Source organism: Gopherus flavomarginatus, chromosome 8, assembly GCF_025201925.1.
Source record: "Gopherus flavomarginatus isolate rGopFla2 chromosome 8, rGopFla2.mat.asm, whole genome shotgun sequence".
Classification (NCBI taxonomy): domain Eukaryota; kingdom Metazoa; phylum Chordata; order Testudines; family Testudinidae; genus Gopherus; species Gopherus flavomarginatus.
In genome coordinates, this window is record NC_066624.1 from 39162982 (window position 1) to 39302317 (window position 139336).

Below are 139336 nucleotides of genomic sequence, written 5' to 3' on the forward strand. Positions count from 1 at the left end.
ATCCTTCCTCTTTAAAGGGTAGCTCAAGGCCCAGAATGCATCCTACTGACATTCTTACTGTGCTCCAGTATCCCTTCAGGTTGGGCTCTCTTACTTGGTGACTGTTCCTCAGTACTGAAGCTCAGCCCACCACATCAGTATCAATGGCCTCCATCCAGCTCTCCTTGGTATCATCAATCCCAGTACCAAAAGCTTTTATGGTGTCACATGATCTTGCAGTGCAAGCTCTACCCAAATCACCTTTCCTCTGTGGTGAAAATACCCTTCATGGTACTGGCCACTAATACCATGCAGTAGTAGTAGTACAGAGACTGGTTTTGCCTGGAGCTCCTGTTAAGTAAACTCCACTTTTACAGGTGGAATATTCATTTTCAGCCTCAGGATGGCAGGGAGATATCACCTAATTGCTCTTCAAGGTCTCTCTCACTTAATTCCTTTGCCTGCAGTAGGGAATCTGGAGCACATTTTATTTTAATAGACCATGGGGTTCACTATGGCCTTTCCCCATAGTGGATCTCAACTAGTTATAGACCCATCCACAAATATCATGAGAGCCTGTCTCCGACTTCTAGGGCATGTGGCTTCCTGTGTTTACGTAACACAGCATGCTAGACTTCACCTGCTCTGTGCAGCGAGTGGTTAAAATCTCTCTATCCAACATACATCATGTAGGTAAAAAGAAACAGGTTTCCCCAATTTTTATTTGGAGATAGGGACCATCTTTGTTATATGTTTGTACCGTGGGGTCCTGCTCCATGACTAGGACTTCTAGATGCTATGCTTATACAGATAATTGAACTTGTGGAAGAATTCTCTAAAGGTATGCAAGGAGGGTACCCTTTTTTTTCCTACCGTTGCCATCAGCCATTAAGGAACTGATGTATTCACCATGAAACTACTCCAGGAGCTTTTCACTTACTAGGTTTGCAGACCTAGTGCGTGCAGACCACCTTAGCAGGCAATTTGCAACCAACCACAAGTAATCAGTCAAAGACACCATCATATGAGGTCTCCCAGGATAGCTGCAGTTTTGCCCTCACTGAATGTCCTCTGATCCTTTATAGCCCAGGTGGTGCCCTGCATTAATTGGCTCAACTGGGAGCACCTGCTCTGACATAGGGGCACTGGGCCTATTTTTAATCACGGAGGCCAGCCACTCTGTGACAGACAAATTCAGACTGGAAATAAGGTATAAATTTTTTAACATGTACTGCATGAGAGTAATTAACCATTGGAAAACTTACTAAGGGTTGTGGTGGATTCTCCACTGATAATTTTAAAATCTAGATTGGATGTTTTTCTAAAATCTGATCTAGCAATTATTTTGGGAGAGTTCTATGGCCTGTATTATACAGGGAGTCAGACTAGATGGTCCCTTTTGGCTTTGGAACACAAATCTATCCATCCATCCTCTACTACATTTACTGCTTCTTCCAGAAGGAGGTACTATACATCTCCTTCATTACACATGGATGCCAGCTGGCTAACCTCCAATCTTCTTCAGAGGTCCAAAATATACTAATTCATCGTGGGGAAGTATTCTACCAAACTTACACATTCTACCAAGTGGAAACTATTCACTATTTGGGCCCAACACCAATTATCATTTTTGGAGACTTGGATCGTCTGTCACTAAAGAGCTTGGAGTTGTGTATAAGCTCCTTTAAGAGTCCACCTGGCAGCGCTAATAGCTAACCATCCCTGCATACAGAGTCACACAGTATTCTCCTGCTTGATGAAAAAATCACAAGGAGTCCTTGTGGCACTTTAGAGACTAACAAATTTATTTGAGCATAAGCTTTTGTGGGCTAAAACCCACTTCATCAGAGTCATGGATTGAAAGATACAGAAAGTATAAATATTACAGCACATGAAAAGATGGGAGTTGCCTTACCAAGTAGAGGGTCAGTGCTAATGAGGCCAATTCAATTAAGATGGAAGTGACAATCTCAACAGTTGACAAGAAGGGGTGAATATCAGAGGAGGAAAATTACTTTTGTAGTGCTAACGAGGCCAATGCAATCAAGGTGGACATCGCCCATTTCCAACAGTTGACAAGAAGGTGTGAGTATCAACAGAAGGGAAAATTACTTTTTGTAGTGACCCATCCACTCCCAGTCTTTATTCAGGCCTAATTTGATGGTATCCGGTTTGCAAATGATTCCAGTTCTGCAGTTTCTCGTTGGAGTCTGTTTTTGAAGTTTTTTTGTTGAAGAATTGCCAGTGAGCTATCCCTCCCTCCAATGTGTTCCATAATGGACACATCCTGTGGAAAGTGTTGGGAGAGGAATGATTATCAAGCCCCCCGCACCTCTACAGTGCTGGCTATCTCCAAAAGCCATGTGCCCAATGTACAGCAGGGTCCAGAAAGAGTGACTTACCCTGCCCCTGCGGCTACTCACCATTTTGGAAGTCTTGTGGCTTATGGTGCTTGCCTGGGGTCAGCCAGTTAGTGACAGCTGTGTGAGTACTGGCTGTGTTTTAAATCACTGAATCAGTGTTCTGTGTGTTGCAAACAATACTGCTTCTGTAAAATGTTGCATTTAAACTTCACAATCACAGAGATAACCTTCGGAGCTCAGCCTCCCTCTTTGGTATCGGTGGCTGAACGGCTGCACAGAATTAGAAAGCAGCCAAGAGCTAAATAGGACTTTCTATGTGATGTTATGATGCACTCTGCCGCCAAGAAACAGGAATTGAAGGAGTGGCAGGACAGTGAGAAGAGAGACCAAAAGGAGAACGTGGCACGCCAGAATGAAGCCCCGGAGCAGCTCTTAAATGTTATGGCGTGCCAAGCAGACACGCTCCAGGCGATATTAGCTCCGCGCCCACCGTCCCCTGCAGCCATTGTCACAAACTTTCCCATGCTCCCCCTAGACACCACCGACACACTCTTAACAACCTTCTGGCTCCAGTCTATACCCATGGCATTTCACTCCTCCCTCGTCACAGTCCAGCACTGCGGACTCCCACTGCACTCAACGCTCATCTCTGCAGTTTGGCCCTGCTGAAGTACAGTACCTGCTGCACTGTACTGCAAAGAAGAAGGTTGGATATGATCCCTGGACATACACAAATCTTTAGCCATCCCGGGACTCCCACCTCCTCCTGGGGCCTTCCCTTCCCCTGTCCCCCTCACTGCTGCTGGTTGTTTGTTTTTGTTTTTTGTTTGACGTTCCTCCAGTTGTTGTTTTTTAATAATAGAATTGTGTTGATTTGAAAGCAATCTTTATCTATTAACTGAAAGCAAACAGAGCCCTGCAAACCAACAGACAATTCTTAAACCTTCATATTGCACCGTCTGCATCAATCACAATCACCTCCTAGCATTGCAAGCACTGCACTCCCAAGCATAGCAACAAATATTAGTGGCTTTCAGCTTCAAATTGCTACTCCAAGGCATCCCTGATCCATGTGGCCTCACACTGCGCCCCTCTAATAGCTCTGGTCTCTGGCTGTTCAAACTCAGTCTCCAGGTGCTGAGCCTCTGTGGTCCAACCCTGAGTGAAGCTTTCACCCTTCCCTTCACAAATATTATGGAGCATACAGCACGCGGCTATAAGCATAGGAATATTGTCATTGGTCAGGTACACCTTCCCACAGAGATGGCGCCAGCGAGCCTTTAAATGGCCAAAAGCACACTCAACAGTCATTTTGCTCTTGCTCAGTCTGTTGAACCGCTCCTTGCTGCTGTCAAATTGCCCCGTGTGACGTTGCGGTTCTGGCGGGACCCAACTGAGAGTGCCAGTTCAGGACCAATTGCTCAAACAGGGCAGTTACAGCCCTAGGCTGGGGTTTTTCCACCTCTAAGGCAAACCAAACCAGCCAGACAAAAAGGACTTCGGTTTTACCCCACTGGCTAACCACAAGTCACACAAGCAATTTCCTTAGACACACCAGTCTCCCAGTATCACCACCAGTGCCACCCGTCCTGGGATGAATGGTTATGAAAACCAACACCCCAGTAAAAGAAAAAGGTTCTCTCGATCCCAAAGGACCAAGCCCCAGACCCAGGTCAATATACACATTGGATCTTACCCACAAATCACGCTGTTGCCAATCCTTTAGAATCTAAAATCTAAAGGTTTATTCATAAAGGGGAAAATATAGAGATGAGAGCTAGAACTGGTTAAATGGAATCAATTACATACAGTAATGGCAAAGTTCTTAGTTCAGGCTTGTAGCAGTGATGGAGTAAACTGCAGGTGCAAATCAAGTCTCTGGAGAACATCCCCCACTGGGATGGGTCCTCAGTCCCTTGTGTAGAGCTTCAGCTTGTAGCAAAATCCCTCCAGAGGTAAGAAGCAGAATTGAAGACAAAATGGAGATGAGGCCTCCGCCTTATAGAGGCTTTTCCAAGTGTAAGAACACTCCTTTGTTCCTGCTGTGGAAAGTTACAGCAAAATGGAGTTTGCAGTCACATGGGCCAGTTTCTGCACACCCTGTTGAGTCACAGGGCGTAACTGCCTTCTCTCGATGGGACAGTTGTGTAGGTGATGGTCCTTAATGGGCCATCAAGCAGGCTAAACAGAGCTGACACCAACTTGTCTGGGATCTTTCCCAGTAACACAACACAAGTTTGCAATACAGACAGCATACAGCCAATATTCATAACTTCAACTACCAAAATGCTACAGACATACAGACAGCATAATCATAATCAGTAATCCGTAACCTGGTCTTAGACACCTTATATGACCCCCTTTACATAAGATTTGGTGCCACTACAGGACCGTGGTTGCAACCCATGTTCTATATGGTCCCAGTTTATATCAATAACGTCACACCCCGCGTATGTCTTCATAAGACATGGCATTAAGGGATATGCGGGGTCTCCCAGGATCACAATGGGCATTTCGACTTCCTCTACGGTGGTGATCTGGTCTGGGAAGAAAGTCATAGATTAGTTCATAGATTATTAAGGTTGGAAGGGACCTTGAGAGATCATCTAGTCCAACCCCCTGCTCAAAGCAAGACCAATCCCCCAGATGGCCCCCTCAAGGATTGAGCTCACAACGCTGGGTCCCTGCATGCAGCTTACTGAACAGGTCAGTGTTCCAAAAGATGCGTGCATCGTGCATCTTTCCGGACCAGCCTACATTAATGTCTGTGAAACACCTACAGTGACCCACAAGTGCCTTAGAACCACTGAGAAATACCCCTTCCAATTAATGTACTCGGTGGCTAGGTGGTCTGAAGCCAGAATTGGAATATGCATGCATCTAGTGCCCCTCGACAGTTAGGGAAGGCCATTTCTGCAAACCCATCCACAATGTCACAGACGTGGCCCAGAGTCACAGTCTTTCGGAGCAGGATGCGATTAATGGCCCTGCACACTTCCATCAACACAAGTCCAACGATTGACTTTCCCACTCAGAACTGGTTAGGGACCGATCAGTAGCAGTCTGGAGTAGCCAGCTTCCACAGTGCAATTGCCATGTGCTTCTCCAACGGCAGGGTAGCTCTCATGCTCATGTCGTTGCACCACAGGGCTGAGGTGAGCTCATCACGCTGTCCCATGAATCTGGCTTTCCTCATCCGAAAGTTCTGCAGCCGCTGCTTGTTATCCTAGACATGCATCACAATGTGATCCCACCATTCAGTGTTTGTTTCCCGAGCTCAAAAGCGGTGTTCCACTCTGGCCAGCACCTCTGAAGGCCACAAGCAATCTCGTGTCGTAGCTAGCTATGTGTTGCACTCCTCTTTCCTTTGTAGTGTAAGGAATAACTCCACTGCCACTCATGACGTGGTAATCAGAGCGAGCAACATACTGGTCAACAGTTCGAGATCCATTCCTGCAGACCAAAGAGCAGGGCATACAGTAAACAAATGATTGAAAGATGGAGCCAAATGTAGATGGAAGCACAGGGATTGCTGGGATGCGATGCATTGCATCACAGGTCATTAGGACAGGACCCAGGATGCCTCGCAACCCCTTCCGTCTTCCCACAACTCTTAGCAGCAGAAAAGGAAGAAATGCTCTGTGGGCTAGCTCCCCAGAGTGTGCTGCTCCAAATACCGCTGCAAGTGTGAACATGCTATTGTGAGGCAGCTGACTGTGTGAACACACAACAGCGGTTTCCCGTCAGCATTCTCTGAGCGGTGTTATAACTCCTGGTGCTGTAACTCTGCCATTGTAGACCCACCCTCAGTCTTGGACTTTGTGCCTTAAGGCCTTGTATATAGTTTTTCTTAGTAGTTAGTGTTAAGTACCCGTTAATAGTTTAGTTGTTAGTACTTAAGGTCTCTGGCCTCTGGGTCTCAAGCTCTGTGCAGACTGTAGCAGGCTTATGCCTGTTAGTGACCCTCACAGCAGTTGTCTCAAATGCCGTATCTGTAAGAATTTTTGGCCTTGCGTCCCTAAAGAGCAGGATATTTGACTCCGGGCTCTCCATATGGAGTCTGCCCTTTGTCCAGCATCTGAGCCATCTTGGCACGAGTCACTGAGCACCTCAGCGTTGGTAAAAAGTGCACCCGCAGCACCAGGCTCCGTACAGCGCCGCTCCCTGTCACCGGTACCAAAAAAAGAAGGCGTGAAATCACGGTTCCTTGGCACTGGTGAAGAAAAGCCAGGTGGCTACAGGCAAAGGCTCTGCCTTGGGCTGTCCGCTCACCCCAGAGCCTTGCAGTTGGCCTTCTCCAGTTGGGACCATTAGCCCAGTAAAAGGTCTTCCTCCAACTCCTGCGAGTGGTACTGGACCGACTTCCTTGCTGGCACTGATGCCAATGCATGCTTCCCAGGTGTCAGAGGAGCACAGGCCACCGCTAGCGCTGCAGGTGCCAGAAGCTTTGGTGAAAGTTCCCAGAGAGGGCAAGCCAGCTGATAAGGCTCCCCAGAGAGCAGTGGAGCACCGCAGATCCCCTGAGGTGAAGACGCACTCTCCACCTCCGTGCTGGCGGATGCTGGAGCCTTCATCCAGGTTGGCAGATGTTCACCATCAGTCACCAGCACCGCGGTCGCAGTCACCGTCGTCCCATGTGGTCGACTGAGAGGGAGGTGCCGGTCCCCCTACTGCTGGCACCAATCGCCGTCCCACAGGTTGTCGTCTCATCACCGATCCCAGTCGCTGACACCATGGCAGTGTTCTCCTTCCCACCTCCGGTCCCCCCGGCACCAACCCCAGTCTCCACACTGTAGGTACTTGTCCTTCTGTGCAGGGTACCGGTCACTATTATCAAGGCAGACTCGGGCATCTACAGCCCCTCCGTGGTCTGCAGAAAGGGGATACTCCAGATCCGAGGGTTGCTTCAGCCCATTGCCTACAACCCAGTGGCGAGAATGGGCTATTGAGCCAGCAGTGGCAGTGGCAGCCAGGGCAGTGGCCCATGCAGTGGCCTTGTTGGAACGCATGGGGCGTTCCAGTCACGGGTATGCCCACTTCGCTCCACTCATCGGCCACTATCTCAGAGCACCAGCTACCGGCACTGAGCCCAGTACCAGATAGGGATGTAAATATCAGTTTAAAAAGTTAACCAGGTAAATTATTAAAATGATATTGTTTAACCAGTTAACCATTAACCAAGGTCCCTCCAGCTGGCCTGGCATGGCAGGGGCTGGGACTGGGGTTCCTCCAGGGGTCCCGCTGGGGCTGGGGTCCCACCAACCCAGTGTGGCTAGGGCTGAGGCTGCTTCCAGTCTGGTGCGGTCAAGGCTGCGGTTGCTCCGGCTGGTATGCCTTTCCATCGGTGCCATTAATCCACAGGGTCCTGGTGAAAGTCAAACATGACAGAGCAAGAATGTAATGCTCCCTCACTCTCCCTGTCGGAGGGAGGCCACTCAGGCTAGACCTGTGGGGTCAGAATCAGAGTCTGTAAGACAGGCAAAAGCCCCAATAGGGCTGTGTGGTAAATAGGCAATACCTGGCTTTAGCCTAGACTTGGGTAGCTCAAGTAGTCAGCCCTTAACCACAGTCTATCAGGGCTGGCTGAGGCCTGGGCGAATTCAGGTTGCCAGCAAAAACATAGTCTCTCAGGGCTGGCTTTGGCCTGGGCGGAGCTCAGGCAGCCAACAAACAAACGATCTCCAAAGGTGAGTGGTAAGGGAACTCCTGTCCTGGGCTAGAGCCTCCTTGCACTGTGTAGGGAGTCAGCCACCCCGGGTGGGATGGTAGGGGGACATGGGCCCACCCTACTCCACCGCGTCCCAGGGCCCTGATAAGGGCAGGAGTGGCTGCCTCAGTGTTGGTGGGGATCCAGCTGCAACGTGCCTACTAAGCCGCGCAGGGCTCTGCAGGTGGCTGCTCCGTGGCTGCTCCTGGGCTACTTCCTGCCTCCCCAGGGTTTGGTACCTGCAGCCTCAAGGCCTCTTCCGGCTCTTCGGGGTAAACTGCTGTTATAAACAGATAGCTAAGGGTTAATGTCTCTTTCACCTGAAGCACCTGACCAGAGGACCAATCAGGAAACCGGATTTTTTCAACTTTGGGTGGAGGGAATTTTGTAACTAAGGTCTTTGTTTTCTGTCTGCCTGTTTTTTTCTCTGAGCTTTGGAGAAGTACTTTCTACTTTCTAGTCTTCTGTTTCTAAGTGTAAGGACAAAGAGATCAGATAGTAAGTTCTATGGTTTCTTTTGAGTCTCTGTGTAGTTTCACAGAACTTGTGTCTGTGTATCTCTCCAGGAGCACCTGGAGGGGGGAAGGGGAAAAGGATTATTTCCCTTTGTTGTGAGACTCAAGGAATTTGGGTCTTGGGGTCCCCAGGGAAGGTTTTTCAGGGGGACCAGAGTGCCCCAAAACACTCTAATTTTTTAGGTGGTGGCAGCAGGTACCAGGTCCAAGCTGGTAACTAAGCTTGGAGGTTTTCATACTAACCCCCATATTTTGGACGCTAAGGTCCAAATCTGGGACTAAGGTTATAACATGGTGGCAGTAGGTGGGATATAGACAGAATCCAGAAGCCAGTAGGAATATTATATTTTTCTTTTCTCTGCTAAGGGCTTTTTAGCAGAGAGAAACAGTTGGTTTTAAAAGGGAACCAGAGAGAATTTTTTTTTCTGCTCTCTCTGGCAGTTTGTGGCTTGCATGTTAAGCGAGAAGCCATTAAGAAACTGTTAAGGGTCTTTTGTCATGCAATAGCCCTCCCATTAGGAGGCAAGTACCAACTTTTTGGCCTTAACAGTCCGGCCTGCCTGATGCGCTCAAAGACCTTTTCCCGGATTCCATGCCAACCACTGAAACAGCCGCAGCACCTCCAGTCCCAGGCCCGGAACTGGAACAGCAACCAGCACCAGCAAGTGCAACCCCATCTTCAAACTCAATGCCAGAGGGCGCCAGCGAGCCAAAACTGGCAGAAGCAACAGACAGCCATACCCAAAAGGCTCAGCCAGAGCCTGAAATACCCTCAGGTGCACCAGCGGAGAGCGGTTCACCAGCAGCGGAAACAACCACATCACCTACATCGCTTCCAGAGGGACCAAGCCCAAGTCCACAGTCTGAGGAAAAACTGATGACCCCAGCCTCAAGGGAACAGTTCCAGACTGAGCAGGAAGAGGATGACAGCCTTCAGAAAGCTTGGGCGGCGGCACGGAGCACCCCACCGCCTCTCAGCTCTTCTAATCGATCCCGGATTGTTATAAACCAAGGACTTTTATACAAGGAAATTCTTTCTGGTGAACACCGGGAAGAATGGCAGCCGCAAAAACAGTTGGTGGTTCCAACTAAGTACCGGGGGAAGCTCTTAAGCTTAGCCCATGATCATCCCAGTGGCCATGCTGGGGTAAACAGAACCAAGGACTGGTTGGGGAAGTCCTTCCACTGGGAGGGGATGGGCAAGGACGTTGCCAAGTATGTCCGGTCTTGTAAGGTATGCCAAAGAGTGGGAAAGCCTCAAGACCAGGTCAAGGCCCCTCTCCAGCCACTCCCCATAATTGAGGTCCCATTTCAGCAAGTAGCTGTGGATATTCTGGGCCCTTTCCCAAAAAAGACACCCAGAGGAAAGCAGTACATACTGACTTTAGTGGACTTTGCTACCCGATGGCCGGAAGCAGTAGCTCTAGGTAACACCCGGGCTAACACTGTGTGCCTGGCCTTAACAGACATCTTTGCCAGGGTAGGTTGGCCCTCCGACATCCTTACAGATTCAGGGTCTAATTTCCTGGCAGGGACCATGGAAAAACTGTGGGAAACTCATGGGGTGAATCACTTGGTTGCCACCCCGTACCACCATCAAACCAATGGCCTGGTGGAAAGGTTCAATGGAACTTTGGGGGCCATGATACGAAAATTCATCAACGAATTCTCCAATAATTGGGACCTAGTGTTGCAGCAGTTGCTGTTTGCCTACAGGGCTGTACCACATCCCAGTTTAGGGTTTTCACCGTTTGAACTTGTGTATGGTCACGAGATTAAGGGGCCATTACAGTTGGTGAAGCAGCAATGGGAGGGGTTTACGCCTTCTCCAGGAACTAACATTCTGGACTTTGTAAGCAACCTACAAAGCACCCTCCGACACTCTTTAGCCCTTGCTAGAGAGAACCTAAAGGATGCTCAAGAAGAGCAAAAGGCCTGGTATGACAGACATGCCAGAGAACGTTCCTTCAAGGTAGGAGACCAGGTTATGGTCTTGAAGGCGCAACAGGCCCATAAAATGGAAGCATCATGGAAAGGGCCATTCACGGTCCAAGAGCGCCTGGGAGCTGTAAACTACCTCATAGCATTTCCCAATTCCTCACTAAAGCCTAAAGTGTACCATGTTAATTCTCTCAAGCCTTTCTATTCCAGAAACTTACAGGTTTGTCAGTTTACAGTCCAGGGAGAGGATGCTGAGTGGCCTGACGGTGTCTACTACAACGGGAAAAAAGACGGTGGCGTGGAAGAGGTGAACCTCTCAACCACCCTGGAACGTCTGCAGCGGCAACAAATCAAGGAGCTGTGCACTAGCTTCGCCCCATTGTTCTCAGCCACCCCAGGACGGACTGAACGGGCATACCACTCCATTGATACAGGTAATGCTCACCCAATCAGAACCCCACCCTACCGAGTGTCTCCTCATGCCCAAGCTGCTATAGAACGGGAGATCCAAAACATGCTACAGATGGGTATAATCCGCCCATCTACCAGTGCATGGGCATCTCCAGTGGTTCTGGTACCCAAACCAGATGGGGAAATACGCTTTTGCGTGGACTACCATAAGCTAAATGCGGTAACTCGTCCGGACAACTATCCAATGCCACGCACCGATGAGCTATTGGAGAAGTTGGGACGTGCCCAGTTCATCTCTACAATAGACTTAACCAAGGGGTACTGGCAAGTACCACTAGATGAACCTGCCAAGGAGAGGTCAGCATTCGTCACCCATGCGGGGGTGTATGAATTCAATGTCCTTCCTTTCGGCCTTCGAAATGCACCCGCCACCTTCCAGAGGCTGGTAGATGGTCTAGTAGCTGGACTAGGAGAATTTGCAGTTGCCTACCTCGATGATGTGGCCATTTTTTCAGACTCCTGTCCCGAACACCTACTACACCTGGAAAAGGTCTTTGAGCGCATCAGGCAGGCCGGACTAACTGTTAAGGCCAAAAAGTGTCAAATAGGCCAAAACAGAGTGACTTACCTGGGGCACCAGGTGGGTCGAGGAACCATAAACCCCCTACAGGCCAAGGTGGATGCTATCCAAAAGTGGCCTGTCCCACGGTCCAAGAAGCAGGTCCAATCCTTCTTAGGCTTGGCCGGATACTACAGGCGATTTGTACCACACTACAGCCAAATCGCTGCCCCATTGACCGACCTGACCAAAAAGACCCAGCCAAATGCCGTTAAGTGGACTGATGAGTGTCAAAAGGCCTTTACCCAGCTTAAGGCGATGCTCATGTCTGACCCTGTGCTCAGGGCCCCGGACTTTGACAAGCCATTCCTAGTAACCACCGATGCATCTGAGCGTGGTATAGGAGCAGTGCTCATGCAGAAAGCAACAGATCACAACTTCCATCCTGTCGTGTTTCTCAGCAAGAAACTGTCTAAGAGGGAAAGTCACTGGTCAGTCAGTAAAAAGGAATGCTATGCCATTGTGTACGCCCTGGAAAAGCTACGCCCATATGTTTGGGGACGGCGGTTCCAACTACAAACTGACCATGCTGCACTAAAGTGGCTTCATACTGCCAAGGGGAACAACAAAAAACTTCTTCGTTGGAGTTTAGCTCTCCAAAATTTTGATTTTGAAATTCAACACATCACAGGAGCTTCTAATAAAGTTGCTAATGCACTCTCCCGTGAAAGTTTCCCAGAATTCAGTAGTTAAAAAGTGTTCTTAAAATGTAGAAGTCTGTTAGTTATATACTTAGGAGTATATGTAAAGGTGTATGTGTTGTATTAATCTGTTTATTTTCAAGTTCTAGAAGGAAATCGCCGCCAGTGAGCTTCCCCACTGTCTGCAATTTGGGGGGCGTGTCATAAACAGATAGCTAAGGGTTAATGTCTCTTTCACCTGAAGCACCTAACCAGAGGACCAATCAGGAAACCGGATTTTTTCAACTTTGGGTGGAGGGAATTGTGTGTCTGAGTCTTTTGTCGCTTGCCTGCTGCTTTCTCTGAGCTTTGGAGAAGTAGTTCTACTTTCTAATCTTCTGTTTATAAGTGTAAGGACAAAGAGATCAGATAGTAAGTTATATGGTTTCTTTTCTTTGGTATTTGCATGAATATAAGTGCTGGAGTGCTTTGATTTGTATTCTTTTTGAATAAGGCTGTTTATTCAATATTCTTTTAAGCAATCGACCCTGTATTGTATCATCTTAATACAGAGAGACCATTTGTATTTTTCTTTCTTTTTATATAAAGCTTTCTTTTAAGACCTGTTGGAGTTTTTCTTTACTTCAGGGAAATTGAGTCTGTACTCACCAGGGAATTGGTGGAAGGAAGGAATCGGGGAGATCTGTGTGTTGGATTGCTAGCCTGATTTTACATTCCCTCTGGGGGAATAGGAAAGTACTTTTGTTTCCAGGATTGGGAACAGAGAGGGAGATTCACTCTGTTTGGATTCACAGAGCTTGTGTCTGTGTATCTCTCCAGGAGCACCTGGAGGGGGGAAGGGAAAAAGAATTATTTCCCTTTGTTGTGAGACTCAAGGGATTTGGGTCTTGGGGTCCCCAGGGAAGGTTTTTCAGGGGGACCAGAGTGCCCCAAAACACTCTAATTTTTTGGGTGGTGGCAGCAGGTACCAGGTCCAAGCAGGTAACTAAGCTTGGAGGTTTTCATGCTAACCCCCATATTTTGGACGCTAAGGTCCAAATCTGGGACTAAGGTTATGTCATGGATTTGGACCTTTGCGTCCAAAATATGGGGGTTAGCATGAAAACCTGCAAGCTTAGTTACCAGCTTGGACCTGGTACCTGCTGCCACCACCTAAAAAATTAGAGTGTTTTGGGGCACTCTGGTCCCCCTGAAAAACCTTCCCTGGGGACCCCAAGACCCAAATTCCTTGAGTCTCACAACAAAGGGAAATAATCCTTTTCCCCTTCCCCCCTCCAGGTGCTCCTGGAGAGATACACAGGCACAAGCTCTGTGAAACTACACAGAGACTCCCCCCTCTCTGTTCCCAATCCTGGAAACAAAAAGTACTTTCCTATTCCCCCAGAGGGAATGCAAAATCAGGCTAGCAAATCCAACACACAGATCTCCCCGATTTCTTCCTCCCACCAATTCCCTGGTGAGTACAGACTCAATTTCCCTGAAGTAAAGAAAAACTCCAACAGGTCTTAAAAGAAAGCTTTATATAAAAAGAAATAAAAATACATACAAATGTTTTCTCTGTATTAAGATGATACAACACAGGGTCAATTGCTTAAAAGAATATTGAATAAACAGCCTTATTTAAAAAGAATACAAATTAAAGCCCTCCAGCACTTATATTCATGCAAATACCAAAGAAAAGAAACCATAGAACTTACTATCTGATCTCTTTGTCCTTACACTTAGAAACAGAAGACTAGAAAGTAGAAAGTACTTCTCCAAAGCTCAGAGAAAAAACAGGCAGACAGAAAACAAAGACCTTAGTTACAAAATTCCCTCCACCCAAAGTTGAAAAAATCCGGTTTCCTGATTGGTCCTCTGGTCAGGTGAAAGAGACATTAACCCTTAGCTATCTGTTTATAACAACTGCGGCATGTACTCCAGGCCAGTCGTGGTCCACATCTGGGGATCGGGAACAGCCAGGCAGGGCCAGCTCCAGGCCCCAGCACGCCAATCGCGTGCTTGGGGTGGCATGCCACGGGAGGTGCTCTGCCGCTTGCCAGGAGGGCGGCAGGCGGCTCCGGTGGACCTTCCGCAGGCGTCCATGCGGAGGGTCTGCTAGTCCCGCGGCTCCGGTGGAGCATCCGCAGGCACGCCTGCAGCAGTCCACCAGAGCCGTGGGACTGGCGAGCGGCAGAGCGCCTCCCGCGGCATGCTGCTGTGCTTGGGGCGGCGAAATGACTAGAGCCGGCCCTGCAGCCAGGTGCCAGCTCCTCTTGGGACCTCTGGAGAACAGGCCGAGCATTGTCTTCCATTGCAGGCTGTCCCCCAACCGTGCTGTAGGGCCAGCCTCTTATACTTCCGTCCACACCCCGGTACTTCCGGCATTGGGGGGGGGGGTTGATCTAGGCTCTGTCCTCAAAGGGGCATGTAATGCCGCCTCACTACAGACAGTTATCCTTGTGGCCCCCGCATGGCCCCATCAGCACTGGTTCAGCATGCTTTTGGACCTTTCGGCAGTTGCCTCTCTTCCCCCACCTCTTTGGCCAGACTTGCTGTCACAGAACCACACCAACCTGCTACATCCAAACCTGGCGGTGCTGCATCCGACAGCTTGGCTCCTGCATGGTTGAGCGTGGAAGAACAGGCATGCTTGGCCTGTGTTCAACAGGTTTTGCTGGGCAGCAGAAAACCCTCCACCAGGGCGACCTACCTAGCAAAGTGGAAATGGTTTGCGTGTTGGGGTTCGGATGTAGAACTGATAAATGAAGTTGTTTTTAATTGTTCACTTTATTAATGTAACTTCTGTTCACCATTCACTACACTTGCCTACACTGTAACTTCTGTTCCATATTGTAATTCAAACCCCATTTTAAAACACTCACTCCATTTTGTAAAAGCTTCCTCCAACCTTCATTTTTGCAAACCCTGCTGTAATCTTATTAGTTTAGTTTAGATGTGTGAATGAGGTATGTATGAATGACGGAATCAACCTCCAGCCCCAGCCTGTCCTGATGAGATAAAGTTCAAATACCAACGGCTGAAGACCTAGACAACAGCCCTAAACAAAGTAAGAAGCATCCACCCTAAAAAGAAAAGGACAACAGAACAACAGAAGGAAGATCAAAGCCAGGTTCAAGGCTGAAAGTCACACCTGCAATTGATGGGTGATCAATCTAAACCCAGAGGCAGCGTGACACAGCAAGACCTATAGACTTTGAATCCAAACTAAAAGCCTATAAAAAAGAAGGGTGACATGAGAGACTCTGGGTAACATTCTGCTGCCAGCATGGAAGGACATCAGTGCCTGCCCAAGAGAGATCCAGCTTGTCCTTGTGCCTGGCTTTCCTGGCCAGTTAGCTGCCATAAGCTACGAACCCAAGCTACAAAATCAAGCTATGAACTTAAGCTATCTTCAGGACTGGTAACTATGCAGCAGCTGCAGAACATCTGATGGATGTGTGTGTGTGAATGTGTGTGTGTATAGGTATTAGGTATAATGTGTGTGTATAAGAATTAAGATATTAGTTATTAGTCATAAATCAAATTGTTATCATAATAAATGTGGCATCTTTGTCTTGTCCCCTTTAATAAGATCCTGCTGGTTTTTACTGGTCTAATATAATTGGTATAACGTGGAGTGGTGCCTTCAGGTCTTACTGCAAGATGTCTTGGATTACTTTCTGCATCTCAGGCTCCAAGGGATGTCCCTCTCTTCCGTCAAGGTCCACCTGGCAGCCCTCTCAGCGTTGCATCCTCTGCTCCAGGGCAGGTCTCTCTTCACCCGTCCTGTGACGGCAAGGTTTTTAAAGGGTCTGGAGTGCCTCTATCTGCACATCCGGGACCTTGTCCCTTCTTGGGACTTGAACCTCATGCTGTCCAGGCTTACGGGTTCCCCATTTGAGCCTTCGGCTACCTGCTCCCTCCTGCTGCTGTCTTGGAAAGTCTCTTTCCTGGTCGCTATAACCTCGGCCCGCAGGGTGTCAGAGATCAGAGCGCTCACTTCAGATCTACCCTATACGGTCTTTCTCAAGGACAAGGACCAGCTGCATCATACCTGGCGTTTCTGCCCAAGGTCCTCTCCTAGTTTCTTACTGGCCAGGACATATACTTACCAGTCATCTCTCCAAAGCCTCATGCGACAGATGAGGAGTGCAGACTTCACACCTTTGACATCAGGAGAGCGCTGGCATTCTACAAAGATAGAACGAAGCCATTCTGCAAATCAATACAGTTGTTCGTGTCAGACAGGATGAAAGGTCGACCAGTATCTGCTCAGAGAATCTCGTTCTGGATCACAGCCTGCATTCGCTACTGCTATGAGCTGGCAAAGGTGCCGCCACCGGCGATTGTAACAAATCATTTGACTAGGGTGCGTGGGCATCGTGAGCCCTCCTGGTGCAGGTGCCAATCCAGGAAATCTATTTGGCTGTGATCTGTCATCAGTCCACATGTTAACATCACATTATGCGCTCACCCAGCAAGCTCAAGATGATGCTGCCTTTGGCAGAGCAGTGCTCCAAACTGCAAGACGGTAAAGTCCAAGCCTATCTCTGAGGATTCTGCTTATGAGTCACTGTCATAATATAATTCCCACTTCTGGACCTTAGCGTCCAGGATATGGGTACTAGCATAAAGTCCTCTAAGCTTAATTACCAGCTTAGATTCTGTAGCGCTGCCACCAATCAGGACTTATGTAGAGCGCCTGATAAACTTTAGTCTCCCCCAAAACCCTTCCCTAGGGTCCCAAGACCCAAATTCCCTGAGTCTCACAACAAAGGGGAATAAACCATTTCCTTCCCCCTCCCTCCTTCCTCCCCAGCTCCTTCCCACCCTGGGAACACTAGGAGATCACCTGATTCAACTCCGTGAATCTAACACAAAGAGGAATTTTACCATTCCCTCCCTCAGGCAATACAGACTCAAGCTCCTTTGAGCCTTAACTAGGAGAAAAACTCAAACAGGTCTTAAAGCAAAGCTTTTAATAAAAAATGAGAGAAAAAAAGTAACAGGTTTATCTCCACACTTTAGATGGTAAAAAGTTACAGGGTCTTTCAATTTATAAACAATAGAAAGAAACTTTCTCCAGCAGAAACACAATTTAAGCTACTTCCAGCAAGTACACATATGCAAATGAAAAAGAAAACAAATTAAAAGACTATGACCGCCTTTTCTACTTACAATTCTGAACAGATAAGAGACTGTAGCAGGGAGATTGGCAGAAACCTGGTTACACCTTTAGCCCCATCCAGGACTCAGAGAGAACAAAGCCAAACCCAAAACCCACAAACAAAGGCTTCCCTTCCATGAGATTTTAAACTATCTTGTCTCCTGATTGGTCCTCTGGTCAGGTGTTTGGGGTCCCTGTTTGTTAACCCTTTACGGGTAAGAGAGACATTAACCCTTAACTATCGGTTTATGACAGTCACCTACAATGGAATCGACGTGAGCAAGCACTCGAAAAAGAAAAAACACTTTATTCACCTTTTCATAACTGTTGTTCTTCGAGATGTGTTGCTCATGTCCATTCCGTTACCCACCCTCCCATTTCTCTGTCAGAGTTGTCGGCAAGAAGGAACCGAGTGGGCGTAGGGCTGGCGGCGCCTGATATACCAGCACATGAGCGCAGCACTCAAGGGGGCAGCACAGCTGTCCCTATGGATACCACTAAGCCAAATGTGTCTGATGACCATGCATGTGAGCATGTGGACACCTACAATGGAATGGACTTGAGCAACACATCTTGAAGAACAACAGTTACGAAAAGTTGGGTAACCATGTTTTTCCTCATTAATTTCTTCTGCTGGTTATGATTTGCCCACCAGTCCCTTTATTTTGCTGCGTTATTCCTCTGACTCCACTCCAGCTATGCCCCACACAGCACTTCGGAGGGGGTGTGCTTGGCTAATGTTGCCATTGCCAAAGTTCCATACAGGTGTGATGTTCTTCTGTTGCTGTTCTACAAAGACTCTGAATTGTGGGAGGCTTTTCCTCATTTTCAGCTTCAGGTTCATGCTCCCAGTCAGCTCCCCCAGACTATTTTAAGTTCAGGTCAACTCAGCAGCTGCTTCTTGAGGGAATTGCATACAACCTGTTTAATTTAAAAAATGTAGATTTTTGGCTACTAAATACTTTGGGAAACTAAATTTGAGATTTAGGTTGTTCTTGAACCTCATCTTTTGCATAGCTTTCATTCATCAGCAAAGCATGTACAGTAACTCTTCACTTAAAGTTGTCCCAGTTAACATAGTTTCATTGTTACGTTGCTGATCAATTAGGGAACATGCTCATTTAAAGTTGTGCAATGCTCCCTTCTAACATCGTTTGGTAGCTTCCTGCTTCATCCACTGCTTGCAGCTAGCTGGTGGGGGCTTGTAACCAGGGTGGACCGGCAGCCCCCCATCAGCTGGTTGTAGGAAACAACCTTGGTTCGAGTGATCATGAGCTAATTCAGTTCAAACTAGATGGAAGGATAAACAAAAATAGATCTAGGACTAGGGTTTTTTTATTTCAAAAGGGCTATCTTTAAAGAATTAAGGAAATTAATTAGGGAAGTGGATTGGACTGAAGAACTTGTGGATCTAAAGGCAGAGGAGGCCTGGAATTACTTCAAGTCAAAGTTGCAGAAACTATCAGAAGCCTGCATCTCAAGAAAGGGGAAAAAAGTCATAGGCAGGAATTGTAGACCAAGTTGGATGAGCAAGCATCTCAGAGAGGTGATTAGGAAAAAGCAGAAAGCCTACAAGGAGTGGAAGATGGGAGTGATCGGCAAGGAAAGCTACCTTATTGAGGTCAGAACATGTAGGGATGAAGTGAGAAAGGCTAAAAGCCATGTAGAGTTGGATCTTGCAAAGGGACTTAAAACCAATAGTAAAAGGTTCTATAGCCATATAAATAAGAAGAAAACAAAGAAAGAAGAAGTGGGACCGCTAAACACTGAGGATCGAATGGAGGTTAAAGATAATCTTGGCATGGCCCAATACTTTGCTTCAGTCTTTAATAAGGCTAATGAGGAGCTTAGGGATGATGGAAGCATGACAAATGGGAATGAGGATATGGAGGTAGATATTACCACATCCGAGGTAGAAGCCAAACTCGAACAGCTTAATGGGACAAAATCGGAGGGCCCAGATAACCTTCATCCAAGAATATTAAAGGAACTGGCACATGAAATTGCAAGCCCATTAGCAAGAATTTTTAATGAATCGGTAAACTCAGGGGTTGTACCGTAGGACTGGAGAATTGCTAACATAGTTCCTATTCTTAAGAAAGGGGAAAAAAATGATCCGAGTAACTGTAGACCTGTTAGTTTGACATCTGTAATATGTACGATCTTGGAAAAAATTTTGAAGGAGAAAGTAGTTAAGGACATTGAGGTCAATGGTAATTGGGATAAACTACAACATGGTTTTACAAAAGGTAGACCATGCCAAACCAACCTGATCTCCTTCTTTGAGAAGGTAACAGATTTTTTAGACAAAGGAAATGCAGTGGATCTAATTTACCTCAATTTAAGTAAGGTATTTGACACAGTTCCACATGGGAAGTTATTAGTTAAATTGGAAAAGATGGGGATCAATATGAAAATTGAAAGGTGGATAAGGAACTGGTTAAAGGGGAGACTAGAACGGGTCGTACTGAAAGGTGAACTGTCAGGCTGGAAGGAGGTTACTAGTGGAGTTCCTCAGGGATCAGTTTTGGGACTAATCTTATTTAACCTTTTTATTACTGACCTTGGCACAAAAAGTGGGAATGTGCTAATAAAGTTTGCGAATGACACAAAGCTGGGAGGTATTGCTAACACAGAGAAGGACCGGGATATCATACAAGAAGATCTGGATGACCTTGTAAACTGGAGTAATAGTAATAGGATGAAATTTAATAGTGAAAAGTGCAAGGTCATGCATTTAGGGATTAATAACAAGAATTTTAGTTATAAATTGGGGACGCATCAGTTGGAAGTAACGGAGGAGTAGAAGGACCTCGAAGTATTGGTTGATCACAGGATGACTATGGCCGCCAATGTGATATGGCCTTTAAAAAAGCGAATGCGGTTTTAGGATGCATCAGGCAAGGTATTTCCAGCAAAGATAAGGAGGTGTTAATACCATAATATAAGGCACTGGTGAGACCTCATCTGGAATACTGTGTGCATTTCTGGTCTCCCATGTTTAAGAAGGATGAATTTAAACTGGAACAGGTACAGAGAAGGACTACTAAGATGATCCGAGGAATGGAAAACCTGGCTTATGAAAGGAGACTCAAAGAGCTTGGCTTGTTTAGCCTAACCAAAAGATGACTGCGGGGGGATATGATTGCTCTTTATAAATATATCAGAGGGATTAATATTAGGGAGGGAGAGGAATTATTTAAGCTTAGTACCAATGTGGACACAAGAACATATGGATATAAACTGGACACTAGGAAGTTTAGACTTGAAATTGGACGAAGGTTTCTAACCATTAGAGGAGTGAAGTTCTGGAACAGCCTTCCAAGGGGAGTAGTGGGGGCAAAAGACATATCTGGCTTCAAGACTAAGCTTGATAAGTTTATAGAGGGGATGGTATGATGGGATAGCCTAATTTTGGCAATTGATCTTTGATGATCAGCAGGTAAGTATGCCCAGTGGTCTGTGATGGGATGTTAGATGGATTGGGATCTGAGTTACTACAGAGAATTCTTTCCTGGGTGCTGGCTGGTGAGTCTTGCCCACATGCTCAGGGTTTAACTGATCGCCATATTTGGTGTCGGGAAGGAATTTTCCTCCAGGGCAGATTGGCAGAGGCCCTGGAGGCTTTTTGCCTTCCTCTGCAGCATGGGGCACGGGTCACTTGCTGGAGGATTCTGTGCTGCTTGAGGTCTTCAAACCACAATTTGAGGACTTCAGTAACTCAGACATAGGTTAGGGGTTTGTTACAGGAGTGGATGGGTGAGATTCTATGGCCTGCTTTGTGCAGGAGGTCAGACTAGATGATCATAATGGTCCCTTTTAACCTTAAAGTCTATGAGTCTATGAGCTCCCAGCTCCCCTAAGTTCCCTGTGCTGCACCCGCGCAGCAGGCTATCAATTGCAGGTTATCAATTGCCGGCAGTTCAGCTGTCCCTCCCCACACTGCCATGTGCTGCTCCTGCCCTCTGCCTTGGAGCTGCTCCCAGAGACTCCTGCTTGCTGTGCAGGAGGGAGAAGGAGGGGCTAATGTCAGGGTGTCTCCATCCCCTCTGCTCCTGCACCCCGCTAACCCTATCTCCATATAGAGCAGGGAGGGGACATGGATGGAGAGAGTCATAGAGAGCTTGGGGAAGCAGCTGCTGTCTCAACTTCCTGATCCACTTAAAAAGACAATGCACTTAAGAGTGGGTCAGCTTACTTAAAAGGCAGTGTGCATCTCTCTCTCTCCCACACACAAAGTGTGCATCTGTCTCTGTCTACTATGCTGTCTCCCCTCCCTCGTGTTCGTGCTGCTTTGTGTGAGGCTACATTAACAACAATGTGTTAACCCTTGAGGGCTCAGCCGAGGGCTAGTTCATCATTTAGCAGCAAAGCATTCCCTGGGAAATATCCCTCCCTCTTCCACCCTCTAACTTCGCCACCTCAACCAAGCTTCACAATCATCATAGCCATGATCAGTATTAAATTGTTTGTTTAAAACGTATACTGTTCGTATATCTATCTAATATATAGTTTTTTGTCTGATGAAAAAAATTTCCCTGGAACCTAACCCGTGCATTTACATTAATTCTTATAGGGAAATTGGATTCACTTAATATCGTTTCACTTAAAGTCTAATTTTTCAGGAACATAACTACAATGTTAAGTGAGGAGTTACTGTACTTTTCTTATGCTTCTTGAGTTCCCCTGCTCAGGATAATGGAGTGTGCGTGTGCAATGTGGTGCCAGCTCAGCAGATTACCCTACGTTTGGAGAGTGTATGCTGCTAGCTGATCCAGTGCAGACTGCTTTATCTCTCCACTCTCTCCCCCATGAATACAAACCAACATCATGCTCCAGAATGTAAGAAGTGTACAGATCCCATTACCATTGCTTTCCCGTCATAGAAGGAGGTCCTCCCTGTGTTTAATCAGAGGTTCATTATGTCACAAGCAGGATAGATCAGCAACTGTTTACCTCTAAACTGCGTTCTGCTGCTTTCTAGTTAATCAGCTTTGAAACTTCCCAACAGTGAAGCCTTTCACTTTAAGAAAACCACTATGTAGGTCTTCTTAGTGGATGTGCAACATGCCTCAGGTGGCACTTGACCAGGATTCATCACCGAATTTGGTCCACTGGTTGAATCATTAGCTTGCCCAGGCCAGGTACTGATGGGGAGTGCGACATGAAGGCTGATCCGTGCTCTCCGTTATGTAGGTATTGGACTGGATTTCAAGTTACAAGGTCAGATCCTCAGCTGATATTTATTGCCATAACTTTACTGACTTCAATGGAGCTATACTGATTTATATCAACTGAGAATCTGGTCCACAATTTGAAGGTCAAGACCCACTAAGCCCTTCAATGCCAGGCATATTGAGCTGAATATAATGCATCTGGAAATGCAGATGCCTAAGGGTATCAGGCTGAACTGTTTTCTGAAGCCATTTTAGTCTGAGTGTCTGAAAATTCAAATTTTCTTTTGTGGGGAGAAGCTTCCATTTGTGCATTGTCTTAATTCAAGGGGATTTCATTCCTTAGGCAGTGCTGTCCTCTCAGATCCACTTGGCCTATTCTGAAAGAGTTAACAGCTTCAACCCATTTTCTGCTGGAATGAAGAAACTGGTTCCTCTGTGTTCCTGCTTTCTATTCTCTTGTTGGCCTACTTCCCCGTCCTTGCATTTTGCATTCCTAATGCTATGAATAAATCAGGACCCAAGGATTTAGAAGGTGGTACTCAGAAAATTGAACCTCTGAGGGTTTGATAGCAGCTCTAACAACTGTCAATGCGTATGCTCGTGAAGTCTTCTAATGGCATGTAACTGGTACCAAAGGACGATGATTAATGCTTACTTCAGTACCCCTATCAATTGAGTTTAACCTCTAGCACTTAGTTTAACCACTATCTCCTGCTGCCTTTGGCTGAGTTAATGCTCTGTTATAAACCCCAGTGCTAGGCAGTTACCTCCTGGGCACTGTGACAAAATGATTTATTGCTAATCTTTGCCCACAGAAGAGAAGAGAAGAATAAAGATGGTTAATTATGGGATTGGACCAGCTGATCAAGTGTCCTACTTTGTTCACACAAAACCTTTGCTACCCAGGCAAGCTGCTTATTTCTGTGGTGAGGTAGCTCCTGAGCAGGAGGAGTAAGGTGGGTTCTATCTGCTTTTCAGCCATGGCAGGCATGTGGTCTGTAAAGAACAAAGAGCAGCAGTAAATTTGCTCTTTGTGATGGTTATTCTGAAAAGTAGACCAGAGTCTTGATGCATTTCTTCCCTCCAGAAAAGCTCATCTCAGAGCCAGCAACACCTGGCTCTCTCTTAATGCACTGATTTTTACTCTGTAGTTTCCAGCTGGGTAGGCTGATGAGGAAGGAAAGTGGTTTGTCTTAGGTCATGCAATCAGCAGCTGGTTCACTGAAGATTAGAACCCAAGTTCTTCCCAGTGCTTTACTCTGTGCCCTACACACTGTGGCTTCTTCATATTTGGCTGTCTGAAACAGTTCACTTATATAGTAAAATCAGTGACGTTCTCAAGATAGTCACTGGTCGCTGGTGCTGGTTTGTGCTACCAGACTTTATTTTAGAGAATCATAAAGGTAATGGTGGTGTGGTTCCAGCTAAGGATTATCCAGGAGCTCTATAAACAGTTATGTTACACACTTCCTGAATAATAGCCCAATCCTGAAATCAGTTACACATGTGGGTAATTCCATTCACTTCAGTGCAGCCACTGTGCAAAAGTTAAACATGTGCATAAGCAATTACAGGATTTTGCTCAAGGTACTGGACTGGGCCTTGAGAGACTTGGGTCTGGTTCCTGACTCTGTGACAGACTTCCTATTCTGTGACCTTGGGCAAGTTGTTTAATTGCTCTATGCCTCAGTTTCCACAACTGTAAAGTCAGGATGATACTTTCCTGCCCCATAGGGGTATTGTGAGTCATCTATGCTGAATTTTAAAACCCATGGCAGAGAGTCTCGGAGCCCAGGTTCTACAGACGTGGGCTCTTGCTATAGCGCTAAAAACAGCTGCTTTGAAGCCAATCCCCTTCCTTGGGCTTAAACCAAGCTCCAGTCTGAGCCACAATATCTGTGCTGCTGTTTTTAGCACCACAGCACAAACCGTGCTAGCCTGAGTCAGTAGACCCATGCTCCAAGATTCACTGCGACAGATTTTCAAAGGCAGTGTAGATGTACCCTTAGTGGCTCAAGGTAAAATTTCCAAAGGTGCCTAAGTACCATTTTCAGAAGTGACTCAGGAGCCTAAGTCTCACTGATGGTCAAATGTGAATCGTAAGCTGCTAAGTCACTGAAGTGCCTTTTGCCAATTTTACCCTCAAAGTCTAATACCCTTGAGATCCTTGCCTAGGAGGTGCTTAGATGTGTAGAGTTAGAATTTTCCTTATATATATTTTTTTCATGTGTAAGTTGTGCTGTCACTCAGTTCAACGTGCTTCCCCCAACAGCTAGACTTCTAGCCCGCCTGGGATATGATCTCAGTAGGAAGAGATTGATCTCTAGAGAGGGGGCCTGGAGAAAGCCTCAAGACCTTCTGGGGCTGCAACATGGTACATTGTACATGCATCACTAAGCAGTTTCCTTTCTCTTAGGGCACCTCTGTTCTGTGTCTAACTGAATTTCCAGCAGCTCCTGTGTGATGGCTCTCCTTCTCCTGTGTACAAAACCCAGCAAATAGGGAGGGAGATGGAAAGGCACAGCATAAACATATTGACAACCTTTGAAGAACAAAGAACATCTCTCTGTACTCTCTTCCCTCCACTCTGCTACCATTGTCTCCTCTCTTCCCTGATTTTTCCCTTTTCTATTCCTCCTTTTCCTATTGCACTCCTTCCTCCCCCTCCCACACCCCACCCCACAGTCTTGGATGCTCTCTGCCCTGAAAGGATTTTTCCTCCTCTCTATAATCTTTCTCATTTCCGCTTATTCAGTACGGACCCTTTGAGTTGTTATGCAGGGACAGTCACAAAGGGAGCCAGTTTGATTTCTGATCATGTGTAATCTGTCTGTTTGTATCTGTTCCACCCAAGCAGAATGCCACTAGAAAGGACCCCACTGTTTTATTTCCCCCCAAACAACTTAATACAAAATGTTGTCAGGATAGAATCAGCACTGTGGTATTCTCCTTATGGTTATTCGTGCTGGGAGGGAGGAAGGGAGAGGTATTTACTTGATATCAATTATTTAAACAAAGTGGTAACAATCTAGTGGGCAACAAGTCTTAGATTCGATTTGGTCCAAAGTCAGAACTTCCAGTTCTATTTTCATTCCTTGCCCTGGAACAAGGGACGTTTTGTCCTCTCCTACTTTCAAACATGCCTTATTTGCTCCTGTACTGGAACATCACGCAGGTTCCGATCCTGAGGAGGGAGAAGTACACCATTCTGTACTGCCTGAGTATGTTCTTGCGATTTACCACAGTGGCTCTCAACCTTCCCAGAGTGCTGTACCCCTTTCAGGAGTCAGATTTGTCTTGCATATCCCCAAGTTTCACCTTGCGTAAAAACAACTTGCTTACAAAATCAGACACAAAAATACAGGTGTCACAACACACTAGTACTGAAAAATTACTGACTTTCCCATTTTGACCATACAATAAAATAGACCAATTGGAATATAAATATTGTACCTACATTTCAGTGTATTGAGTATATAGAGCAGTATAAACAAGTCATTGTCTGTATGAAATTTTAGTTTGTACTGACTTCGCTAGTGCTTTTTATGTAGCCTGTTGTACAACTAGGCAAATACCTAGATGAGTTGATGTACCCCCTGGACGACCTCCGCGTACCCGCAGAGGTGCACATGCCCCTGGATTGAGATCCACTGATTTAGCATATTTCAAGAATGGGTCCACAATGGCTGAGTGAAGGGAAACTGGTGGCACTTGAAGTAATAACTATACCAAGCTCTTGTATAGCATATTTCATCAGTAGATCTCAAAGTGCTTTACGAAGGACATGAGTATCATTATCCCCATGTTACCGATAGGGAAACTGAGGCATGGGGATGGGAAGTGACTTTCCCAAGATCACCCAGGAGGCCAGTAGCAGAGCTGGGAATAGAACCCAAGTCTCCTCCATCCCAGAGTCACAAGCTAAGGACAAGAGAAGAGATGAGATCTGAAAAGGATGTAGAGCTATCTTTCTGAGCATTTTGTATGGCATGCCTTATTGTAGCACCTCAGCACTTTTTCAGATAACTGAGGCAGCGTGGGACAAAGCACACTCAGGAAGGCTGTTACCTAAGGAGCATAGGGAATGGGTTGGAAAGTCTGTGTTTGGGGGGATCAATCCATGGAAGACTGAAGCTTAGGTGGGAAATTGTCTACTGAATTCTGAAGTGTAAGGAAGCTGGTGAAGATTCCAGAAGGTAACCATGATGCATTCCCTCATCCATGTAGCAGCAAGGAGAAGGAGAGGCCCAACTTCAAGGGACCATAAAGGAGGCAACCACAGTATGAAAGGAGGTGAAGGAGTGAGTGAGTTTCAGCAAGTAACCGTGTGAATGTGTCTGATTCCAGAGTTGTTTTGGAGGAGGTAACCTAACAATGGAGTTGTGAGACACAAAATACATTTTGGAGTCAAGCTGAATAAATCCGTAGGATTGAAGTCTGAGCTGAAAATGGGAATGCTGATGTTCTAATTGATGGTGCTGTTCAAGGTAGGATGTTAGGATATGAGCTTCAGTGTTATGAGTATTCAGGCACTGGGGTCATTTGGACAAAACTCCTGAAAGTAAAGAGCAAAGGAATAAAGTTTGCAAAAAGATGAGGCATTAGACTGAGGCCCAGCTGAAACTTAAAAAACCTTGTGCTGACGTCTTCCCCTAGTGTGATTCTCCACAAACACCAATTGTTCATGTTCATTTGTATTTGGGTTGTGCCCTGTATTTTGCAAATTCAGAGGGGAGCATTGTTTACTGTGGTCCTGATTTTGCTGGTGTACATTGGGGCTAACTTCAGTTAAATGAATGCAGACCAAAATCAGATCCCACTTTGACTGTCATGGACATGTCTGATGAATTTTTCTTGGTTTGTTTTATCTGCTGTATGTTTGCATGTTAGTTTTCCTCTGGGAACATTAACATTCCTGCATGTTGATATGCATCAGTGTGGAGGGTATGTATCTATTGGGTCTTCCTGCATGCCTATGATGAATACTTGGTGATTATATAGCCATCACAATTCACGATGGGATTTGTATCTCAGTTCTGCTACCAAAACATCTCTTTACTATTTACAGATTAAGAAAAGACTGAGACCCTTGCTGATCAGTAAAGGTTTGGAATAGACAATAAACTATCTTTCTAAGGTTGGATCCTTGGAGTTCTTAGTTAACTTAATTGGAAAATCTTGTGATCTCTAGAATGCAGCTCATACAGAATACAGCAGCTCACATCCTTGCAAGACTCATAGTTGTCTCAACCTATCAGTCTTCTTTTAAAAATCTTGCACTAGTGTTCAATAAAACTTTGCATTAACTTCAAAGTTTTATTGCTTATGTAAAAGGAACTAAAAGTCTGCCTTTGTGACAGATCTTGTGAGTTTGACTCACTCGTTGCCTGATGAAGTCTGAATTGTTAGGCTGGCTTGTCCCAGGTATAACATTAAGTCAATGGGGGCTCAGCAGTCTGTAATTGTGCTTCCCAGCTGTGGAGCCTACTTTCCATCTGAGATTCTCAGTTTGTATCTGAATCTCAAACTACACTGAAGCAACAGGGGTTTGCTGCTTTTAATTCTTTTTCAATTATGATAATCTAAGACAGTTGTATTGCAAAGTGCCCTACTTTTGAAACTTTGATGGATGCTATTTAAATTACTTTCTCCATGCCGTTGTCTATCTGTGCGTGTTTGACTAGGCGTGTATGGATTGGCGTGTACTCCACATGTTTATCCATGATGTCATGACTCTTTCCATGAATGTCTAAGGAGCAGATGCATCACTGTGTTTCCCACAATTGTCATGTCTCACTATGGAATTGTGGCCTGTCAGACACCTGGATGACCTTTCTAGATCCTGTTTTCTTTCTTTTTTTCTTTCTTTCTTTTCTTTGTGCCTCTGAACAATCTGTTGGTTCCACAGATGAATCAATAGGGAACATTAAGACAGGAAAGGAAGGTTGAGTGCACCATAATGGCCCTGGTCTGATTGTGATTTTCCAGAACACTAAGTTTTGTTGCATAACAGTCCTGCTGCTGTCATGAAATTAACAGAAGCTATTGAACAGTAGCTAATAGAGGAAAGTCTGCCAGTGGGTATACTGCTGTCTGCTCATTTGATACATTTAGGATGAAAAACTGCTTTACAAGCTAGGACAAGCACAGTTTGACCTGTTGCTACATGTTTAATTTGCTCAGTTGTGCTTGGACACCACAGCTGAGATGTTATTTATTTTAAGATCTATTTTCTTTTTCCAAATGTTTATGTGAGCCTTATATTTGTCGACAGCACAGGTGTCGTGTGCACAGCCTCACTCCTGATTGGAGCTGGTTGGGAATTTTTTCAGTGAACGCCCACATGCCAGTTCATTCAAACCGAAACTGTTCACGAAGCAGAGTTCGTCCTGACAAATCTCCCAACTTGAAAAATTATAAGGGAAATAAATTTTAAAATTGTCAGTGTCCTGTTTCGACATCTTCACACTGAAAAGCTTTGGATTTTTGACTCAAAACAACTTTTTTCATTTTGAAATGTTAGTATTAAATGTAATAAAAAAAGTTAAATAAAAAGGTCAAAATAAAGCATTTCAGAATAATCAAAATACTTTGTTTTGGCTGATCTAAAGTGCAAATTTTTTTTTCAGATTTTGAGTTCACAAATTTTTGAAACTTCCACTTTTCATCCCAATTCAGGTCTGGAATTTTTTTGATATCTTGAAAATTGTCAGGGGCCAGGGAAGAGCATTTTCCACCCAGCTCTACTCCTGATCTGGAGGGTTCATCTCAGATGGGGAAGGGGTGAAAATCTTCATGGCCTATTCAGTCCTTGGATCCCGGTGCTGAGACTGACAAGGATACCAGTTAGCATCAATTATGATGTGCACACTTTGGCCACATGCAGACTAGGTATTAAAATTGATTTTAGATACGCAACTTCAGCTACGGGAATAACGTAGCTGAAGTTGAATTTCTAAAATCGAGGTACTCACCCGTCTGGACGGCGCGGCATCGATGTCCGCGGCTCTCCGTGTCGATTCCGGAACTCCGTTCGGGTTGATGGAGTTCCGGAATCGATGTAAGCGCGCTCGGGGATCGATACATCGCGTCCAGACTAGACGCGATATATCGATCCCCGAGCAATCGATTTTAACCCGCCGATGCCGCGGGTTAGTCTGGACGTGCGCTTTGTTCACTGGGAACTGTGCTAAGAACAGTGGCTCCAGGCCCCAGCATGCCAAGCACTAAGGGTTTGTCTACACTTAATGCTACAGAGGCACAATAGTGTAGACACAATCTACTTCCCTGAAACGTGGTAGGTACGTTGACAGAAGAATTCTTCCATCAAGCTAATGCTGTCCACCTGGGGACTTAGGTCAGCTTAACAATGCTGCTAGAGGTGTGGATTTTTCATACCTCTGGTTTATGTAGCTAAACCAACCTAATTTTGTTGTGTAAACCAGGCCTAAAAGGCAACTAGTTCTGCACCTGGGGTCCTAAAGCTGTTGAGGCACCAGCTTGACTCCCATTAACTCCTGCAGACCCCTGTGTGAACACCATATGGACCTGGTGTTGAGTGGACTAGGGGCATAGCTGCTTTATGGAACAGTATCCCCTGGCAAACAGACAGGAAAAATTCCTTGTTGAGGCATTGTTGTAGCTGGGTTGATCCCATATATGAGAGAGACAAGTGGGTGAGATCATCTCTTACTGGACTAATTTCTGTTGGTGAAGGAGATAAGCTTTCAACCTATTCAAACTGCTTTTTCAGAACTGGGAAAGGTATTCAGAGTGTCACAGCTAAATACAAAACAATACAGGTTATTTAGCATAAAGGGTGTTGCAGACCATTTAAGAAGAAGTGGACAATTAACAGCTCTGCAGTCATAGGACCAGGAGAGTGAGTGGGTTGTTGTAATGAGTCATAAAATCAGTATCTCTGCTGAGATCATGATTTTTAGAGTCTTGGCGGAGTTATGAATTTAAGCTGCTGGGGTTTTCTTTTGAAGGTGTCATGTAGGCTTCCTTTGAGAATGAGGACAGGTCAGATATAGAGTGATCACTTCGTGAAAAGTGTTTGCCTACAGGTCTTTTATCATTTTTCTGTGAGTTCATTCGAGAGCATAGTGATTGTGTGGTTTCACCCACATAATTATTGGTGGTGCATTTGATGCACTGGATGAGGTACACCACATGTGATAGGCATGTGTAGGACCCATGGATCTCGAAAGGTGTGTTGTGGGGAGCACTGATCATCATAGCAATGGAGATAAAAATTATTAAATAATAGTACAGTGCTTTGAGATCCTTGAGAGGAAGGTGGTAAAAAAAGTACAAAGTGTAACATGGGCACAGATCCAAATCCCAGATCTGAATGTGGTTTCAAAGCCAAGTTAGTGCTCAAGCCCTCTGCCTCTAAGGGACTGAATCCAAACAGTGCCAAACTTGGCAAAATTTGGGTTGGGATTTCATACCCCAAGTCTGGGATTGTTGGACCCATCTAGTTGTTTGGCTTTTTTTGCAAGAGAAACAGAAAATGGGCCTAAAACACACAGATTTTTCCCCTTTGACTTAAAAATAACCACATTTTTACTGAAATTATTAAATTAAATGTAAGAATAAAGAATACCTGGGTTTTTATTTAAGCTGCTTTATTCCTTAACTGAGAACTTATCTAGCAATTTCCAACACACACATGGACATAGGTATCCTAAAACAAGAGCTGCCACATCACCCCAGAAATGCTGTTGATAGACATCAGCAGGCTGCATGGACTGTGTGCGAATCCAGCAGTCTGTCAGGTCTCCACAGGTCAGGCTGTAGTGCCTTTGTGTCTGTATTTCTCTCTCCCTCTCTTTCTACCTCTGTGTGAGTATTTTGTTTCCTCCTCCCTCTGTGTGTGTCTCTCTTCCTTTGTATCTCCCTGCTTCTATTCCTTCCTTTGATCTCTAGCCAAAGAACCTCCAAAATTCCAGGCACTTCACAGAGCTGCCCTTAGTGTGTTCCTGCATTGCCTAGTCAAGGGTATCTCTGCCTGAGGTTGGAGAGATGCTGTTACTCCTGGTGATATGATTGCATAGCAACACAGAAGCACAGGGTGGTGGAGGAGGAAAGACAGAGAGCATGCACACAGCATCGCTGAGCCTCAGCATGCATCCCTGTCACAGGGACTTCTTTGCTGATTCACAGAGTCAGCCCCAATCCCTGCCACTGAAGCCCAGCTGCTGCCTTCATTTCAGATCTGACAGAATCGGAAGGTAGGCCACAGATAAATTGTTTCCTAGCCAGCTCCTGGCTTTGCATGGAGAGGGAAATTACCAATGTATGGTTAGCCTCAGCATTGTGCTATGTGTGCGTCCATCTGTCCGTGCACGGTATACTGTCTGTGTTTGTGCGTCTGGAGAAACTTGCATGGAAAAGAAAGGGGAGAGGGGGTGGGGGAGAGACAGGCAGCCAAGACTTTGATTCCACAGGAAAGAGCTCAGGGAATCATAAGTAGATGCAGATTCCTGAGAAAAACAGCAATAGCAAGCTTTGCAGTTATCTCCAGCTTTGATTCTTTTAAAATCAGAGGTTTATTTACACCGACAGAAGCTTTCTGCCGAGCTGAAGGGCTGCTTGGATCAGGGCATGGTGGCCTTCTAGCATTCTCCTTAAAAGACGATCCTGCAGAAAACAGATCCTAAAGCTCTTTTCAAGTAGTGAGCTGGGATAAGAGAAGAAGCAATAGGGACTATGGTCCCAGCTCTGGCCTTTCATTCACTTCCTTGTTCAGTCTTGCCGCTGCTTTTATATTATCGCCCCCCCCCCCGCCGCTCTTATAACCCCTCCCACTTTTTCTCCTGCTCCCCTCTTCTCCCACTGAGGACCCATATTACAACTAGCATTCTTCTGCTTGAGGAGGGCTAGCCAGGATTACTTCCAGAAACCATCAGTTCTGCTCCATAATAGTCTAGAGAGGACATGGGCCACTTCCCGCTCTCCAAAGCTGAGCATTCTGCTTCTACCTCCTTCCCAGTCTCAGCAGCCAAGACCGGGGTATTGCATAGCACTGCAATGTATTATCATGGGTGGCAGGTTTGTATAATTTTTGGTGGTGTCCAGAATGGGTCCAAGCAGAGTCGTCCTGTCCATAGGACAGGCCGGGGCAACTGCCATGGGCCCTGTGCTTTGGGGGCCTCCATGCTTCAAGGGGACACAAGGTCCAGGGTGACCTGGGGGCAGAGGTGAAAGTAGGCCGGTTCGGGCCAGTACGGAGGACCGGTAAGAAAAGGTGCAGAAGCTACCGGCAAGAAAATGGAGCATTCTCTCTCTCTCTGACTCCACCTCCTGGCTCCAGCAAAATTGAGAGTCCGGGAGCCTGGCTCCACGAATGTTCGGGGCCAGGTCTCCCCCCTGGCTCCCCCTGCACCTCCCCTTAGTGTGCCCCAGACCCCCTTTGCTGCTCCTATGCACCTCCCTGGGTCCTGGAGCAGAGCATTTGTCTCTCCATGCTGCCTGCCTGCATTAACTGCCGCCACAGGGTCCTAGTGCCCCCCTTTACTACTGCCAGGGTAGGCTGCCCTTCCCCCTCAGACCCTTTCATTTTCTAGTGGGACCCTCCACCAGTACAGCCTCCCCCTGCCTACAGTCACTGCTCTTGCCCCATGCTGGGCAAGGGGCTGCCCCAATGAGGCTACAGTGAGGGGCAGCAGCAGGGAAGGAAGTGCACATGTGATGGCAGTCTCCCCCCCCGGCATGGCACCCACCACAGGGGAGGCGAGGGGGATTCCTGGACCTGAAAGGGGCCGTAGGAGCACGTGCAGTGACAGTGGGGAGGGGAGAAAGGGGGTCCCTATCCCAGAGCTCGTTGCTGCAAGCAGGGAGAGGGCTGGGGGGAGTCCTTCTCTCTGGCTCCAGTCCCAGGGCAGCCTGCCTGCACCCCAAACTCATCCCCAGCCCTGCCCTCCCCCAGAGCCCACACCCCCAGCCAGAGCCCTCATCCCCCCGCATCTCAACCCTCTATCCTAGCCCTGAGCCTCTCCAACACCCCAAACCCTCATCTCCAGCCCCAGCCAGAGCCCTCATCTCCCTGCACCCTAACCCTCTGCCTCAACCCTGAGTCCCTTCCCACACCCCAGACTCCTCATCCCCAGCCACATCTCAAATCCACCCCCAGCCTCACCCCACAGCCCTCACCCCTGCATCCCCTCCCTCCCTACGCCTCTTATCCCCAAACTCCCTCCCAGAACCTGCACCCCTTCCCTCCACACTCCCTCCCATCCCCAAATTCCCTCACAGATCCTGCACCCTGCACCTCTGCTGCACCCCAGTCCCCTGCCCGAGCCCAGGGCCTGAACCCCAGACCTCCTCTCCCACCCAAACTCCCTCCCAGAGTCTTGGGCAGGTTGGGGCTGTAGTTGGGGGGGGGGCAGAGTTTGGGCAGGGACAGGTTCTGGGCACCACCAAAATTTCAACAAACCTGCCACCCCTGCTGGCAAGAGCTGGTGCACCATACTGGGTGGACCGGCTTCCTGAGGCAGCAATTTAAAGGGCTGGAGCCCAGGGCCCTTTAAATTGTTGCCAGAGCCCTGGGGTAGCAGCTGCAGGGCTCAGGTGGTGATTTAAAGGGCCCAGGGCTCCTGCCACCGCTACCGCCCCAGGCCCTTTAAATCACTGCTGGAGCCCCACTGCCACTACCCCAGGTCTCCAGGGACTATTTAAAGGGCCCAGGCCCTTTAAATAGCCTACGGAGCCTGCCGGAGCCCTGGGGTAGCGGCAGCAGGGCTCTGGTGGCTATTGAAAGGGTTTGGGGCTCCCGCTGCCTCTACCACCCCGGGCCCTTTAAATAGCTACCGGAGCCCTGCTGCCGCTACCCCAGGGCTCCGGCAGCAGGGCTCCAGAGATGATTTAAAAGGGTCCTGGAGGGTAGCAGCAGCCGGAGCCCCAGGCCCTGCTGCCGGAGCCCTGGGGCTCTGTCGGCAATTTAAAGGGCCCGGGGCTTTGCTGCGGTAGCAGCAGCTAGAGCCCCAGGCCCTTTAAATCGCTCCATTTAAATTGCACAAACCCCAGGGCCCCCATCCACCATTGCAGCTGGGAGTTCAGGGGGTGATTTAAAGGGCTTGGGGCTCCCAGCTTCTGCTACCACAGCCCTAGCCTCGGGCCCTTTAAATCCTGATTTAAAGGGCCTAGGGATGTAAAGGCTCTGCCTCTTCTGGTGGAGGCCACGCCCCTCCTCAGGATTCCGGAGTACCGGCAAGTCCTTTAAGTTACTTTCAGCCCTGCCTGGGGGTCTAGCGGGGGGCCTCGTGTGAGCAGCAGCAAGCAACTTGGCTCTGCTCCACTGGCTCCTGGCATCACTTGGGGGAGAGGGCGGAATCAGGAAAGAGGTGGGTCTGGGGTTTGGGGGAAGGGGCGAAATGGGGGCAGAGCAGGGGCAGGAAGAGGTGGAGCGGGGCAGGCTGGGGCCAGGTTGCTTGCTGCTGCTGGCGCTAGGCCACTCACTAGCGCCCCAGGCTGCCCTGGAGCCTGCATTCCCCTGAAGCAGGGGACCCAGGGTGGTATCCCTGGTCCATCCTATGGATGGGACAGCTCTGAAAATATAAGCCCAAACATTGATGGAGTTGGGCCCACGTTCCTGAATATTGGTGGAGCACGGGCACCATGGGCCCATATAACTTGCCGCCTATGCGTATTATTACTAGTGCCCCAATCCAAAGTGCCCCAAAGGAAAAAGGACTGTAAGCTGTCTAAACTCCTACCTGCCACATGGGGCCACAACAGTGGTACCCCTAACCCACCCAGCAATATCATCAATCTATCCAACTACACACTCAGCCCAGAAGAAAAGTCTGTCCTATCTCGGGGACTCTCTTTCTGCCCTGCCACCCCCACCAACATGATACAGTTCTGTGGCGATCTGGAAGCCTACTTTCGCCGTCTCCGACTCAAAGAATACTTCCAGGACAACACTGAACAGTGCACTGATACACGGGTGCCCTCCCACCAACAGCACAAGAAAAAGAACTCCACATGGACTCCTCCTGAGGGTCGAAATGACAGCCTGGACCTATACATTGAATGCTTCCGCCGGCGTGCACAGGCAGAAATCGTGGAACAACAACATCGCTTGCCTCACAACCTAAGTCGTGCAGAACGCAATGCCATCCACAGCCTCAGAAACCACCCTGACATTATCATCAAAGAGGCTGATAAAGGAGGTACCGTTGTCATCATGAACAGGTCTGACTATCAAAAGGAGGCAGCCAGACAACTCTCCAATACCAAATTCTACAGGCCACTTCCCTCAGATCCCACTGAGGAATACACTAAGAAACTACAGCATCTACTCAGGACACTCCCTACACTAACACCAGAAGAAATCAACATACCCCTAGAGCCCCGACCAGGGTTATTCTATCTACTACCCAAGATCCACAAACCCGGCAATCCTGGACGCCCCATCATCTTGGGCATTGGCACTCTCACTGAAGGACTGTCTGGATATATGGACTCTCTACTTAGACCCTATGCCACCAGCACTCCCAGCTATCTCCGCGACACCACTGATTTCCTGAGGAAACTACAATGCATTGGTGACCTCCCAGAAAACACCATCCTAGCCACCATGGATGTAGAGGCTCTCTACACAAACATCCCACACACAGATGGAATACAAGCTGTCAGGAACACTATCCCTGATGATGCCACAGCACAACTGGCTGCTGAGCTCTGTGCCTTTATACTTACACACAACTATTTCAAATTTGATGACAATATATATCTCCAGATCAGTGGCACTGCTATGGGCACCCGCATGGCCCCACAATATGCCAATATCTTCATGGCCGACCTGGAACAACGCTTCCTCAGCTCTCGTCCACTCACACCCCTTCTCTATCTACGCTACATTGATGACATCTTCATCATCTGGACCCATGGGAAGGAGACTCTGGAAAAATTCCACCATGATTTCAACAGCTTCCACCCCACCATCAACCTCAGCCTGGACCAATCTACACGGGAGGTCCACTTTCTTGACACCACGGTGCAAATAAGTGATGGTCACATTAACACCACCCTATATCGAAAACCCACCGACCGCTATGCCTATCTTCATGCCTCCAGCTTCCATCCCGGGCACATCACACGATCCATTGTCTACAGCCAAGCACTGAGGTACAACCGCATCTGCTCTGACCCCTCAGACAGAGACCAACACCTACAAAATCTCCACCAAGCATTCTCAAAACTACAATACCCGCACGAGGAAATAAGGAAACAGATCAACAGAGCCAGACGTGTACCCAGAAGCCTCCTACTGCAAGAGAAACCCAAGAGAGAAACCAACAGGACTCCACTGGCCATCACATACAGCCCCCAGCTAAAACCCCTCCGACGCATCATCAAGGATCTACAACCCATCCTGGACAATGATCCCACACTTTCACAGGCCTTGGGTGGCAGGCCAATCCTTGCCCACAGACAACCTGCCAACCTGAAACATATTCTCACCAGTAACTGCACACCACACCATAATAACTCTAGCTCAGGAACCAATCCATGCAACAAACCTCGATGCCAACTCTGCCCACATATCTACACCAGCGACACCATCACAGGACCTAACCAGATCAGCCACACCATCACTGGTTCATTCACCTGCACATCCACCAATATAATATACGCCATCATATGCCAGCAATGCCCCTCTGCTATGTACATCGGCCAAACTGGACAGTCTCTACGGAAAAGGATAAATGGACACAAATCAGACATTAGGAATGGCAATATACAAAAACCTGTAGGAGAGCACTTCAACCTCCCTGGCCACACTATAGCAGACCTTAAGGTGGCCATCCTGCAGCAAAAAAAACTTCAGGACCAGACTTCAAAGAGAAACTGCTGAGCTTCAGTTCATCTGCAAATTTGACACCATCAGCTCAGGATTGAACAAAGACTGTGAATGGCTTGCCAATTACAGAACCAGTTTCTCCTCTCTTGGTTTTCACACCTCAACTGCTAGAACAGGGCCTCATCCTCCCTGATTGAACTGACCTCGTTATCTCTAGCTTGCTTGCTAGCACACATATATATACCTGCCCCTGGATATTTCCATTACATGCATCTGAGGAAGTGGGTATTCACCCACGAAAGCTCATGCTCCAAAACATCTGTTAGTCTATAAGGTGCCACAGGATTCTTTGCTGCCAATCCATCCCGTTTCCAGTTACCTCCTGTTTCTTCTCACCTACACCCTTGGTATGGCAAGCATGTAGTACTGGCAGTGGGTTTACTAACAGGGCTCTGGCAGGCCTCCTTGCCAAGAAGCATGTGTGGCACTGCTGGAGTGGTGGAGAGCGCTGAATTGTCCGTGGGTTTTTAAATGTTGTGTTAACAGTTGGGGAATGTCACTTTTGACAATTTGTGGGTTTCGTTTTTTTTTTTTTAAGTTTAAAAAACAAATCAAACTTTAGAAAGTCTGTGTCCTCCCTGTGTCCCAAGACCGGGTCCTTTACATCTTGGTTCCTTCCTCCTCCACCAAGTAATCTCTCTTAAGCAGCTAGAATTTGCTATTCAGTTAGTCTTTGTGTTACCCCATGGGGGGAATCCTTTCCTTGATTACGCAATTCAAGGCCTTGGGGGTGCTGATCCCCAAAATACACACGCAGTGCCTTGGGGTTTCCATTCCCCAGCATACCTGTTCTGTGTGTTCACCCCTAATGCCTTGGGGCTCCCAGTTTGCACTGGTACATGTCAACACCTGACACTTCCCGGTGGTGAGTGTTCCTTTTCCTGGCAGTGCATGTTATACCACACAAGCCCCTGGTGATGCCCCCGTGTGTAATGGGCCCGACAGGAAAGGGCTGTGTTATAAAGCCATGCAGTTTTGAACTGCCTCTTATCCAGGGACCTGTGCTCACTGACACTTAAAGGTGTTGCGTGTTGAGTAATAGAAGGCTTTGTCTAGATTTTATTTAACCAGAAAATGATGAAGACAGTCTCTTTCCAGGTCACAGCCTGGGACATATAAACCATACATATTAAACACTGTGTAAAGTAGAGATGATTAAATATAACCAGGGACACAGCTGATCACAGAGGGCAGGACAAGGGGCAATGGGTTTAAACTACAGCATAGCAGATTTAGATTAAATCTCAAGAAAAACTTCCTAGCTGTAAGAACAGTAGGACAAGGGAACAGATGCCTCGGGAGGTTGTGGAAGCTCCACTGGAGGTTTTCCAAAGGAGGCTGGATACCCATCTGTCTGGGATGGTTTAGACCCAACAAATCCTGCATCTTGGCAGGGGGTTAGACTAGATGACTCTTGCGGTCCCTTCTAACCTTATGGCTCTATGATTCTGTGGTCAGACTGGAATACGTCTTTAAAATGACATTTGACCATCAAGCAAGGCCAGGCAAAATGTGATGCTTAAGGAGTTAAGTGGGTTCCAGTAAAACAAAAGGTCCAAGTTCTCTAAAATGTGCAGTGAATTTCAGACTATAATGATATTTTAAAGAATGCTGCATACACAGCTTCTGTTTCAGGCTCAGTGGCTAATGCTAAAAGCACATAGGTGCTATTGTAAATCTTGTGTAACAAGACATACCTAGCAAAATGAGTCCACTTCCCAAATGGCCTGATTGGAGTGCTTAAGAGTAGAATGTACATTGCTCAGTCCCTGCTTCCTTTCCATGTTCTGCAAAACAAGAACAGGATAGTACTTATACATTACTGGGGGGTGGGGGGGAGGGCGGATATTACTTCACACAGCATACACTCCGCCTACAAAAGTCACAGCCTCTTGAGGCTGGAGAACTACATGCTGTGGTTGGATGTTTGAGAACTTGGGTGATTGTGGGCCAATAATAGTCAATGCACAAAAACATATATTAATACAACATTAAGAAGGGGAGACCAAGCACCAGGAAGCTAACGTGGTTAATCGTTTAAATAGCTTGATAAATGGAAGGTTCATATTTCAGAACCTAGTGTAAGAGTCATTCTTCCCCTCAAAGAGCAGGGAAAGAAGAGCACAGATTGTCTGTCTGAAAGACAACAAAGAAAAGATTCAGGACAGTAGTTTATCTAGGGAGAAGCAGCATGGTCTCATGGCTAGAGCTGTGTACTGGGACCCTAGAGATCAGGGTTTAATTCTTGGTGCTACCACAGACGACTTTGGTGACTTAATCTCCATGCTTCACTTCCCCCATCTGTAAAATTGAGATAATGCTTCCTTTCTCTCACCCTTTTCCTGTCCTATCTACGTAGATTGTGAGTTCTTCGGGGCAGAGACTTTCTCTGTCTAGCACAATGGGGCTACAATCACAGTTGGGTCTGCTAAGTGCTACTGTAGTAAATATAATTACTATGTAATAGAGGAGGGTGAGAAGAGATTGGTGAGGAGAATAAAGTAGGAAAGATAAGATTAGTCAAAATGGGCTTTAAGGAGGGAGCAGTTTGGCAAACTATTTTAAGCGTAGGGGGAGGCATAAGAAAGAAGTTACATTTAACCTCCTCCTAAATAATGTGCTATGGCTTGCATGTAGCCAGACAAAGAGGAACGGTGAAGGCTACTTAGTGAGTGTGTGTGTGTGCAGCATGGCCTAGTTAACGTTGCTGTAGGAACACTAACTTCTGCATTCCTTGACTTTTCTATGTGCAATTCCTCAGCTTGAGTGCTCTATTAACAGAACAGAACATGTTTTTTCCATGTTGGGGAGAGAGAGATTCTGCTTCTTCAGCAAGACCCTCTCCTTAGTATTTTCCATGTACACACCTAGATCCTCCACACTGGCCCCCTTCCCTGGCCTATGGCCTCAAGGCCTGATCTTGCAAGGTGCCAAGTTCTGTCAGTTACACTGATGTCAGGTCCTTTATTTCCCAATGGGCTCAGGGTCCAAGTTTCATTCATTAGATGACCCAGCACATCTAATGTGGCACGAGGGTGATACTAGTTGCATCGGAGGTTTCATTTTACTTTAATGGGGGTGGGGGTGGCCTTTACACATTAAATGTTTCAGTACATGTAATTCAGGGGACCTAGATGCTTAGTTCAGTTGGGGGAAAAGGAGTTTTCTCCTGCCTAAAGAGAGAGAGGAAGGAGCTACAAGTTCCTAACAGCTAATTGTCACAGGACATGTCTGGTGCTAGGCCTGGTCACATCCCATGTTTAATCATTGACATCACCTCTTCTTTTTCCCCCATGGGCTGAGGTTCCTGTGTAGGGTGTTGTCTCTGGTCTTTTCTTCTCTCCAGAGTGACAAGCAGTGGTGTGTCTGTGACATAAGGCACACAGGGTGGTTCTAGGGAGAAGACCAAAGATACCCATTCCAGGAAGGAGCTCTTCCTTGTAGACGAATTCCTAGGCAGCAATAGCTCCTGTTTTTCTGCCTTCAGTCCCTAACCCCAGTGTCTCAGGAAGAAGTCTTGCTGGCCCTGGTTCCCAGGAACAAGTACTTATTGCATGTCCAGAAGACAACTTTTTATTCTGGAACAATACGTGTTTAGTGCACTATCACGAGTCCAGCTTCTCAGCTCGTTCAGGATCCTGTTAAGGTGTAACTAAAACTGCAACGAAAGCTTCTCTGTTACATATGCATAAACATCATTTGAACTTTGAAATATCCTAAACCTTCCTGCCTTCCTTCCCCTCCTGAATACTCAGTTATTCTTCCACTGTGCAATAAATTAGCTAACAAAAAAGTCATTAACCGTTCTAGCAATGGAGCAAGTATGTATTTGTATTTCCATTGCTACAACTGGATAGTGGCTAAAAAGCCTTTGCTCAAACATTCACCAAATAAATAGTTCCGTTTAGGCCAAGACCCTGACTTGAAAGTTTTAGTCTCAAAGAAACATTTTTGAGGAAGATAGTGATTGGAAATGGGGGGTTGTGATAGAAACAATTTCTTGGCCTTTCCTGCAAGCTACGCTGTGAAGGTATTGTATGTTCAGTATGTAAAACAAGTCATATAGAGTCTGAAGTCCAAAGTTTGGATCCAGTCCAAACTTCCCCAAAGACTGAAGGTTGCTTAATCTAGTTGGCTATAGAGCTATGAAACAGCCACACAATTTGTCTTGAGATGAGAACTTCCCTGAAATTTGAGGGGGTTCGACTTGGGCTCATTTATAAAAATAAGGGCAATCAAATTGTATGTTTCTGGGGGCCAGAGGTCAGGTATGTGGTTTGTAGATGAATGGTCAACTTCCCCTCAGCCGTGAGGTTGGACTGTGGCCAGAGGCAGGATGCCAAAAGAGATGGAGCAAAGGTCTGACTTCATTCAGCAAATCTACCTAAATGCTGGCACTTGAGCAAATCAACAAATGCTGCTGAAATGGGCTTCTGAATAGAAGAAATTCTGTAGACTAGATTCCTCAGTGAAGCAATAATCCATATTCTAGAGCTGGAAGCAGAACTGGTTTAGCAATGGTTATTAGTTTCTTTTGTCAGACTGCTTTTCAAATCAGTACAATAGGCCAATCTTGCCCTTACTGATTTTGAAACAGGTGCAGCTTGATCAACAAGAGGAAAAGTGTGTGTGTGTGTGTTTTAAACAACCATCCAGTTTATCTTGAAACCACATTAACGCGGCACCATTCCAGCATTTAAAAGTAATGCCAAGACCTGTACATTATTTATTTCTCAGCAAAGTGATTATTGTGATCTGAAATATAACTGGTCACTGAAGGTATAATAGCGGTTTGAAGTCCTGGTGTAGCCTCATGAAATGCATAACACTATTGTCTGTGCATAGTTTATACTTCCTGTACCACAAACTGGGGGAAAGATTGGCCAGTTTCTGCTGGGGCACTAGTTACTAGGGAAAGGCCGGTCAGCGTTATGGGGGAGGCCTGCACCATTGGAGAAAAGTCCAGCCTATATTACATGGGGATGTGTGCCCCAGGAAAAGGGCCAGTTATCATTTCAGGGTTTGCACTCATGTCTGTGAATTTTCATCAGCCCCTGTTCACACAGGTCTCAGCATATTTCCCTTCCTCTTCAGAAGGGCACACAGGGAAAAGACGGTTACTCACCTTTGTAACTGTTGTTCTTCGAGATGTGTTGCTCACATCCATTCCAGTTAGGTGTGCGCGCCGTGCGTGCACGCTCGTCGGAAACTTTTTACCCTAGCAACTCCAGTGGGCTGGCAGGTCGCCCCCTAGAGTGGCGCCGCCATGGCGCTCGATATATACCCCTGCCGGCCCACCCGCTTCTCAGTTCCTTCTTGCCGGCTACTCCGACAGTGGGGAAGGAGGGCGGGTGTGGAATGGATGTGAGCAACACATCTCGAAGAACAACAGTTACAAAGGTGAGTAACCGTCTTTTCTTCTTTGAGTGATTGCTCACATCCATTCCAGTTAGGTGAATCCCAAGCCTTACCTAGGCGGTGGGGTCGGAGTGAGAAGTCGCGGCATGGAGCACTGCAGATCCGAAGGCCGCGTCCTCTCTTGACTGCTGGACCAGGGCATAGTGGGAAGCAAAGGTGTGGACCGATGACCAGGTCACTGCCCGACAGATTTCCTGGATGGGCACACGGGCGAGGAAAGCCAGCGACGACGCCTGCGCCCTGGTAGAATGCGCAGTCACACGGCCCGTAGGAACATGGGCCAGCTCATAGCAGGTCCTGATACAGGAAGTTACCCATGAGGATAACCTGTGCGAAGAAATGGGAAGCCCCTTCATGCGGTCCGCTACTGCCACGAAGAGCTGGGGGGATTTGCGGAACGGTTTGGTCCTCTCCACATAGAACGCGAGAGCCCTACGGACATCAAGCGAGTGGAGCTGTTGCTCCCTGCCTGAAGAGTGAGGTTTCGGGAAAAAAAACGGGAGGAATATCTCTTGGTTGACGTGGAAGGCTGAGTCCACCTTGGGGAGAAAGGCAGGGTGTGGCCTCAGCTGCACCTTATCTTTATGGAAGACTGTATACGGGGGGTCTACCGTGAGAGCCCGGAGTTCCGACACCCGTCTAGCTGAGGTGATAGCTACTAGAAAGGCAGTCTTCCAAGAAAGATAGAGTAGGGAGCAAGTAGCTAACGGCTCGAAGGGGGGCCCCATGAGCCGAGACAACACCAGGTTAAGATCCCAGGTCGGGGCAGGGAGTCGGACGTTAGGGTATAGACGTTCCAGCCCCTTCAGGAACCTAGTCACCGTCGGGTGAGAAAAAACGGAGCGGCCATCCCCACCCGGGTGAAAGGTGGAGATAGCCGCCAGGTGGACCTGCAGGGACGATATCGCCAGGCCCTGTTGTTTGAGGGACCAAATATAGTCCAAAATATTGGCCACCGAAACTTCCATCGGGCGGAGACCTTTCTCCACGCACCAACAGGAGAAACGCTTCCACTTGGCCGAGTATGTCGCTCTAGTGGAAGGCTTCCTGCTGCCCAAGAATACCTCCCGTACCAGGGTGGAGCAGCGCAACGCAGAACTGGTCAGCCACGCAGGAGCCACGCTGCTAGGTGCAGCGACTGGAGGTCCGGGTGACAGAGAGTTCCGTGTTCCTGGGTGATCAGGTCCGGGTGAAGGGGCAGGGGAACTGGGTCGGCTATGGCCAGGTCCAGCAACATGAGGTACCAATGCTGTCTGGGCCACGCCGGGGCTACCATGATCACGCGGGCCCTGTCCCTGCGCACCTTCAGAAGGACCCTGTGGACCAGTGGGAACGGGGGGAACGCGTAGAACAAGTGGGTCGTCCACGGAATAAGGAAGGCGTCCGCTATAGACCCGGGTTCCCGGCCCTGAAAACAGCAGAACGCCTGGCATTTCCTGTTCCCCCCAGACGCGAAGAGGTCCACACGGGGACAACCCCACCTCTGGAAGATCGAGAGGGCGACGTCCGGGCAAAGGGACCACTCGTGTGAGAGGAAGGATCTGCTCAGGCGGTCCGCCAGCGTGTTCCGCACTCCGGGGAGGAAGGAAGCCGTGAGGTGAATGGAGTGGGCTATACAAAAGTCCCAGAGTCGCATCGCCTCATGACATAGGGGAGAGGATCTGGTGCCGCCCTGCTTGTTGATATAGTACATGGTCGTCGTGTTGTCGGTAAATACCACGACACAACGGCCCTGAAGCTGGTGATAGAACGTTTGACAAGCAAGGCAGACCGCTCTCAACTCCCGCATGTTGATGTGCAGCTTCACCTCCTGTGGGGACCACAGGCCCTGTGTTCTCAGGGTTCCCAGGTGGGCCCCCCAGCCGAGATCTGAGGCATCCGTCGTTAGGGACACCGAGGGTTGGGGCGGGTGGAATGGGAGCCCCGCACACACTACGGACTGGTCTAGCCACCAGCTGAGAGAATCCAACACCCCCTGGGGGATAGTGATCAGCATGTCTAGTGGTTGCCTTGCCGGCCGGTAGTGTGCGATGAGCCACGACTGGAGGGGCCTCATGCGGAGCCGAGCGTAACCGGTCACAAATGTGCATGCTGCCATGTGGCCTAACAGGGTTAGACATGTCCGTATCGATGTCAAGGGGGCTGCCCGCAAGCGCTGAACGATCGCCGACAACGCCTGGAACCTTGGCAACGGCAGAAGGGCCCTGGCCACGGTGGAGTCCAGGACGGCCCCAATGAACTCCACCCTCTGCGAGGGGAGCAGGGTGGACTTGCCCACGTTGATCATGAGGCCCAAGGTAGCAAACAGGCCGGTGATCCTGCGGACGTGGCTGCAAACCTGTAGCTCTGACGTGCCCCGAATTAACCAATCGTCTAGGTAAGGGAACACGTGGATACGACTGCGCCGAAGATGTGCCACAACGACGGCCATGCATTTTGTGAATACCTTCGGAGCCGTAGAAAGGCCAAATGGGAGGACTGCAAATTGGTAGTGAAGGCGGCCTACCACGAATCGAAGGAATCGTCTGTGGTGTGGCCATATGGCAATATGAAAATAGGCGTCCTGCATGTCGAGGGCGGCATACCAGTCTCCCGGATCCAGGGATGGAATAATGGTCCCCAGGAATACCATGCGGAACTTCAACTTCGCTAGGTACTTGTTGAGCTCTCGCAGGTCGAGGATAGGCCTGAGGCCTCCCTTGGCCTTGGGGATCAGAAAGTTGCGGGAATAAAACCCCTTGCCTTTCTCGTTTTCCGGAACCGCCTCTATAGCTCCTTTGTCGAGGAGCGTCTGTACCTCCTGCCGAAGGAATTGCTCGTGAGAGGGGTCCCTGAAGAGGGACGAGGAAGGGGGGCGGGAGGGAGGAAATGATACAAACTGCAGGCGGTATCCCGTCTGCACCGTGCGTAAGACCCAGCGATCGGATGTTATTTGGGTCCACGTCTGGAGGAAAAACGAAAGGCGGTTGGAAAATGGGGGGGAAGGATCCGTGGGGGAAACTGGTACTGCGCCCTCGGGCGCACCTTCAAAACGAAGGTTTGGGCCCAGGCGGGGGCTTGGAGGAGCTTTGATTCTGCCCCCCTTGGTTCCCCGACTGTCTACGCCTTCCATTCCTGCCGCGGCGCCTATTAAGGTCCTGCCGCTGGCGGAACTGGGGGTATGGCCTACGCTGCTGCTGCTGTTGCGGCCGGAAGGGTCTGTGCTGCGTCCCCGGCATGTGCATCCCGAGGGAGCGCATAATGACCCGATTGTCCTTAAGACTTTTCAGTCTGGGGTCTGTCTTTTCTGAGAACAGGCCCTGGCCTTCGAACGGGAGGTCCTGGATGGTGTATTGGAGCTCCGGTGGAAGGCCAGAAACCTGAAGCCAGGAGATGCGGCGCATCGTTACCCCCGAGGCGAGGGTACGGGTAGCCGAGTCTGCAGCGTCCAAAGAGGCCTGTAACGAGGTTCGTGCAACCTTCTTGCCCTCGTCAAGAATCGCCGCGAATTCTTGACGAGCCTCTTGTGGCAGCAGCTCTTTAAACTTGTCCGCTGCCACCCATGAGTTAAAAGCGTAGCGGCTAAGAAGGGCTTGCTGATTTGAAACCCTGAGCTGAAGGACCCCAGCCGAATAGACCTTGCGGCCGAGGAGGTCCATACGCCTGGCCTCCTTGGATTTGGGGGCTGGGGCTTCCTGTCCGTGGCGCTCCCTCTCGTTCACCGACTGCACCACCAGGGAACATGGTGTCGGGTGAACGTGGAGGTACTCATAGCCTTTGGAGGGGGCCATGTACTTCCTTTCGACGCCCCTCGCCGTAGGGGGGATGGAGGCCGGTGACTGCCAGATTGTATTGGCGTTGGCCTGGATCGTCCTAATGAAGGGTAAGGCGACCCTGGTGGGAGCATCGGAGGAGAGGATGCTGACGACGGGGTCCTCGATCTCAGAGACCTCCTCGGCTTGCAGGCTCAGATTCTGTGCTAGTCGCCTAAGGAGGTCCTGGTGTGCCCTGAGATCTAGCGGAGGAGGGCTATTGGAGGAAGTGCCAGCCACCGCTTCGTCAGGAGAGGAGGATGAGGAGACCCCTGGCAAGAAAGTGTCCAGCGGGGGGTCCGCCTCAGCCCACGCCTCTGGCTCAGGAGCAAGACCAGGGTCTTGCTGCTTCGATCCTTCCTCTCCATCCGGGGAGGGAGGAGGGCGAGACAACGACGCCTCTGGCACCCTGTGCTCCGCCATTGCAGGCCTAGGAGGAAGCTGTTGGGGGCCCTGGGCTTGATGGTACGCCCAGGGTGTCCAAAACCCCCACTGCTGCGGACCCTGGTCCTGTTGCGGAGGGTCCTGGAATAGAGCCGCTTGTCTGTCGGTGCCCAGCGCATATACGCTGTCCGCCTGTGATGACACCGACGGCTGTCTGGAAGGCCATGGCGGGGCCGACCGCGGCTGGTAAGAGTCTCCGCGGTCCGGCACCGAAGATGTTCTCGGTGCCGGGGATCGGTACCGGGAGTCATACCGGCGCCGGGATCGGGACCGAGTTCTGTCTCGGTGCCGGGATCTGGACCGGTACCGGCCGCTGCTTCGGTGCCAGGATCGGGACCGGGACCTGCCACCGACGCGGTGCCGGGAGGTCGACCGGGACCGGGACCTGCCACCAGCTCGGTGCCGGGAGGTCGACCGGTGCGTTGAACGACGGCGAGACTGGCTCCTAGAGTCACGGTGCCGGTATCGGCGGCTGGAACCAGACCGTGACCGTCTGGAGGTCGATCGGTGCCGCGAGTACGACCGGTACCGCCGAGGGGAGCGGTGCCGGGACTGCGAGCGGCGGCGGGATCTCGAGCGACCGTGGCGTCGGGACCTCGATCGCGAGCGTGAGTCCCGAGACGGCGCCGTCATCATGGGCTTGCCCCTGGACGCTACCCGCACCGGAGGTACCGGGGGTGGCGGCTGAGTTGACTCAGTCAGGGCAATGAGGTCCCGTGCCGAGGCGAAGGTCTCTGGAGTGGATGGGACCAATAGCTCAACCCCAGATCTTATGGGGGAGCTCGGCGGTACCGGACTCGACGGACCCACCGGGCCCGGAGTCAACGGTGCCGGTAGCGCCGCGGCAGATGTCGATGCCGGGCGCTCCATTCGAGTCTGCCTGGCTGGAGTTGCAGACTTCGATGGTCTTGTTTCTGCACCCGGTGCCAGGGAAGGTCGGTGCCGGGGAGTCTTTCCGGTGCCGGTGCGATCCGGTGCCGGCGTAGAGATCACGGCCTGCGAAGCTGCTGGGTCAAGTGCCGCTTCCATTAGGAGAGTCCTGAGTCTCTGGTCTCTCTCCTTCTTTGTTCTGGGCTTAAAAGCCTTGCAAATGCGGCACTTGTCCGACCTGTGCGATTCCCCCAGGCACTTTAGACACGCGTCGTGAGGGTCGCTGGTTGGCATAGGCTTTTTACAGGCCGCACATTGCTTAAAGCCCGGCGAACCAGGCATGAGCCCGGTGCCGGGTGCCGGGAAGGGCTACAGCCCAGACCGGCTAACAACTATGTACAATATTATTTACACTACAAACTAATTAACTAACTATACTTAACCACTAACTAACAACAGTAGTAACAACGGTAGTAACAAGGAGAGCTAGGGACGTGGAGGACAGCAATGCCGCGCTCCACAGTTCCAACGACCGACACGGCGGTAAGAAGGAACTGAGGAGCGGGTGGGCCGGCAGGGGTATATATCGAGCGCCATGGCGGCGCCACTCTAGGGGGCGACCTGCCGGCCCACTGGAGTTGTTAGGGTAAAAAGTTTCCGACGAGCGTGCATGCGCGGCGCGCACACCTAACTGGAATGGATGTGAGCAATCACTCGAAGAAGAACTCACTCATCTCACACCCAGACGGGTGTGACGAGTTGGGTCACAGAAACCCCTTTGGGACTGCGACCTGATGTGCTGGGACCACCTCTGAGCCCATTTTCCCTGTCAGCTTGGGACTTCTGTACCTTGTCTTGTTTGAGCCAGACACACCTGCCTGCTGCAAACAGAGATCCAAGTCTGAGCCACCTCCCCCACAAGCTGCAGGCTTAACTGAAAACAGCTTAAAAGTGCTCTTGTCTGCAGCACTCAGATACCCAGCTCCCAATGGGGTCCAAACCCCCAAATCAATCCATTTTACTCTGTATAAAGCTTATGCAGGGTAAACTCATAAATTGTCTGCCCTCTATAACACTGATAGAGAGAGATGCACAGCTGTTTCCCCCCCTTCCCCAGATATTAACACATACTCTGGGTTAATTCAGAAGTAAAAAGTGATTTTAATAAATATAAAAAGTAGGATTTTAAGTGGTTCCAAGTAATAACAGAATAAAGTAAATTACCAAACAAAATAAAATAAAACACACAAGTCTAAGCCTAATACAGTAGGAAACAATGCAGGTAAATGTCACCCTCAGATGTTCCCATAAGCTTCTTTGACAGGCTAGCCTCCTTCTAGTCTGGGCCCAATCCTTTCCCCTGGTACAGTCTTTGTTCCAGCTCAGGTGGTAGCTAGGAGATTTCTCATGCCTGCCACCCCCTTTGTTCTGTTCCACCCACTTATATATCTTTTGCACAAGGCGGGAATCCTTTGTCCCTCTCTGGGTTCCCATCCCTCCTTCTAAATGGAAAAGCACCAGGTTAAAGCTGGATTCCAGTTCAGGTGACATGATCACATGTCACTGTAAGACTTCATTACCCACTTGCCAGCACGCAGGTGTACAGGAATCTTACAAGTAAATAGAGCCATCTACAACCAATTGTCCTGGTTAATGGGAACCATCAAGATTCCAAGCCACCATTAATGGCCCACACTTTGCATAATTACAATAGGCCCTCAGAGTTATATTTCATATTTCTAGTTTCAGATACAAGAATGATACATCTATACAAATAGGATGAACACACTCAGTAGATCATAACCTTTGCAAAGATATGTTACTTGGCATAAAACATATTCCAGTTATGTCATATTTACACTCATAAGCATATTTCTATAAAGCATTATGGGGTGCAGTGTCACAATGGATTTAACTGTGCAGCTGTCAGGCCTGTGTGCCGCTCTGCAGATCCAAAGGGAATGCTTTATGGACAGGGTCTGATTAGGAGGTGGAGGCTGGAGATGTGTGGGAAACCCTAGTCACACACCCACAGTGTGTCTCTTCGTCCTCCACCCATCACCAGTAACGTGGGCTGCTTCCACACTCTGTACTCCCTGTGGTGGGGGGCAGAGTCCACAGAATGATTGATTAGTGCTGCTCTGAATAGCATTAATACAAGTTGTTTTTACACAGTGCCCCAGGAATAATCCGGAGGGGGTTGGGTTATACCAAAGGCCTAGATGTCTTCACACTCCCCAGTGCATGCACACCTGCACAAACACAATGGGGTCAGCCATTCTGCACTCTGTAATGTGACTGCAGGTCCAGGGTCCTGACCTCTGCTCCATCTCCAGGGATGTGCTGTTTATCACTTCACTGCACATAGAGGGCTGGGGTGAGATAAACAGCTGCTGATGTGATGGGTAAGTATTTATCTCTCTCCTCCACCCATGGGGGTGTGGCTCTAGGAAGCACTCTCCCCACAGAACTATGCCACAGAGAAAAGAAGGATTCCCAGCTGATGCAAGGCTGCAGCATCTCACAGTATGGGAGTGTTCCCTACAGTAGATTAGCTGATCTGTCCAGTCTAGTTTAAATATCCTGAGTGGTGGGCCTTCCACCCTTCCCTTGAGAGCCTATTCTACAGCTTCTGAGAGCTCACTGTCATCCTGATAGTCAGCTTAAATTTTGCCTTTTTATTTCACCCCAAGTGATTCCCCTCTCTCCTTGATGTTAACAGCCTTTGAATATCTGAAACTGCTCTATCCTTGTGGAGTGGCCCCTTAGCCAGGCTGTTATATGGTCATCATTTAAAACACTTCAGTAACTCAATAATGGTCCCACAAGTTCCCAGAGTCCATGGGCTGGTGGGCAGTGGAGAGCTTGTTGGTCAGATGGTGCCACCTGTCTACCCCCAGGACTCTTTTGGCATTCTCATAACTCCCACTGAGTATCTGTTTCTTTGTCCCTAGCTGGATGTCGTGTGGCTATTTGCTATATGCTAGAATTCCATGCTAGGCTTTGTTGCTCACATGTCACAGGAACTGTGAGTTGTAGAATTCTTGTTATCAAGCTTGTTTTAAGGTCTCTGTAGGGAGAGTGATGCAGAATCTACCTGTCTCTCACTGGGCATGCTGTTAGTGGTGGCAAAGGCATCCAACTAACAGGGCTGTTGCTTGTATTTCCAGCCCTATCTGGTCTGTGGCTACTGAGTTGGAAAGGCTTTGTTCCATTATGGTGTTGCATAGGGCACTGTGAGGCGCTCTGCTTGACCCATATTACTCGTGAGGGATCTCCACACAGCCCTCCCCTTTTCTGCATCAGAAATCCAGCTATGTAGAGAGTGGGCTGCCTTCGCCATTCTCTTTCAATACAGCTGCTAGGAGACATGGAATCCATGCATGTCCTATAGCCCCAGAATTATCCCCCGACCTCTCTTCAAAGGTGTGGCTGTCCTGTGCAGAAAGGCTGATCCAAAAGCAAGGTGCGGAGCTAATGTCAGGCATGGGAAGCCATGGTGCGCTGCATATTCCAGCAGAGGGGTGAAGAGGAGTGTGCAGCCCGTAAAACTGTAGCCACATTGCCCCCACAGGAGCAGCTACTTAAGCAGTGGCCCACGGTGGGAGGACTGGCCAGAACATAACACTGTAACTGTTTTGTACTGTGCACTAGAGACTAATTAAGGAAAAGAGAACCAGACGCCCTGGTATCGCAGCCAGACTGAATGCATTATGGACTCTTTCATCAGTGGTATGACCCTGATTTTCCAGCCATATCATAGTGTTCACCACTGATTAATCTGTCTGTATATTTACTGAAGAGGATATCTAGGGCCTTAGACTTTCAGTTCCACTTTCAGCTGTGCTGCCTGGCCTGACCTATTGAGAGATGAATTAGGGGGACCAGGAGAAGACTATTCCCTTTTAGGAGTTTGTTGGGAGTGTGTACAGCAGGGATTGGCAACCTTTCAGAAGTGGTGTGCTGAGTCTTCATTCATTCACTCTGATTTAAGGTTTCGCGTGCCAGTCATACATTTTAACGTTCATAGAAGGTCTCTTTCTATAAGTCTATAATATAAAACTAAACTATTGTTGTATGTAAAGTAAATAAGGTTTTTAAAATGTTTAAGAAGCTTCATTTAAAATTGAATAAAATGCAGAGCCCCCTGGACCAGTGGCCAGGACCCAGGCACTGTGAGTGCCACTGAAAATCAGCCTGTGTGCCACCTTCAGCACCCGTGCCATAGGTTGCCTACCCCTGGTGTACAGGCAGGGCCGGTGCAAGGATATTTTGCACCCTAGGCGAAACTTCCACCTTGCGCCCTCTGCCCCCACCACTCCCACCAGAGCATTGCTTATTATAAACGTTCAAAAATGAATACTGCATAATGTGGCATTGTTCATTAGAATTAATACATATTCGGCTTGAAAATTTATTAATTTAATTATTTAGCCTACATATTTAATGAAAATAATTGAATAACCTGACAGGGTGTGGGGCTGGCTGGCTCTGGGCAGGGCAGGGGATGCGAAGCTGGTTGGAGATGGGGTGTGGGGTTGGCTGGAGACGGGGTGCAGGACTGGCTGCATGCAGGTCAGGGGGTGTGGGGCTGGCTGCAAGCAGGGCAGGGGCTGCAGCAGGGGCTGGATGGAGACAGGTGGTGTAAGGCTGGCTATGGACAGGGCAAGGAGTGCAGCAGGGGCTGGCTGCATGCAGGGCAGGGAGTGAGGGGCTGGCTGTGGGCAGGGCAGGAGGTGTGGGGCTGGCTGCAGGCAGGGCAGGGGGTGTGGGGCTGGCTGCGGGCAGGGGGTGAGGGGCTGTCTGGATACAGGGGTGTGGGGCTGGCTAGAGACAGGGCAGGGGGTGTGAGGCTGGCTGTGAGCAGGGCAGGGGGTGCAGCAGGGGTGGCTTCGGGTAGGGCAGGGGGTGAGGGGCTGGCTGGAGGCAGGGGAAGGGGCGTGGGGCTGACTGGAGGCAGGGCAGGGGATGAGGGGTTGGCTGCAGTCAGGACAGGGGGTTCAGCTGCCATGGATGGAGCTGGAGCACAAAGAGCAGCTGCAGAAGGAAGAGCTGTTGGACAGAAGCTTCTGTGAGGAACCGGCTCTGTCCCATGGAGAGGTACCACTGCGGGATCTGCATTTTAAATAGCAGTGGGGACGCCCCTGCAGCCCCTTGCCCTCTCAGCCTCCTGGGCACTGGCTCTCTGCAGCTCACTCCCTAGGGTCTCACCCCGCTCTGCTCCTCTTGCCCCCAGTCCCTCATTAGGCCTGGGTGCACGGAAAGCATGCAGCATATCTTTGTACTGTGTTAATGACTCCTGAACTGGTGGGGGCTATGTCTAATTGCTGCCACTATCTCTTTCTTTGCTGGGCAATTAGATGACAATTAATTTGGAATACCCCAAAGGGGTCAGAGTAGAGAAGGAGGGAGGAGAGACCTTTAGGTTTCAGTTCTGTGAAAAGCTGGTTAACTTTTCTTTTCAGCTGCCTATAAACAAACCTAGTAGAGAAAAGAGTTTCTTCCCCACATCCCCTCCCCCAAAAAATCGGTTATGACTTTAATGGATCCAGAAGCAAAATAATTCTGTAATCAAAAAGACAAGTTTCCTGCTTTCCCTTCCACAAAGATCTATTTCCAACCCAGGTAACTTATTATTTATTATCTGTAGTAACTATGTTCTCACGTTTGAATGATACACTTTAGTGGTGTTGGAGTTCTTTGGAAATCCCTCAGCTCTTTTGCGGTGTTGGGAGTGAATGCTAGACCCTCGGTTAATTACTTTTACCTTACTTCACGTGCCCATCTTTTGGTCATTAATTTTTGAAGTTAAATTAGATTTTCAAAACCCAGCTTTAAAATGATGTTCATGCCGACAATTGCAATTTAATTGTGAAAACGGGGAAATCGATGCCTTGAAATTATGGGATCTAATTTTAAAATTGTATTTAAAATGTGGCATTATAAAGGGGAAATATTTTAAAAGGTTTTACCAGCATCCCCATTACTGTTACCCAGGATTCTGCTTCAAGCAGTAACACAGGAGGGAGAGGGCAACGGACAGATTAGTGTTCAGTGGTACTTCAAACAAAGACATTTACTCTTAAATTATCTTGTTGATGCCTAATTGACGATCTAATAGCATGTATCAAGTACATCAAAACTTCGCTGAATAAGCTTGATAGCATTTCTAAGGGGGACACTGAACATTCCTCAACCCTCCCCTCACCCCCCACTATGCCCTGATTGGGCAGGTAGGCAGCTTCGGTGGAGCTGCCGCAGTGGTGTCTGCGGGAGCTTCATTGGAGCCGCGCAAGCAGCCGACTGTCCGCAGGCACAACTGCGGCAGCTCCACAGGCCATGGAGCTGCCATGGGAGCTGCCCCTGCCGAACACCCTGGGCTGCCGGCTGCCACGGCAGCGCCCTGACCCAGGCCAGGGGACCCCCTGGACTGAGGGCTGCCGCGGCGGCGCCCTGACCCAGGGGACCCTGGGAAATAAAACGGGTTTAAAATAAAATAAAAAAGGGAAATAAAAACAACCCAGGAAACTACAGACCAGTTAGTTTAACTTCTGTGCCAGGGAAGATAATGGAGCAAGTAATTAAAGAAATCATCTGCAAACACTTGGAAGGTGGTAAAGTGATAGGGACTAGCCAGCATGGATTTGTAAAGAACAAATCGTGTCAAACTAATCGGATAACATTGTTTGATAGGATAACGAGCCTTGTGGATAAGGGAGAAGCGGTTGATATACCTAGACTTTAGTAAGGCATTTGATACGGTCTCACATGATATTCTTATAGATAAACTAGGAAAGTACAATTTAGATGGGGCTACTATAAGGTGAGTGCATAACTGGCTGGATAACCGTACTCAGAGAGTAGTTATTAATGGCTCCCAATCCTGCTGGAAAGGTATAACAAGTGGGGTTCCGCAGGGGTCTGTTTTGGGACTGGCTCTGTTCAATACCTTCATCAACGATTTAGATGTTGGCATAGAAAGTACGCTTATTAAGTTTGCAGATGATACCAAATTGGGAGGGATTGCAACTGCTTTGGAGGACAGGGTCAAAATTCAAAATGATCTGGACAAATTGGAGAAATGGTCTGAGGTAAACAGGATGAAGTTCAATAACGATAAATGCAAAGTGCTCCACTTAGGAAGGAACAATCAGTTTCACACATACAGAATGGGAAGAGACTGTCTAGGAAGGAGTATGGCAGAAAGAGATCTAGGGGTCATAGTGGACCACAAGCTTAATGAGTCAACAGTGTGATACTGTTGCAAAAAAAGCAAATGTGATTCTGGGATGCATTAACAGGTGTGTTGTAAACAAGACACGAGAAGTCATTCTTCCGCTCAGGGCCGGCCTTAGGATTTATGGTGCCCTAGGCGAGATTATTAAACTGGTGCCCCTGTGCCTGATCTGTTCTTAGCAACACAAACATAAGCTTATAGTATTGGAAAACTTGCCACATTCACATTATTAAAACCAGTTAAACTTAATTAAGCACACTATAATGCTGATGGACTAGCACTAAAGAAGCAGCACTATAGAAAAAATTCTGATATGACAGAATGATGCAAATAATATATATTTTTTAATTTATCAAAATTTTATTGGAAATTTATATGAAGAGGTATTGAAACAAAGATTTGTTTTTAATTAAAAGCAATCTTTCTGGCTTTTTTGGCTGCAAAATCAGTAATAATGTCATCGTATGACAAAGACAAAGTCGTGTCTTGTTCGATCGCAAGAACGCAAGACCAGTCAAGCGTTCCTGACTCATTGTAAAGCGGAGATAGTTTTTAATGAGCTTTAGTTTTGAAAAACTCCGTTCTCCTGATGCTACTGTTACAGGAATTGTCAGTAGAATAGGAGTGGCAATGTACACATTAGGATATATGTCAACAAGTTTGCGGGTATGAATAAACTGTACAATGTCCATCACCGATTTTGCATGTGGCAACATTGATGACAGTGTACTCAATTCTTCGTACAGTTCAAGTCCATTTAAAACAAAACTATCACCATGCTTCAGGAGGCTCTCTAGATTCTTGCACTTTGTCATTAGTTGCTCTTGTTTTCCTATTTCGTTGAATTTAGTTATGTCATACAAAAATCCAAACTGTTCATGGTGTACTTGCAAGGTATTAAACCTTTCATCAACAGCAGATACTGCTTTATCCATCACAACATTAAAAAATTCAACCTCAAATTTCTTTTCTGGATCGTCTATGGGCATGATCTGCCGTACAGATTCTTCACAAAGAAGTGTCCCTGGCCTTTTAAACTCATATTAACTATGTATTTACTTTATGAAAGTTGGAGAAAACATTGTGAAAACGTAAAACATTGGCTGCCCAACTTCTGGGCTGGCAAAAGTTATACTGACTCACAAGGGAAAAAAAGAGCAGGAGAATCTTAGTACAACATATGATCACTCTATACCAGGGGTCAGCAACCTTTCAGAAGTAGTGTGCCAAGTTCACTGTAATTTAAGGTTTCTCGTGCCAGTAATACATTTTAATGTTTGTAGAAGGTTTCTCTCTATGTCTATATTATATAAACAAACTATTGTTATTATCTGAGGTCTTGGCCACCGGTCCTGCTCAGGCCACTGCCAGCTGAGTAAATGAAACCCCAAACCAGCAGCAGGCTGGTGGCTGGAACCCTAGACAAGGATCCCAGGCCCTGCTCAGCCCGCTGCTGGTCTGGGGTTCTGACCACCAACTCCTGCCAGCCAGGATCCCGGCCGCCAACCCCCCCTCAGCCCGCTACCAGCCTGGGATTCTGCTCTCCCAGGCTGGCAGGAGGCAGAGTGGGGCTGGCGGCTGAGCTCCTGACTGGCAAGGGGCCAGCAGCCGGAACCCCGGAGTAGCAGTAGGCTGAGTGCTGCTGGCACCCCAGACTGGCAGCAGACTGAGCCACTCAACCCCCCACCGGCCCTGCTCAGCCCGCCACCAGCCCACTCAGCCCGTTGCCGGCTGAGTGAATGGAACCCCAGGCTGACAGCAGGTTAAGTGGTTCAGCTGGCCTGCTCAGCCCACTGCCAGCCTGGGGTTCCTTGGCGGTCCCCAGACCAGCAGCAGGTGCTGAGTGGGGCCGATGGCTGGTATTCCAGCTGGCAAAAGGGCAGCAGCCGGAACCCCAGAGCAGTGATGGGCTGAGCCGCTCAGCCTGCTGCTGCATACCATCAAAAATCAGCTCACCTGCCACCTTTGACATGTGTGCCGTAGGTTGCCGAACCCTGCTTTATACACTAGTAAGGAGATGAGCATATTACAGTTGTTGGAGGGCTCTTATCAGGAGTAACAGGCTATAGGAAAGTCAGTCAACATTTTTTGTTTCTCTGATGAAAACTGACCCACTCCCTGTCTCAAACCAAACCTGTCACTAATAATTGTCAACAACTTAATTTTCTGTTTTTGGCTAAGATATTGATTTTTAAAAAAAAATATTGAAATTGGATTCAGGATTGTTAGCAAGAATTTTTGGCAAACAAAGTTGTCAAATGACAATCTAAATGGCAACACAGTACTGCTTTAATGCTTGGCTCACCCCCCAGCCTGCTGGTCCAACAGCTGCAGTAGAGGAGGAGATAGGTGGAAAACTGCAGGACCCCAAAATCCACCTCTTGGGGTGCAGAGTGGCAACAGCAGCAGCAAACCCTCAGGTCCAATCACATGCCAATGGGCACCGCCGCCAGCCCAACAGACCATGGTGAAGTTAGCACAGCATCTGATCTCAGGGACGGGGCACCCATGGAGCCACAGCAGCTCATCCTGCCCTGTGCAGCTCCCCCTGGATGAGATGGATCGCTGGCAGCTGCCAGCCCGGGGGAGAGGTGCTCCCCAGCTAGGGTGGCCAGATCCAGATGTCCTGATTTTATAGGGCCAGTCCCAACATTTGGGGCTTTGTCTTATATAGGCACCAATTACCCCCACCTAGAGTGACCAGACAGAAAGTGTGTAAAATCAGGACAGGGATGGATGGGGGTGGGGGGGTAAAAGGAGCCTATATAAGAAAAAGACCCCAAAATTGGGACTGTGCCTATAAAATAGGGATATCTGCTCACTGTACCCCAATCCCCTATCCTGATTTTTCACACATCTGGCTAATCCTAACCCAGCCTTGTGTGACATTCCAATTCTGGCTGCCTGCAGAGGAAGTGAGTTACTTTCACTTTCATTCCTCAGCAGGCAGCCAGCCAGCCTCCCCTCCGCCCCAGCACCTCACTCAACCCAGCCCTGACGGAGGGGAAGGAGGAGGGAGAGAGGGGTGCCACAGAGCCTGCCTCGCCTCACCTCACCTCAGCTGGGGGGAAAGAGTCACACTCACAGGTGAGCTCCTTTCCCAACCCCTACCCCCACCCCTTCCCAGAGACCCCAGCAGCCAATCCCATTCCTCAGACTGTGCTGCATTCGGCTCTCTCTAGGACCCAGCAGCCCTGCTTCTACACTGTCTGGGCTGCCTGCAGAGTGGTGCCCCCAGGGAGAGTGAGGCCCTACGCGGCTGCCTATTCTGCCTATGCCTAAGGACGGCCCTGCTTCCGCTCTACTCTGCGCTGGTCAGGCCTCAGCTGGAGTATTGTGTCCAGTTCTGGGCACCGCATTTCAAGAAAGATGTGGAGAAATTGGAGAGGGTCCAGAGAAGAGCAACAAGAATGATTAAAGGTCTTGAGAACATGACCTATGAAGGAAGGCTGAAGGAATTGGGTTTGTTTAGTTTGGAAAAGAGAAGACTGAGAGGGGACATGATAGCAGTTTTCAGGTATCTAAAAGGGTGTCATCAGGAGGAGGGAGAAAACTTGTTCACCTTCGCCTCCAATGTTAGAACAAGAAGCAATGGGCTTAAACTGCAGCAAGGGAGATTTAGGTTGGACATTAGGAAAAAGTTCCTAACTGTCAGGGTAGTTAAACACTGGAATAGATTGCCTAGGGAAGTTGTGGAATCTCCATCTCTGGAGATATTTAAGAGTAGGTTAGATAAATGTCTATCAGGGATGGTCTAGACAGTATTTGGTCCTGCCATAAGGGCAGGGGACTGGACTCGATGACCTCTCGAGGTTCCTTCCAGTCCTAGAGTCTATGAGTCTATGAGACCCCCTGGACTGCAGGCTGCCGTGGAGGCGCCCTGACCCAGGGGACCCCCTGGACTGCGGGCTGCCGCGGCGGCGCACTGACCCAGGGGAACCCCTGGGCTGCGGGCTGCTGCGGTGGCGCCGTGACCCAGGGAACTCCTGGGCTGCGGGCTGCTGCGGCGGCGCCCTGACCCAGGGGACCCCCTGGACTGCGGGCTGCCGTGGCGGCGCCGTGACCCAGGGGACCCCCTGGACTGCGGGCTGCCGTGGCGGCTCCGTGACCCAGGGAACTCCTGGGCTGCGGGCTGCCGCGGCGGCACCCTGACCCAGGGGAACCCCTGGACTGCGGGCTGCCACGGAGGCGCCTTGACCCAGGGAACTCCTGGACTGCCAGCTGCAGCGGAGGCACCCTGACCCAGGGGACCCCCTGGACTGCGGGCTGCTGTGGCGGCGCCCTGACCCAGGGGACCCCCTGGACTGCCAGCTGCAGCAGAGGCGCCCTGACCCAGGGGACACCCTGGGCTGCCGGCTGCTGCCGGCAGCTCAGACTCCCTCTCTGTCCCAGCAGCAGCGGCTGCTCAACCATTTAAAAAAAATTTGAGGGCGCTTTTTGGCACCCTCAAATCTCGGCGCCCTAGGCAACCGCCTAGTTCGCCTAAATGGTTGCACCAGCCCTGTGTACAGGGAGATGTGGAAGAATCTGGTCTTAGCAATTTTGAAACATAAGGCAGAAGTCATCCATTGTTTCAGTGGAGTTACATCAGGTGTAATTTGGCCAATGGAGCTCAGGGAACTCAGGGTCCTGGAACTCTAGCCATAAGTGCATCAAATTAATAACTTCCTCCAGGGCTGAGGAGGGGAGTCACTGCAATGTGCAATATCTGACATTCATGCAGATGGGCAGGGAACGTTAGGGGACAGGACTGGGGGATTATCGGCGTATTGAAGAGCTCAGTACAGGCTGCTCTGTGGGAGATGGAGCCAGAAGCTGCTAAAGGATTAAAATAAATCATAATAAGATGAGCTGTTCTCTTAGTGTGTGTGACTGGGGCGGGGAGGGAGTGTAAGAGCATGAGCAAACGGAACAGAGGCCTGTGAATGGAGAGACAGACACAGCTGTGGCTGGGGGACTTTCTCCTCACCTGGCTGTTCAGTGCTATTGGAGGCTTTGCAGAATGTATTGCCTGCTTCTGTCTGATGAGAACCCATCAGAAAGTTTCTCAGTGCCTCAGAATGTGTGACAGCCTGTCATGGTATAATTCCCCACTCTGAACCTTAGCGTCCAAAAGATGGGGTACCAGCATGAATTCCTCTAAGCTCAATTACCAGCTTAATACTTGTAGCGCTGCCACCAACCAGGAATTCCAGTGCCTGGTACACTCTGGTCCCCCCAAAACCTTGCCCGGGGACCCCCAAGACCCAGTCCCTCTGGATCTTAACACAAGGAAAGTAAACCCTTTCCCCCACCGTTACCTCTCCCAGACTTCTCCTTGCTGGGTTACCCTGGAAGATCACTGTGATTCAAACTCCTTGAATCACAAAACAGAGAGGACAATTCACCTTCCTCCCTCCTTCTCTTTCCCCCTCCCAGACTCTCCCTGAGAGAGAAAGTAATCCTGACATAGAGAGAAATTAGCCTTTCTCTCCCTCTTCCCTCCTTTCTCCCGACCAATTCCCTGGTGAATCCAGACCCAGTCCCCTGGGGTCTCACCAGAATAAAAAAACAATTAGGTTCTTAAACAAGAAAAGCTTTTAATTAAAGAAAGAAAAAACAGTAAAAATTATCTTTGTAAATTTAAAAAAAAATGGAATAGGTACAGGGTCTTTCAGCTATAGACACTGGGAACACCCTCCCAGCCTAAGTAAACAAGTACAAATTAAAATCTTTTCAGCAAAATACCAATTTGAACTCCTTCCAACCAAATACACATTTGCAAATAAAGAAAACAAACATAAGCCTAACTCGCTTTATCTATCTAGTACTCACTAGTCTGGATCTATAAGAGCCTGTATCAGGGAGATTGGAGAGAAACCTGGTTGCACGTCTGGTCACTCTGAGTTCCAGAGAGAACAACAACCAAAACTAACAGCACAGCACAAAAACTTCCCTCCCTCAAGATTTGAAAGTATCCTGTCCTCTGATTGGTCCTCTGGTCAGGTGACAGCCAGGCTTACTGAACTTGTTAACCCTTTACAGTCAAAGAGATATAAAGTACTTCTGTGCTATTAACTTTTCTTATCTGTTTATGACACAGCCACCCCCCCCAAAGGAGGCAGCCACGCTTTCTTCCGGCTGCCTCACTTCTCCTTTCTCAGAGACCCCTTTTGAAACAGCCCTTTTTATGGCTTTAACATGAAGGCTGGTGGCTGGACCTGTATTAGGATTCCCTGGGGAAATCCAGCTTTTAGGTGGTAGACCTGGGAGAGGGCAGAATCTCTTGACTGCAGTGGACATATCCGTATTCCAGGGACCATTCAGAAGTGGTGTGCCGAGTCTTCATTTATTCACTCTAATTTAAGGTTTCGCATGCCAGTAATACATTTTAATGTTTTTAGAAGGTCTCTTTCTATAAGTCTATAATATGGAACTAAACTATTGTTGCATGTAAAGTAAATAAGGTTTTTAAAATGTTTAAGAAACTTCATTTAAAATTAAATAAAATGCAGAGCTCCCCCTCCCCCCGACTAGTGGCCAGTACCCAGTCAGTGTGAGTGCCACTGAAAATCAGCTTGTGTGCCACCTTCCGCACCTGTGCCATAGGTTGCCTACCCCTGACATATGCACTACTTAGCCGTCCTTCCCCACTTGTCCATACATTTCACCTCTTGGAGTGCTGCCCTGCACAGATGTGCCCCACTTCACATTCATATTCGTTGTACTTTTAGCCCCAAGACGAATCCCCTCTGTTTGTGCTCAACTAGTCTGTTCCTCTCATGACACTGGTGCTGTCTTGAGGTTAGAGTTGCCATTTTTGTGTGCTTTGCCCGGTGATTTCCATGGGAAAATCATTTAATGTCAGTGTCTCTTAGCGTCCCCTTAGCTTTCTGTAGAACTGGAAAAATTAATGTTGTGAGCGTTGATTTATGTTTGTAAAACATGTTGAACTGCTCATAAAAAAAGTGCCATGGAAGGGCAAACCCTGATGATTCAACCTATGGGCTTTTCAAATTGTCTGCCTTGATCTATTCCCCCTTAGTAATGGCCCCAAACCCTGTGGTATCACAAATAGAAGCTGTAGTATTTTGGACCTGACTTTAGAATGTTGTTCTCCCTAAAATAAGGGCTCCTAGTTTCTCAGCTGCATTGCTGCCTAAACTGAAATGCAGAAGCAGCACAATGGTCAAAAGAAAAGAGTGAGGTTAGTGGAACACGTGAGATACCAGAGTTAACCATTACAAATGCCTTTTTCTTGGAGCAATAATGACCAATGATGGGTTTTATATATATAGTCTGTCTGTCTCTGTTTCTGGAACTCTAGACATATGGTTTTACAATCAATTTTCCTTCCAAACACAGGATGTGTTTATTTTTCCTCTCCTTCTGAGATTTTTGAGGGTAAATGGCAACAGTGCTTAGTGCCCATGGCAGTTCTGGTCTCCTCCAATTTCCCGCTAAGCTCTATAGTTCTCTGTCTCACTTGTCATGGTCCAAAGAAAAGACATTTTTGCATGCTGTAGTATAATCTGTAAAATTCACAGCCACAGGGTTTTGTGAAGGCAGATTGCTTACAAAAAGGATTAGATGTTATATGAGCAAGAAAATGGCATCTTCAGTGGCACTAATTCTATGATATAAATGACAAGGCCTTTCAGTCCTCATGCTTCAGGGCAGAAGCTGATCTGGCAGGTGGGGTCAGGAAGAATTTTCCCTCCATGGTTCAGTATTGTACGAGTGCATTGTGGAGGATATATGCCTTCCTGAGAAGCATCTAGGACTGGTCACTATTGGACACAGGTTTCTGGGCTAGGTAGACCTTTGGTCTGTCCCCTTATGGCAAGGCCTTTGTGTCTAGTTTTCTCCCTGCAACTCAGCCAGCTCTCCTGAACGGTGAGATCTGAGAGCTGATCCAGTGGATTTCACACTGTGTTTCAGGTGCCTGTGCCCAGAGAAGTCTCCATCCCCATGAACCTCCGTTCTGATGCAGCCAATGGTCATGCAGGGATGCTCCTACACCCTCCCACGATGTCATGAGCGGCATACAGCAAACCAGTCACATTACAGCAGCACCACCCACTCACAGTCTCAGGTAAGAGTGCTAGGGTTTGTTAACTATCACACTTTTTCTTTCAATTCAGAGTTTTGGTGACAGTTGCCAAAATTCTGTATTTATAGCAATGGCACCTCCTACATTCCTGTTAGTGGTGGAGCTGTTATTTTCACCGTCTCCCCCTGCTCCCAGGTTCTACTTAGCGTATTCTACTCATATAGCACTTTCCAGATGCACGGTGCTTCACAAACGAGATAGGCTTGAGTTCCAATGTACAGTGTTGGGATCAGTTCTGCATTTCAAACCTCAACCACCAAAAATCATGTGTGCATATGTGTGTGTGGATGGGGCTGAGGGCGTCTCTATTGTCAGCTCTCATGATTTGATGGTGAGTCTCACAATATTTGTGTTTTCTGAAGTCCCAGCTCTTGGATTCATGTGAGTTGGGGTGTGGGGGGTGGGGTGGGGTGTTCAGCTATCATTAAAAAAAAAGGAAGTTTCTGCAGAAAATAGGTGGAAAATGTGAGGGCTCAGAAACCAGAAGGCAAAGAAAATAATCCAACTGTTTTTAAGTCTCATGATTTTAAGCTGATCTCATGATTCTTTGGGGTCTGACTCGTGATTTTTGACTACTTGGGGCTGGCAATACTGGTGGGATTGCAGAATCTATCTCCCTTTGGCCCTTTTGGAAATCCCAGGCCTTTGGTTAGGAGCAGGCCTGTGCTATTCTTGGCTGGACAGACTGGGGCCAGTAGCCATCCTGAGGGGGTTTCTGACCTGCATGGAATGTGTGTCCCTCAGATACTGTGTCAGTGGTCACTGGAGGTGTGTTTGCCTTGCACTTCTTGTGCTGAACGTAGGCTGGCAAGGCTGGCAGTTTGTCCTGCCTGCAAAAGGGGAATGAACCAGTTAACCCAAGAGCCCAGCCAATGGCGGAAAAGGCACAGAAGTGCCTGCATTGCTTGTCTGATCTGGAGGTTCAGCAGAGGCTCTTCAGGGCTCTTTCCCTTCCCACCCCTTCACTGCCCTTTCCATTCCCTCTCCCTCTGGCTGAAGAATGCTGGACCAGCGCCCTGTGGCAACAGCAGTGCTGCTCTGAGTGAAGCAAGCCCCCATTGGCTTCAGCACTCTTCTACAGCAGAGGTACTCAATCTTTTTCTTTCTGAGGCTCCCCCAACATGTTATTAAAAACTCCACAGCCCACCTGTGCCACAATAACTGGCTTTCTGCATATAAAAGCCAGGGATGACATTAGGGGGTAGTAAGCAGGGCAATTGCCTGGGGCCCCCACAAAGCTACATTGGTCAGGCTTCAGCCCCAGCTGACAGGGCTCAGGGACCTGGGCTTCAGCCCCATGCAGTGGGCCTTCGGCTTTCTGCCCTGGGCACCAGCAAGTCTAATGCTGGCCCTGCTTGGGGGCCACCCTGAAACCTGCTCGAGGCCTTCTACAGGGCCCTGGACCCCTGGTTGAGAACTACTGTTCTACAGCACATCCAGGTTTTTGCTGGCTCCAAGGAGTTTGAGATGGTTGAGTCTGGGGCTGGATCCCTACACTGTGTTGCCGTTGCACTGGCTGCCCCAGCTTGGAGATCTGCAACTCAGGGGAGAGAAGCTGGGGGAAGTGTGAGAAACCGGCATCTGTCTGTCTGAGCCAGTTCCCAGGCAGGAAGTGGGATTCACAGATGAGCCCGTGACTTTTCCCTGCTGGTTCTGAGTCAGTGTTTATGGGGAGGGGGTGGCTGTTATGTAGCTATTACCAGGAGTGTGTGAGGGGGTTAATAAACGACCCAGCAGATTCAACAAGGAGCAGAGGGTTGGAGGGCGAGCAGAGTGAGAGGAGCAGCAACTTCCACTGCCTTCTGCCTGCCATGAACATGCTGAAGAGCTATCCGTGGGTGGAGCTGGCTCTCTTTGGGGGTACAGGAACGGAAGAGGGAATAAGCAGGGGAACAGACAGATGCAAGGGCAGCCTTAGGGACACTTGCAGCAATCAGCAGCTGCACTGGAGAGAGGCTGTATGAGGGGCACTCATTGCTCTGGGCTCCTAATACCTACCCAAAGCCTCTCCTGACTTGTGTGCTGCACAGGGCTAGAGTGTTTAACCCCACATGCAGGCAGAGTGCCAGGCCACTGGCTTGCTCTGCTTGCAGGGCAGCGATCTTAATAGCAGTTCTGTCTTCCACCCTCCAAATACCGTGCACTATCTGCCTCGTCCCTGGGATGGGCCTTACTCTGGGTTACTGGTGTCACTATTGTCTTGGCTTCAGAGTCCAGGGCTCCCACTGGGTTGGTGAAAACTGAAGAGCATGTTGGTGTGAGAGCTCCCTGATTGCAAAGGGCAGCCCAGCCCAGAGGGAGGGAGGAGGGGACAAATGGGTAGAGACGGCAGGCGTGCAGAGTGAGAGAGAGACCGATGGGAAGAGGGAGAGATACAGGGAGGTTTTTCATAGTGTTCCTGTAGGTGGAACTGAGCATGGAAATAATGCTGAGCTGCAGAAACTCCAGAGAACTCTGTGGGAGATGGACAGAAACAAAATCCTTTTGGCAAAAACAAGATGTTTTCCTTGGGTGTGGAGGGGTGTGAGCTAAGCCCAGGAATGTTGATGTTGACGTGGGGGGGAGTCTGGGCCAGAGAGCCCCAGCTGCAAAGGTGGGGAGCGCTGAATCTGCAGAGGGGCTTCCCCTTCTCACCACTTCTGTCCCTAAGGCAGGCCCTGGCCATCACTGTGATGCACAGCTTTGCTGGGGCCCACCCAGGTGAGCTCATGGCTTGTCCAGGCGGTGTGGGCCAGGGCAGACACTTCCTCACTGAGGCTCTGGGCAGTGTGTCTGCTAGCCATAGGGAACCCCTGTGGCTCTTTCAGTGTAGCCTTCCTCCCTCTTTCTCGTATAATGGAGTTTGAGGCATTTCTGTTTACACCCCCCCATGCCACCCCACACACCTTGTCCTCCCCCACTATAATTGGACCCAGAGAGAGTCCCCAGGTGCTCTCTGAATCTGTCTAGGGGACTAAAGGCTTGCATTCACTATTCCTTCAGGAATCTGTCCATTGACGAATAAACGCTGAGATCCCAGCACTCCATTTTCAGTAACTGGAGGACCTGGGGGCTGCTGCACCATTGCCTTTGCTATTACCCAGGGGGCCCCGGCCCTGTTCAGCGCCACCTTTGCTATTACCCGAGGTTGCCCTGCCCAGCACTGTGTTCTCTCATATGTGCAGTGATTTCTTTGACCGTGGCTAGCTGTGGTATCTTCTCCCCCATCAGTGCCTTTCACACACGCGTGTGCACAGGGTGACTCCTGGTGACACCCTGCCCTCCCTCACATACAGACAGCTGCCGTGGCACCCGTGGGGGTTAAGGCAGGTTGGAGGGAGCTGGAATTCCACCCGGACAAAGCTGTGATTCACTGGCAGAGAGGCTGCTGCTGCCGCCTCGCTCCAGATTCCTAGGGGGTCAGTAAACAGGGCAGCAGCTCCTCTCAGCCCTCTCATCCTGCTCCTTGCCCACCCTCTGGTCCCTTCCACTCTGCCTCTCTTCCCTGTGGTGCTGTTTGCCTTTCTCCTGCTGTGGTCTGCCTGAGGTGCTGGCTGATGGCATTGGGAAGAGAGGGTGACAATGTTCTCTCTTGTGCAGCTGCTGAGCAGCCACACTATGGATCCCTGGCTCTTCACAGGTAGGGGAAGCGCTCCACAGCCTGCGCGTGTGTGTGCCTGCACACACATCTAAAAATAAAGCTGTTCAGATGCATCTGACTTCTGGAGGGAGAAGGATCCAACCAGCCTGCCACCGCGGCAGCTGCATCCAGTGGAGCTGGTGCTCGATGCGGAAGCGCTGCTTTTCCCCGCTCAGCTGCAGGGGTTTTGTTCTGGGGGAGCAGGTGTTGCACATCTGAGCAGTGCATGGCTGCTTTCAGTCTCGCTCATCTATAGAACATAGTCGGTGAGTGGCAGGCATCGTGGACTTTTAACCTTTTCCTAAACTAGGCTGGAGAGGATCACGCTTCCCGGGGGGTTATATCCACACAGTTCCGTTTATCCCCAGATGGAGAAAGGCCATTGGCCCTGATCCCTGTGCAATCTCCCTGGGGACAGAGGAGGTGGCTATGACCACGCGGGGCTAACCTACTTTGGCAGTGTGAGTATTTGCACGAGAAATGTATTGACTTTCAGTATACAGGCAGCAGCGTTAGTGTGAATGATTTATGATATTCATGCCTAGGATTCCTCTGTACTCTGTGTTTGATGATTTTTGGGATGTTCTCTGGAATGATATGGCAGATCAGGGGCAGAAAATTAAACGTGCTTTGGGGGAAACATAAAACATAAAAACACGCTTCTGCCCCCACTGTGACCATTAAATACCTCCCCTTTCTTTTCTGGGGAGTAGAGGGGTGGTAGCCATAGTTACCTGTCAAAACTCCCTTTGGATAGATTATAAAGCCAGAAGGGACCATTGTAATCATTCATGACCTCCTGTGTCACTGCCCTGAAGTAATTTCTTTTCTGTTCTGGCTGCTCCCGTCTTTCCTTCTGTGCCATTAACATATGGTCCCCTCCTTGCTCAAAACTGTTACAGGGTAGCTACGTTCTTTCAGTCAACTGCCACTCCCCTCAGAGGTGGCTGCACTCCAGTTGAGTGAAGTTATTCCTGTACAGATCCACTGGAATGCAATATGGGTTGAAGGGTGCTAATGCATGTTAATTGTTATCACTTCTGAGCCCTGCCAACAAATTAGAACTGGAGGGAAGTGTTGTGATTTTTCAAGCAAAACACAGCAACTTCCCACCTGTGAAAATGGTAAATGTTTGTCTGTTTTGACAACAGGCAGCAAGCTGCCATTGTGGTCACACACCAGCCCTCCACCCAGGCACCTCAAACACACAGTGGTGTGAGTGTTTGTGTTTGTGTTGCACTTTTAGATCATGCCTCCCTCCGATTGTTTGTTGGTGTGTCTGGCAATTGGGACAGTCTTTGCTGTTATCATGGGAGGAAGCTCAGTCTAGTGAGCAGAACTCTGGAGTGGGAGCCAGGAGACTAGATTCGTCTCATAACTCTACAACAGTCTCACTGTGCGAGTCATTTCCCTGTGCCGTGCCCCACTTTCCCCCCGTCTGTGTCAATAATGCTTCCCTTCCTCCCCAGGGGTTGAGTCAATATTCCTCATTGTAAAGTGCTTTGAGATCCTCAGATTTAAAGCACTCTAAATGCAAAGATGAATAGTGTGATCTCCTTTCTTCAAGTGACTGGAGTGTATGTCTCTGGCATTCTGAGTGTCTCCCTGATTTTCATACGCATGCGCTCTCTTCCTTTTGGAGTGGGTACAGAGAAGCTGCAGTCTCTGGAAGTTGGGCTTCTGGACCACCAGAGAATGTTCTCACCTGAAATCTTCTACAGGTGAAGCAGGTGGGAGCTTATAGTCTGTCTTTTGTGGTGGCTCAGGCTGCACAACCAGGGCCATTAATAGTGTAACAAATCTGTGGTCACCTACACCTTCCTAGTTGTCACTGTGCTGCACATTGCGGCCGCTCAGAACTTAATGGCAGCAGCAGGAATAGAACTTGAAGCCTATGCTGCTTTGGTGCTCCAAAAGCACAAGCTCTAGCCACTTAAACTGATGGAGAATCTCTATGTGGAGTGATGTGGAGTTTATGCCACACAGCTGAGCAATTCTGACTCAATCCAACAGTGGGAAGTGGTCACACACACACACTCACTCATTCTAGTTGATACCAGACTAAGAAAACCTGGGAGCACAAGAGTAAAAGCCCTTCATCCCCTTGCAGTGTTGTAAATGCTGATCACTTTATAATATGTTACATGGATAGAACATTCTTCAAGTGTTTTAAATCCTTAACAAGCGACAAAGAGTCCTGTGGCACCTTACAGACTAACAGAAGTACTGGAGATCAGAATACCGATGCATCTGACAAGTACCCATGTCATCCGATGAAGTGGGTATTCACCCATGAAAGCTCATGCTCCAATACATCTGTTAGTCTATAAGGTGCCACAGGTCTCTTTGTCGCTTTTTACAGATCCAGACTAACATGGCTACCCCCTGATACTTAAATCCTTAACAAAATCTCAAGATCTTTTCTGATGCAGGCCGGCATTTCAATCCCTTTTTACAATGGCGAAGCTGGTACATAAATGTTAAGGGTTGTGCCCAAGAACACACAGTGAGTCAGTGGCAGAGGTGAGAGCAGCAGACAGACGTGCTCTAGCCACTAGACATCTGGATACAGTGTGTCAGGTGTTTGTGTTTCCCCCTAGGTTAAAGCAGCGGAAGATGGTGAAGGAGCGCCCTGTGTAACCCAGCAGGCTCCCGACAGTGCCCTCAGGCCCCAGACACCTCTGGAGATGAATCTTTGCTGGAATGAAATAAAAAAGAAATCGCACAGCCTTCGGTAGGACTCCCCACGTGAAGTGAACTTGCTGGTCTTTGCCCTGGCATTGCCTGCTGGAGATGTTCAGCACAAGCCTTTAGATCTTGTTCAGTTCATTTGTCACCCAAGTTCACTGTGACCTTGGAGCAATTTCCCTGCTCGGCCTCTAAAGCAGAGACAAATCTCTGAGTCACTGACTCTTTTTTCCTCTGCTTGAAATGTATTTTCTTTTCATTTGCTCTTGCTTGTGCTCTCACTCCTTCTTTCCCCTTCTTTCCTCCTGTCCCTTTATCTCTTTCCCCCTCCATTCCTGCTTTCTCTCTGCCCCTCTCCCCCGTCCTCACGCCGTTCTGTGTGTTTGTGATCTTACTGCCCAGGATAAGGTCTCAGGAACCCATTTCCTTCATATCACCTTCCTCTGTGGCCTGCCCCTTCCCTTCAGAAGCATGTGCCTTTCTGCAGCCTTCTGTAGTTGCAGATCCACAGCCAGCATCACTGAGAGTTCAGTTGGGGCATATTAATTTTGCTTTGCCTTAACACACACATCCTGGAAATGGTCCAGGTGGCTACAGTGTATAGCCAAGTCCCTGCCAATGTGGGCATAGCTGGAGTTCAGGCCATGTGTACACACAAGTCCAAGCGGGTTCTTCTGCTCTCCCCCACCACACACTTGGAGATCAGAAGCAGCTGAAGTGCATCCTTTCACCCGCCCCTGCTAACACCAGCAAGGACTTCTAATGCTGAGCCCCTGGAAATCTCCCATGGAGGGGATCCTCTGCTGCATGCAAGGTCAGGGCAGCATGCTGAGGGAGCCCCTCCCTCCTGACCCAGTGCAGGATATAGCAATTTGTCAGTCACTGGGCAGGGGATGTTTTCCCTTAGCCTGGCTGCCTCTCCTCTGCGCAGAAGGCCCACACTGTGTGAGACTGGGCTGCTGCCCTCTGAGCCGTAGGCTGCAGGGGCCCACTGCACCATCCACTCTTCCCTTTGTGAAAAGGGGTGAATTCCCATCAGGCCTCATCCTTGTGTCTGCTCTCTATGACTGTTGTGTTCCCATCCCTCTGGTGCAGGGCTCGTCTGGAGGCCTTTTCAGACCACAGCGGGAAGCTGCAGCTCCCCCTCCAGGAGATCATAGACTGGCTTGGTCAGAAGGATGAAGAGCTGTCCGCACAGCTGCCACTCCGGGGAGACGTGCTCTTGGTGCAGCAGGAAAAAGAGACACACGCGGTATGTTTCCAGATGCGCACTCCCTAGAGCCCTGCCCTTGCTCACCAGCTAGAATGAGCTCTCGCCCCAGATTCCTTGGCATGGAACTTGGATACCTGACCTGGCCTCTCTGCCCACAGCTGTGCTTGCAGGTCCCCCTGTGACTTATGTTTGGGGCCAGTACGCTGGCTGTCACTTGCACCTTTCCCCTTCCCTTATGAGGTGATGCCAACGTTCTCCTGAAAAGCTCCAGCTTGTATTTTCCCCAATGAATAACAGATAGAATCAGTCCAGTTTAGAAAGTGAAGAGGCATTTAGTGTAAATTACAGAAAGTAAATCTGCATTACAGGTTTAAAGTTAACTCTACAAAGAGATCACAGAACTGGATACTAAGCCTCAGTCACTGACAGTTGCTTATCACCTGTTTCCCAACTGGTTGCAATAGCTGAGCTCTCAAACAAACAGATGCCATTCTTTGGCCACACTCGTGTGGATCCTGACACTTGCCGAGAGACCAGTTTGGGTCATCTGTCTGACTATGATCTACAGCTGACACAATGACAAGGATGTGAGAATCCTTGTTGTGTTATAGCACATAGCAGTTCTGATTAACCAATGTCCTCCCCTCTACATTTAGGAGAATCATAGGACTGGAAGGGACATCAAGAGGTCATCTAGTCCCATCCCTTGCACCTGTGACAGGACTACATTTTAAAAATACTTACAAAGGACAGTTTCCTCCTCCCTGGACCCACAATGCAAACTGGCCATGGTCTGAATGCCTCCCCTTTAATAACTCATGGCCCAGAACACACCAGTAGTTGCCTATTTCGGAGATATTGTTGATCTACAGATCTCACCAAATCTCTCTCCTCCTTCCATGTGTTGGGATCTTCCTTGAATCCCAGGGCTGTTTATCCATTAACTTTCCTTTGTATGCTAAAGATGTGCATGTACCGTCTTCTCAGGCAGAGCTTCTTTGTCAGTTATGTGCTCTGTGCCGGTAGTTCCCTTGTGCACTGAAGTGAGTAATTCACTGAACAGTTCTTGGTTGAGGAAGGAGCTTTTCAGTTCTCTAACTCAGCCTTTTTTTGGTCACGCTATGCCTCCGCACTGCAGGCTTTCATGGAAGAAGTGAAGTCTCGGGGCCCATATATTTATTCCATCCTGGAGTCGGCGCAGGCCTTCCTTTCCCAGCACCCATTTGAGGAATTAGAGGAACCAAATTCTGAAAGTAAAGGTATGTACAGCCTCCCACTCTCATCCCCTTCCTTGTCCTCATGTCAGCATAGCCTAGCTCTCAGACCTTGCATGCTGTCATTCTGAGAGAAGAGACGAGCAGGGGCAGGGTGTAACGTGGCCTTGTGTACCGCAGTGCAGCATGAATGAACTGAACGGGCAGTACTATAGCACAGTGTTACCTGGCACTGGTACTCCATATGTCCTCTACTTAGTAGGAAAGGAGAGCTAGTAACTCATAGCAAGGAGGATGAGGTAATCAGTGCCTATTTTGCTTCAATCCTCCCTAAAAAGATTAATGGTGACAAGGTAGTCAAGACAACTAATATTAACAAGGAGAAAAGAACACAACCCCAAATGGGGAAAGAACAGATTATAGAATATTTAGATAAATTTAGATATATTCAAGTCACCAGGGCCTGATGAAATTCATCTTAGGGTGCTGAAGCAAACTCAGAACTGTTAGCAATTATCATGGAGAATTCATGGAGGACAGGAGAGGTCCCAGAGGACTGGAGAAGGGCAAACATAGTACCTATCTTTAAAAAGAGGAACAAAGAGGACCTGGTGAATTACAGACCAGTCAACCTAACTTTGATACAAGGAAAAGATACTGGAACAAATTATTAAACAATCAAATTGTAAGTACCTAGAGTATGATAAGATTATAAGGAATAGCCAGCATTAATTTGTCAAAACCAAATCATGCCAAACCAGCTTAATTTCCTTCTTTGACAGGGTTATTTTTACCTAGTGGATGGGGGGAAGCAGTAGATGTGATATATCTTGATTTTAGTAAGGGTTTTGAAACAGTCCCACATGACATTCTCATAAGCAAACTAGGAAAATGTGGGCTACATGAAAATGATAAAAGGTGGGTGCACAACTGATTGAAACACTGTACACGAAGAGTAGTTATCAGTGATTCACTGTCCGTCTGGGAGGGTGTATCTGGTGGGGTATTGCAGGGATCAGTCCTGGTCTAGTACTAGTCAATATTTTCATTAATGGCTTGGATAATGGAGTGGAGAATATGCTTATAAAATTTGTGGATGACACTGAGCTGGGAGGGGTCACAAGCACTTTGGAGGACAGGATTAGAATTCAATACAATCCTGACAAATTGAAATATTAGCCTGAAATCAACAAGTTGAAATTCAATAAAAACCCGGGCAAGGTACAGCATTTAGGAAGGAAAAAGCGAATGCACAGCTACAAAATGGGAAATAGCTGGCTAGATGGTAGTACTGCTGAATATGAATTAACAAAGTGATGTAGTTGCTAAAAAGGCTGATAGGGCTGTATTAACAGGAGTGTCATGCTGGGAGGTCATTGTCCTGCTCTGTATGGCACTGGTGAGGCCTCAACTGGATTCTTGTCCAGTTCTGGGTGCCGCACTTTAGGAAAAATGTGGAAAAATTGGAGGAAAAGTTAAAAAAACTGGGCATGTTTAGTCTTTAGAAAAGAAGACTGAGGGGGGACATGATAACAGTTTTCGAATATGTTACTGTTATAAAGAGGATGGTGAACAATTGTTCTTCATGTCCACTAAAGGTACAAGAAGAAGTAATGGGCTTAATCTGAAGCAAGGGAGGTTTATGTTATATCAGGAAAAGCTGTTTAACTCTAAAGGTTGTTGAGCTCTGGAATAGGCTTCCAAGGGAAGTTGTGGAATCCCCATCACTGGAGGCTTTTGAGAAGGAAGTTGGACAAACACCTGTCAGGGCTGATCTAGGTTTACTTGGCCCTGCCTCAGCACAGGGGGCTGGACTTGATGACCTCTTGAGGTCCCTTCCAGTCCTGCATTTCTATGATTGTATGACATGTACTGAAATTGTCCTCTTTTTCTCTCTCCCTTCTCTTTGTCCTTTGTTCCTCCTCTTCCCAATTCTCCCTGGCTTCTCCTCTCTTTCTCCTCTTTGGCTGTCCCTGCGGTGGTTGGGATCTCCTGGTTGTTCACTGTGGCCCTGCTGCTTTGCTCACAGATGTCTCTCCAAGGCACCGGATCCAGAATATCAGCCGTTTTGTTTGGAAGCAGGCGAATGTGGCCAGTGAGCTGTGGGAGAAGCTCACTGCCCGCTGTGTTGACCAACACCGTCACATTGAACGGACACTGGAGCAACTGCTGGAGGTCAAGGGAGCCATGGAGGAGCTCAGCACAACTCTGGACCAGGCCAACAGTGTGCGAGAAACCTGGGAGCCGATTGGAGACCTCTTCATTGACTCCTTACCAGAGCACATCCAGGCAACCAAGGTACATCTCACCCTCTCTCTGTTCCTGAGGGAGACCAGTTGCTTCTCTCCAGGATCTCCTCCAGTAAGACAGCATCATGCAATCATTGATAGTCGCTATCCAAATAGAACTGTGCCAAAATCCTGTCTGGACACCGATAAAACCAGAGGGACCAGTTCATCGCTAGTGTGACTCCACTGACTACTAGGACGAATTTGACTTGAGATGTTTGTAGGGATAGATAATCCTGAGGTCTTTTCCAGTGGAGCATATTCCCCTCACTGTGTCCTGCTCAAACCATGCACTCTCTGGATAGCACTCTTCTTCTCATTTTCTACTAGTTGGGATCTGATTAGTATCCCAAGCAAGAAGACTCAATTCCATTGTGGTGCTAGTGCGTGCATCTCCAGTCTGGCTTGCTGGGTTCTTTCTGCTGCTCTAGCACTCTCAGGGGAGGAGGGTTAGGCAGCGATTCCCACCCACCCCCACTCTCCCAGGCAATGCCAGCTGCTGGTATACCCAGGCCAGTATCAGAGCATTGCTAGTGATGTTACAATGAAGGATTAAGGTGAGTGGCTTTTGTCTCTGTCCCACCTTCTGTCTCTTCTCTTTGGGATGGGGGGCTCTAGCTGTTTAAAGAGGAGCTCTCCCCCATGAAGGACGGGGTGAAGCTAGTTAATGACCTCGCACACCAGCTTGCTATCTCAGATGTGCATCTGTCCATGGAGAACTCCCGGGCTCTGGAGCAGATCAACACCCGATGGAAACAGCTGCAGGTAGGAAGGGGCAACGTGGGGGCAAAGGAGGGAAGTTAGGTGCCCTGTGAACAGCAGTTGTACATTATGGGGAAGGGGCTGTCAGAGTGCAACAAGGGTAACAGAGATCTGGGGTCATATGTCTGAATGGGTCTATTCTGAGAGAGAGGGAGACAGCAGGTCACCTGCAGGGAGGTGGTGAGTCTGCAGTGGGGCTCTGGAGAACAGAGGCAACATGAAAGACAAGACACAACGGGGGCTCATAGGGGCAGGTCCTCAGCTAGCGTAAATGGGTGCAGCTCTGGTGGCTTCAGTGGAACCATAGTGAAGATCTGGCCTGTGGGGCTGAGAATTAGCTAGGTGAGGGAGTGGGCAGGAGGGTTTGATTGTTGGGGGATAGGAATCCAGGAAGGTGGTGGATGTGTGTGTGTGGGGGGGTAACTTGGGGTGGTGCATTGCAGTGCCACGTTAGTATGTGTGTGATGACCTGTCTAAAAGCTGAAATCCTGGGGAAGTTCACATTTAAGTTCCAGTTTCCTCTTCTCCCAGGCCTCGGTTAACGAACGCCTGAAGCAGCTCCAGGATGCCCATCGGGACTTTGGCCCAGGTTCCCAGCACTTCCTCTCCAGTACGTGAGCAGATCCTCCCAGTGTCCCCACCATCGGATACCCCTGGGTGTGGGGAGCTCAGCACTGTGCCATTTGCTTTGTACAGATTCACACCTGCCTGCCTTTCTTACTGCCTTGGCCACACAAGATTTCCTCCAGAGACATATTCCCTCTGGCCTAGCTCTGCCAAGGCAACCCCAATAACCAGCTAGAAAGAGGCGCTATCGAGTGGCAGTTCCTAAGTGACATATGGCATTAGCCAAGGTGGATAGCACCATGATACCTGGAGGGTACAGGATTAAGGTGCTTGTTTATATGGGGACACTCAGGAAAAATATGACAAATCCACTAAAGGGTGAAGTCACTGGGCTTCAGTGAAAGTGCGTTAAACCCATGGGGATGCTCCCCTGTGAAAGTAAAGTGGCCTTTGTTCCCTGAATCTTAACCCTCCCTGGAGACAAGCCCTTACGCAGGAGGCAGCTGTCCAGGCTATTATGATCCGTATTTGCTAACCACTCAGGCCAGTCAGGTGGAGTGGTGCCCCATTCAATAACCCAGACATGGTGACACGAGCCTGAAGCACCTTCCAGTTGACACTTGGGGCTGTGCCAAACTCCATAATCCTGTGACTCCACAGAGCTGGATGACAGATGGCAGCAAAAAGTCAGCTCCTATAGTCCACAGTGGTGGATAGAGCAGTGAGAATGCACCTGTTATTTCCCATTGTAAAGCAGGATGCTATTCCCTCGTTGCTGAGCTGGTTCTGTCAGGAGGCTGTCTTGGCACCATGGCGAACCCTGCAGTGGAAAGAATTTAAGACAAAATTTCCAAACCTGGGTGTCTGATGTTAGGCTTCTACATAAAAATGGCCTGATTCTCTGAGGTGTTGAGCACCCCCAGCTCCCAATGACATCAGTGGGGTTAGTGGGTGCTCGGCTTGTCTGCAGAGCTGGTCACTTGCCCTGGGTGCCTGCACATGGATTTAGAAGCCAGGTTTAGAAGCACTGACCTTGGTGCTTATAAAGTGCCTGCGTGGAGGTGAGCTGTTTGGTGATGGTGCTGGAGGTGAAAGGGTTTCCTTTCCCCAGATAATTACTGGTGCTGCAGACAACCAATGCAGTTATGGCATGGCTCCTATCCACCCTGATCTTTCTGCTTCAGAAAAACAGGCCTCTCCTGAACTGAAGGAGAGCTCTAATGAGAGTGAGAGAAGCAGATGTCTCATACACTGTGACCCAGCCATTAGAGGGTAGCAACACACCCTCCAGCACCCAAATCCAGTGCAGTACACCCACCACACTGATGCACCTTGATGTCTCAGGGCTGGACCTTGTAAAGAAGGATTTCACTGACTAGAGACCACTGCCTGGGGCAATGGCAGTGTCTCAGTGGTAGGGTCCTGTCCATAGTCAACTGTGGGGAGTGGGGTGAGGCTGGTGACACAGAGATGGCTACTTGATTTCTGCATTTACCGTGCAAGTTGTGCTGCGTCCCTAGCCCCACCTCATCTCTGCTCCCCAAGAACAGCACTCGGTAGGCTGCAATCTCTCATCAGAGAGGAGTTTGACTAACAGTAACGTCTGTATCTGTCTCTCTTTGCAGCCTCTGTCCAGGTTCCCTGGGAACGAGCAATTTCACCCAATAAAGTGCCGTACTACATCAAGTAAGTGTACAGTCAGAGGCTGGAAGAGAGACTGGTCTCTCTGTCTCACTTTCCGGGGTGCTCTGTCTTCCATCCCCTGTGTGACTTTCCCACTCACCTCCAAAAAGACCTGTGTGGTCCTGATGGGGTAAAACACAAATCCTGTCCATTCCAGGTGAGCGGTGAGCTCACTGCCTTCCAATCACACCGGACACAGCCCGTGTGGCCCTTTCCCCCAGGGCAGATCTGTAATCACACTGCAGACTCCTCAGTCTCTGGTGTAGGTAGGAACCTAGCTGGGTCCCCACATTCAGCTGTGGTTGAGGCAAGAGTTGTGTTCCCTTGCAGGATTCCCAGCTCTGGGGACTCCCATTAGGTTTTGCAGAGGGGACATTTGCAGACATTAGAGGTAGGTGTGTGTGTGTGTGTGTGTGTGTGTGTGAGAGAGAGAGAGGGAGGGAAAGGGGGGGTGTAATTTGGCAAGTGCTGTTGTCAGACACTTCTTAGTGGCTGTTAGCAGGCATTGGGGCACTGGAGAGGAGTGCTTGCATGTTGTAGGAGGAAGGACCCTAGCAGTCAGCCCATAAGAGGTGGGACTGGAGGCGAAATTAACAGTGATGTTAAAACAAGCTCATCACACCTGATTCCACCAGGGTGGGCCCCTTGCCTCCAAAATGCATTCCACCTGTGTGCACTGGGAATCCCCTTTGGTATTATCAGCTTCCCCTCCCCGCCCAATAAGAGAGCATGTGGGATCTCTCTGCACCATTATGCTGAGATGGGAGGACGGGATCATCAGGTGATGGGCACAGGCCTGCAGGCATCTGCTGCCCGATTTGGGGCCAGAGGGAGCTCCAGTCCGGGGCAGCTCAGAATTTGAGGACCCTTTGCAATAAAAAGGGGGTGATAGCTGGCCGCATCCATCTGCCTGTTCACGTCTGCCAGTTAATTTACAGGTTTAATGATTTGGTTTCCTTTTTTTTTTTTTTTCCCCCTCAGCCACCAGGCTCAGACGACATGCTGGGATCACCCCAAGATGACAGAGTTATACCAAACGCTAGGTAAGAGCTGCTCTAGGCACCTCCCTTGGGGCGCCCACTGCCTGAGCCCATGGAGAGCACTGATTCACACAGCCTTTCCTTCCCACGCCCTTTGTACGATGGGACTCGGAGCAATCCCCCCAGTGCACCTGACAAGCGGAAGAACTCCCTCTGCTTAGCTCCCCATGATATAATGGATCCAGAGTCTCTGCAGAGACTTGGTGTGATTCTTTGCTGTCTTCTGTCACACTCACTCCTCCTCACCTTCTGTCCCTGATGGAGGATTGAGCCTTGTGAGTTGGAACTGGCACAACATCCTTTTGGCTTGGGTTTTGTGCTAATTCAAAGGACACTTTCCCCAGCCAAGTCTGTGACTGGTGAGTGCACCTCTCCCTGCTGCTGAGTATGAAGATGCACAGGCCATGGTTATAGTCAATTATTTCATGTTGTTTTGCAGCTGATTTGAACAACATCAAATTCTCTGCATATCGGACCGCCATGAAGCTGCGCCGTGTCCAGAAAGCTCTGCGGTGTGAGTACCATACATTGTCCTTGCCTCTCCTGCCCTTCTACTCTGGGGAGCCTTTCAGTGCTTACAAGGAGAGGTTGGAGTGGAGCAACTGATTGGGGTTGGGGTTGGTTCGATGAGACTGTCAACTCTGTCTGATCAATTTTGACGGTTATGTTAACGGTAGGGTCAGTCCTACCCTCACCTCACCTCAGAGCCCCTATGATTCTTGTGGCTTTTCAGTTCCATTTTCCTCAGCTTTCACATCTTTTTCTCTCCTATGTTGCTGTGGAAGGCCCACACAAAGAGGGGAAACTGACTCACTGGGCAGTGAGATGCTACACAAAGTGCTCTCCAATGGCCAGAGTAACCACACAGAAAAAAATAGTGAGACACTCTTTCCCTGTAATCTTGCAGTGTCTGGGATCAGCCATGGTAGGGGAAAGAATGCTAGACAAAAAGATAGATGGTGGCCCTTTGATGTATTTTTGTTTGGGACTGATGTTTTCAGAGAAGGTGTCCATAGCTCTCCTCTCCATTCTGATCGGTAATGTTCCTTTCTCTGTTCCCTGCTCCTCCAATGCCTCAATTCTCTGCCCCTGGCCTGCTCAGTGGACCTGGTGACTCTGGCCACAGCCTTGGAAATCTTTAATGAGCATGAGCTACAGCCCAGCGATCGCGTGATGGACGCGGTGGAGGTCATCCACTGCCTGACTGCCCTCTATGAGCGGCTGGAGGAGGAGAGGGGCATTCTAGTCAACGTGCCGCTCTGCGTGGACATGAGTCTCAACTGGCTGCTCAACGTTTTCGATAGGTACCTGCTCTCAGCTTCCCTGATTCCTTTCAAAGCCATAAAGCTGGTGCTGCTGGAGCCGGCACACTGCCTGGGCACTGCGTGAAGGGAAACCTCACTGCTGGAGCTTGGGTGGGTGCTGCAAGGAAGCTCATAGTGCCATGCGCTGGGGCCCTGCTGGCATAGGCAGGGCATTCCTGTGAAGAAGTTGGCATTACAGTGGTCCAGCTGGCATTGCTGGGAGGAAGCTCGTGCTGTTGAACTCTCAGCAGGCACTGACGGGGCTCTTTAAGAAAACGACCTTCGCAGAACAGAGAGAGGCTCAGCGTTGTACCTCTCTGTTTTTCAGCTGTCGCAGCGGGAAGATGCGAGCGCTGTCCTTCAAGACTGGCATTGCATGTCTGTGTGGCACAGAGGTGAAGGAGAAATTCCAGTGTGAGTCACCACCTGGGGTCCATGGAATAACTAGGTCAGAGCAGGAGTGGGAGGCTTCCGGGCTTAGTAAAGTTTCTGAGCAAGGAGGCCTGCCTGATGGGAGTCTCCTACCATGACTAATCTCTGCATCACGACTCCCGCTCTCTCTCTGAATCCCAGACCTCCTAATTTACTAGGCTGGGACTACAATGCTGCAGTGCAAATACAGACACACAGGTGAACTCCTCAGCTCAGCTGTGGCAAAGGGTCAGTCTCAGGGTCAGAGCTCCAAGCCTTACTTCATCTCTGTCCTCTTGCTTCCTTTCCTCTTGCCCAGATAAAGCTGCATCCCCAGCCATGGGGTTGGGGTGGGGGGCACACACCTGCACAACTGTAATGGGAGTGTCTGTGCTGTTGGTCTCTCACCCTTGTTCTCTTGATTGCTATGGTGCTGGGCCATCTCCCGGCAGATCTCTTTGGCCAGGTGGCGAATCCCGGCGGTCTATGCGACCAGCGGCACCTCAGCATCCTGCTGCATGAGGCCATTCAGGTTCCTCGCCAGTTGGGAGAGGTGGCAGCATTTGGGGGCAGCAATGTGGAGCCCAGTGTCCGCAGCTGCTTCCGCTTCGTAAGTAACGTCAGTGGCGATGCTTCCTTCTGCCTCTTTCCCTTCCCGAGGGGTCCGTCCAGTGGGCAGGGAGGCAGTGACAGCGGCTCTGGGAGAGATCAGTGTCAGAGCTACCTCCTGTAATGCACATGCCTTCTCTGGAGTGGGTATGGTACCAGCTCAGCAGGGAGAGGGGCAGAGATGGGGAGATGGAACAGGAGCCATGCAGGGGCAGTTCAACAGCTGGGTATTGGCTAGCAGAGATCTCTGCCTCGCTCTGTGCTTGAAGCCATGATGGTATTTCATAGCGTGATCTGCTCCTGTCTCTCTCCTCTTTCCTTAGAGTAATGGGAAGTCTGTGATCGAGGTCGTTCAGTTCCTGGAATGGGCCAACCTGGAGCCGCAGTCCATGGTGTGGCTGGCTGTCTTGCACAGAGTGACCATTGCTGAGCAGGTGAAGCACCAAACCAAGTGCTCTGTCTGCAAACTGTGTCCCATCAAAGGCTTCAGGTACGGAGAGCAACTGTGTGTGCAGTCTTTGCAGGCAGTTTAGGAACAAGGGGAACTCTGCGGGAGCCAGTGTTAGTGGGGTTACACTGGGATGAATCTCACTCAAGTGCTAGACAAACACGCTCCTGGCAGACTTCATCTCCTAACCTCAGGGGATAGTGGGGACCCTTCTTGGAATGGGACCTCAGCCCAGTCTCCTGGTGGCGGGTCTGCTGGAACCTGGCTCAGGGTGGGCATGACAGAAAGCTGACCTAGCTGTCAAGCGTTTGTGGTCTCTGCGAAATGACTTGATATGACATTATCCCCTGGACAGAGACCAGCATGAAGCACCAACTACAAGTACTAATGGAACCCTTGGCTGGCTACCTCAGTATGGAGACTGAGCTGCTTTCCCATGCCAGCAGGGCAGAGGCCTGTCAGCAGGTCCAAAGGCAGCTTGCGCTGTTCAGGCTGTGCCTGATGTGCGGATAGCAGCTGCCAGCTCAGGGCCACAGTCACACCAAACGTGTTAAAATAAAAAGGTGTGCTGGGGCCTTAGGGCTGGGGTGGGGTCCCCACCCTCACCCACTCTCCCCTGAGGCTGGGAGATGAGGTCTCTGCCAGGAGTGTGTTTGTCTAGCACTTGGGGAGGCTGTGGCCGTTCTGGAGGCCTTACTGGCTGGCCCCCACCAGCAGGGGCAGTTCAACAGCTGGGCCGTGTGCTGAAAAGGCCATTTGCCCTAGACTTGCGGTAGGTTTTAGATGTAACCTATGACCTCCATGTCTCAATAATTTGGGCATTCCTATCAGCAGTGCCTCAGACAGGTACTCCCACAAATATCAAATGGAGAGACCCCCTGTCCCCGCAGGAAGAGAGGGAGGGAGCTTGCTGGCTTCTGGAGACAGTGAATGGGTCGGTGCCTCTGAGCTGTGCTTTAGATTCAGTGAAGTACAAGAAAAACCAGAGCAGCCATGACCTGTGGGGAGCACACAGGGTGAGCCAGACACACTAGCTCAGAGAGATCCCCTGCTGAGAGCCCCTGGAAGCAGGAGGCTTGGAGACAACGCATCAAAGATTGGTGCCGTCTCCATAACTCCACTTCATCTTCCCAGGTACCGCAGCCTGAAGCAGTTCAACGTGGATATCTGTCAGACCTGCTTCCTAACTGGACGAGCCAGCAAAGGGAACAAGCTCCACTATCCCATCATGGAGTACTATACTCCGGTAAGGAGCTGGGGCGCTTGCTGTCGTGCTGGGGGTGCTGCGCACTCGCAGTCTCACATGGCTAGGGAGCTACGGGCAACCAGCCTAGGGTATTGCAGGAAACTCTTCATTCAATGCTGTTCCCCACTCCTGCTGCTGTACAGTGCCAGAAATGGCTTAGCCGATGTTTTGTTCAGCTCTGCCTGTGCATGACGGAAGCTGCCTACACAAGTGTGTTTTGCTGATTACAAAGCTGTCTCAGTAAACACAGGCTCTGCCACTCCAGCCCATTCGTGTGAAGTGCAGAGACAGTCCCCAGTACTGTGCATGTTGGCATGGCCTTGCACTGTGGTATGACAAGCCACACTCCTTATTCCATGTGCAGCTGTTTGCTCGTGCTCTTCCCTGCTCGTTGCACAATTCTTTCGTGCACCTGTGGCCTGTGCTCTGGAAACTCTCCCCACTACCCTGTTTGAGGCTTGACTCGAGGGATCTCTTTCCTCTGGATGCCCCCACCCCTTACTCACTAAAGCCTTGGTGTGTCTGTTTTTCTGCAGACCACCTCTAGTGAGAACATGAGGGACTTTGCTACAACTCTAAAAAACAAGTTCCGGTCCAAGCAGTACTTCAGCAAGCATCCACAGAGAGGCTACCTGCCCGTCCAGTCTGTGCTGGAAGCTGACTTCACTGAGACGTGAGTGCTTCTGTTGCACCAACCGGCCCTGTCTGATCCTCCCCCATCTGCCCCCCCCCCACCATACAGATGGGGACCTTCCAGGTTCATGGGGTTGGAATTCAAATGGAAATGATCCCACTGCAGGGATCAGAAGGTGAAGATGGTTCAGGTTTCACTCTAGAGGCTGGACTGCTGTCTAGGCCTTAGAAGAAGACCTGGGATTCCCATTGCCCTCCCTTGATGGAGGGTTTGGTGGAGATGCTGCTTCCAACTTCCTGTTTAACCTCACAGGAGTGATGCTTCTCTAAACTGTCCCTGGTGCTTCTAGACCCAAAGGGGACTGGGGCAGCATCTCCTAGTCAAAGGTCAGAGTAAGGAACCATAGAGCCTCACTGACCTGTGTGTGTCTCTTCCAGACCGCCCTCCTCCCCGATGTTACCACATGCCGATACCCACTCCCGGATCGAACACTTCGCCAGCAGGTACCACATGCCGGTGCAGGATGCCCAATGAGGTCCTCTGTCCATCTTGTATGCAGCCTTCACTCTGCAGTTTGCAGGCTGAAGTAACCCCAGTAATCCAAGTGCCACCATCCTCTCCACACACCCCTCTGCTGGGGCTTTCCAGGCAACACTCACTAAAGTCACTTCATAGGCAGGGATCATGGCTAAAATTGGCTCAGGTTAGTTCCAAAACATGGAGCCCTCGTTCTGGGAGGGGAAGAAGGGTAGTGACACAGCTGCAGGGGCTCCCTTTGGAGTGGGATCCTCAGATGGGCTAATTTGGGCTCTGATGTGACCATTCTGTTTCTACAGGACCTTTATTTTAATTCATGAATTTTGTATTTAAAGAAGAGGCCTACTAAGTTGCCACACTTCTCCTAAGAGACAAGCCAGACCCCTGTCAGAGCCAGTTACACCCTCACCAACGCCCTCCGGGTTTTTGTTCCCAGGCACCTCTTACGTTGCCCCGTGGGACTTCATGGCCCCCACTGCTGTAGCCTCCCAATCCATAAAACATTGCTCCTTCCAACACCCTTGTGAGACAGGGCAGTGCTATTGTCCCCATCGCCCGGGTGTGGAACTGAGCACAGAGACAGGGCCCCGATCCACACAGGTATTTAGGCTTCAACTTCCATTTAAATCAGTGATTTAGAAGCATAAACATCTGTGTGGATCTGGGCCTAAGTGCCAAGGGCAAGGCCATCAGGGGCTCTGTGATGAAGCTGGGAACTGACTGTGGGTCTCCCAGACCAGTGCCCTAACACTGCCCCACCCTCCAGATAGGATTGCTGTCCATATACAGTAACTCCTCTCTTAAAGTTGTCCCGGTTAACACTGTTTCATTGTTACGTTGCTGATCAATTAGAGAATGTGCTTGTTTAAAGTTGTGCAATGCTCCCTTATAATGTTGTTTGGTAGTCACCGGCTTTGTTCACTGCTTGCAGGAAGAGCAGCCCGTTGCAGCTAGCTGGTGGGGGCTTGGAACCAGGGTGGACTGGCAGCCCCCCCGTCAGCTCCCCGTTCCCCTAAGTTCCCTGTGCAGCAGCCGCCCAGCAGACTATCAGTTGCCAGGAATTCAGCTGTTCCCCCCGCGCACACCCCCCCCCACTGCCATGTGCTGCTCCTGCCCTCTGCCTTGGAAACGCCTGCTTGCTGTGCGGCAGGGGGGGGGGGGGGGCGCAAAGTCAGGGTGTCTCCCTACCCCTGCACCCCACTTACCCCATCTTCCATAGAGCAGGGGAGGACACATGACAGGGCTCAGGACGGAGGGAGCTTCCTGGCAGCAGCTGTTGTCTCAGCTTGCTGATTGATCTACTTAACAAGGCTGTGTACTTAAAGTGCAATCAGCGTACTTAAAGGAGAAATGTGCATCTCTCTCTCACACACATGGTGTGTGTCTCTGTCTCTGTCTGCCATGCTGTCTCCCCTCCCTTCATTTGTGCTGCCTTGCAGAATGTGAGGCTACATTAACAAGTTAACCCTTGAGGGCTCAGCCAATTGCTAGTTCATCATTCAGCAGTAAGGCATTCCATGGGAAATATCCCACCCTCTGACTTCACTACCTCAACCAACCTTCACAATCATCATCACTGTGTACCAGTATTAAATTGTTGGTTTAAAACTTATATTCTGTGTGTGTGAGTATCCGTATGCGTATGTGTGTGTGTGCGCGCACTGTGACAAAGTTCCTCCTCTACCTTGGTCGGTCCTGCGCTTATTGGCAGATTTACTCACCTCAGTGATCTTCCCCACAGTCTGGGTCAACTTCTCCTGTGTCTGATCAGGAGTTGGGAGGTGTCTGATAATGCTTGTACTCCTTAGTCCTCCAGCAGCTCACTCTCAGCTCCTTGCGCCTCTTGCTCCCAGCTCCTCACACGCACTTCCTCTTCTCTGGCTCCTCCCCACCTGACTGGAGTGAGCTCCTTTTTAAACCTAGGTGGCCTGATTAGCCTGCCTTGATTGGCTGCAGGTGTTCTAATCAGCCTGTCTGCCTTAATTGGTTCTAGCAGGTTCCTGATTACTCTAGTGCAGCCCCTGCTCTGGTCACTCAGGGAACAGAAAACTACTCAGCCAGTGACCAGTATATTTGCCCTCTACCAGACTCCTGTACCCCACTGTTTGGATCTGTCACCATGTGTGTGTGTGTATATATATATATATATATACACACACACACATGGTGACAGATCCAAACACATATATACACATACATAGAGAGAGAGAGAGAGAGCCTTTTGTCTGATAATTTTTTCCCTGGAACCTAACCCCCCCATTTACATTAATTCTTATGGGGAGATTGGATTCGCTGAACATCGTTTCGCTTAAAGTGGCATTTTTCAGGAACATAACTACAATGTTAAGCGAGGAGTTACTGTACTACATGAAACAGCTGCTCGGTTGTGATGGGCCCTGGGTGGCCTCCACATGGAGGGCTCATCTCTCTTAGGACAGTCTACCCATGTTTACAATTTTTTTCTATGAAGAAAAAAAATATTTAGAACAAAAAAAAAGTGACATGGACACTGAGGGCAGAACAGCTGGGAAGATGTCCAGTCTAGTCGTCTGCAGGAGACCCCAGGAACTGTGGCGCATAGAACATACTAGTTCTCCTAGGCATGTATGAACACAGTTTTGTTTCCCCAGGCTCGCAGAGATGGAAAGCCAGAACTGTTCCTTGTTTAATGACAGCTTGTCCCCAGATGATAGCCTGTGAGTTGATGTATCTCTCTATATTTTGAATGTATTTCTCTGCAATGCTTCCATGGGGAGATATACTGAGGCTGGCTGGCTGGGGCATGTGAGAAGCTCCTTCTCTATTATCTGTCCTGCCCTATCTGTGGTGCCCTCTGTACTCAGGAGTTCAATTCCTTTGCTCTAAGCAATACAAAACCAGCCTCTCTTGAACAAAACCGCCTCCCTGCAGCTGTTCCTTCCACTCGCTTTCCCATCGCTAGAGTTTCCTCACTGATCTCCTCCTGATGTTTTGTGACAGGGATGAGGATCAGTACCTGTTGCGTCACTCCAGCCCAATCACAGACAGAGAGCTGGTGTGCAGCCCAAAGATTGAGGACAGCCTCAACACGGAGGATAAGGGGGAGCTGGAGAGAATCCTGGCCCACTTAGAGGATGAGAACAGGTATGTGTGTGGCCAAAAACCATAGCTAGAAAGTGAGATGGGGGTTGGTTCAAAGGGGAAAGGAGCCAGAGAAACACTGTCTTAGCCTGCTCACCAAGGGCTGGACAAGCAGGCAGGAGTTCAGAGAGGAGCCATGGAAAGGATTGCAGGGGCTAGGGGGAGTGACTGATGGAGAGGGATGGAAAGAGCACAATATGTCTAGCTTGACTGAGATGTGAGAACTGTTTGGAGAGGACGGGACACATCCCAGAGCTGCCTTGTTTAGCTCCAGTAAGTATAACTTGGAGTAATGGGGTGAAGTGGAGGAAGGGGACACGCAGGCTCACTAGTAATCAAACTTCTGGAGAGTGAGCGGTTATTAAAGTGGCACAGTCTCCCGTGGGAAGTGGCAGGATCCCTGTTATCAGGGACATCTAAAGCAAGACTGGAAAATATTCTGCTAGGATCAGTTTTGCCCTGACCTAGGTACTAGCTGAACAAGCCATCACTGGTCTCTTCCGTCTCCCATTTCTTTGATTTATCACCATGGCCCAAGCACCGAGGAGCCGTCTGCCAGGCGCAGAGCTAGGTTCAGAGGGAGGCTATTTACCAGAGCTGAGCTGTTTGTTTCCTGCAAGTTTAGTTCATTGCTGACGTGTTTAGAAAACTGTTGGGAACTGGTGCAGAACGAGGGGCAGGTATTGAGTAGGTGCCAGGCAGAGAATTCAGGGGGACGCTGGAACTTGAGCCCTCGGACAAACCTGATGGTAAGAAATCAGCCCAGCGGGGTTTTCTTGATGGCGGGTTGTCCATCCCGTGCCCACAGCTGCTGATGGGGGCCAGTTCAGGGATTCCAGTCTTGTCTCCGAAGCTGGTAGAGTTGCTGCTTGGATCCTGACTGTCCCTTCTGCAGGATCCTCCAAGGAGAGCTGAGACGTCTGAAATGGCAACACGATGAGGCAGTGGAGTCCCCCACTGTGACAGAAGGGTCTCCAGAATCAGCCCAAGACCCACACAACGATGAGCTCCTGGCTGAGGCAAGGATCCTTCGGCAACACAAGAGCCGCCTGGAGACCCGAATGCAGATCCTGGAGGACCATAACAAGCAGCTGGAATCCCAGCTGCACCGCCTGAGAGAGTTGCTACTGCAGGTACCTCACGGGGATTGGAGGGAGAGCAGGGTGCAGGGTCCAGTATCTGAGAAGGCTTTGGTATGATGGGCCTGGGAGAAGAGCTGCAACATTGTGGCGGGGGAGGCTGATATGGGTGGCAGGTTCTGGTAATGGATGTGCAGAAGGTTGCAGGCCAAGGTCAAGGAAGGAGGAACGTGGAACCAGGGAGCAGCAGAAAACTTTTTTATGAAGTCTCCTTTCTCTTTCCAGCCACCGACTGACTTGGACATCAATGGCTCTGCGGCCTCTTCCTTGACTTCCTCGCCCCATCCGTCGGAGGGAAGTCAGCCCAAGGAGAAGGAGCACAACACTCCTGAAACCGAAACTGCAGGTAAGGCTCTGGAGCTGGATGTTAGATCTCTAGTGCCCCTTGCCAGCCCTGGTTTGTTGTGCTACAAAAAAGGTCCATTCATCTGCTGTTCAGAGTGGAGAGCTGGAGTGTCCAGTGCACTCAGTCGCGCTGCTGTCATCAGCCCCTCACCTTCCTGGTCTGCCTTGCTATGAAACACAGAGATTTGCTTTCTAGGCTCTCCATCCCTCTGCTTTATGAGCAGCCCTGTACTGCCTAGCCCCATGAACAGGGCGTCTTTCTGCAGTGCTGCCAGTCCCTGCCCTGTCTCCTGATCACTGTCCTGCCTTGTGGATCTAGCCTACCTGGTATCATATGGAGTTAAATCTCTGAAAAATGCCTGTAATCGCAGCTCTGCCTTTTCTCTAATCCTCTTGTTCCCCAGATGAGGTGGAGACGAGGGCACGGGATGTCAGTCTGTGTTTGGAGGACATCATGGAGAAACTGAGGAGTGCCTTCCCCAACTCCCAAGGTACTGGAGTGAAATTCCCTTTGCTGGTTTCTTACTCCTCTCTAAAATGAGTGTCTCATTTGGCTCAAATGAATCCCTAGCCCTCATTCAGCCAGTCCTGCAACAACTGAGTCCTAGCAATCATCCACTGCCAAAGAGCTGCTTGGACTTGCGGTGGCACAGATTTCAGGGAGGAGAAGGAGGAATTCCCCCTAACTGCGGAAAAGTTCCAGAACTGCTAAGAACTGCAGCCTTTGGCCCAGAAGAGTGCAACTAGACATAGGGGCAGCCTTCTGCCCTGGAGAGAAACATCAGTCACGGGAGCCCTGTGCTCCAGATGGTTTCCACTGCTCCTGAAGAGGAACATACCTGACCCCATCCAGTTCCTGGTATCGCTGGATCTGATGACCTTGAACCAACTCCCCTCTCTCCATCCCAGCCTGGAGCCACTACCCATCACTCTAATGAGGCGGCAAAGACCAGACCCCTTACATATCTGAAGAAATCACTCGCGTCCTCCTGGATACCCAGAAAAAGCCCATTCTCAGCTGGGAATGTTTAGTAGCTGGTGTTACTCTGAATGGCCCACTGTCTTCTCACAACACCAGCATGGTCTTTGGATAGGGCTTGGGATTTAGCACCTCTAACACTAGGCTATTGCTTGAGCAATGCCTCTTTAATAGCTACAGGACATGGCTGCTCTTTTAATCTAGTGTTATAGCTCCATAATCCTCCATGTAAACCTCCTTTCCTGCTCCAGCACAACAGACCCAGGGGTTCCTGTGTGTGTGCTGGGGAGAACGGCAGGGGAGAACTTTCTGGCGAATCTCCCTCCACTCAGTTTATTAATGTGATAGTTTCCAAATTCCATCTCATGTGACCTCTTGACTTTTCTTTCAGGTGTGACCTCCCTTAACTAACACCTCCTGCAGGTAAGAGGCTTTGTCTAACCAGCTTCTTGGCTGCTTTCCTCTCCCACCTCTCACACTCCTCCTGGGATGGGCTTCCCTCGGACCCTCTTGGGGGCACTCCAGTGAAATGGCCTTCATGAAGTCCACCAACGTCAGAAGATCTCAGGGGAACTCCCACTGGCCATATGGGAATGTGACTGAAGGCTCTTTGGAGTGCTGGCTGGAGCCACCCTGAGGACCAGCCAGTTCCGACCAAGTATTCTAGGGTCTGAATTTAAAGAACTCTATAAAGCATTCAAAAGAAACTCAGGAACTGAAACCCTGAGATGGTGTTGAACATGAAACACGAGCAGAGACTTCCCCCTCCCTTGCCGGTCACAAACTGTCGCCCTCCTTGTGATTGATGTAAGACAGGTAAGGAAATCACCTACAGGGGATGGCAGAGCCCAGTCCAGCCCAGCCTTGGCCCACTTTAGCAGTGTGGGCTGGTTCTGCTCCCAGACAGCCTCCTGCTGGGCACCAGGCAGCCTAATGCTCCCGCAGCAACTGGACAGTAAACAGCCTCCGAGCATCTATTTTAATACCTTTTTTGTTAGCTGCCAAAGGCTGCGAGTGTAACTAACTGAACTCTGTCAATTGCCTGCTACCCCAGGATCTCCAGGTCCCAGCTGAGGGTGCTTGCCTAGTGGGAACAGTGCAGGAGGGCAAAAGGGGGAAGGGAGGAGTCAATAATACAGCTTCAGCCCAGCTAGTAGCCTTATCTGGAGAGGAGCTTTATAACAGAGAGCCGTAGCATATATTCTGTACTTTAATACTATCGTGGACTCACTCACGCATTAAATTTTAATACCTTGTTCAGTGTTAATTTCCGCCTCACTCATTGCGTCTATTCTAGCATCTGCTTTTGAAAGGACAGCACCTTCATTTACTCTTACAATATACCATCAGAGGCATGGTTTGTGCTGCCCCTGGCCTGGAAACTCCCCCTAGGAGACCTCAGTGCAGTGGGCTGGACTAGTGGCGATGAGTAGGATGCAAATCCAGGGTTCATTTCCCTTCCGAACTGTCTGTCACCATAACACTGGAGTCGAGGCTGGAACAACCTCCCCTCCCATAGTTATAATAAGGGACCCCAGCTCCTCCCATGATGGAAAATCCAACTAAATAAAACAGGTGGCCCTGATCTATCAGCTGAATCCCGACACATTGGAAATGGGGGATTATCCCAGCAACAAAGACGTGTTTCTAGTGGGTTCTTCATATTCATCTCTCCTGAGGCCATTAAAGACTTTAGCTCTGGTCCCCTGGCTGCCCACCGACTTTATGATGCCCGTTTAGCAATTCCATCCCATGCGGCAGGCTCTCCTCCATTTCTCTGTCTGATAGGTAAATGTGCTCCTTTTCTTCCAGGGTGTTGCAAGAGAAATGGGCGAGCTCACATCTCTTGGTGACACTGAGCCATTGTGATGTATCAGGACATCATATTGTATTGTGACATGCTGTTGTGAGGCAGTGGCACTGGCCAGAGCAATATCAGGAAGGAGATGGAGCTGTGCTCTGGTGAGCTCCATCGTGCTTCTAAAAATCTCTTTCTTCATCTGGAGCTAGGACCCCTAGACCATTTGCTGCAACCCAGGGAGCTGTTTGGTTTGGGAGCCCAGAGGGTACAAGTGGGGTCTCTCCTTAAATGAGGGAGCTATTTGGCACGGGGGGTGGTGTACAAAACTTGTGTTGCAAGCATGCAGGATTGTGTTGTGTTTTATAGCATAGCAACATGTTCTCTAGAACACTTGGATCTGGAAGGCTCCAGAAAGTTATCTGTCTGGGACAAAGTGTTATGGTTGAGTAGGCTGCAGAGCTGCGGAGCTGCAACATGTTCCCCAGTGGGGAAAGGTCCCCTGGGAATGGGGTGGAATGTTCTATTTCGGGAGGAGGGGCTGTGGGGTGCGAGGCAATAAGGTTGCAGTGTAGTAGAGGCATAATAGGAAGTTTTATGAAGAACAACGTGGAATGTCGTATGCACACTATGTGTGTTGGGGTTGCTGCATTCTCCAAAGCTGATGACATTAGGCATTTTATATGGGGAACTCATCAGAGAATTCCAGAGTTGAAATAGCCTATGTTGTGGGGATCTGACTGCTGCAGCTGTGCACTGGAAAAGTTCTGGCTTGCTTTGTTGTTTGCTCTTGTGCATTGAAGATGCTGTGGACTATGTTAGGACTGTGGTGGTGTGTTGTGGCCTGGTAAGGTGGCTGCATTGTGGTGGGTATAAGGCGCTTTAGAGTGCTGTGTTAGGTCTGAGGGAGTGCACTGTGTCTCCGAGGTTCTGTGTGATACTGATTTTGTGGTGATATATTGTGTCACGTTGTGGATCTTGTTTGGTGTAGCATATTGTGGATTATGAGGCTTGCTGTAGTACACTGTACCTTGTGCATAGGAGTTGCTGTAATCTGTGATGTGTAGTAAAAGGTCCTGTGGATTTTGGTGTCTCTTAGCAGCCATGTGAATTGCTGTCCTGTGAGGTATATTGAAAGCGCTGTAGATTGCTAGGATTGCTATAGCATGCTGTTTACTGGAGGTGCTGTGGATTGTGGTATTAAGCTTACCGTAGCACGTAGGGCAGTAGGGTTAATGTGTATTGAGTAGCCAAATGTGGTGACTTCTCCTATATTAGGGCAGCTGTAGAAGGCTGTGGATTGTGTGTGAGGAGCAACACAATGTTCTCTCTGGTTTTGCTGCGATGGACATTGCTGTGGCCCATTCTCTGCCAGGAATGTTGTCAGTGGAGCACTGGAGCCACTCGTGCGTGGGGATTGGCCAGTCTAGTTGAGGAGCATGTTTTACTGCAGAGACAGTCTTGTAAGTTCTGTGTTTGGGACCAGTGTAGAAACCTCAGGCTGGGTGATGCTGCCGGAAGCTGGGGAGAACTCTCACAGATGGGACTGCCTGAGACACAGACCCGGACAAGTGAGAGCACCCTCTGCAGTTGTTGCTCCCCAGAGGAACTGCTGCTGTCTTTGCCCCCATTGGGAATCTCCCCAACCCATGTCCAGCTCCATGCTGGTCCCCCTGGCTCCAGTCCATCAGGAAGGAGCAGCCTCATATTCATCCGGACCAAACTGTTATACTTTTCACTCTAGGCAGAGGCCAGGAGAAAAGGAGAGGAAACCTCAGTTGCACCCTCTCCAGCCTAGTCAAGCCCTAAGGGAGAGGAGCAAGTGCAGACAAGTATTGTTCACCTCATCTACTTTACCACCATGCAGCACAGGCACAAACCGCTTAGCCCTAGTGCTAGGAGAGCCAGGAAGGGTTTGTTCCTACCATGGCCTGTGGCTTCCTAAGCTGCCTGCCACATGGAGATCTAGGCCGAGGGCCCTGCTGCAGTGATGATTGGAGCCACCCATTATTAGCTGTGGGATGGGACAGGAGATGGCTCCCTTTGCTAGCAAACTGGAGAAGGGCTAGCAGGGGTATTGTTTTGCCTGTAGAAAGCTGAGACTGGGAAGTAGCTAAGAATGAGCGAGAGAGGCAAGATTAGAGCAAAGGCACCTCTAAAAGCATGTTCAGGAGTCATTGCTTTTCCCTGCATGAAATCTCTCTTCTAGGGTGCAGAGGCCAGGGCCCGCTTGTCTCCCCAACTGGCTGAGAGCAGTGGCCAGCATGATCAATGATTGAGTCACAGAGCTTAAGGCCAGAAGGGACCACCACTAGTCTGACCTCCCGTTTATCGCAAGCCACCAACAGCCCAGCCCACACACACCAAACCCAACAACCAGAATTAGACCAAGTATCACAGCCCACAGGACGCTAGATTCTGACATGCTACAGGCAGAGAACAGAGGGACTGAGGTGCACCAGTCCCCGAGGCCCCTGCAGTGTCAGGGAAATGATTAAACGAGACCCCCAGATAATCCTGGCAAGTGACCCATGCCCTCCTGCTAAAGAGGAAGGTGGAAACATCCCCAAGGCACTGCCAATCTGAGCGCCAGGGTTTGTGTCTTAGTGTTCCATTGGAACACGAAACGATTGATAGTTGTTGACAGTGCAATAAGCCCAGAGAGTGAGACCCCCTGCAGCTGAAGTGTCCCACTGCTTTACTAGACCCTCAACCCCTGGTGCGCCTTGCAGTCCCCTGTGCTCTGCCTTCCTTGAATACAAGTGTTCCGGGGCATGTCTCAGACCTATCTACAGCGTTCTCCCTCTTCCCCCTGGCCATGCTTGGCTCCCCATCTCACAACAGCTCTGCGGCACTTCAGAGTTCTCGTTGCTATGAGTGCTAATCTAGGCCCTGATTAAAACCACCTGATACACTAATGTAATTAGTGGAGGGGTTAGCTATAAAATGACCATTTTCTCTTGTACCTCCTCTGAGCTCCTTCCCTTAATCACAGAGGCCTAGATCCTCAAAGGTATTTGGGCACTTAATTCCCATGAGTTAGGTGCCTAAATGCCTTGGAGGATCAGACCTGATGGCTTCACCCTCTTTTTCTTTGGAAAGGGCATCTGTAGAGAATCTGAGATCTCTCCCTGAGCTAGCTCTGCGCTTTAAGTAAAGATACAGCCCAGGCCAATCGACCAAACCTCTAGGATGTTTTCTTTATAAGCAAGGATTGTATTGTGCATAAGTGAGTTCAGGATAGCTGTTAAAGCTGGGAAGCTAACTCTGGGTACTGTTTGCTGTGGTGCTGTCCTCACTGGCATCTCTCCATTTCTGCTCTGGAAAGAGAATAAATTTGTATTTATATTGCTACTTTGGCTGGTGCTTTGGCCTTGTTGTTATTTCTGTTGTTTCTCTTCCCTCTCTCCCTGTGAAGCTGCCATTCTGGGCTTCCCTGTCTGCATCCCCCTGCTAAGTGCCACAGTACGGGAAGCAACTTCCCTCATGAGTATATTACTGCACAATTATCCATCTATTCCCTCCTTTCTCTGTTCCCTTCCTTGCAAGAACTTGGCACGGGGACCCACTGATCAGTTTCCTGTGGGTGGCTATGGTCCTACTCCAGACCAAATTTGCTTGGTTTACAAGTAAAGTAGTGTTTTTCCTCTCTGCCAGTGCCACAAACTCACCCTGGGATCTGGAAGCAGAGCTGGCTTCTTCTTTGGCTCATGCATTGTTGCCAGGACTAATGGCTTTGCAATAGGAACTTCATTAACAATTCTGTATATGAAACAAGGCCAGACCAGAATCCAGCTCCCTCTCCCAGGGCACTGCTGGCTCTGCAGGTGTGAATGTTTGTCGTTAGCAGCCAGTAATTAGGAGTCTGGATACACAAAGGGGTCATTATGTAAAGGAGGTACTGTTTTCCATGCTCTTCTCTGATTACAGCTCAACTCTGTTGACAAAATCTGCTCAATTTTTAAAAAAACAGCTCAGACCCATGGCCGTGGATGTAAAGTCCCACATTCCCATCTTAGACCATTTTTCTTTCCCTGTCGTGTGAAAAAACAAACAGTGGATCCCAAGTGCACAATGAGACAGGAAACTCTGGAAAGAGATTTCTCCTCCTCCTGCCAAACCCTCTCCATCTCCCCACTCCAAAACACGCTTTGGGCTTTAGTGACTTTAGGCTGGTACTGGTTTTACCTAGCCTTCTACTCTTAGCCAGGAGAATGGCTTTTCGGTTGCTTTTGTCCTGCCCTTAGCCTAACAGGTCCAGGCATATTGTCCTGAGAATCTCCAAGTTCTTTACAAGCTGATTATGCCTCAGCACCCCAAATGAGGGACCTGAGCCACAGATGAGCTGAAGGACTTGCCCAAGGCAGTGCTGGGAGCAGTGCTGGTTTTACAGTGGCTCCACGGAGCTGCACCCATGCTTAGAAGGGGCCCCGGCCTGCTATGCTGGCTCCCTCCACCCACCACTTGCTTCTCTTGCCCGCTGGCTGGCCAAGGGCTCCTCTGCACCCCGTGGCCCCACCCCCCCTGCTCCTCTCAGCTCCCTGGCCAGACCACAGTGCGCCTTTGGCTCTGGGCAGTCTCTGCTTCCTACCACCTGTGGGGCCTCACTTGTCTCCCCAGAGCTGAGCTACCTGGGACTGGTGCAGAACCCTGGCCAGTCTCAGCCAGGTGTGTGTGTGGGGGGAGGGGAGGGGCGGCGCAGAGGGAGACAGTGCAGAGGGCTTGGCTGGGCCCCTCCAGGCAAGTGCGTCTTGAGGGTCCTCGGCCAGGGCAAGTCCTGGCCTGGCTGATCGCACTCCTAAGGGGCCAGAGTGATTCCCAGCCCTGGGACCAGCCCTGGCTGTGCGGCTGGCTCAGCCTGGCAGACACAGTCGCCTCCCAGCAGGGCTGGTGTATCTGGGAGACAGGGCTTGGGGGAGTTGGTTTGTGGGGAGTATGGGGAGGTGCTGGACTGTGAAGGTGCAGGGAGGATGTGTGTGTTGGGGGCTAGAGAGTGGTGGTTGTGTGGGGGGGTGCTGGGCAGTTGTGGTGGGGCTGTGGGCAGGAGTGGTGTTGTGCAGGGTGCTGTGCATTTGTGGGTGGGTCTGGAGGGCTTCTGGCCATAGGGAGTTGGGGGGTGTTGGGGGCAGGCCCATGCCACACCACACAGCCCCTTCTTCCCCCACCCAAGGGGAAGGGGCACGCTGGCAGCACAGGGCTGGGCAGGCCACTGTGCATCTGGCAACTGCTGGTTTGTAACTAGTGCCCTTGCATAGGGTGGAATGGGGCTGCCCCTGCCATGCACCATTGCCTCTGGCAGGCCCCTCGCTCAGGAGACTGACCTCCCCATGCCACACTTCATTGCCTCCATGGGGGCCCACAAAAGGTTAATCTGGCCCTGGCTGGGCATAGAATCCAGGAGTCCTAACTCCCAGCATATCTCTCTCGCCCTTTTAATTTGTAATGGGCAGAAGCCAGCAGGCTCTGCTACTAATGATGGAACAGCATGAGCCCTCAGCAGGCCTGGTTGTAGTTCTACAGGGGCCTCCCCTGTTCCCTTCCCCAAGCCTCCTCCCATAGTCAGTTCAGTCACAGCATTTGGGAGCTCCCTCCCACCATAGGGAAAAGGGAGCGCTGAACTGGGTCCTGACCTGCTGGTGCTGAATTCCAATGCAGACAGCGCTCTGGGCAGGTCAGAAGCCTTTGGACACTAGTAACTTCCCCATCCTTCATCACATTCTGAATCTAGCCGCTGGTTCCAGGGATTACACCAGTAAAATGGGACAATTTCCCCCCTTCTTGCCTGCTACTCCCCATACACCCTCCCCCAACTCTGCCCTAAAGACAAAAGAAAACAGTAAGCTCCACCCTCTGCCCCCCCTTTCAGACAGTGAGCTCTGGGTGCAGACGGCCTTGTTCATGGGAGCTTCGGTAGGGCTGTCTGGATTTAATAAATAACGCCCTCCTGGGGCTGGTTGGGAGGCTGGGATAAACAGGAAGATCCATGCAGGGAAAGCAAAGTTTTTCAGGGGCCAGGAGTGTCCTTGGTCTCCAGGGCAGCCTGGGAGCCTGCTGGCTCAGAGACAACAAACCAATCATACATAGCCCAGAAAGAATCCTGCCAGGGATGCACTTTATTTCTCAGTGAGCAAGCTCAGCAGCAGGAAGCAGGGTTAGCACTGCTGACCCAGCACAGGGTGAACGTGGGCTCTAGCACCGAGTGAGCTGGGAGAGTAGGTGCATGAGGCATCAGTCTGATTCATGAAGATTAAGTTGGCAGCCTTGGCTCCTGCACGTTTGAGTGAGGTTATGTGGTCAGATCCTGCTTTCATTGGTGGCTCAGCAGTGACAGGGTTTGGGAGGAAGCCTGCACCATACAGATGGCACAGAGCTCCAGCCAATACCCAGGCACCTTTCACTGAGCCAGGGCTGTTCGTTCAGGCCAGAGTCTAACTACTCACAGAGCAGCCCAACTGGACCTGCTAGTCCCCCACTATCTGAACCTGGCCCTGGGCCCTCTGTATTGAATTTCCCTCCCTGGGCTCTCTGCTGTCCTGCACTACACTGATAGTGGCTGGGACCCTGTGCCTACCTCTCTTTGCCTGCCTAGGCAGCCCTAGCCAGTGGCAGCACTGTCCTTCAGTGCTGACCTCCCCACAGTGTGTTAGCAAGGAAGCATCTTGTATTTCTCAACATTCATCTCGAAGGATCCTGCTGTTCTCTGCACCAGGCCCAACCCCTTCCCCCAAGTTCTGCTCTGCTGCTGTAGTGCTGGAGCAACCTTCTGCTTTCCTTCCCCATTCTTTATCTGCCTCTGAGCTCCTCTCCCTGGCATTCTCTTCTCCAAGGCCTCTCTAGTGATCCCTTCTGGCCATGAACACTATGAGACTCTGCTACACAATCACGTGGGCTTGCTCTTTCCCTCTGCTCTGGAATATCTTTCTCCAAGGCCTGTCTCTGAGTTTCCTTGGCCTCCCCCTGCTCCATTGACCCCAGAATTCCCTTGGTCTGTTCCTTCCCCTGGCTCTTCCCTCTCTGCTTCTACGTTCTCTTCTGCCCATCCTGTCTCCTCCATCCCACCATTGACCTCACTATTTCCTTGGTCTGTTTCGTCCCCTGGCTCTTCCCTCTCTGCTCTGGCACACTCTTTCCCAGGTCCTGTCTCTGCCCCAGACTCCCCCAGGCCTTGTTCCCTCTTTGCATGTGTGTTTTCTTCAAGTCCTGCCTCTCTTGTACCCCCCTCTGCTCCAGAAATCCCTTGGTCTTGTTCTTCCTCCTTGGCTGTGGAGCTCTCTGTTCCCAGTTCTGTCTTCTCCCTACCTTCCGCAGAACCTCCTCCCTCCCTTCCAGCTCCAGCATTCCCGTCTCCTCCCCACTGCCCCTTCCCTTTTGTTGCCCCCTTGAGCTGAGGCTGCTGGAAGAGGCCCTGGTATCTCTGCCGCTCTTCCACATGTTTTTCTCTCATCCTCTCCCCCAACAGCCTCAGCTCTTTCTTCACAGCCGCTCCCAGTGATGGGTCCAGTTGAGCCACCCTCAGGAAGTCTTCTCGTGCCTCTTTCTCATTCCAGACGGCGGCATGGGCCTTTGCGCGCTTGAAGTAAGCCTTCACGTTCTCTGTCAAGTGCAGAGAAGCGTGGGGTTATTTCCTTCCCTCTCTCACCCTGCTCAGCCATCACCCGCCCCTGTCCTGCCTGCAGAAGAGGGCCACAGGAGCCTCCTGCTGCAGCTGCTCAGTGTCCCAAAGGGGCTGCACCAGAGCAAAGATCTAGGCCCCGCTCCCTCCTGTGGCAATCGCAGCAGGGTGCTGTAGCACTACACTGCTCTACAACTTGACTCCCATTTAATTCACTGCCACGCAGCAGGATTCCAATGTAGGAACTGCCAGAGCACCCATCTAGTCCTGTATTGGTGTCTGGCCAGTACAGCTGCTTCCCAGGAAGGTGCAAGAAAGCTCAGAGGGGACAAGTAAAGCATAGCTTGCCCACTGGGGACGTTTCTTAGCAGCCCCTGTCAATCACCGGTTTGCTCATGGCCAGAAGTGTGAAGGTTTCATATCCTAAATGGAGATGTTCTCATCATCCAAGTCTGGCTTCTGTAATCTTACTAAGCTCTGGGCCTGCAGATCTAGTGGCAGTGAGGGTCACAGGCTGTTACACCTGGTGTGACAATATTCCCTTTCCAGGCCAGAGTTCTCACAAGGGAAAAGCAGCAGATGAGAGAGACAGGAAAACACCCAGTGACCAACCCAAACTCTCAGCCAGAGTGAAGGCTACCAGCCTGTTCCTGAATCTGCCACTCTGCACTAGCATATCAGCTTGCATCACTGACTCAGCCTTCTATGGATCTAGTTCAAGCTCTGCTCCGGCTAGGTTTGAATTCCATGTAAGGCAATACTCCTCCAGCCAGCAGGCCTGCCTCTGAAATGCCTTCTCTATGTGAATGTAAGCCCTGGAGGAAGGAACAGCTGAAAACAAACTCCTAGGGGAGCAGTAGCAGGGAGGAAGTTCCTGCATGACAGGAGCGCTGGATGCAGTCCCATGAGACCAAGAGCCCCTCTCTGGGAGCCTAGTGGAAGGTTGGGGCAGGCCGCCAGGGTGATTACCATTGTCCTTCTGGAGGAGGTCGGTGGTGTGCTCTAAGACCTCATAGTATTCCCCCAGCTCCAGCTGGCACTGGCAGTAATTCAGCACAAGGGGCATGATGAGTTTCTCCAGGCTCAACCAGTCTTCAGCCCAGGGCTTCTCCTGTTCACAGAACCAGCAACATGCAGTATGAAGACACCAGACCCCACTGGCTAGGCAGAGAAATCTCAAAGGGACAGCACCTATAGCTATGAACAATACGTAGTGCATCCCGCAGGGGCTTTGCGGGCAAACGGGGGTAAATGGAGGACAGTAGCTACCATTGAAGTGAAACAGCCAGCATGGAGTGCGCTTGCTGGGATCACTCCAGTGCATGCATGACCTTCAGCCACCTGGCTGAGTATGCCGTTCCAAGAACAGCTGTTGGAGCTTTCTGGCTCCCCTTCTTGCTGGAGGCCACAGCTCAGAAGTGGCTGTTTGCAGCAGGCCCTGCCTGGCCCTTTCCAGTCACTGGTTTTGATTTAGTTCACAGGACTTTGTACCCTGAAAACATCACCGCGAAGGCCTAGGAGTGCAGGTTCTCCCAGCTGCAGGGAGCCACGGTGTGAGCAAAGCGACAGGCAGACGTGGCTGTTATTGTCTTAGGAATCTTATTGGCTGCCGAGGACCTCCTGAAGCGCTATAGCTGGTGGTGGGTGACAGTGCAGCAGTGAGCTGGCTGCATGCTGCAGGCAGGGCCTGTGCAGACACTAGGGGCTCAGCAGAGGAGGGAAGCGGTGCTAGGCATGACATACCAATGCTGTGGGGCTGGGCACAAGAAGCCAGAGCAGGAGGCGGCTGTCCCTGCTCCAGCTGATCGCTGGCCAATCACCCTGGACGGCAGTGCTATGCCAGCCCACCCCTCCTCATTTGCAGTGTCCACCAGGGGGGCGGCTCTCACCTTGGCCTGGACGTTCCGCAGGCAGACGACTGCTTCCTGATACTTCGCCGCTGCTTCCTGGTATCTCTTGAGGAGGACCAGCCGGTTGCCTTCGCTGTGCAATACGGGCACTGCCGACAGTTTCTCCTCTTTGTTCATGGCCCAGGTGTCCCGTTTATAGGATGAGGGGTCATCCACCTGGTGTGTGTGTGGGGGGGGAAAACAGACCTTCATATTGCTGGCCCCATACGCGCCTCACACCACGCCCAGAAGAGGTGGGCCAAAGGCTCCCCCTGCCCCAGAGGGGCTTCCAGCCCAGGCTGTGCCACTCTGAGCATCGCGTGGTCTGTCCCGACTTTACTCTAGCTCACCCCAATTGCCTTTCCTCCCCTGGCCTGGGCCTTACTTTGAAAAGCTCCATGATGAAGATGAGAGGCTGGGGGACCCTCTGCAGCTCATCAAGGTCCGCATAACCCGTGCTGTGGTAGTCGAACATGTTCCCCATCCCGCAGCGATGCTTCTGCCCCTCCAAGGGGTCCTTGCCCTCCGCAATCCTCCTCATGCCCTTGGAGACCAGCGCATACATGCCTGTGTGCTGAAATATTGGGGGGAGGGGTGGGAAGGCACCTTGGCTCAAGCACATGTACAAAACATTCCCTTTAGTCTGGGGGCCAGTGAGAGCTGGTGGGGTGAGATGGTGATGGGAGGCACCTGCTCTCAGCAGGGGGGAAGTGGAGTTAAACCCACCTACTTAAGGACTGGGGCCTGGAATCTGGGTCAGGTATTCAGACAGCAGGCCAGGAATAGTGTAAAAGCAGCTGCCTGCCGCAGCAGAAATAAATGGCTCCTCTCCCTCGAGGGTGAATTGCAGCCTGAGCTGGGGCTTTTCAGTCTGTCCTAGAGCTAGAACCTGCACCCACCAAACCTCAGGAATAAAAGGACTTGGTGAGGGAAGACGTGCTGCTGGACTAAGCAGCCCAGTGCTCCAGCTCCCAGTTACACGCCGCAGGGTGCACGGAACCATGCATAAGACAGGTACAGATGTGTATGCCAGTGTGATCCTGCCCAGAATGTATCTGTGGGCTGTGCACATGTGTAAGTGTTGAGACCTGCGTGTGTTCTGGTAACGCGCTGAGCATATGCGTGTGTGTGTAAATCAGTGTCTGAAATCTAGGCGCTCTCAGCCATGGGGGTTGTCACTCACAATAGCGTCACACCAGAACTCTGCCACTTCTCCGATCCTCATGGAGGCTAGCAAGGTCTCCCACACCTCGATTTTGAATAGTTTCCCCACGATGATCTCCATGGGGATGCCAGCCTGTCGGCTGTCATCTATCACCGTGCGCTCAAAGTCGTCTTTTAGCGTCTGAAAGTGGAATGTGAGCTGCGCCAAAGAGAGACCAGTGCAGAGTGGGTCAGCTGCAGGCATGACAGTCTGGGATCAGGTCACTGGAGTAGTAAGTAGCTTTCTCTCCCTCCCCTCTCCACCCTAAATCTTGGCTCAATCCCACCCTTGAGTCACTGAGAAGGGGTGACCATGACCCCAGCTTAGTGTTAGTTCACTCAGCTGTTCTCATGGGGTGAAGAGATAGGCTTTGAGGCACTCCGCTATCTGCTGTTTATTCGTATTATATACAGCTGCTCTCTGCCAATACCTCTTTTTAACCCAACTCAGGGCTCCAGTAGAGTGAACTTCCTCACAGCAGTGCGCTGCAAATATAGCATGCACACTTCATAGCAGCATTATTGCAAGCTAACCACAAAGAAAACCATTCTGTCCCACTGCTAGAGGCTTAGAATGCTGGCTACATCTATACAAACAAAGGGCACCTGGTCACTCCCATTATCTGCTCCCTACATGCATCCCATAGCTGTGGATGTCACTGGCAAACGCCTTCATTCCTTCTGTTTGCTGTGCTAATGTGGCTCCAGGAGCCTGAGCTGGATTACAGCATACAAAGCTGTCAACTGGATTCCAGTGGCAGAACCTATTAGTGCCCTTGATGAAGGAGGCAGACAGAACACAGCTGGAATCTCAGTGCCTGCAGTTAGAAAAACCTGCTGTCTGGTAAACTCAGCTAATTTGATCTGGACTCAGTGAGAGAAGAAATCAGCTGTTTTTATTTTTAGAGTCACTTCTGACTACAGGTGCTTTTAAAGGAGACGTGTGCAGAGGATTTCAGTAATAAGGGCTCCGGGTCACCATCTACAGCCCGAGATCCTGGGACACAGCTGCTGGGGAACCCAATACTGGCTGTCATTCGAGGGTGTGGGATAACATCTGACCTGCTCTATCCTCCTCAGCCAGTTTGAGATGCTTGCTGAGAGTAGTTACCTTGCTCCCATCTTTGAACTGCGGCAGCTCCCCACGGCCTCCATGTAAAATCTTTTTCTTGACTCCTTCCACATTAAGCAGGTACATTTCATTCATGTTGAAGCTGTCGGCAGATCTCCCACCTCACCTCTTTGGTTGCTGGTCACACCGACTGTTGTTCTTGCTCTTCCTGGAGCTGAGTGTTTCTTCGTTTCCTGTCTGTTGGGATGAGTTTTCTTCCTCCTGGGGCTCATCGAACAGTCTTTAGCTACTGCATATCTGGCTTAAGGCTGCCCACCCTGAATGAGGCTGTGACAGCACTGCACCCTAAAGCCTTTTCTCCCTGCACTTCCCCTAGGTGGAGTTCAGCCGTTCAGGAGCAGAGAGAACTGTGCTGTACAGTAACCACCTTAAGGAGCCAGAGTGGCCCTGTTGTCTGTTATACTTTCTTAACCCTCTGTCTTTGCCTCACTCTTTCCTCCCCTGTGGTAAGGAAGAACCTCCTACCCAACACCCTGTGATGCGTTCTAACAACTGCTGACTGGACTGCCTTTCTAATCCCCTGTCAGGTTAATCTAGGATTGGCCTCCCTAATCTATCTGGGATTGGAGAAAGCTCCCTACTCACAAGGGCTCTACCCAGTGGGGGGGAAGGGAATGCCTCCATACTGACAGCACAATAGCAGCTGCCCAGTTTTCCCTTGGGAGGATCCCATTTGTATCTAGCTTGTTTTCTGAGTGAGAAGGCAAGGCTGCTGCAGCACCCCACCACTTTTATATCGACAAGCACCAGGGAGCTCTGCTGCCATCAGTCTCCAGCTGGCAAAGGGACAGTGCCAATCACTGCACAACTCTGAGGAAATAAGCATTACAGGACAGAGCAGGGTTGGAAACACACAGACTTTATTCATTCCAATTTTGTTCAAGCAGATGTTCCCCAAGCATGGGCACAAACTCCCAACACTGCAGACCCATCAGAAAGTCTGTTGAGGAAGCACATGCCCCCCCCTCAGGGAAAGCTGCTTTGCAGGTTCAGATGATAGCAACAACCAGGTGATGCACTGACCTGGCTCTGCTCCTCCAGGCCTGCACAGTACATGGGGAGTTAATTCCTGCCCTTTGCACAGCACAGCTTTCTGGCACCATGAACTAAGGTGACCCAAAGCGACGGTGCTGTGCATTAGCCTGTCGGGAAGCAAAGTGCCCTTGAAGGAGTGTTCCAAGGTATGAATGATTTCCACTGAGAGAAAGATGGATCAAACTAGTCAAGGAACGATTTCCCCCAGCAGTGCAGCTAAACCACTAGCCATGTGTTTCTGCTGCTCTCAGAGAACCAACTCCAGGTTACTGCCTTTCTTTGTTCAAAGGTTAATGGTTTGGGCTGCACTGTCCAGCACAAGGAACATCAGCCAGCAGCTCTAGAAACAGTGTCCAGGAGAATACAGAGTGCCAACATTAACAGGAGTAGGCTTATCAGCAGTGAGGTCATGCCAGTAACATCAGGTCTTCAGCACAGAGGATGGCTCCAGAACCCATGGGTGAAGTGTCCATCTCAGCACTATGCTTGCTTGAAGGGTACAGCTCCCGTCCTGATCAAAAGCCCTCCTCACTTCTCCATAAGGGATTCCAGTTGTTCTTGCAGAGAGGTGAGCTGTGGAGAGAAGGTTGGAGGGGGAAGGAGTGAAGCATTAGAGATATTTTATATTTAAAACTTAGATCTCTCTCTCATACCAAAGGGATCCCCAAAACTTTTTACAAACTATAGGTCTCTATGAAGACACCTACATGTAACTGCCTGTACAGAAATACCCATGCTTAAATGAGGTGCACAATGAGCACAAGTCTTATTCTGCCCCTGAATGGCATGTTAAATAACCAGTTACATGCACAAACATCAGATTTGCTTACACAACTGGAGTAGCTGTGTGAACATATTCGGAGCATGTTTTTAAAAATCAGGCTTAGATGTAAAAACTAGTTTGTTCGCAACTGAAATGCAGCCACTTCTTGGGTGGAATGCTGCAGCTGTCTACAGCAAACAACATTACGCAAGCCAGTAAGTGTGGGGGAGGGGGATGACTATAGTATTCAACTGAAACTGCAGGGAGAGATGTAAAGCAGCGGAATATAGTTACCCAGCTTGGTAATTTGCCAAGTGACCAGAGCTACCCCTACTCTTCAGAAAGTGCTACTGTATCTTTAATCGACACACATCGTCAGGGTCTTCATTTTACATCTCACTCTAAATATGGCAACCTCAGCCTCAAAGCACTCTCTGGAACAATGTGACTTGACTAACTAGTGTTCCGGAGAGAAAACCACCATCTACTGTATCACCATTTCCAGCAGCTCCTTTGGTTGCAGGCATTCTACCACGTGGGTACTGATCAGGTACAGCCCTGCTTAGCTTGTGGCAGCCGATGAGATCACAGCCCGAGGTGGTGTGGTGCAGGGTCAGAGGGCTTTATACATTAAACTACTGAACAAGCATGCAATGTGTTGCTTCCTAATGCTGAGAATCACTCAGCATCACCCCACAACACTAAACACTTGTTGCTGTTTCTACAGAAACATGGAGGAGACAGTAACAGAGGCTTCCCTCACCTGCTGCTTCTCTCTGTCCTCCTGCTGTCTGAATTCATCCAGCACAGCCTGGAGACGGGTCTGGAAGAAAGACACAAGCAAGAACATAACTGCTGGTGATTCTCAACAGTGGCCATTTATGTAAAGAGAACAAATCTGCAGTCACAATTTGATAGGCAGCAAAGTAAAGGGAACATAGCATGGATTGTAGGACCCTTTTCTTCAGGAGTTCCATGGTTTGCTCCATATCAGTCTCAGGTCATCCACAGATGACTGGTTGGAATGTATTCCTATAGTCACTTTCATCTTAAATTCCACATGGCAAGGCCATGGGCTACTCCAGGACAATGGAGTTGGATGCTTTCTGGTTCCAAACCTTTGCTGTCTCAGCTGAGCTGAACATGACCCCAGAACGAATGCATGGTTTGGGCTAGAAGGTACCAGATGGTGGACAGCACTCACCTTGAGGGCTAGATTCTCCACTTTCATAATGAGATCTTCCTGGCGCTTTCTCCGTTCCTGGGTCTCCTGGAGTTTACCCTTCAGGTTGTCAATCTGCTTTTGGATCCCCATGGCTAAGGGAGAGAGCAGAAATGATCCACACCACAGTCTGAATTATAGCACTAGCAGAGCAACATGCCAATCCCCCTCCCTAGCATCAAGCCTTCCGGGGTACTGCCCATCCTCAGCACCAACCCACCACTGCCTAAGACTGCTCACCTATCTGGTTTGTTCCCTCGTTCTCCTGCTGCTGCCCATCAGATTCATTCAGTTTGTCCTGCAGTTGCCTCTCCAAGTCTTCTTCTGTGTCCATGATGTTCAAATCTTCATCGTCATGATGATCTCTCTCATCTTCATCTTCGCTGCTGCTGCTGATGTCATTAAATATCTCCCGCAGTTCATCATGTTCTAGTGATGTGAAACAAGGAGAAAAACACTGAGCTGGTGAACTCCCATCAGATTCCTGTGTGTCCTCAACTCTCCCTGAAAGGCACTGCACATCCCTATTTTCTGTATCCAGTGTCTATCTTAACACACCTATCATCCTTAATCTTCCTTATGGGATCCAAAAAACTATAAGCAGATTAATTCAAGACCCAGAAAATACTGATTTTCTCTCTTCTGCCATGTTCACTAGAATGGCAAATACATATCTGCTTGACCAAACTATTATTTCCTTTTCTCTCATACCAATGAATACAATCTCAGCATCCAATTCTGCTCATATGATAAAGTATGTCTTCCATGTATAACTATCCCATAGAGACCAAAACTAGGTGACCCTGCCTTCCGGCAGCGAAATGACGTTACTAAAAGCATAAGCCTTCGTCAATGTACCCGATGAGCCATGGCCCTGCTTGTGTCCAGACATCCCAGGAGAGGAGATGTCCAAGCCAGTGAGTGAACCATGGTTGTCTGCTTCCTTTGTTTCATCTTCAGCAATGACCTCCCAGCCTGAGAGCGGATACAGAAGAGTCAAGGAAAAACCAGAAGAATGACAGTAGGTGGTACAAGCAAGAGCCCACTAACAGCAAGGTGCTAGAAGAGGTTCTCCAGCTAACACTACACCAGGGGTGACTCCAGTCTCTCTTGGTATCCCTCTCTAATTCTGTACTGTGTTGGCAGGGTCACGCAGATGTGACCAATCTGGCCCTGCAGGCCTATTTCTGTGAAGGCCTGTCTTCTGGGGATGATGCAACCAGTTACCCCAGCATCAGAGGAGCTGATACACAAGGAGGGCTGTGACGAATGCCAGAGAGAGGTCATTGAGGAGAAGCAACAGGTTTTGAACAGGGTAAAGCTCAAGCTATAATTTCAGTGTCTGTCACATGCTCTTGTCCTGCCTGCTGCTACCCAAGTGTATTGTGAAATGAACTTAACTTCTATCTCCTCTGAGCCTTCCTCAGCCACTCTCCTGCTCTGCAGAGTTAATCAGAAGAAAGGATACGGACACTGACAGCTTCAGCATCTGTACTCAGCAGACGCTTCACCTCCTTCTCCACGTCTGGAGACTCAATGTACTGGGCCAGAGAGGGGAAAGAGAGAAGAGACGGTGTTAAACACCCTTGGACTGACAGTTCTCCAATTCAGAAATATCTTGGCTGTTGGCTGCCTCCCACACCTCACCCCATCCCAGCCCCTTATTTTAAGGCTCTTTTATTTCACTCTATTATTTTAGACTTCGAGCTCACTCATATCCCACCGGAATACTCTCCCTTGCCACTACCTGCCTTTCAAGACACTGTTCCATCTTCCTCCTCTTTGCCTCAAAGCTCCTGAATGAGCTGAATCTTCTCACTATCCTGACTTCCGCTCCATTCTCACACTCCCAACACCACCTCTGAATAAAAGCCGGCCTGACTGTATGGCACATGAGAACTCCCCAAGGCTGAATTAATTTATGAATCCTCAGTGAAAGGCCTCCCAGGTTTGAAAGTCAGCTGCTGAATCACAACAAGGTTTCACTTTTTAGGATTATTAAATTTGTTGGGAATGCTGGCTAAGTGTTGCTGCACTTCTCCTAGGGGAAAGTCTCAGTGCTTCCAGGGTCTGGTTTCCCTAACGTTACACTGAAATATTGCTCCATTGTGTGAAAGTCAAGTGCAAAGCAAATTCTCCCAGCCAGTCCCACAACGGGAAGCCACTTAGTATAGCTTAATTTCCCTTCCAGAGTCCTTTATTACTGGGGGCTTCTGCACAAAGACAGAATTGGAAGGGTTCATCTGCTCCCACTTCCTTTCTGATGTCATTCTGGGTGCTACATCATAGCTGGTTGCTGTGAAAATGATTGGGCCCCACACAAAGGACTGGGATTTCAGGTGGGAAAAGAGGAGGAGCAGATAAACTCTCTTGTTTCTATGCAGATATTTCTAGTAATTCAGAAGGAAGACACACATTGTATGCAAAATGGGGACACAGAATAGATCCATTCCTGCACAGTGGGATTTTCCCACTCCAGGGCATCTTTCAAAATTCAGCCAGGAGATTGCCAAGAAAATGTTAAAATGTCCTAATTGCCTTCCTCTGTGCTCTGAGTGAGGTGTGAAGCAAAGTTAATAAAACCCATGTTATAAGAATTCATAGTGCAAAGATAGATTGTTATGCTCCTGACCCAGCTACGCACAGTACTAGAGTCTTCTTCTGTCCCCCACATTTGGGCACCTCTGACACCATAAGTGCCACCATGGATGAGGAGATGCAACTCACCTTCTTCTTAGCTGTTTTCCTGAACCGCCTCTTCCTTACATTCTTCAGTGGAAGAGTAACTGGAACAAAGGAAACAGGCTGTGTGTCAGGCACGTAATCCCAGGGGAAAGTCACGTGCATGACAGACTCATGGTGTCTGAGCACAGGAAACTCCCACTCCACTGTGAGTGATCCAGCAGCAATTTGGTGAGCTGAGGGCAAGGTTCTCAACTACACAGCTGAGTGAGGAGCCCTGGCAGACTACCCCTGTATTGTCAAAGGTGGAGAGGAAGGACGGGGGGGGGGGGGTGAGCAGTGGGAGCCAGGGGTCACGCCAGGGTAAGACAGGTAAAGCACCCTGTACTCTACTCACTGCCATGGTTCCAGATGAATTTCTTCTCTCTGTCTTTATCCTTTTTCTTGTTTGCCTTTGGGTCAGTACTCACAGTTGGCTCTTCCAGAGGGGGGTAGAGATCACCGTCCACAGTACACACGAGCATCTGAAGCCCCAGAACACAAAGGAGCTGATTATAATATGAGAGCAGAGCTACTCAGATTAAAGGCTGGTACATTTACAACATATACAAGGAAATGCTACTCCCTGCAGCATGTAGTCAGCCTCTGGGATTCACTGGCATAGCTGACAAAATCAACTTTTGTGGATGGATCAGTTTATGACCAACCTTCTCTTCAGTTAGAAGGGAGCAGAAGTCAGGAAAGGGATTGCTAACTGCTATGCTGCGGTGGGAAATTTTACACCACTGCTGCTCAACTCACATTCTGAAGAGGTGGAAGTTAGCAGTGAGGTACCATATATTGCACTGCCACAATGTAAAGGGTCAGACTTTTGTCTGAAGGAAGCAAGCACAGGACACCAGAGTGAACAGAATAGGCAGCCCATACCTGACAAATATCTGCTGTCTTATAGAATGTTTTCTTATCTATGGTTTTTAAGCTCTCAGTGATGCAGGGCAGGTCCACCAGCTTGGCAGCTAAGGGAACGCGATCTACACGGACAATCCCATGACGCCCATCCGCTGCAGAAAACCAAGAGACAAATTAATGCAGTGGCCAGCCCAGTAAATGGCTAACCCGTATGCTGCATTCCTGGGCCAAACACTTTAAAACTCCTGAGTCAACTGGAGGTGCACAGAACTGTCTGGCATTTTCCTGTGAAATCTGTGATGCCCTTAGCAGCAAGATAACTACAGATAGACTCACAGAAAACACCTTTGAAGGAGAGGAAGGAACAGTGGGGTATGCTCTACAGGTATGGCTATTCTGACAGCTAGAGGCAGAGCTTTCTTGCCTTTGAGTCCTCCAGGGCAGGACTTGGAATTTGCTGATGGAGTTGAGCTAGAAAGAAAATTCTTGGGATTTCCTCCAGGGCCAATGACTTATACCTGTGTTAGTAAGATGGCTCTACCCATGTGATCAGTACATTACATGAATCAATAGTATTTTACCTTCAGAACCACAAATATTCACATCACAATCTCTGGCAAACAGTGAGATGCCCATTTTGTGAGGTGCGGAGAAAAGCGACAGACAGCTCGGGCCAATCACATTGAAGAGGAGCTGTTCTATGCATACCCTCTTTATTGAGGTTGTTGGCCAAGCAGGTTCTCACAAGATGTGAAGCTTGTCCAGTTGGGGTGTGCGCAGCTTTCATCTACTTCACTAAGATGAACGTCTCCTCTGGGTCTCCCAATGGGAAACCAGTTCTTGGTTTGATGCCAGGCACATTTCCACCAGAAATCAGACACCCACATTGCTCAGTGCACCCTCCTTAACATGTCTGTATGATCCCCAGAGAAGCCCTGATATCTCTTCCAACTCTGGGCTCTGCAAATCGAGTCACTCTCTTTCAAAGTCTACAGTACTTGCTCCTGAGCTGAGAGATTAAAGGCAGCTGATCTTGGCTACTCACGGTGTAATTCGATAGTAAGTCTATCCTTCAGGTTGACACTTCCAGATTGTACTGCCCTCCGCACAGTGGAGGCATATTCCTGAGAAAAAGCAGATGAATGAGACAGGACTAGACCTGTGCCTGTTAGCTGGCAGAATGGCTAAAGAGATAATCTGCTTTCAAACCCAGTTTTAATCCATACTTTCATCTAAACACAGAAACTCAACTGAAAAGCACCATTAAACACAGGCAGAAAAGAGCACTTCTCCTAGAAATGTGCATTAAGCTCGTGGCTCTGCTATTCTCAACGTACTTCACAGCCAGCAACCTAATGTAATTTGAGAAAGGTTCTATCGCTGGTTTAAGGTCCCTTAGAAAACAGAAGCTATCCCATGTTTTTATGAACTGCTCAAGTCTATTTTATTTATAGGGCAGCTGAGTGACAGACCTTTTCAGCAGAACTCAGATGCCCACTCTTACAGCTCTTCTACAATGCCCTTGTGGAGAAACAGAGGGGCTCCATCAGGATCAAGGGGAGATGCCTCATCAGTGTGTTATTTGAAGAATCTTCTTCCCAGATTAAGCATTTATTGAATGAGATTAACTGCACCAAGAGTGAATGATAGAACTGAACACTGGCAATCAGGACCAACTGAACTATCACTTGTAAATGCTTTGCCTTGATCTGCAAAGAGTCCTGTGGCACTTTATAGACTAAGAGATGTATTGGAGCATGAGCTTTTGTGGGTGAATACCCACTTCGTCGGATGCATGTGGGATGCACGAAGTGGATATTCACTCACGAAAGCTCATGCTCCAATACGTCTGTTAGTCTATAAGGTGCCACAGGACTCTTTGCTGCTTTTACAGATCCAGACTAACACGGCTACCCCTCTGATACTTGCTTTGATCTGTTTCACAACACCATAGTTTCTCCAAGCAGCAGTGCACCCGGATGCATCTCACAGGCATAGACATGAACAGGAATGGGTAGAAGGCTGGTTTACGAGGAGTCATTTAAGGGAGCTACATTACAAACAGGCAGGGGTTCAGTAAAAATAGCCAATCTGCCTTGATATCTCAAACAGTGCCTGTAGAATTCCTATTGCTTTCACTCATCTCTTTAAACCCCCTCTGCACCTTCCAAACTGGGGCTGGACTGGATGGGTGCCTTGGGAACTTGGTGATTTTTGCAGAGTGATGGTAGCCTTGTGTGGGAATGTTCCTCCCACTTTATCCTCTTTAGTCTGGCCCAGATTTAAGGGTCTCTTACCGGAGGCAGCCGCAGAATAAACTGGCTTTCCAGCTCATGGGGAGCGTCGTCCTTGTTCTTACTCATCTTTAGTTCTTGAAGTCAGAAAATGAGATAAAACACAACGTCAACAAGATGTTTGTTCAGTCTGTTTTGACCTCCGACAGTTGATGGCTACTCAGCATTTATAAATAAAGTGGATATTCTCCCTGTTATAGTACTAGGAACTGTACATGCCGGCTGCTGGGATACAGACACCGATGGGATAGACACTTAACTCAGAAACTCCTTAATTGACAAAGCTAAAGAATTGCTGCTGCTGGTCCCCAGTGTTTACATGCTGTCACCAAATTTCTGTAGGATCTCTCTTATATGAAACAAAAGAACGTACAAAATATTCCTGATCACCAGGATGCATTTGGGACACAATATAAGAGTTTATGCCTACACACACAGAGCATAGAAGAGCTTAAATGAGAGATAAGAGCTGAAAAGAGCAAGAGCAGTTTCTGTGACTATATGGGATTCATTTCTGAAGTTATTTAGGGTAGGTTTTTCTAAAACACTCAGTTTTGGCCTAACTGCTCCTATTGACATCAGTGGTACAGCTCTCAGTTACTTCAATAGGAACAGAGCTAGGCCAACACTTAGCACTTTTTAGCATTCCACCCTTAAATTCTATCAAATAAGGTTCTGCTCCTAAAACTTACATGATCAATATTCTGTTCTCATGACAGCAACTTTAATATAATATTACAAAGGGGGAGAGAGTGGGTGTGTCTATCAGTTATGTATCTGATGTTACAATTACATGTGAACAGAAGAATACATCAGAGGTGAAATCATGCATTGCCTGAAGTATCTGATATACTGGTCTAACAGCTCTGCTCTGCTAGGGGAGAAACTCAGGGTACTATTTCCTGTCCGGCTGTCTTGCTCCTAGAATGGTGGTGCTTAGAGTGCTCAGCTACATACAGCACAAGCCTCCTATAACAATATTCAACCGCAAGAGCTCCATTGACGAAGGGCATCCTGCCCACTTCTTCTTGCTAAAAGATGCCATTATAACCGTAAGACAATATCATCATTTTCAGGTCTCAATAAGAGACAATGGAGACCTTGTAGGGAGAAAGACATGCTTTTGATTCTGCTCCATTAAGTTCATCACAGGCACTAAAGATACATTTTCATTATACTCAGAACTTCTCTGAAAGGAGGACATTCCAGGTGCATAACTCTCAAGCAGAAGTCCAGGAACAGGCACCTGAGGCGGGCAGCATTCTGTGCTTGTGAATCTAACACAGAAGCACAGGAACCCTGCAACCCACATTAGAAACTGTATTTAAATATCAGGAGTCCTTGACAATGGGAATATCTCCTTGAGGAAGCACCAGTGGTGGATCCATAGCTAAGGGCTTGTCTACATTTACTGGGGTTCGACATGTGGCAATCAGTGCATTGCGGTTGATTTAAGGGGGCTAGTGAAGACCCGCTAAATCGACCACTGATTGCTCTCCCATCAACTCCTGTACTCCACCTGAACAAGAAGCGCAAGGGGAGTTGATGCGAGAGAGTCTCCAGTTGACATTGCATAGTGTGGACCCTGCGGGAAGTAGATCTAAGTATGTCGACTTCAGCTACGTTATTCACATAGCTGAAGTTGCATAATTTAGATCAATCTTCCCCCGTATTGTAGAGAAGGCCTATGGCTGCATCAGGATTTTCCATAGGGGCCTTAGAAATCATATATACATGGAGTGTATGTTGTTTGTTCTACAGATTCGATTTCAGCCCCAACAGCTTGGTGTTCTCCTTTGGATACTTCCAAAGAGTTAGAGGGAACACAGTGAACTTATGACTTTGAAGTATCCTTTTTCCGCAGAGAGGAAGCGGAGACAGAGAGACCCAGCACCAAAGAGACATAAGCAAACAAATTAATTACTTGTAGATGTCATCTTGCCTCTTCTTGCTTCACACAAATGTTTATAAACATCTGTATCATTCAAAAGCCAAATACAAATGCCCATAAGAAAAAAAAGAAAAGAAAATCAGTTTTTAAACAAGTAAATGAAATTAAAAGTGATGGGGCAGAATAAAAAAGGCCAAAATAAACTTAAAAACCGCACTTCTGCCTGAGAAGCGTTGACCTGCTATTGCCATAACAACACCGGCTATTGCAAGAGCCGAAAGGTGAAATACCAGTTCCCACGCCCCTATTTCAGTAGCCCTGACAGGGCTAACGAGGCCCGGATCCTGCAAGCCCGTGGGCGGACCCCCCGCCAGGCAGCGGCCGGGGCCGGGCAGTTCACACGGCGAGCGGGGACCAGACACAGGCTGTAAAAAGGAAGCGCGGGGACTGGGAGCGGATCTGACACCTCCCGCGGCGCGTCCCCGGGCTCAGAGCGGGGCGAGCGGCTGGGTCCCAGGACACGAGCTCGGCGGTGTCCTTGTTCCAGCACCGGAGCGGGGGCACTGGCTGAGACGGTCCCGGAACCCGCCCGCCGGCGCGCGCAGCGGGATCTCGCTACCCACGGGGCCTAGGCCGGGGCTACGCTCCCGGGTCCCCGACACTCACCAGGCCCCAAGCGAGGGCCCCGAGCAATAGGGGCGGAAGGCAAGAGCGATGCGCTCCCGCTAGGCGTCCTTCTCCCGGCGTTTGTTCCGGAGGAAGGACTTGGATGACGTACCGGAAGTGAAGAGCGAAAGGGCTCCCGCTAGGTGTCTCGTTCCCCGCTCTGGTTCCAGAGGAAGGGGTTGGAAAAGTTACCGGAAGCGGAAGTGAAGGGCGAGGTGCTGGTTCCGGAGGAATGGTTTGGATGTCGTACCGGAAGCGGAAGTGAAGAGCGAAAGGGCTCCCGCTAGGTGTCTCGTTCCCCGCTCTGGTTCCAGAGGAAGGGGTTGGAAAAGTTACCGGAAGCGGAAGTGAAGGGCGAGGTGCTGGTTCCGGAGGAATGGTTTGGATGTCGTACCGGAAGCGGAAGTGAAGAGCGAAAGGGCTCCCGCTAGGTGTCTCGTTCCCCGCTCTGGTTCCAGCGGAAGGGTTTGGAAGAGTTACCGGAAGCGGAAGGGAAGGGCGAGGTGCTGGTTCCGGGGGAAGGGTTTGGGTGACGCTACGAAAGCGGTGTCGGGAGTTGTACTGGTTCCCGGCGGGGAAGGGGCGGGGCTCTGTGCTTGCTGCCCCGCGTCGCGGTACAGGGGGCGGGTGGTGCCGCCCTGCGTTGACAGGTCCCGGAGCTCCTGCCCTCTATAACCTGGGGCACTTGGGCTCCTGGGTTCCCGCGCTGAGGGGCGAGGCCCCCTTTGCGGACGGGGCTGTCAGCGTACGACACGGAGCGCTGCCTGCACCCTCCCCCGCCCCGGGACAGTGTCCTGCAAGCGGAGATTGGTGCTCGCCGGGTGGGGTACGGCACTCGCTCCAGAAAGGGGAGCCTAGTTCCCAGCGGAGAGCGGCACTTGGGGGTCGGTTGCAGTTGGGCTCTAAGGGTTTCAGCCCGCAACTTGGACAAGCAAGAGCTGCAGAATCAGATCCAGGCACCGGTGCACCCTGAGGGGTCTTAGGTCGTGCCCAGGTTTATGATTATTACTGAGACGCTGCAGGTACACTGTCTTCCCAGGAGCAAAGTCTCCCCCCCCCCCCCCACACACACGTAGATGTCCATTAGGACAGAGGTTCTCAATTTTTTTTTTAGATATTTCAGACTGTGATAACCCCCACCCCTGCTACTGGACATAGCATTTGTGGCAGCAGTGCACATGCCTACGGAGCTAAGTAACCATACCATGCCATCCTTACTTTTGCACTGCTGCCTTCAGAGCTGGGCACCCGGCCAGCAGCCGCCACTCTGTGGCTGCCCAGCTCTGAAAGCAAGGGAAAAGATGATTTTGCAACTCCCCCTACAATACCCTTGCCCCACCTTGTTTTGGGTTGGGACCCCCAGTTTGAGAAATGCTGCATTAGGAAATGGAAATGGAAATGTCAATGACCCTAGTACTTGAAGGTGTAGAGATCAGTAAGAGCCTCCCACTTGAGCTGCAAAGTGTTTATTTCATGTACAGCAATCTTTCATGTCCCAGAAGAACACCCTGCAGCTGGGGCTTTCCTTAGAATTGTGTGGTGGACATGCCCAACCCTCTTCTCTCTCTGAATCTGTGTTCTTCCTTCCTGATGCAGGGGGCTGTGATGGAGGGTGTGTCACGTCGCCAGGACTTCTACATCGGACTAGGCCTAGCTCTATCCTCAAGTATTTTCATTGGAGGAAGTTTTATCCTAAAGAAGAAAGGGCTTCTCAAGTTGGCCAGCAGGGGCTCCATTAGGGCAGGTACCTTCCATCTTTCTTGCTGCAGTTGGCTGTACAGTTATGTTCCCACCAAAGGCAATGTTCTTATTGTCCGAGTAGAACAATAAGAGAGTTTTCAGGGGCTCGCTACACATTTGGAAAGATTGTACTTCAAAAAGCTCTAATTGCTATTCAGCTAGATGATGTGAAAACATTTCTGGCTTTAATACAGCTCTTAGTCACTTTAGGATCAGCCAGAAGGGACACATTATTTTCTTGATCTTGGAGCTGTTACACTACAGCAGTCTGGTATTTCGACTGTATTATCTTGTAACCAGGTGCAGTCTAATATTGCACAGTATTGTGAGCAGAGAGCTGGAGAAGTGCAGCATTCAAAATCTGTAGAGGGCTGGGACAAATGACAAGAATTTAAATGAATGGAGAAATAGAAATACCTAATCTGGACAGAGGAATGGGATGTGCCATGGGAATCTTTCAGCTCCAAGTCTGGCCCAGATCAGTAACCCAAAAACCTTACTCTCTGACAACTGCTTAATGGTGTATTATATCATGTGAGTTTGGTCTCAGACCAGTTCTTAGTACAGTATTTGCTTCATAAAAACACTTACTTCAGCTGCTACCCTTGATAATATCTTCACCAGAGATGGAATAAAGACCAGACTATCTCCTTGTGTTGTAGATGTGATCTTGGCATGGTTGGGCACATAGCTGAGGCAGAGTGGAGGAAGCATGTGCTGCCACTGCCCGTGCTGTACTTATTCTTGAGGATAAATTGGACTTCTGTCCCCAGGGATGGCTAGCCAGCAGTCTTCACCAGCATCAAGCTCTTTTTTTAAAGGTGCTAATATCATCTGGAAATTGGCTCCTTTACAGAGGAGGAGGAGTGCTGGAGGATTAGCCCACCCCTCAGAGGAAAATTCATTCCTTTCTTTATAGCTAAAAGAGATCCTGAGTTATTTGTATACCATGTGCCACTGGAACCTCACCCTGGATTTGTTGTTGCTCTTGCTTTCTTTCTCAGGACAAGGAGGTCATGCATACCTGAGGGAGTGGCTTTGGTGGGCAGGACTACTGTCCAGTAAGTACTTGCTGTGAAACTGAAGTATGAGCGAGAGATGTTGGTTGTCAGGGTTTTTGATTGTTCACATTTATCTTTTTCTTGTTCTCTTATTTCCTTTGTCATAATCAAGGCTCACTGCCTTGTTTTATCATTGAGCAGTTTGAAAGTGGTGTTACCTGTCTAAACAAACCATGTTGTGTGCTCTCATCTTACACATTTCTAAATTTCTCAAGAGTTGAGTACTGATTAATCAGGTGATTGGGCCATTTTGGAAATTCTGTCACCATGCAAAGCATTCTAGAGGATTATGCAGATTGCCATATGTGCTGCATAGTTGGCTCCTTAGCTTCTGGTGTTGTTGGGTAGTCAGTAGAGCTTCATGGCAATTCACAGACGTGATGCTAAGTAAAGACTGGAATATGTCACAATGGACACCATTACAGGAAGGCAAAATTATACAAATATATGTTGAACTGTAAGGATGTTAGTATTTCTTTTCTCCACTGATGCTGGTTAGCAGTATGTCCATATGTAAATACGCTTTCTCCTTCACCACCTGTTTGTCTTGCTCAATTTTTGTCTACACTGTCCATACTGTGCTCAAGCAGATGGACTGTGCTATTTCAGATGATAAATTATGGCATCGTGATGGAATCAGCAAGTGGTTATGGTGCTTCTGTACAGTGACTAACTGCACAATGGCTATGAGCTGACATGAATTGTGCTGAGTTGGCTCCAAAGTTATGCTGCTCTGCTGTGACTGACTGGGTCTCTCTTGCAGTGGGAGTTGGAGAAGCAGCAAATTTTGCTGCATATGCCTTTGCCCCAGCAACACTAGTAACTCCACTGGGTGCATTAAGTGTTCTAGTCAGGTAAGCAACACAAGAACAAACGGTATGTGTCCCTTTGCCCTTTAACAGTGGAAGTAGCTGTCTACCCTCACCCTATCTTTTCCCTCAAATACTGCACCTCCTTGGTGTTTGTTTATCCTTTGCTTTCAATCCTGCAGTGCAGTTTTGTCGTCCTACTTTCTGAATGAGCACCTGAATGTCCATGGAAAGATTGGCTGCATCTTGAGCGTTCTGGGCTCCACAGTGATGGTAATCCATGCTCCACAGGGGGAGGAGGTATCCAGCCTGGAGTCAATGGCAGAGAAGCTTAAAGATCCAGGTACCCAAACAAAGTGGGCTGTGTTAATTTCTCTTCCCCTCCCCCTCACGTAAATGGCAGTGGAAGGTAGAATAACTTGTCTAGCCTGAGAAGAATTGAGTAAATAATCCTTCCATTTTACCCTGCACTGAAGTGATAGAAATGTGCCCATTGATCCATGATAGCTTATTAGTCTCCTCCTTTGTGATGGAAAAGATTAGATTGCTCATGTTTTTGGAGACTAAGAGTGAAAGCTTGTGCTACTGAGATAGATAAAGGCTAGTTATTGTCAAATCTGACACAAGAAGTATGATGCAAGTGTTTGCTATATTTGCATTTTATTTTAATAAAAAAGAAATGGCACTTCCCATCTTCAGGATGTTTTGTAAAACAGAGGTTCAGTGACTTTCCCAAGGCCACAGGAGTCTACATCAAAGCGGGGATTAGAACTCTGGTACTTTTGGGTCTTAGACCTGTGCTTAGACCACTATCCATGACCCTTGTGGTTATAATACAGCCCTTTTAATACAAAAGTGCTAAGCAAGCATTACAAAGGAAGAATAACCACAAAACTAGTAGCAAAATCAACAGCAATAACAATTAACCCTAATATAATGCTGGGTTGGAAAAGAGGATTGTCAATACACAAGAGGCAGCATTAGTGGGAGAAGGAGAAGAAAGGCCAGAGAAGAAACTTAAGGTGAAAAGAAACAGAAGCAAAGAAGGAAACAGAGTTGCAGGGAAGTAGAGCTGAGAGGAAAAAATACCTCCCAATATGAGAAAGGAAGTTGGTATCAAGGGAGGGATTTGGGCAATAACGTGATAGGAAAGAATGAGTGACAGTACAGAGAGGAAGCCTGTAGGGAGAAGGGAAGGGAGCAAAGTGTGTTAATCCCTCACCCCAAAACCTAAAGGCTCATGCTGCAGTTCATCATAGACACACTGTGCTCATGCCCCAGAACGCCTGACCTGCAGCACCACTTCCTTTCCCAGGAGAGTCCTAATCCCAAGATGAACAGCTCTGCTAGTACCACTCTGGCCTGACTTGCAGCATTTTGATGTTCCAGTCCTGGGCTCCATGTAACTGCCAATACTTTACAATCCCAATTTACAGCACCCCCTACTATATCAGTGGTGTATTATTCCCTGCCACCAGCCAATTCTGCATCTCTACCTCCATCCTGACCTGTAGTTTCCCTATTCCAGGATTTTGTATTTCCATAACAGAATCTGTTAATCATGCCAACTTATGTGGTAATCTTGTGCCTGGGACCATAATGTACTAATAATAGAGAGAGGCCTAAAATCTCTGACATGTAACTACTTGTTTTGAACCCATCACTAAGGTGAAAGGCGAGTATACTGACCCATGGGGGCACATGCCACCCTATCTTGCATCTCCATTCACTGTTCTGTTATACACATAAGTATATGTAACATAAATGTACAAGAATGTTAACCACTCTAATGCAAATCCTAATGATTATTCCTTCTTATCTAAGGGTTTATAGCCTTTGCAGTGTGTGTGCTGGTGAGCTCCATTCTCCTTATCTTTGTGGCTGGGCCCCGTTATGGGCGGAGCAACGTTCTGGTGTATGTTTTGGTCTGCTCTGCCATTGGCTCGCTCTCAGTGTCCTGTGTCAAGGGCTTGGGCATCACACTGAAGGAGCTGTTTGCTGGGAAGCAGGTCCTGAAAGAACCGCTGGGCTGGATACTCCTGATTTGCCTGGTGATCTGCATCAGTGTCCAGATTAACTACCTGAACAAGGCCTTGGACATCTTCAATGCGTCTGTGGTTACACCTATCTACTACGTCCTGTTTACCACAGCTGTCATGACTTGTTCCGCCATCCTCTTCAAGGAGTGGCAACACATGGTCCTACACAATATAATTGGCACTATAAGTGGCTTTCTAACCATAGTCTCTGGCATTTTCCTTCTGCATGCATTCAGAGACATCCCCTTCACTCCAGACCTGCTGCCCCTCTTCCTGAGGCAAGGAAGGGCAGATCTGCATACTTTCCGGAGGGGAGCAGAAAAACACCAGTCATGTCTACACCAGCCTCTTCTGGGCCCAGAGGACATCCACAATGGTTCTCAGAGTGTGGAGGAGGAAGGTGAAAGTGTATAATAACTCATGAACCTGTTGCCTGGGAAAGCCTGGAACTTCTACCCAACAGCTTTCTAGTCTCACTACTGAGCTCCCCTTGGTGAGTTTGCTAGATCAGACTCCACCAGCTACAGCTGTGTTATTGGGAATAAGTAAATGTCTGCTGCCTATTCTGTGAGAGTGTTCTCTGCTTCCACTGCTGGGGACCTAAAAGGCAAGTGAAGAGACCTGATTGCAATTTCCAGCTGTTAAGAACAAAACCTGGAAAAGATCCCTACCAACACTGTAACTTGAGTTTCCTTTGTAAGAACATGCTGCAGCTGCTATCAGGCCACAGACTTACGTGGGAAGAGACCCGGCAGTAACACCACACTAATCCTTACTGAATGGAAGGACCACTCAGTGTAGGTGGCCTTAACACAAAGCTTTATTAAAATATTTTTTTAATATTTAAAGATTGTTTACAAAACATTCTAGCCACGTGCTGAGATCCTTGTATGTTGTCCCTGCCTGTACAGCAACAAGGGATAATGTGTTTTAAGATGATGTGCATAGCATGTTCTTTCATAACCTCATCTGTACTTTGCTCTGTCAGGTGCCAGCTCTGCTCACTCAGAGGTTACTGACCCAAAGCTAAAAGCAGAACTAGATTTCCAAACCTGATGACTCTTTAATGTTGTTGCTGCCACTAAACGATGTGGGTTTTTTGGATCAGATTTAATTGTGGAGTGTGATCCCTTCACCCCAGCACTTATCTTGTGGGGTGCGAGGGATTATAAACCTGTTTTTGGTAATCACCTAAAACCCATTTGCTCAGTTACCAAGAGTGCCCCACAAAGCATTACGGCTGATTGCCACGGAAGCAGTGTAGTGCACAAAATAAGTATGAAAGCCTGAAACTGTAACCGGAAGGGGAGTTCCTCATAGATTACTTATTGCAAGGATGGTTGTGACTTTGCTACTTGTTTTAGTGCCTGAAAGATGAGTATTATTCTATACTCTCATCTTTGCGTTTGCTCTCAGAAAAGCCCCACTGTTATTCTAAGGGTACGTCTACCCTGTACAGTATAGATACTCGTGCTGGAGCAGGGGCTCTGAAACCTGGCAGGAGTGGGAGAGTCTTGGCACCCAGCTGTGAATGTCCATAATGCTATTTTTAACCCTAGAGCTTGAGTCAATCCAGGCTCTGGGACTCAGTGCCTTGGGTTTTTCTTTGCAGTATAGACATACTCTGTGGTGTGAATTTATATACAAGAATCAGAAAGCTGTTATTTAGAGATTAGCTCTGTCCTAGGATTGGCTACAGATAGTAAGAAAGTTGACTTGTCTCATGGGTCCAGTCACTTGTTCTCTGGAGGATACCAGTTGTGGGAGACTGCAGTGGAAACTAGCCTAAGAACCTGCTCATATATCCAAGCAATGCCTCAGAAAAATAATCACTGTAGACAACTGCTACAAAAGGTGAAGGCCAGCTATGGCACTTCTCCCCTGGGTAGGTAATACACAGACAACTTACATCGGTAAGCACTGTCACCAGATGAGGCATATTAAAGTACTGCTTTATTAGCTTCCACTGTAGAACTCAGAAATAGCAGTCACAACTATGCTCAGCAGACAGGCAGGAACATGATTTCAATAATTTGGGATTTCCCAGGAAGAGTAATAGCACAACTAAGCTTTTCAGTTGCTGATTTTTCAGCAACCTGTGTAAGAGGAGATGGAAGGTGTATTTCCTGTGGGAGATGATGTTTGGTTCAGAAACCCCAACTAGAATCACTCCTCTTGTTGGATGAGTCTCTACAAAGGCACAGAGGATCAAATGGTCACGAGAACAAATTTCCTTCTTATGAGAGGTAGTAGTCTGGTTAGATAAGAGAGGTTTTTGCCTAAGGAAATCTGCACCATTTTATCTGCTTTGTGGATGAAGTGGACTTAATCCCTTTTCACAAACAGTAGATTTACTAAGTGGTGGATTTCTTTGTTTTTTAGTTGGCAGAGGAGCTGATCTAGTCACAGAGGCCATGAAAGACCACTGTGAACAGCAAATCAGAGTTCACAATAGGATATATAGGCTTTCAAGTCAGAACAGATCCATTGTGTTTATTTGTAAGAACTAGCCTGCATATTCTCTCTGCCCAAAAATTAATTTATGGTGAACAAAATGGAGGAGGCAAGGAATGTGCAGAAAGGCTGCACCCATGGCAGAGGTGAAAGGTAGGTCTGACATCCCCACCAGCCCTCCTACCTAAATACAACAAGCTAATTTTAAAAATTGATCCAATTAATATTTATTCCAGTGATCAGGAGAAAGCAGTTTATGGAACAAATCAATTTTAACAATGTTGCACTTCTAGTTGAAACAACTGTTACTTGGCCACATGACTGACTATCTTAAATGAGGCTTAAAATCTCATCCCATAGCTACATCCTTAGGCAAATTCTTCTCTCAAATGACAGTAGAGTGGTGCAGTCCTGCAACCCAAGCTGTTGTCCTCCCCTAGCCATGCGGAAGGCACAGATCAACTCAGCTGCAGTCTGGTTTTAAGACCAAGATTCACTAGTCTCTCTCTTAGGGGAGGGTTAATCATAAATGATTCTGAATACAGGACCATTTAAGGTAGTGGTCCCCTTCCTAATCTTCACTTAGTGTTTCATTCCCCACTGTCTCCAGTACTTGAATACTTCCTCCTAGATATCTTGGTTTGCTCCCCTAGTTAAACATTTTGGAGTTAGTGTGCTTGACCTAAGAAGTACTGTCCACACAATCCCAGTGTGAAGCCAGTATATGAAAGGTAGTCAGTGGGAATGAGAACAGTACACCACCAAGTAGAGTAGTAAATATACATCTGTTACAGGCTCTCTTGTCTAGGTGTGATTTTCACAAGATTGGCATTTTAAAGGACAAAACAAAAAGCTGATCTCAGCTCATTCAGATGACAGGGCACTCTAGAATCTGATAGAGGAAGGAGCCAACCTCCCCATGGCTTGTCTTCTATAGCTGTCCCATCAGCCGCTCTCCTTTTCCTCTCTCTCTCCCATTTGATGTGCAGTTCTCTGTATTAAGGGAACAGAGAAGTCCATGCCCTGCTCAGTCAGACAGGCTCTCTGAGAAGGCTGACTTGGATTTCTGTGTCTGCTCCAACCGGTTCAGAATAAACTGACTAGTATCTATGAAGCGCTCAACACAGTTCACAAAACAGGTCTCTGCCCGACTGTCCAGCTTGGGCCCAGGCTTGTCCATGCATTTCTCCTGCTCAAGACATGAAAAGAACCAGTCAGAGGAGGAGTCAAGAAAGGGTCACCACCTACACAGTTAACACTTCACAAACAAAAAGGTTTGTTATTTGGAACAGCAGATCCATCATAGGCAGTAGCTTTGGCAAAGGGGAGGGTTCTGGCTCTCTCCCACCCAGTGCATGCTTTGCCATAATGCTTACTGGCCCACTTTACAGTCAAACCTAAATAAGCTGACACCTACAAGCCTGAGAACTAAGTCAACTAAGAGGGTGAAAACCTGTGTTGTCAAGCTTCTCTACACTCGACACTTAGGCTTGGTCTACTCTACACAATAGGCAGCTTACATCGACTTAACTCTGTAAGAGTCTATACTAAAATGTAGCTCCCACCACTGTACCCTGCTCACTCCATCAACTTAATAACTCCACCTCCGCAAGAGGCGTAGCACTTAGGTCGATGTAGTTAGGCAGATGCAGTGTCAGTGCAGACACTGGGTTGCTTACGTGTACTGTTGCTGCCTTTCAAAAACCCTGAAATTCCCCACACTTACTAACCTCAGTTAAAGTGGTGCAAGCGCTCCTGATGAGGAGACACACCTCTGACCCAAGCAGCATAGGGTGGATGTGTAAATTCAATTACTGAGGTGATTGTGTGTCCACGTAACTTAGGTTGACTTAATTCTGTAGACAAGACTTGCCCTGAGTGTACAGACACCTGCCTCTTCTTCTCAGCTTGCTCCTGTCTTGTCCGTTGAGGTTTCCAGCTCCTGCTGCACACCTCCCTTCACAGAAAGCTGCACCTCTGCTCTCCTTGCATTTTCTACAAAGAATGGCAGCTCCAGCTATTTTGTCCCTGGCTTCCCCCCTGTCCTTGGCAAGGGTCAGCAGTTACTGAAACACTACTACTTTGTTCAGAATTTCTGCCTACCCATGGCAAATAGCCTAGACTCTACTAGTTTGACACGTTACGCCAAGTTTCCTCTTATGTTCAGCAAACGTGTTCCATTTACAAGTCAAGATGATTTCCCCAACAGCCTGGGAATACCAATTGCAATGTTGCTGCTCTGTCTCACTACCAGGAGTAAAGATGCAATCTCTAGCTGAAAGTTGTTTCTGGGGCTAGAGTTTAAAGGTGGCTCCCTGGCTCTATCCCAGAGGATAATTACAGTTATATATCCGGGTTCCCTCCTAGCCACTGGTCTCAAGGACTCTCCGGGTATACTACCCTAACACTCTTAGGGTTATGGGCTCCTCATCCATTCACACCTGCAGTCTTCTTGTGATGTGATGGACATTTGGATACACGCTGAAATTCTGTCTTGCGTTTCCCTCTCCATCGCCACCCACCAGCGCTGGGGAGACAGGTTACTGGGACTGGACGTGCCTCCGTGTTCTCCAGCAACAACCCTCCCCCACACACACGTGTAGTGGGGAGTTCCTACCCCTCTCACACAGCGAGCCTCCTGTTAGTGCCTAGACCCCTCTACTCTCCCGGACGCTGTCAGCACAGCCCCAGATGGAAGAAGGGGGTGGGAGCATGTCAGCAAGGGGCGCACCTGCGAGATGCGCGCAGCTAGCTCCGGATGGGGCAGGGGGGCGGGGACCCCGATCACCCCCGAGCGAGTGGAGGGAAGTGATGGACCCCCATTCCCCGGGGAGCATCTGGGGCTGCCGCCCACTCCCTCTCTGCCGGAGAGACCTGCCCGGCCCCGGCCCCGGCCCCTACCCAGCACAGCTCGGTCATCTGATGCACCAGCTGCTGGAAGCGCTGCTTCTGGGTCTCCACCTCGATGAAATGCTGCAGCTGCGGGTCAGTGGCGCCCAGGCCCGCGGGAGACGAGGCCTCCATGACGGGCTCCGGGCACACAGCTCGCCCCCGGGAGCGACCTTCACGTGTCTGCCAGCAGCTTGCTCGGCGGGGGATGATCACCTCACCACGCATGCTCAAGAGGGAAATTGTCCGCACTGCGCATGCTCGGAGCATCCTCACTATTACCCCTGGGCTACCAGGCCTCGCTCTCGTGACGAAGCCAGTGACTAACCAATCCCCGCGCGGCGGATGACCCAAGGCGCGCGCATTCATTCACGAGGGTGGGGGCTGGTGTTCAGAGTGAGTCTGCGGGGCGGGCTCAGCCCGGGGAGGGAATCAAAGCGCCTCTGCCGCTTGGGGGAAGCGAAGCTGCTGCGCCCTCTGCGGGCCGGGCCGGGGCGGGTCTCCGCGGGCAGCAGCCTTTGCCCAGCGTCGGGTGTGGGAGGGCGCCCCCCAGCCAGCTCCTGGGGCCGCGCTGTGGCCAGGCAGGCCCGGGGCAGAGGGACCAGATGTCCAATACTTGTGGCTTTGTCTTCTATAGGCGTTAGATTTGCCAACCCGCAAGGATTGGCCTGGAGTCTCCCAGAATCTCCCGCGGACTGTTGACAGCAGTGGGGTGATTTTAATAGGCTATGTTAAGAAAATGACATCATGTCAGGCTGGGGGAAAAATCTCCCGGAACAGTTCACCCCCCACCTCCCGATTTTTCACACTTGCTGTCTGGTCACTGTACGTGGGGGAAACATGGCCCAGCCAGTCTGTGCCTGTGGGGCTGGGGGCCTGGGTGGTGGGTCCCAGGGAGACGTACCTCAGCCAGCCCATGCCGATGGGGGCTGGGCCCAGGCCCAATGTGTCCCAGCCAGCCTGCATTTGCAGGGTTAGGGGCTGGCTGGGCAGGTGCTGGGCTGCAAGGAGACACCTGTGTCCTGCCAGGCAGGTCACTCAGGCCAAAATGCACCGCACAGTAGGTTGGCATAAGTCGCCTCGTCTCAGCCTCTGTGTGCATGTGTTCATGCTCCAATTTGTCTTTGACCAACATACACACCCCCTTGCTGCAATGCAGCAAAACCACCTCCCTGACTGACAGGTAGCCATGTGGTCCTACTGGGGATGATGCTGTGAAGGTGCAGATACTGTGCAACCTCTGTCAATCCTATCAGTCCTCCAACAGCTGTCCCATAATGCCTCATTGCCTGCAACAGGGACCACTTTGGTCACAATTGTGATCACCACTGACGGGCCATGGAGATTGGAAGCCATCCCCCATCCCAGTATTTTGGAAATGCCTTTTCTTGATTGCCTAGAATGGCAAGCACACCTAGTAGCACTCTCTTGTTGTGGGTCACTGCCTAGCCAACCATACCAGAGCTGCACACTAGACAGGCTCTTTCCTGGAGTAGACAGGAGCTATTGGATCTCAGTGACCCAATTCCTCTCAATTTGTACTGTTTTATTTTACAAAAATCCCTAGTTTCTATGTCTCTTTGATCAATCTCTGTTCGTAGTTCCTGCACGGGCCATTAGTACCTGGCTATTGCCATTTATAATCCCTTCAGTCTCAGCTGTAGCAAGAGCCCAGTGCAGCAGTGAAGTGCTGCTTTCAGGGATCCTTTCTCCAGGGAGGTTCTTGATCTGTACCTATAGCAAGTGGGTTGCTATTTTCTTTAGTACCAGGAGGGCTCCAACATGAGTTGTTGGATTGTGGGAGAAGCTAGGGTCCGATGCTGTTTGGTGGATCCAGATTTTTTCTGCCTTTCTAGGTATGGCGGGCTCTTTTAGGACTTTTCCGGTGCCTGTTAGGGCAGGTTTGTTAGTCACAGAAAAGATAAAATGGCAAAAATAAACTCTAATAAATGGCAGCTTGGTTCAAGTAGCAGTTCAGGGTTCATCATCTGTTATCTCGAGGATATTTCCCAAAAGGACCCTGAAGGTTGGTCGCTCATCTGCTTTCTGAAACAAAAAAACGCAGAGAGGAAAATACCAGTGAAGTAGAAACCCATGATTACATAACTACTGGAGTCTTGTCTATGCTAGGAAAGTTTCGCTGATGTAAATATACCAGCAATAACTGCATCTATACCAGAAGGATTTTGTTGATTTAGCCATGCTGGTAAAAAAAATAATCATACCCTTAACCAAGTCAGCTATACTGTATAAATTATAAGTGTAAAACAGGCCTGTGATAAAAAGCCTCTTTCCCCTCCTCCCCCCTAGGACTAGATGGCATTTGCTAAGCAAGGTTGGGTCCACTGGATGGAGTGACTATGCAGACTTGCAGATGGGTTGTGGCAGACATGAAGAATGTGTACTGGTGGGAATAAGGCCTACCTCATGCCAGCAGCTGTACATGATGGCATAAATTCTTTCTGAGGCCAGCTGAGGCCGATAGAGACGCAGTCCTTGGGTGACATGTTCTGTTGTCTCACTGTTGTTAAACCTCTCATAGGGCATCTTTCCCAGGGAGTAAACCTCCCACATCAGAACCCCTATCAAACAGAAATGTACATGGACAGTTCATGGGGCAGAAAGAACACAGGATCATATCGGAAGCAGTTTCCTAGAGGAGCTGATTCTCTCATTCAACCACTCTTTCCTTGTCAGCAACTTAAAATTTTGTCCTCTCAACTCACCAAAAGCCCAGACGTCAGACTTGCTGCTGAACTTGCTGTACAGAAGGACCTCTGGGGGAGACCACCGGACTGGAAATTTGGACCCCATGGAGCTTGTATATTCATCATCTAGGACATACCTGCAGTAGATACCCATTTTATGTGATTTTGCTTCACGCTTTTTCCCCATTGATTCACTCTTTCATCTAATGAACCTCTCCTGCACCCAGTCAAGCCTGAAGGGAAATGGAGAGACAAGACAGAGACAGAGCGGGAGGAAAATACACATGGATGAGATGGATGGGGTGGAGGAGCGAGTGATCGGGGAAGAGACAGGAAGAAGGGAGAAAAAGCTTGGTGAGAGATTTGGATGAAGACAGGTGAATACAGCGAAATGGGAGAAAAGAAAAACAAGGGTGAGAAGGAGGAAGAGAGTGAGAAAGGGATGAAGAAGATAAAAGAGATGCAGAGAAAAAGTGTGAAAGAGAAAGGAAGAGAGATGCATGTGCATGCATGCAAACTGACCTGGAAAGGCCAAAATCGGAGACTTTCACAATTCCTTGGTCATTCACCAAACAGTTGCGAGCAGCCTGTAGCAGAGATGGGAAGAGTCATAGTATCAGCATTGAATATGGCATATGAAATACACAAAGCCCTTCCCCAAGGGGGAATCACTGCAGCAGTGACCATCCCCCATATCAAACAATGTGCCTGGCACAGAATGGCTTGCTTTGGTCTCCAGGGGCTCAGAGGAAGGCACTGGTTGCCAAACCACAGCACCATGGCAGCTGATGTCATGGAGGAACATGAACTAAGATTTCTTTAGGTCATGTTATTGACACACTAACTATGGGGAGAAGAGGACTGAGCTTAGCAGAAGTTGGTGTTTCACCCAAGATATGTCAGAAAGACTTGGCAGATACAGATGCACCACAGCTGACACCATTCCTGCATCGCTACAAGGTAGATCAGGCCAGGTTGGAGATTTTATGAGCAGCATTAACCCTACTCACCATCTTCCCAGGTCCTTTAACTAACTCTCCAGCATCAGGATTAGAACTGGAAATTCTGCCTACATGTTACCCAGCTGAATGGTTCATTTTAGCTCTTGTATTAAGTTTGCAGCCTTCTGTCTCAAATATCTCTCAAGTGCTGAGGCCCTGACTTTTAAAGCTGTCTTCGATTTTGCAATGGTAGTTTATGGATGCCAATAATTTTTCTCATTTTCACATCCACAGGTATTTACAGGTCTGTTACATTAGAGCTTTAACTACCTGATACGGGGGTCCAATCAGACAGACATCTAGGTGACGTTAACTGCATCGGCAAATTTCAGATGTAAAAAGAGAGTCCTGCTTTTAAAAATGCGGTCCTGAGATTTGGCCTACACTTAAAAGTTAGGTTGACATAGCTAGACATAGTTACATCGATCCAGAGTGTGAAAAAAACACAACCCTGACCTAACTCCCAGTGTAGACACAACTCTGTTGATGGAAGAAGAATGCTTCCGTTGATGTAGCTAACTTTGGGGAGGTGGTGTACCTATACTGACATCAAAACCCCTTCTGTCTGGGTAGGTTGCATCTATACTAGGGGGTTACGCTGGCATAGCTACGAAGACACAGCCTGAGTCTGTTCTTTTTTCTACTATATTTGACTCAAACAGAATCCTGCCTGTGTTGCCTAAAGCAATGTCTACCACTGCCTGAGACCAGAGAGATCCTCCAGCCCTACTTATCTGCTGAGAACACCAAGTGGGCAAAAATGTGGTTGAAAAATCTTGTGCTTTCTTCAGTCTCTCTACTAAACCACAAGAGGAGCAGAGGCTTAGGAGGGCTGGACTGTACATACGGTACACACTTCTCATATTCTAGGAGGGTGAGAGAGATGCTTTGCAGAGAGAAGGCTGCATTGCTGCCTCTACATGCTCATGGACAAGATGGACTCAAATCAAACTGGTCAAATTAATTTAAAGGAATATGTAGAACTTGCTTCACTGACTCAGTCCATTAGTTCCTCCAACCCAAGATCCTCTCCAGCAGTAGATGAAACCATCAAAGTACGCTAAGCCCTTGGCTCTTCCTGGGAGGAAATTCTTTGCTGACCCCTGCAGCTATCCACTGATTGTCCAGAACATGAGATTTGAAGTTGATTTATCTCCCTATCTTTAATCTACCTAACTACAACTACGATCAACCATTGAGTTGTCCAGCCCAGGATATGACTGTGACCTCCCACATCAGTGACTCTCACAGGGTCATTACACCCTAAGTGAAGAATCGTTTCCTGTTATTTGTTCTCAATTCACCACCCATTAGTTTCACTGAGGAGAACTAGATGTTTTTTGGTTTGTCTGTAAGTTCAGCTAAGGCTTCTTTAAAGATAACCAGTGATTCTAACAGCACAGGACATGTGTCACTCATCACGTTCCCTATGGATCCTACCAGGTCTCGGTGCAGGAACTGCTTGGATTCCAGGTACTCCATGGCCTCACAGATGTCCTTGCACATCTCCAGCAGCTCAGAAGGCTGGAACTGCCCCCGGGTTTCCCGCAGGTAGCTCAGGAGGCAGCCCTTGGCCATGTACTCAGTGATAATAAAGATGGGGCGCTGCTTGGTGCAGACACCATACAGTTGTACCAGCTTCTCATGTGACAAGTTCCTGCATTGTAGGACAAGAAAGGAAATTAAACTTCAGTAAGTGGCTGAGGAGATGCTAGGAGCATGGAGACCGAGATCCTGGCAAGGGCAAGCATTCCAAAACTGGCACCTGCTAGCAAAATTGTGGGGAGGAAGCTCAGGAGGTGGGAATGGCAGTGGCCTCTCATCGCAGAACAGGTCGGTTCCTCCAGGGCAGGGTTGGTGTCCATAGGTGGAGCAGTGCAGGAATGACCAGGAGTGAATGAACCTGGAGGATGAATTCTGAGGATGTAGCAAGACCAAATGAGACATCTCTGTAGTAAAGACCCCACAGAAGACACACAGGATTTGTTGCCACTTACATCATGACTTTGGCTTCCTCAATGAACTCATCCTCTGACATGGAGCCCTCTCTGATCATCTTGATGGCCACATCAAATTGGCCTCTCCATTTCCCATGCTTGACCACTCCAAACTGCCCAGTACCCAGCTCCTTCAGGAAAGTCAGGTCTTTCGGGTCAATCTCCCATGACCCTGTAACAAACAGCAGCATGGGCAATGATGTGGAAGTAACTCACCTGGACAAACATATGCATAAGAAGGGATGCTGTTGGGAAAGGTGCAGGTGTACTTATTGCAGGGAGACCTCGCAGCCACCCCAACCCTTGCCTGTCCTAGAAGGGAAGGAACCTGGTAGGGGATTTTTTAAGAGCTCTGGCAGGGGAGAAGCACGTCACTGCAGGGAATGGTGCAGTAGCACTGAAGGCAGACACAAGTGGTAACATGCAATACCATCACACACGTATGGAAGAACAGCGGGCATTACCATAGCCCAGTCCTGCTGTGGAGGGGGCATTCTTTCGTTGTTGAGACACAGGGTATTTCAGTCTGGAGATGAGCCCTGAAACACAGCAAAGAGGTTACAGTGTGATGGAGGTACATCCCTGCTGTATGTACCCCCTGACGTTCCAGAAAAGAAGATGCAACTCCAGCATCCACCAGAAGACAAGGATATTCTTGCATCAGCACAAACCTACAGTCCTTGCTTTGAATTCCAGCACTGCCTGTCCTGTTGTGCTTCCTGGGGCCCAGAGTGTGACAGCATTCAGAAATGGGGTGCCACAGGGTGGCTGGCCCCTTTAAAGGCAGTCAGACCAATCTTCCTGTCTTTAAGCCAAGTGAGCCCACCTCAGGCCACCTGTAAGCAATTAGCTGCCAACCAACCTCCTGTGCAGTCAATTGACTAGCGAGTCCCTAGGAGTTCAGTTGGGGGGTTGCAGGCTTACAGAGAAGGGCTGCTCCCAAAGAGAGGCACTCCTAGAGACACTAGCAAGAGAAGGTTTCTGCCTACTGAATTCTCCCACCCCATGGAAAAGGACTAAGGTAAAAAGAGGCCCCTCACCCGGGGGCTGGTTGGATGTCATTGGCTACCGCTGGCCTGACTTGAGGAGCACTGCCCAACAGGAACTCTGCTCAGCTCTAAGGAGGGCTGGACTCTAAGCAGGAACTCTTTTGTGGGATTCTCATTACACCAAATAAATCAGACTCCAGGAGAAAGGGAATATTGTTTCAAGCTCTGGATGTGAGTGGTTTATTTCTGAATCCAAGGAGAAGGGGGAGAATGCCAGCAGGGTCTTGGTGTGCCACAAGGGGGTGCTCTGGGATGGCACCCTGCCACTGGGAGCATTCTAGTAGACCAGTCCCTGCATGCTCGTTCTGCGCACAGTAGCACCACTGAATGCAAAGGTAGAGTTTCATCCTGGCTTCGCTTGGACTGTTTCACCCTCCTCTGAATTGCTGCCTCCTCTTTGAGAGGTGGTTTCTTATCATGCCTGTGGGCTTCTGTTCTTCTAGGGACCCCAGCGATAGGGAAGGGGGAAATCATGCCATGACATGAATTGTTTCTCCCTTGGGTCCTGCTGCCAGAGGTCAGCTGGATAGGGGAGCCTTCAACCCCTTCAACCCCTTCTGGTCCCATTGCTGGAGAGGGAGATGCAAAGCCTGGGTAGGGTATGGGGCCCTTACAGAAGTCTGCTCTGCCCGTGTCCTCTTTCCTCTTGCGTACTCACCTGCAGAGTTGTGCTGATGGTACGTGATGAGCTCCGGGATGGTGTTGAAGAGGTGCTTTTCTGCCAGGTAATACTGATTCTGAGGTGTGGAGCACACCACATAATGGCGGATGACTCCTTGCAGGTCCCTGCGGAGCCAATCACACTCCGAGTCAGTGACTGAGGGGGGTGCCAGCTAGTGAGGGAGGTTGGCCTGGAAAGCGGGCATCAGAGCCGGGGGCAGCAACGGGACAGAAATGAGCCAGCTGTTGATACTGTGTCTAATGAAAGGAAAACAGCCTTGGATGGTGCTTACCCGGAGGACTTGGCAAACACAGAGACTGTGTATTTTCCTGTCTTGCTGGTGGAATCTCGGACAATGTAGCCTCCTTCTTTCCCCTGAAACACAGAGAGAGGGGATGAGGGGATTCAGCATGGAGGACAGGGCTAGATGTCTATGAGGAAACAAGGGATGGAACCAGAGATTCCAACCCCCCCACACACACTTGTACTCATTCCACAGGGGAGTGGGCAGGCAAAGGTTAAAGTGAACTGGGTTCTGAGGAGCTGGCTCACTGGAAGGGGGTGAAAAGAGGGCAGCGTCTCCACAATCAAATGGGGAGCCCAGCACAAGCTCTTCTTCCCCTCAGCCTGGAGTAGATCCCTTGGGTTCATTTTGCTTTGTCTTCTGACTGGATTGTTGGATTTGGCCATCCCTCCCTGGGCTGGGCTGGGGCTAGTGGACTCTGCAGTGCAGCCCTCTGGGACCATCCATCTCTGCCTGATTGGCAAAGCCATTCCACAGCAGGATCTGCGCTGCTTCCTAGTGTTAGGAACATACCCCTGCCTAGCTCAAAGGAGGCAGCAGCTTTATAGTCTTGCACATCATGCCTAGGGTGACCAGATGTCCCAATTTTATAGGGACAGTCCCGATTTTGGGGTCTTTTTCTTATATAGGCTCCTATTACCCCCCACCTCCATCCTGATTTTTCACATTTGCTGTCTGGTCACCCTAATCGTGTCAGATCCTCGGCTGCTGTAAAATGACCCACCCCACAGACTTCCATGGAGCTACCATGATCAACACCAGCTGGGGATCTGGCCCAGCCTCAAGATGATGTTAATTCCTATTGAAACGGCATCACTAGCCAAGCCAGTGCCAGCACTTCTCTGATCCTTTCAGCTGGGATGACAGCGAGGTTCCACTGCTTCTAGCAGAACATGACAGCTTTGCTGTGTCCTGCTGGGGTTCAGAGGGCAAGAGCCAGAGCAAGGAGAACATGCTGTGGGGGTGACGCATAGCTTTCCTTGCTGGAGTGAATTGGGTCTGGGCTCTGAGAAGGGCCCAGCAAGGACTGCAGTGGAGAAAGGCTCCAGCAGAGCTAGGCTGCTTATTTTTGCTGATGTCTCAGTCACCTCTTGCTTCAACAGTTGCTCAGCTTGGCTCCGGGTTATGTTTTTTGAATACCACCTGGAACAAGAAAACATGGCTGTGATCAGGGAGAGGCCCCTGGACGGGAAGCACTGTGGGGGTGGACACACAGCTCACTGGTGACACAGAGGTAGGGTGACCATACATCCTGTTTTGGCCGGGACAGCAGGGCTGGCTTTAGAAAATGCGGGGCCCAATTTGAACATTTTCGGCGGGGCCCCAGCAGGGATGACTTAAAAAAAAAGTAAAAAAAAGCCTTTCCATTTCTTAGCAACCGGTTCCCTATAAAAAGTTCTAATTTAAGGGATGTGCCACAGTATGTATTTTTTTGTACCAATAGAGTTTCCATACGTCCATATTTTAAAAAATTCCTCCTGGATGGCGATTTAAGAACCAAAAAGTTGGACATGTCTGGGAAAATACGGATGTATGCTAACCCTACCTAAAGTTCTTTTTTAAAAAGATGGGCCTGAATTAGAAATGAGATCCGTTTCACATGTCTGGGTCCCCACCACTCCCTGAGGGTGTGCTAGGGTGACCAGATGTCCCGATTTTATAGGGACAGTCCCGATTTTTGGGTCTTTTTCTTAAATAGAATCCTATTACCCCCCACCTCCTGACCCAATTTTTCATAATTGCTGTCTGGTCACCCTAGGGTGTGCACGTGTGGGTCCCAGCTGCTCCCTGCCGCCCCTCATTGAAGCAGGTGTGCAGGGTTACTGCCCTGGGAACTGCAGGGCACCAGTGGACATAGGGCGAGCTGGAGGCAGGGCAGGGGCTGACTGGAGGTAGGGTTGGCAGACCTGGAGACAGAGAAATGCGGAACTGGCTGGCTTCAGGCAGGGGTGTGTGGCAGGGGTTGGCTGGAGACAGGGCAGGGGCTGCAGGGCTGGTGCGGGCAGGGCAAGGGGTGCAGCAGGGGCTGGCTGCAGGCAGGGGGTGTGGGGATGGCTGGAGACAGGGGGCTGTGGGGTTGGCTGGCTGGCTTCAGGCAGGGCCGCAGAGGGGTGTGGCATGGGTTGGCAGGGCTGGAGACAGAGAAGTGCGGGACTGCTGGCTTCAGGAAGGGGGGGTGCGGCAGGGGTTGGCTGGAGACAGGGCAAGGGGTGTGGGGCCGGTGCGGGCAGGGCAGGGTGTGTGGGAGAGGCTGGCTGCGGGTGGCGGGGCGGGGCTGACTGGAGACAGGGCAGCGGGGGCGGGGCTGGCTGGAGACAGATTCTGGTCTGGGCAGGGTAGGGGTGTAGGGCTGGCTGGAGATGGGCTGGCTGCGGGCAGGGGGTGTGGGGCTGGCTGCAGGCAGGGCAAGGGGTGCAGGGCTGGCTGCGGGCAGGGCAGGGGATGCGGGGCTGGTGCGGGCAGGGCAGGGTGTGTGGGAGGGGCTGGCTGGAGACAGGCTGGTGCGGGCAAGGCAGGGGGTGTAGGGCTGGCTGGAGATGGACTGGCTGCGGGCAGGGCAGGAGGTGCGTGGCTGGCTGCAGGCAGGGGCTGGCTGTGGGCAGGGCAGGGGATGCAGCAGGGGCTGGCTGCGGGCAGGGGGTGAGGGTACAGGGGGTACAGCCCACCCTGTATGGTGGGTGCCCCCCTCTTCCTCCCTCCCCCACCGGGATAGCAGCAGCAGCCCGGGGTTCAGGGGCTATTTAAAGGGCTTGGGGCTCCCCTGCTTCCACCGCCCCGGCCCTTTAAATAGCCGCGGGAGCCCTGGGGAAGTGGCGGGGCTCCAGCGGCTATTTAAAGGACCGGGGCGGTAGAAGCAAGGGGCGCCCTGAACTTTTTAAATAGCCCCCAGAGCCCCGCAGCCCTACCCAGGGCTCCAGCAGTGGGGGTCTGGTGGCAATTTAAAGGGCCTGAGGCTCCAGTCCCTGCTGGGAGCCCCAGCCCCTTTAAATTGCTCCCTGGGGAATCCGGGCCACCCTCGTACAGTGCACCAGTGGGGCTTGGGCATGGGTCCCGATTCAGGGGAATTGGTTGAATTGGCCTAAAGCTGGCCCTGTGGGACAGTCCCACTTTTCAGCTCTGTCTCAGCCATCCCTACTTTTTCACCAAAACTGCACATTTATCCTGGCTGCAAGGCAGAGCAGGAGAGCAGCAGCTGCTGTCTGCAGGGGTCAGCTGAAGGCAGCGGTGCCCACCAGCAGGAGAGCAGAGAAATTTGCTGCTGGCAGGCAGCACTGCCTTCAGAGCTGGCCACCCGCATGGTGTGGAGGTCAGCCCCAGCCATGGGCAGTGTGGGGAGGGCAGCTCTTACGAGCCCTGTGTGGGGGAGGGGGTGGGAGCAGAGAGAAATATGGTCACCCTATGCAGAGGGCCTGGTTGTGCGAGAGGCAGTCACCATTCTCCAGCCCCATGTTCCAGTGCTGTACCCTCAAGCAGGCCTGTGACAAAAGCACAGTAGGAATGAAAGGCTCTGGGGCTCTGTGTGGGGCAGAGGGTATGAGAGCGGCAGGAGACTCTGATGTTAAAAGCTGAACTCTACGACTTAATAAAGAGAGGTCTCAATGAAGCCCGAATCCCCAGCTGGCCCTACGGCTTCTCATACTCACTCAAAAATCTCCAGGGAATTCTTGGCTTCAGTGACGTAGTTATTGGGAATGTAACCTTGCCTCCTACAGGAAAAGAGAGAACCCATCAGACTCTCCTTAGGGAGCGCAGGGAGACCCAGGATTCCTGCCCAGAAATCCTGGTGGAAAATGGCCACAGAGAGATTAAAGCCCACTGGGGCCAAAGAGTGTCTCTCCATGGACTCCAGTGGGCTTTGGATCAGGTCGGTACCAAGGGCATGCACAGCCAGTCCCTTGCAGTCCTCCTCCTTCCTCTGAACCAAGTGAATGAGCTGCCTCTCCCTCCTTGACACTGGCACAGACTGTTAGCCTGCGCCATGGAGCTGCAGCAGGCCTGGGGTGGCCCCACCAAGAGGGGGCTGTCCCCAGCACAGACTCTGCCAGCATGTGTCTGCATGGTGCAGCAGAGGCTGCCTACATTTAGTTTTCAGTGAGCAGGATGCTGGGGACAGTTCTCCACTGGTTCCTGCACCATTCTGAGGGAGGCACCCCCATGTGTGGGTGAGGTAGTTGTGTGCAGGGGTACATGGGCATGCATGTGCTCTGGGGGTGCTCTCAGGAGGGGGCTAAGTGTGTGCAGGATCGTTAGTGTACAGGGTGATGTGTGGCTGAGCTAGGTCCCTCCCCCACATTATCCACGCCAGGGCTCTTACCCATTCTTGTCCCGGGCTCTCCACCAGGGCAGGTTGCTCTCCTCCAGGACGAAATACTCCTCTCCTTTCTGCAGCTGCAAGTCCTGGGCATTCATTGGCTGGTAGTCGTACAGTGCCACCACTTTTTTCAGCTCACTCGCAGAGCTGGAAGACGGCTCAGGAGGCAATGGCTTCAGCATCATCTTTGCAGGGTGTGAGGAAGCACAGAACACAGTGAGGGCCCAGCGTCCTTCCCCTCACCGCGTGCAGTACAGAGCGCTGTTTTAGGGTTGGGTCCCTGAGCGTGCTACCCGGGCCTGGCACCGCCTTTGTCCCATCTCAGCTCCCCCTGCATGTTTCTCCAGTGCACTCACCTGCACCCAGAAAGGGGTTGAACCAACATGTCTCCTCTTGCGGTCTTGTTCATTGAGTCCTTACAAAATATGTACAGTTCCTCTGGCCTGTCCAAGCTCTAAGCCTTCCTTCGCTCAGGGCTTCACCTCTCCCCAGGGTCCCAGTTCCCTCTCAGCAGGGGGGTCTTGCCAATCCCACTCTGGCCCCAGATGCAACCTTCCCCCAGGCCTTTTCCTTGCCCCCCTAGGCTCAAATGCCTCCCCTTGCCACAGGGGCTCCACAGCCCTCCTCCCTGGGGTTCTGCTTGAGCACTCTCAGTTTTCCCTAGCCTGCCAGCATCAGGAGCCTGGAACAGGAGAACCTTCCTGCTGGCCGCTCTCTCTCTTCCTAATGCTCAGCAGGCTGGCACACCTGGTGATCCTGGAGCCACCTGTTCTGAAATGCCTTCGAAAAGGCATGGCTGGTCCCAGTCCCCCACTGCTCTCCAAGGGGACAGATCACCCTGTCACAAGTACTGATCCCAGCCACTACTCTCATACCTGATCCTCCTCAGGGGTTGGGGGAAGAGGCTTCTTTGTCTTGCGATGAGACCCGGTCTTTAAACCTTTAAGATAAGAAATGAATCAAAAGAAGCTGAAAAACTCATCAGGGTCAGTGGCTGGTGAGACGCTCAGAAGGTGATCCGGACCTGCCTTCCAGAGACGAGGCGAGGAACCGAAGCACAGAGAAGGGGCCGGGGGTGGAAGGTGGTGTCTTACTTCCATTCCTGCTCTCCAGGACCTGGCAACCCATTGCGTTTTTGGCTGTCTGAGAGCAGCATAGGTACTGGCCATCAATCCAGAAGCAGGGGTGGTATTTCTGCACCAGGTCGTTGTTGTAACGGATCACTGCAGCAGAAGAGTAACTCAGGTCAGCTCTTCACTCAGTGCTCCCCTCTTGAATCACAGTCGCACCTACCTATTTTTTTTCTATCTAGGCCTTACTCTCACACTCAGTACTGGGACATCTGAGTGTCCTGGAGAGCCAAAGCCCAGTTCCCTCAAACTCTCAGTTATCCAAAGGCTGGATCTGTCCCCCAGGGTTTGACCGAAGCTGCAGAGCTCCTACACAGAGCTGCAGAGCCTATGGGAAATCAGCTGGCTTTTTATCACCTGGGCACCCCGAACACAGACATCAAGACCTGCTGGCCCGATAACCCAATCCCCCATTACCTGAAACCTTCAGCCCTCCCTCAGGACTTCAGGCAATGGGGATTGGCCTGTCTAGTGTTCAGTCATTCTTCTTCTCCTTTGGGTGCCTTTTCCCTCTGACTGGCTTAGAGAGGGGTGAGACAGGCCTGCTCTCCAGCAGGATGTTCCTGGGTCTGCTGAGGTTTGGCAAGTCCTGGCTTTCCAATGGTCTTGAAATCAGAGACTCCAGTGGACAAGTCAGGACCAGACAAAGGGGAGTGTGAGAGGGTTTTAGAACAGCTCTGAGACCATAGCACCTTGTACCCCTCAGTGTGCTTGGGGAGTTGGTGGTGGATCTGAGTGGGTTGAGTTACTGACAATATTACTGATACTTCAGCAGCTGTGCTGGAAAGACAAGAAGGGGGAAGACATTAAAAACTACATGCTCAGCCCCACTAAGCCTGCTTTGCATTGCCCCAGGAATAGAAACCAGACAACTGGCTTGGTTGTCCAGCTGTGGACTCTCCTTGTGCAGAAGGATCCTTCAGGGGAGTGAAGCCAGCACAGCACTCTCCTCAAAGCCCCTAGCTTGGGGGGATGGCTGAGAGAAATGAGTGTGGCTGGAACGCCCTTGCA

At 49.5% G+C, this 139336-nt stretch overlaps 6 protein-coding genes across 24 annotated transcripts in view; 2 read left to right on the forward strand and 4 right to left on the reverse strand.

The window, feature by feature from the left end:
• The first annotated feature begins 31284 nt into the window (after positions 1–31284).
• DRP2 (dystrophin related protein 2) lies at positions 31285–94226 on the forward strand. Of its 7 annotated transcripts, none has more exons than XM_050965021.1 (24): positions 31285–31741; positions 63058–63211; positions 69449–69582; positions 70632–70788; positions 71888–72008; positions 73993–74261; positions 74870–75016; positions 75545–75623; positions 77206–77266; positions 78245–78306; positions 78743–78817; positions 79406–79607; positions 79936–80021; positions 80471–80628; positions 80951–81117; positions 82210–82321; positions 82858–82994; positions 83393–83458; positions 86123–86188; positions 86472–86615; positions 87508–87745; positions 87977–88097; positions 88501–88587; positions 89467–94226. In XM_050965021.1, exons 2-24 carry the CDS (start codon positions 63104–63106, stop codon positions 89484–89486), a joined length of 2817 nt encoding a protein of 938 aa, XP_050820978.1. In that variant the 5' UTR covers positions 31285–31741; positions 63058–63103; the 3' UTR covers positions 89487–94226. The 7 variants fall into 7 exon arrangements, with proteins under 7 accessions (XP_050820978.1, XP_050820977.1, XP_050820976.1 ...); XM_050965023.1 differs by lacking the exon at positions 31285–31741 and adding an exon at positions 67217–67309 and having other exon boundaries at positions 63129–63211; XM_050965022.1 differs by lacking the exons at positions 31285–31741; positions 63058–63211 and adding exons at positions 66883–67114; positions 67217–67309.
• Positions 94227–96922: 2696 nt separating this feature from the next.
• LOC127056787 (aryl-hydrocarbon-interacting protein-like 1) lies at positions 96923–103457 on the reverse strand. 2 transcript variants are annotated; one of them, XM_050965065.1, is made up of 6 exons: positions 102689–103457; positions 101558–101737; positions 100760–100948; positions 100375–100551; positions 99455–99596; positions 96923–98466 (listed from the first exon to the last, which is right to left on the reverse strand). In XM_050965065.1, exons 1-6 carry the CDS (start codon positions 102782–102784, stop codon positions 97754–97756), a joined length of 1497 nt encoding a protein of 498 aa, XP_050821022.1. In that variant the 5' UTR covers positions 102785–103457; the 3' UTR covers positions 96923–97753. The 2 variants fall into 2 exon arrangements, with proteins under 2 accessions (XP_050821022.1, XP_050821023.1); XM_050965066.1 differs by having other exon boundaries at positions 96924–98466; positions 101558–101772; positions 102689–102780.
• Positions 103458–103552: 95 nt separating this feature from the next.
• On the reverse strand, positions 103553–114264 carry TAF7L (TATA-box binding protein associated factor 7 like). Of its 3 annotated transcripts, XM_050965081.1 has the most exons (13): positions 114172–114264; positions 113539–113589; positions 111618–111691; positions 110366–110444; positions 109339–109472; positions 108809–108935; positions 108456–108515; positions 107198–107275; positions 106588–106704; positions 105970–106158; positions 105712–105824; positions 105271–105330; positions 103553–104317 (listed from the first exon to the last, which is right to left on the reverse strand). In XM_050965081.1, exons 2-13 carry the CDS (start codon positions 113549–113551, stop codon positions 104273–104275), a joined length of 1089 nt encoding a protein of 362 aa, XP_050821038.1. In that variant the 5' UTR covers positions 113552–113589; positions 114172–114264; the 3' UTR covers positions 103553–104272. The 3 variants fall into 3 exon arrangements, with proteins under 3 accessions (XP_050821038.1, XP_050821039.1, XP_050821037.1); XM_050965082.1 differs by lacking the exon at positions 113539–113589 and having other exon boundaries at positions 114172–114260; XM_050965080.1 differs by lacking the exon at positions 114172–114264 and having other exon boundaries at positions 107198–107270; positions 108457–108515.
• On the forward strand, positions 114261–120871 carry LOC127056797 (magnesium transporter NIPA2-like). 8 transcript variants are annotated; one of them, XM_050965084.1, is made up of 8 exons: positions 114261–114334; positions 114492–114530; positions 114675–115193; positions 115768–115915; positions 116916–116972; positions 117736–117826; positions 117964–118124; positions 119606–120871. In XM_050965084.1, exons 3-8 carry the CDS (start codon positions 115170–115172, stop codon positions 120232–120234), a joined length of 1110 nt encoding a protein of 369 aa, XP_050821041.1. In that variant the 5' UTR covers positions 114261–114334; positions 114492–114530; positions 114675–115169; the 3' UTR covers positions 120235–120871. The 8 variants fall into 8 exon arrangements, with proteins under 8 accessions (XP_050821041.1, XP_050821040.1, XP_050821047.1 ...); XM_050965083.1 differs by lacking the exon at positions 114492–114530 and having other exon boundaries at positions 114300–114386; XM_050965090.1 differs by lacking the exons at positions 114492–114530; positions 114675–115193 and having other exon boundaries at positions 114323–114386.
• Positions 120872–122513: 1642 nt separating this feature from the next.
• On the reverse strand, positions 122514–125407 carry TIMM8A (translocase of inner mitochondrial membrane 8A). The gene is made up of 2 exons (XM_050965113.1): positions 125176–125407; positions 122514–123463 (listed from the first exon to the last, which is right to left on the reverse strand). Exons 1-2 carry the CDS (start codon positions 125389–125391, stop codon positions 123302–123304), a joined length of 378 nt encoding a protein of 125 aa, XP_050821070.1. The 5' UTR covers positions 125392–125407; the 3' UTR covers positions 122514–123301.
• A 1285-nt stretch (positions 125408–126692) lies between these two features.
• BTK (Bruton tyrosine kinase) overlaps positions 126693–139336 on the reverse strand; it is a 30505-nt gene continuing 17861 nt past the window's right edge. For all 3 annotated transcript variants that reach the window (XM_050965039.1, XM_050965038.1, XM_050965037.1), the window contains 14 exons: positions 138290–138418; positions 138071–138135; positions 137199–137380; positions 136528–136590; positions 133972–134026; positions 132872–132954; positions 132577–132704; positions 131334–131408; positions 130870–131041; positions 130313–130529; positions 128394–128458; positions 127890–128008; positions 127588–127745; positions 126693–127209 (listed from right to left, as the gene is read on the reverse strand). In XM_050965039.1, the coding sequence (XP_050820996.1) occupies positions 127138–127209; positions 127588–127745; positions 127890–128008; positions 128394–128458; positions 130313–130529; positions 130870–131041; positions 131334–131408; positions 132577–132704; positions 132872–132954; positions 133972–134026; positions 136528–136590; positions 137199–137380; positions 138071–138135; positions 138290–138418 (1583 nt within the window). In that variant the 3' untranslated portion in view covers positions 126693–127137. The remainder of the gene's footprint in view (positions 127210–127587; positions 127746–127889; positions 128009–128393; positions 128459–130312; positions 130530–130869; positions 131042–131333; positions 131409–132576; positions 132705–132871; positions 132955–133971; positions 134027–136527; positions 136591–137198; positions 137381–138070; positions 138136–138289; positions 138419–139336) is intronic.

What these genes read in the sequence shown, in the direction of transcription:
- DRP2 (XM_050965020.1), top strand. Translation starts at nt 63,104, where the DNA reads ATGCAGCCAATGGTCATGCAGGGATGCTCCTACACCCTCCCACGATGT. An exon ending in TGTCCAGAAAGCTCTGCGGT is followed by an intron (nt 78,818 to 79,405) that starts GTGAGTACCATA and finishes TGGCCTGCTCAG; the next exon opens with TGGACCTGGTGACTCTGGCC. An exon ending in GAAGCTGACTTCACTGAGAC is followed by an intron (nt 82,995 to 83,392) that starts GTGAGTGCTTCT and finishes TGTCTCTTCCAG; the next exon opens with ACCGCCCTCCTCCCCGATGT.
- LOC127056787 (XM_050965065.1), bottom strand. Translation starts at nt 102,784, where the DNA reads ATGAATGAAATGTACCTGCTTAATGTGGAAGGAGTCAAGAAAAAGATT. An exon ending in AGTTCTGGTGTGACGCTATT is followed by an intron (nt 100,949 to 101,557) that starts GTGAGTGACAAC and finishes CCAATATTTCAG; the next exon opens with CACACAGGCATGTATGCGCT. An exon ending in CCTCCTCCAGAAGGACAATG is followed by an intron (nt 98,467 to 99,454) that starts GTAATCACCCTG and finishes TGCACTTGACAG; the next exon opens with AGAACGTGAAGGCTTACTTC.
- TAF7L (XM_050965081.1), bottom strand. An exon ending in GAAAACAGCTAAGAAGAAGG is followed by an intron (nt 107,276 to 108,455) that starts TGAGTTGCATCT and finishes TCCCCTCTCTGG; the next exon opens with CCCAGTACATTGAGTCTCCA. An exon ending in GCAGGGCCATGGCTCATCGG is followed by an intron (nt 106,159 to 106,587) that starts GTACATTGACGA and finishes TCACATCACTAG; the next exon opens with AACATGATGAACTGCGGGAG.
- LOC127056797 (XM_050965084.1), top strand. Translation starts at nt 115,170, where the DNA reads ATGATTATTACTGAGACGCTGCAG. An exon ending in CAGGGGCTCCATTAGGGCAG is followed by an intron (nt 115,916 to 116,915) that starts GTACCTTCCATC and finishes TTTCTTTCTCAG; the next exon opens with GACAAGGAGGTCATGCATAC. An exon ending in AGAGAAGCTTAAAGATCCAG is followed by an intron (nt 118,125 to 119,605) that starts GTACCCAAACAA and finishes TTCTTATCTAAG; the next exon opens with GGTTTATAGCCTTTGCAGTG.
- TIMM8A (XM_050965113.1), bottom strand. Translation starts at nt 125,391, where the DNA reads ATGCGTGGTGAGGTGATCATCCCCCGCCGAGCAAGCTGCTGGCAGACA. An exon ending in AGATGACCGAGCTGTGCTGG is followed by an intron (nt 123,464 to 125,175) that starts GTAGGGGCCGGG and finishes TGTCTTGAGCAG; the next exon opens with GAGAAATGCATGGACAAGCC.